Source organism: Rhinichthys klamathensis, unplaced genomic scaffold, assembly GCF_029890125.1.
Source record: "Rhinichthys klamathensis goyatoka isolate OS25496 unplaced genomic scaffold, OSU_Roscu_1.1 h1tg000223l_1, whole genome shotgun sequence".
Lineage (NCBI taxonomy): Eukaryota > Metazoa > Chordata > Actinopteri > Cypriniformes > Leuciscidae > Rhinichthys > Rhinichthys klamathensis.
This window is the reverse complement of record NW_026606747.1, coordinates 2287819-2409714: the sequence shown is the minus strand read 5'-3', so window position 1 is coordinate 2409714 and position 121896 is coordinate 2287819. Positions and strand designations below refer to the sequence as shown.

Genomic DNA, 121896 nt, shown 5'->3' with positions numbered 1-121896 from the left:
GGTACATATGTGTATGAGCTCAATTCGAGGTCACAGTAAAAAAAACGCGGTGATTGGCCTCATGGTGGCGCTATAACATTAAAAAAACATAAAAGGGGGTGTGGCCACCTGACCGTTAGTCCGATTGACTTGAAAATTGGTATGCAGTGTCTTGGTCCAAGGTGCCATGTATGTGTAAAAGGATATTGGCGTATCTCAAAAAACATGGCCGCCATCGGCCAATGAAGTTTGAGCACCTGTGAGACGAGGTTAACGGAGGCCGATCGGAACGAAACTCTATGGGCATGTTCGACTCATGGCCCAAGAGGTCTGTAAACGTTTTGAAAGAAATCGGCCACTAGTTGGCGCTAACGAGTTTTGAGGCTTTGTAATCACGTGGTGTTGCACACATCCCCACAATATGCATATCATTTGATAGATCTCCTCATGTTGAACAACTTTGCCTCTAGAACCATTGCTGTCAATCAAACCGTTCATTAAATATTTACGAATATGTTAAAAACCTACTTTTGCGAACTAGTCCCTGGTTTTTCGCCCGATCGGAAACAGACCAGTCTAGGACAATTCTATGGACTCTCTAGATCAATAATTATCGAAAAAAAGTTTAACTTTGCCCTTTGCTTCGCTATAACAGGGTCATTTAGAAAAGGAGTGTGTCAAAACACACTCAAAAGCCTATAAATCATAAATAAAAACTCAGAACTTCACAAAAATTGATGAGCATATATGTCATACCATGGTGAAGAAGCATGCGAAGTTTCATGGAGATCGGACAATAGGTGGCGCTATAACTGTTGAAAAGCTTTAAAACCATACATTTCCTATGGTAAATTGCCTGTATTGGCTGTAAATGGTCTTTTCCATCTATGATCGTATCATTTTCAAATCTTAATGTTTAAAACCAGTGCAGTACAATTATCTGGACTCTCTAGATCAATAATTATCAGAAAAGGTATAATTACTTCATTTGGATGGCTATAATAGAGTGTAAATTGGATGGCTATAACAGCTATAACAGCTTGGATGGCTATAACAGCCAATAAGTGGTATTTTACTGCCCCCTGCTGTCATTTCATCATACTACTCTCTAATATTTTTATATATAATTGATATTTAGACTTTATTAAATCATTATTTTAACATTTACAATCACATTTTGTCAAAATTCATCTATTGCTCTGTACTCTCTAGAACAATAATTATAGGAAAATGTATAACTTCTTCATTTGGATGACTATAATAGGGTCACTTCAATATGTAGCCTTGACCGAAAGCCAATATCTTTTCAATAAATGCTCATAGCTTCTTAAAGAAAGGTCGAGAACAGCTATAACAGCTTGAAAAAAGGCTAACAGCCAATAAGTGGTATTTTACTGCCCCCTGCTGTTTAAAAAAATTCATTTTGTCACACTACTCAACTATAATTAATATTTAGACTTTATAAATTCACTATTTTAACATTTACAATAACATTTAGTCAAAAATCGTCCATTGAAGTGACAATTGAGTCACATTGGCTCCTGAAGTTCCAAATGTCTTTATCTACATCAGAATGAGCATGTGTAGATTAAAAGATATGAAAAACATGGCCTATTGTATAAGTAGGCTGTAATAGCACTGTTGTCCACTAGATGGAGCAGCAGCATTAGACATTTTTTAACTTTTTTTGCTATCAACTTGGTACATCATGGTAAATAACGCCAGAAACATGGTAAATCATAGTAAAAAAGGTAAATCATGCTAGAATCCTGGTAAATTATTCTAGAATGTGCTATATCATGGTAAATCATCATATAACATGGTATATCAAGGTAAACTATGGAAAATCATGTTAGATTCATGGTAAATCATACTGGAACATGGTAAATCATGAAAAATCACACTGAAATGTAGTATATCATGGTAAATCATGATTGCTACATAAAACAATGTCTTTTCATGCTTTTGTGCTTAACGGCCTGAAAGGCCTTAACTGCTTGAACACCGCTAAAATGCTGCTTGCAGCTTTAATTAGGTGTTCAAGCACGAAGTGCTGAAAACCTATTGTATTTGTACTGATTTTTATTATTATTATTATTATTATTATTATTATTATTATTCTGCCGTAAAACGCGTCGTGCAGACCAAACCGTAAGTGCTAGAGACTTCATATTTGGGATTAAGGTAGCACAGAAATCGAGGAGAGGTTGAGAAAGTATGAGCCCGATTGGCCCATAGGTGGCGCTATAGCAACAAAAACGCGAAAGTGATCATAACTCCTAGACCCTATGTCGTAGACTCAAGTGTCTTATATCATTGGAAAGCTGGACTCTTGACTTAAAAAACGTATATCTCCGATTTCATTTCCGGTATGCAAATTTTTCCGCTATTTCCGGTTTTGTCCAAAACCTACTTTTGCGAACTAGTCCCTGGTTTTTCGCCCGATCGGAACCAAACCAGTGCAGAAATGTTCTCTGGAGTCTGAATATCAATAATTATCAAAAAAAAGTTGAAATTTCGATTTCCGGTTGCTAGGGGGCGCAAAATGAACGTTGTGGGAGGAGCCTATTTTACTAAAACGTCTATAACTCAAGAAGTAAATGAGATATCTTCACCAAACTTGACACACTTGTGTATGAGGACAGTTTGGGGTCACAGTAAAAAAACCGCGTCGATCTAACACTAGGTGGCGCTATAACATTAAAAAAACATAAAAGGGGGTGTGGCCACCTGACCGTTTGTCCGATTGACTTGAAAATTGGTATGCAGTGTCTTGGTCCAAGGTGCCATTTATGTGTAAAAGGATATTGGCGTATCTCAAAAAACATGGCCGCCATCGGCCAATGAAGTTTGAGCACCTGTGAGACGAGGTTAACGGAGGCCAATCGGAACGAAACTCTATGGGCATGTTCGGCTCATGGCCCAAGAGGTCTGTAAGAGTTTTGAAAGAAATCGGCCACTAGTTGGCGCTAACGAGTTTTACGGCTCTGTAATCACGTGGTGTTGCACACATCCCCACAATATGCATATCATTTGATAGATCTCCTCATGTTGAACAACTTTGCCTCTAGAACCATTGCTGTCAATCAAACCGTTCATTAAATATTCACGAATATGTTAAAAACCTACTTTTGCAAACTAGTCCCTGGTTTTTCGCCCGATTGGAACCAGACCAGTCTAGGACAATTCTCTGGACACTCTAGATCAATAATTATCGAAAAAAAGTTGAACTTTGTCCTTTGCTTTGCTATAACAGGGTCATTTATAAAAGGGGTGTGTCAAAACACACTCAAAAGCCTATAAATCATAAATAAAAACTCAGAACTTCACAAAAATTGATGAGCATATGTGTCATACCATGGTGAAGAAGCATGCAAAGTTTCATGGAGATCGGACAATAGGTGGCGCTATAACTGTTGAAAAGCTTTAAAACCATGTATTTCCTACACTGTAAAAAAAATCCCGTTGTTTTTACGGAAAAAAACTGGCAGCTGTGGTTACCAGAACTTTACCGTCAAAAATACGGTATCAACGTCTTTGGTTTTACAGACTTAACTTCAAATTTACAGTAATAAACCGTAATTCATTATCTGATATAATGATAATTTACCAACCTATTGAAGTATTAATATCTGTTTTGTACCATTGTAATACACTGACAATCAACAACCATCACAGCAGTGATGAGTCACATGATCAATCAAAGCTCATCACAAGCAATCTTACTCAAGAAAGTTAATACTATTATATTGAAGCTGCACAGTGTTATTCGCACAAACATTAAACACCATCATGGTAACACACATGAAATTTTAAAAATGCAATAAACATTAATTTAACAACATTAAATGTAACATAAAACCCTAATGTACATAACTGATTAGAAAAGAACTAAGAAAACTGAGAAGAAACATAGTTATTTCAACAAAAATAAATCAAATGTGAAGTGTCATGCAGGGAATTGTGGGAATGTCAATTTACGTTTTTTCACTGTAAATTATACAATGAGTTGTTCTTTTCACTTTCAAAAACTGTAAATTTAACGGTATTTTACAATAAAATTACATTAAATGTACCGTTAGATCTATCACAGTTATTTACCGTATATAGTAAGGAAACTTTCTGTTAACCAATTAACAGTTTTGCACTGTAGCATTTTTACAGTCTTTTACCGTTCAAATCACGATCATTTTTTACAGTGTATGGTAAATTGCCTTTATTGGCTGTAAATGGTCTTTTCCATCTATGATCGTATAATTTTCATATCTTAATGTTTAAAACCAGTGCAGTACAATTATCTGGACTCTCTAGATCAATAATTATCAGAAAAGGTATAATTACTTAATTTGGATGGCTATAATAGAGTGTAAATCGGATGGCTATGACAGCTATAACAGCTTGGATGGCTATAACAGCCAATAAGTGGTATTTTACTGCCCCCTGCTGTCATTTCATCATACTACTCTCTAATATTTTTATATATAATTGATATTTAGACTTTATTAAATCATTATTTTAACATTTACAATCACATTTTGTCAAAATTCATCTATTGCTCTGTACTCTCTAGAACAATAATTATAGAAAAATGTATAACTTCTTCATTTGTATGACTATAATAGGGTCAATTCAATATGTAACCTTGACCGAAAGCCAATATCTTTTCAATAAATGCTCATAGCTTCTTAAAAAAAAGGTCAAGAACAGCTATAACTGCTTGAAAAAAGGCAAACAGCCAATAAGTGGTATTTTACTGCCCCCTGCTGTTTAAAAAAAGTCATTTTGTCACACTACTCAACTATAAGTAATATTTAGACTTTATAAATTCACTATTTTAACATTTACAATAACATTTAGTCAAAAATCGTCTATTGAAGTGGCAATTGAGTCACATTGGCTCCTGAAGTTCCAAGTGTCTCTATCTACATCAGAATGAGAGTGTGTAGATTAAATTATATGAAAAACATGGCCTATTGTATAAGTAGGCTGTAATAGCACTGTTGTCCACTAGATGGAGCAGCAGCATTAGATATTTTTAATCTTTTTTATCAGCTTTCAGCATTGGCTAACAAACAAATGCTCAAAGCATTTTCTTTATTTAGTTTTATATTATTACATTGCAAAGAAATATGTGAAATGCTCATATACCATTAAAACAGATTTTCACAATACCATATCCCAAAAATGTGTGTGTGTGTGTGTGTGTGTGTGTGTGTGTGTGTAAGCATGCATTATGGAGTTAACATGAAAAAAATGGTTTGCTTCAGTGGAGAATACTGGAGAAACAAAGTAGTTGAAAATGAAAGTGAGCCAATAAGTGGTCTTCTACTGCCCTCTGCTGGCCACTCTTCTTATTAATAGTCTTTTTTTGTATATAGACACTATAAAATCACTTATATAACAATTACTATTATAACACATTCATATTTTGTCAGAGTTTATCACTTCAATTGTTCTTATGCTTCATATAATTGCTGTCAACGTGATAAATCATGGTAAATAACGCCAGAAACATGGTAAATCATAGTAAAAAAGGTAAATCATGCTAGAATCCTGGTAAATTATTCTAGAATGTGCTATATCATTGTAAATCATCATATAACATGGTATATCAAGGTAAACTATGGAAAATCATGTTAGATTCATGGTAAATCATACTGGAACATGGTAAATCATGAAAAATCACACTGAAATGTAGTATATCATGGTAAATCATGCTTGCTACATAAAACTTAATGTCTTTTCATGCTTTTGTGCTTAACGGCCTGAAAGGCCTTAACTGCTTGAACGCCGCTAAAATGCTGCTTGCAGCTTTAATTAGGTGTTCAAGCACGAAGTGCTGAAAACCTATTGTATTTGTACTGATTTTTATTATTATTATTATTATTATTATTATTATTATTCTTCTGCCGTAAAACGCATCGTGCAGAACAAACCGTAAGTGCTGGAGCTCTGAAACTTTGTCAGATGGTAGTACAAAAATCGAGGAGAGCCTCAGAAAGTATGACCCCGATTGGCCTATAGGTGGCGCTACAGCAATCAATTGCGCGAAACTGCTCATAACTCCTAAACCGTATGTCGTAGACTCAAGTGTCTTATATCATTGGAAAGCTGGAGGCCTGAAGAACAAAACGTATATCTCCGATTTCATTTCCGGTATGCAAATTTTTCCGCCATTTTGAATTTTGTCAAAAACCTACTTTTGCGAACTAGTCCCTGGTTTTTCGCCCGATCAAAACCAGACAAATGCATACATGTTCTCTGGAGTCTGAATATCAATAATCATTGAAAAAAAGTTGAATTTTCGATTCACGGTCGCTAGGGGGAGTAAAATGATCGTTGTGGGAGGAGCCTATTTTACTAATATGGCTATAACTCAAGAAGTAAATGAGATATCTTCACCAATCTTGGAACACATGTGTATGAGTTCAATCTGAGGTCACAGTAAAAAAATCGCGTCGACCTAACACTAGGTGGCGCTATAACACACAAAAAACCTAAATCGGGCTATGACCACCTGACCGTTAGTCCGATTGACTTAAAAATTGGTATGCAGTGTCTTGGTCCAAGGTGCCATGTATGTGTATGAGGAAATTGGCGTAACTCAAAAAAAATGGCCGCCATCGGCCAATGAATTTGAGCACCTATTACACGAGGTTAACGGAGGCCAATCGGAACGAAACTCGACAGACATGTTTGACTCATGGCCCAAGAGGTCTGTAAGAGTTTTGAAAGAAATTGGCCACTAGTTGGCGCTAACGAGTTTTACGGCTCTGTAATCACGTGGTGTTGCACACATCCCGAAAATATGCATATCATTTGATAGATCTCCTCAGGATGAACAACTTTCCCTCTAGAACTATTGCTGTCAATCAAATCGTTCATTAAATATTCACGAATATGTTAAAAACCTACTTTTGCGAACTAGTCCCTGGATTTTTGCCCGATTGGAACCAGACCAGTCTAGGACAATTCTCTGGACTCTCTAGATCAATAATCATTGAAAAAAAGTTGAACTTTTGCATTTTTCGTATGGCTATAACAGGGTCATTTAGAAAAGGGGCGTGTCAAATACACACAAAAGCCTATAAATCATAAATAAAAACTCAGAACTAAACAAAAATTGGTGAGCATATGTGTCATAACATGGTGAAGAAGCATGCAAAGTTTCATGGAGATCGGACCATAGTTGGCGCTATAACTGTCAAAAAGCTTTAAAACCATACATTTCCTATGGCAAATTGCCTGTATTGGCTGTAAATGCTGATCTCTTAAATGAATGCTCAGATCTTCTTTAAAAAAAGGTCAAGAACATGTGTAATATCACTCTGTACGGCATTGAAAAATTTCAGACAAATCAGACAAAATTTGCCTCTATAATTAATTGTCACAGGAAGCCTCAAAACGAAAGTAAAACATTGGGCCACGCCCCCCCCAAGCACGAATTCACTCATAACTCGAAAACGGAAAGTCTCTGCCCGCTCAAATTTTGATGGTAAGGTCCTCTCGGGGATCTTGATCCAAATCTTTCGTCGCGGGGCTCGGGAGCGCCCCCCCGCGGATCGCTAATCTGTGAGAACCCCAACTTGAAACGGCTGTAACTCTTGATCCACACCATCTAGATCCTTGTGGAAGAGCTTGTTGGAAAGGGCTCGTCCTCATCTAGCTTCGATTCGAGATTGGTGCGATTTGGCCTGGGCATTCCCGAGATATAAGCCCACAAAGATATGCATTTAAACGGACATTACTCCCGACAGCAATCACTCAGCAACACGGGGATGGTCTTGTTCAAGAGGGCTCCTCTAACCCTATCTAAGTTCTGAGTTTCAGATTTTTTCACTTTCTCGTTCCCGAGGTATAAGTTAAAAAAAAAACGAATTTCCTGTCATTCATTTCAACCGTTTATGTAGGCTGTAAAACCGCTGTTGTCCACTAGAGGGAGCAACAGCATTAGATATTTTTTATCTTTTTTAACCAGTTTTCAGCAATGGCTAACAAACAAATGCTTATAATATAATATTAAATAATGATTTATTAGAAAGTTTAATATTTTTACATCACAAATAAATATCTGAAATGCTTAAGGACCACAAAAAGAGATTTTCACAATATCATAACCCACAATTGTGTGTGTGTGTGTGTGTGTGTGTGTGTGTGTGTTTGTGTGTGTGTGTAAGCATGCATAATGGTATTCACATTGAAAGACTGGTTTGCTTTAGTGCACAATACTCAGGGTTTCTGCAGGGTTTAGTCAGTCAAATTTAAGACCTTTTAAGACCTTTTTATGACCAATATTATTTAAATTTATGACCTACTCGAATTACGAAAAATAACTTCCTTTCAAAAGTCTTTTTTTTATTGACTTTCATTAAAAGTAATAAGTTTAATTATTTAAAGGTTCCATTTTCTTAAGAGTAACAAACTGAAGGCTCCCTTTTCCTAAGTATCAATAACACAGGAACAACACAACACTTATCACGATAATATCAGTCAATATCGATAATTATGACGATAAATGTCAATTCTTTATTTCTTTGAACTTTGAAGGCAGATTTTTGTTCCTAACTGAAAGTTGTAGAAACCAGAGCGTTAATTGTGGTTTTAAACTACTCTTTATTGTCAAAACATATCATGACAAACACTTGCCAAACAGGTGAACATTTCACAAATCTGAGGTAGAACATTCAAACATTTGTATTTTTTCCTTAACAAAAATAATATCTTTATTTCAAAATTAATTTCTTAGTTTCTGCATGTGCTAATGGGGGATATTGTTTCAAGTCTTGAAACAGGTTTGTGTTGCCTGACTTTGATGGCACGTATCTTTATGAAATGTATGAAAAACAGTAGGCTATAGCCTAAATACATAAATACTGTAATTATATTCCATTAGTCCTTTAATACATTGTCTACATTAATAATATAATACAATTCAATATGTATCCCACATTTCATGGTGCAGTTAATATTACTAGGCTAACGTTACAGTAAAACCATGGTAAAGGATGTAAATGTGTAGATGGAAAAGCTTTCTGACTGTATAGTTGCGCACAGTGTTTCTCCTGTTCGTCAGCGCTGTTTCATCTGCCTTTAAACTGGTTTAAATCACTGAGACATTTGTGTTCTTCGCTGAATTCAAGTGCTTCTCACTGGATCTCGTGATCGAGACTGATCAAAGTTAACCATAGACAGTAAAAGAACGCGTCTGCTCTAGTGAGCTTGATCGCGCTACGCTGCCGTTTGGACTTTGAGCCGAGCGGATAAACGCTCCGTGAGGCGCGCGCGGTTCAAATGAGTTTCGTTCCGCTTTTGGCGCATAAACATGATCTAACATTTATCGAACTCTTAATATCGTTTTATAGAGAAAACATTATATCGCGATAATGAATGAATGAGCATATCAATTTAAGATGTGGCTAAATGTAATTTATGACCTTGTATGGAAAAGCCGGACGTTTTTATGACTTTTTATTGCCTAAAATTCTTATTATTAAATTTAAGACGTTTTATGACTTTTTATGACCCCGCGGAAACCCTGATACTGATTAAACCAAGTAGTTCAAAATAAAAGTGGTACTATAGCAATAAGTGGTCTTCTACTACCCTCTGCTGGACATTATACTTATTAATAGTCTTTTCACATGTGCTTTTGCATTCATATATTCAGACACTAAAAAATAACCTTATGTGACAATTACTATAATAACACAATCATATTTTGTCTTTCAATTCACTTTACTGTTCTGAAGCTTCACATAATTGCTAACAACGTGGTAAATCATAGTAAATCATGCTACAATCCTGCTGAATCATTCTAGAATGTGGTATATCATGATAAATTATTGTGTAACATTCGGTCACAACAAGGTAACATCAAGGTAAACTAAGACAAACCATGGTAAACTGACTATTGTAGTACATTGAGAAATATGAATCCTGAAGGACAATTGCAGTAAACATTTCTTTTTTCCATCACATAGTTCAAATATCTGTATCTACAACAGAATGTGTGTGTGTAGTCCTAGGTTTCTGAATAAATGCTGAATAATCTGATTAATAGCTTGCAAAGACATTAAATGCTTATAGACCATTAAAATATATTTATATAATGACTTTGTGTGTATGTGTGTGTGTGTGTGTGATCAAATGTCTACATATGAGTGTAAAAGCACCTGTGAAAACACTTTATTAATAAGTAGAATGGCCAGCAGAGGGCAGTAGAAGACCACTTATTGTCTCACTCTCATTTTGACACACTTGATTTTCAACAGTAAATCAAAGCACTAAAGCAAACCAGTTTTTCCATGTTAACTATTATAACACAATCATTTTTTGTCAGAGTTTATCACTTCATTTTTATTGGCCCTTCACATCAATGCAGCAATGTGGTAAATCATGGTAAATCACGATAGAAACATGGTAAATCATAGTAAAAAATACTATTACATGGTGGATCATGGCAAATCATGCTAGCAATGTGATGAATCATGGTAAATCATGCTACAATCCTGGTAAATCATTCTAGAATGTGGTATATCATGGTAAATCATCCTATAACATGGGAAATCATGGTAAACTGTGGTAAATCATGCTAGATTCATGGTAAATCATACTGGAACATGGTAGATCATGAAAAATCACACTAAATTTGGTATATCATGGTAAATCATGCTAAAACATGGTCTATTCCATCTATGATGTCAATGTTTAAATGCTTGCTACATAAAACTTAATGTCTTTTGATGCTTTTGTGCTTAACGGCCTTAAAGGCCTTAACTGCTTGAACACCGCTAAATGCTGCTAGCAGCTTTAATTATTATTATTATTATTCTGCCGTAAAACGCATCGTGCAGACCAAACCGTAAGAGCTAGAGACTTGATATTTGGGATTAAGGTAGCACAGAAATCGAGGAGAGGTTGAGAGAGTATGAGCCCGATTGGCCCATAGGTGGCGCTACAGCAACCAATTGCGCGAAACTGCTCATAACTCCTAGACCGTAAGTCGTAGACTCAAGTGTCTTATATCAGTGGAAAGCTGGTCACCTGACGAAAAAAACGTATATCTCCGATTTCATTTCCGCCATGATAGATTTTCCGCCATTTTGAATTTTGTCAAAAAACTACTTTTGCGAACTAGTCCCTGGTTTTTCGCCCGATCGGAACCAAACCAGTGCAGAAATGTTCTCTGGAGTCTGAATATCAATAATTATCAAAAAAAAGTTGAAATTTCGATTTCCGGTTGCTAGGGGGCGCAAAATGAACGTTGTGGGAGGAGCCTATTTTACTAAAATGGCTATAACTCAAGAAGTAAATGAGATATCTTCACCAAACTTGGTCCACATATATATGAGTTAAATCTGAGGTCACAGTAAAAAAACCGCGTCGATCTAACACTAGGTGGCGCTATAACATTAAAAAAACATAAAAGGGGGTGTGGCCACCTGACCGTTAGTCCGATTGACTTGAAAATTGGTATGCAGTGTCTTGGTCCAAGGTGGCATGTATGTGTAAAAGGATATTGGCGTATCTCAAAAAACATGGCCGCCATCGGCCAATGAAGTTTGAGCACCTGTGAGACGAGGTTAACGGAGGCCAATCGGAACGAAACTCTATGGGCATGTTCGACTCATGGCCCAAGAGGTCTGTAAGAGTTTTGAAAGAAATCGGCCACTAGTTGGCGCTAACGAGTTTTACGGCTCTGTAATCACGTGGTGTTGCATACATCCCCACAATATGCATATTATTTGATAGATCTCCTCATGCTGAACAACTTTGCCTCTAGAACCATTGCTGTCAATCAAACCGTTCATTAAATATTCACGAATATGTTAAAAACCTACTTTTGCGAACTAGTCCCTGGTTTTTCGCCCGATCGGAACCAGGCCAGTCTAGGACAATTCTCTGGACTCTCTAGATCAATAATTATCGAAAAAAAGTTGAACTTTGCCCTTTGCTTCGCTATAACAGGGTCATTTATAAAAGGGGTGTGTCAAAACACACTAAAAAGCCTATAAATCATAAATAAAAACTCAGAACTTCACAAAAATTGATGAGCATATATGTCATACCATGGTGAAGTAGCATGCAAAGTTTCATGGAGATCGGACAATAGGTGGCGCTATAACTGTTGAAAAGCTTTAAAACAATGTATTTCCTATGGTAAATTGCCTGTATTGGCTGTAAATGGTCTTTTCCATCTATGATCGTATAATTTTCATATCTTAATGTTTAAAACCAGTGCATTACAATTATCTGGACTCTCTAGATCAATAATTATCAGAAAAGGTATAATTACTTCATTTGGATGGCTATAATAGAGTGTAAATCGGATGGCTATAACAGCTTGGATAGCTATAACAGCCAATAAGTGGTATTTTACTGCCCCCTGCTGTCATTTCATCATACTACTCTCTAATATTTTTATATATAATTGATATTTAGACTTTATTAAATCATTTTAACATTTACAATCACATTTTGTCAAAATTCATCTAGTGCTCTGTACTCTCTAAAACAATAATTATAGAAAAATGTATAACTTCTTCATTTGTATGACTATAATAGGGTCAATTCAATATGTAACCTTGACCGAAAGGCAATATCTTTTCAATAAATGCTCATAGCTTCTTAAAAAAAGGTCAAGAACAGCTATAACTGCTTTAAAAAAGGCTAACAGCCAATAAGTGGTATTTTACTGCCCCCTGCTGTTTAAAAAAGTCATTTTGTCACACTACTCAACTATAAGTAATATTTAGACTTTATAAATTCACTATTTTAACATTTACAATAACATTTAGTCAAAAATCGTCTATTGAAGTGACAATTGAGTCACATTGGCTCCTGAAGTTCCAAATGTCTCTATCTACATCAGAATGAGCGTGTGTAGATTAAATGATATGAAAAACATGGCCTATTGTATAAGTAGGCTGTAATAGCACTGTTGTCCACTAGATGGAGCAGCAGCATTAGATATTTTTAATCTTTTTTTATCAGCTTTCAGCATTGGCTAACAAACAAATGCTCAAAGCATTTTCTTTATTTAGTTTTATATTATTACATTGCAAAGAAATATGTGAAATGCTCATATACCATTAAAACAGATTTTCACAATAACATATCCCTAAAATGTGTGTGTGTGTGTGTGTGTGTGTGTGTGTGTGTGTGTGTGTGTGTGTGTGTGTGTGTGTGTGTGTGTGTGTGTGTGTGTGTGTGTGTGTAAGCATGCATTATGGAGTTAACATGAAAAAAATGGTTTGCTTCAGTGGAGAATACTGGAGAAAAAAAGTAGTTGAAAATGAAAGTGAGCCAATAAGTGGTCTTCTACTGCCCTCTGCTGGCCACTCTTCTTATTAATAGTCTTTTTTTGTATATAGACACTATAAAATCACTTATATAACAATTACTATTATAACACATTCATATTTTGTCAGAGTTTATCACTTCAATTGTTCTTATGCTTCATATAATTGCTGTCAACGTGGTAAATAATGATAAATAACGCCAGAAACATGGTAAATCATAGTAAAAAAGGTAAATCATGCTAGAATCCTGGTAAATTATTCTAGAATGTGCTATATCATGGTAAATCATCATATAACATGGTATATCAAGGTAAACTATGGAAAATCATGTTAGATTCATGGTAAATCATACTGGAACATGGTAAATCATGAAAAATCACACTGAAATGTAGTATATCATGGTAAATCATGCTTGCTACATAAAACTTAATGTATTTTGATGCTTTTGTGCTTAACGGCCTGAAAGGCCTTAACTGCTTGAACACCGCTAAAATGCTGCTTGCAGCTTTAATTTTATATTGGTTTTATTATTACCATATGTTACTTGTATTTATATTGTTTAAAGATTTAAGTTAATATTGTGTCCAGTTTGGCCCTGTAAATTAAAGGGTATTATTTTTTGATAAAGTGTGTGCGGTTTCATTTTCTTAAGTACCGATTTAAGAACCGTTTAAGCACCGGAACCGTTTAAAAAATACCGAGTAGGTACTGGAATCGGATAAAACCCAACCGATACCCAACCCTAGTCATCTGGCTGAATCTTGGCTCTGTTGTAGTACAGATGAAGACAAACAGCCTTAAGGATTTCAAAACCACGACAGTTTAGAGTTTGGTTCAGTGCTGCAAAAGGATGGAACCAACTGGCTGCTTGTTCCGAAGCTGCTGGGCTCGTCCGGGATTTGAACCCGGGACCTCTCGCACCCAAAGCGAGAATCATACCCCTAGACCAACGAGCCTCATCGAAAGCAAGTGTTTCGGGACGGCGCCACAAATTCAGTGAAGTTCACCTCAAAGACGGAACCCGACCTGGTGTCGAGATACCAAAGTGTAGTTGTTTGAGCAGCAGAAACCACTTGAAGTCATATTACAGATCAAAGGCAAAGCTTGGCAGACAAGGCCCAGTGGCCTAATGGATAAGGCATCAGCCTCTGGAGCTGGAGATTGTGGGTTCAAGTCCCACCTGGGTCGTTTTTAATGGGCTACATTTAAGGTGGCCGTTCGACAAATTCAAGGATGGTTTGTTCAAAGCAAGCCTGTAGCCATGATGACCGCAAGATCTGAATTAGCATAGAACAGACAAACTTCTGATAGCTGTGCTGGGTTTTTGTGTGCGTCACTCTGTTCTGTCCTGCCTGTGCATGTGCCCTATCAGGCTGAAATTACACAAAGCACCCTGCGCAAGAGGCCCAGTGGCTTAATGGGAAAAGGCCGCTTTTTGCTGTTGCACCAGACCTACAACGAAGGCTTTGCGTACGAAAGCAGAGAGGCACAAAATGCTGCAAAAAGTCAATGATAATTTGTTCAAAGAAACTCCACAGAGCAACAAGTATACCTGTGCTTAGCGTTTCTGCAAAAGAGCCACGGTAATTCAATTAGGAGCGAAATAAAATGGTTTGAATCCCACTACGGCATCTACAGGCCTGCAAAAACTTCAATTTGGCTGATGCATCAGCCTCTGATGCTGCAGAACGTGACGTCAAGTACTATGTGGCTTGCAGTAAAATGGGCAGTTATGAAGTGGTTGATAGAGAAAAGCAGCAACAGCAAACAGAGTCAGAGAACCCTTGAACTCATACTAAACATGAGAGGGCTCGTCCGGGATTTGAATCCGGGACCTCTCGCACCCTAAGCGAGAATCATACCCCTAGACCAACGAGCCTGGCGGATGAAGTCTCGGACTTTGTGCGTACACTTGTACAGTCGCCGAACCCTGGCTTCTAACAGAATGAGCGGCCACTAGTTTTAATAGAAAGCGTTTGTCGTTAGGGAGCCGTACTCCCTGGCATGCAGCGATTCTGAGTACGTTCTGCCAAGGAAATAAACACTTGCCATCTGGCTGAATTACAGTTAGTAATTAGTAAATAGTACAGTAATATACATTTTAATTAGTATTATTTAACTCATACCAAAATCTTTTTTTGATTATTTTTTTATATATCTTTCTTTTTTTATTGTGTACATATATATATATCGTCTGTTTGTATATCTTTAATTGTATTTTACAGAGTTGTTTACAAGTTCTAGTTCTATTATTGTTGTAATGTTTTACCCTTTTCTCTAGTTTTAGGCCCAATAACATATGGCAAAGGCACTACCGATGAAACCTAACATTGGGGCTAATTTGGGTACACCTACATTCATGAATGTTGATTAATGTACTCTGTCCCTTTTCTAAATAAATAAATAAATAAAATCTGGGCTAAGTTATAGGACAGATGAACACGAGCAGGAGCAAGGATTTGAGCAGACCACAACAGTTTTGAGTTCGGCTCAGTGCTGCAAAGGAATGAGCCAACTGGCTGAATCGTTCTGAGACTGCTGGGCTCATCCGGGATTTGAACCTGGGACCTCTCGCACCCGAAGCAAGTATCATACCCCTAGACCAACGAGCCTGATTAATGAAGATTTGGGCTACTTGCATACACTTGTACAGTCACTGAACGCTGGCCTTTAACAGAATGGGCAGGCACTAGTTTTAATGCAAAACGTTTGTCGTTAGGGAGCCGTACTCCCTGGCAGGCAGCGATTGTGAGTATGTTCTGTGAAGGAAATAAACACTTGTCATCTGGCTGACTTTTGGCTAAATTGTAGTACAGATGAAGACAAACAGCCTTAAGGATTTCAAAAGCACAGCAGTTTTGAGTTTGGCTCAGCGCTCCAAAGGACAGAGCCAACAGGCTGCTCCTGCTGAGACTGCTGGGCTCGTCCGGGATTTGAACCCGGGACCTCTCGCACCCGAAGCGAGAATCATACCCCTAGACCAACGAGCCTGCTTAATGAAGATTTGGGCTACTTGCATACACTTGTAGAGTCACTGAATGCTGGCCTTTAACAGAATGGGCAGGCACTAGTTTTAATGCAAAATGTTTGTCGTTAGGGAGCCGTACTCCCTGGCAGGCAGCGATTGTGAGTATGTTCTGTGAAGGAAATAAACACTTGTCATCTGGCTGACTTTTGGCTAAATTGTAGTACAGATGAAGACAAACAGCCTTAAGGATTTCAAAAGCACAGCAGTTTTGAGTTTGGCTTAGCGCTCCAAAGGACTGAGCCAACAGGCTGCTCCTGCTGAGACTGCTGGGCTCGTCCGTGATTTGAACCCGGGACCTCTCGCACCCAAAGCGAGAATCATACCCCTAGACCAACGAGCCTGGCTGCTAAAGGCATCGGGCTACTTGCGTACACTTGTACAGTCACCGAACGCTGGCCTCTAACAGAATGGGCGGGCACTAGTTTTAATAGAAAGCGTTTGTCGTTAGGAAGCCGCACTCCCTGGCAGGCAGCGATTCAGAGTACGTTCTGTGCAAGGAAATAACCGCTTGTCATCTGTAGGGTTGGGTACCGAAACTCGGTGCCAATAGGGAACCGGTTCCGACGTAAACGGTAGTAACCAGACCGAATAAGAACGAAAATTTCGGTGCCTGATTTCGGTGCCTAACTTCATTAGGCAAACACGCACACACACACACACGCAAGGTCTCTCGCTCTCTCCCTCTCCGCCGTGCGTGTTATACACAGTTTGGAGCACAGTTTCTTCTGTCTCGCATGCGCGCTCTTTCTCGCAAGGTTTGGTTGCATTTCACGTGTAAAATTACGTGTCAGAACCATGGTCAGAACGCCCTCTGGGTGTGACGATAGTCTGAATCCCATATAGAATCAAGCCAATTCATTGGCTGATGGCGCGGGCGCGGCATCGACGCACTTACGTCGTCATATTATGTTGGCGCGCGCGCGCCATCTGCTCCTCAGATTTCTCTGCCGAAAAAGGAAGCTGGTCGGCAGCGCGAGGAGCTTGGCAGCGTCCCGTTCCCTATTGAGAGATATGTTACACCAGTAACCAGAGATGTTCTCTTTCATAGGTTCTCTCAACGCTGCGTAGCTAAGAAGCAGTGGATTTGTAGGCTGCTGTATCACGTGCCGTTTGAACTGACGCGCTACAGCGATCTGTCACATTTCAAAGAGCCAAAATGTTATTTATTGTGTGAATCTCGTAAAAATATTGACAGAATCTGACAGCTGTGGATTTGTTCCATATCAAAAGTAACCTTCTCTGTCTTGTCTGTCGGTGTCAGTGTCCTCTTTGTCCGCGATTTTTCTGTGTGAAAAGGGTCATTTGCGTGAGTCTCACGGTCAATGCGTGAGAGTTGGCAGCTCTGCCTGCTAGTAATCTCTATTAATCTCCAGTATTATTACATTGTTTGATACAATATTGTTTCATTTGATATTATGTAAATATGAATTTTTATTTTATATTGGTTTTATTATTACCATATGTTACTTGTATTTATATTGTTTAAAGATTTAAGTTAATATTGTGTCCAGTTTGGCCCTGTAAATTAAAGGGTATTATTTTTTGATAAAGTGTGTGCGGTTTCATTTTCTTAAGTACCGATTTAAGAACCGTTTAAGCACCGGAACCGTTTAAAAAATACAGAGTAGGTACTGGAATCGGATAAAACCCAACCGATACCCAACCCTAGTCATCTGGCTGAATCTTGGCTCTGTTGTAGTACAGATGAAGACAAACAGCCTTAAGGATTTCAAAACCACGACAGTTTTGAGTTTGGTTCAGTGCTGCAAAAGGATGGAGCCAACTGGCTGCTTGTTCCAAAGCTGCTGGGCTCGTCCGGGATTTGAACCCGGGACCTCTCGCACCCAAAGCGAGAATCATACCCCTAGACCATCGAGCCTCATCGAAAGCAAGTGTTTCGGGAGGGCGCCACAAATTCAGTGAAGTTCACCTCAAAGACGGAACCCGACCTGGCGTCGAGATACCAAAGTGTAGTTGTTTGAGCAGCAGAAACCACTTGAAGTCATATTACAGATCAAAGGCAAAGCTTGGCAGACAAGGCCCAGTGGCCTAATGGATAAGGCATCAGCCTCCGGAGCTGGAGATTGTGGGTTCAAGTCCCACCTGGGTCGTCTTTAATGGGCTACATTTAAGGTGGCCGTTCGACAAATTCAAGGATGGTTTGTTCAAAGCAAGCCTGTAGCCATGATGACCGCAAGATCTGAATTAGCATAGAACAGACAAACTTCTGATAGCTGTGCTGGGTTTTTGTGTGCGTCACTCTGTTCTGTCCTGCCCGTGCATGTGCCCTATCAGGCTGAAATTACACAAAGCACCCTGCGCAAGAGGCCCATTGGCTTAATGGGAAAAGGCCGCTTTTTGCTGTTGCACCAGACCTACAACGAAGGCTTTGCGTACGAAAACAGAGAGGCACAAAATGCTGCAAAAAGTCAATGATAATTTGTTCAAAGAAACTCCACAGAGCAACAAGTATACCTGTGCTTAGCGTTTCTGCAAAAGAGCCACGGTAATTCAATTAGGAGCGAAATAAAATGGTTTGAATCCCACTACGGCATCTACAGGCCTGCAAAAACTTAAATTTGGCCGATGCATCAGCCTCTGATGCTGCAGAACGTGAAGTCAAGTACTAAGTGGCTTGGAGTAAAATGGCCAGATAAGAAATGGTTGATAGAGAAAAGCAGCAACAGCAAAAAGAGTCAGAGAACCCTTGAACTCATACTAAAGGAGAGAGGGCTCGTCCGGGATTTGAACCCGGGACCTCTCGCACCCTAAGCGAGAATCATACCCCTAGACCAACGAGCCTGGCGGATGAAGTCTCGGACTTTGTGCGTACACTTGTACAGTCGCCGAACCCTGGCTTCTAACAGAATGAGCAGCCACTAGTTTTAATAGAAAGCGTTTGTCGTTAGGGAGCCGTACTCCCTGGCATGCAGCGATTCTGAGTACGTTCTGCCAAGGAAATAAACACTTGCCATCTGGCTGAATTACAGTTAGTAATTAGTAAATAGTACAGTAATATACATTTTAATTAGTATTATTTAACTCATACCAAAATCTTTTTTTGATAATTTTTGTATATATCTTTCTTTTTTTATTGTGTACATATATATATATATATACATATATATATATATATATCGTCTGTTTGTATATCTTTAATTGTATTTTACAGAGTTGTTTACAAGTTCTAGTTCTATTATTGTTGTAATGTTTTACCCTTTTCTCTAGTTTTAGGCCCAATAACATATGGCAAAGGCACTACCGATGAAACCTAACCTTGGGGCTAATTTGGGTACACTTATGGCGCTTTTCCATTACCAGTACCAGCTCGACTCGACTCGACTCGCCTTGGCTCGCCTCGACTCGGCTCGCTTTTCGCTCCGTTTTCCATTGCAGAAAGTACCGCCACAAATAGTACCCGGTCGTCATAGCGACGCATTTCGTTCCTCGTTGCCCCATCAAGATCTCGCTGGATCTTCTCTTCGGCAACCAAACAAAGGAATGTCTGCACCTCCTCGTTTGACCACGGCGTATTCTTTCGAGTTGCCATAATAATAGTAAGTAAGTTTAGTAACTATCTCTGGCCAAACTATTTAAAAATGGCGGGGTTATTCTGGATACTCCATCTGGCGCGTGCAATGATGACGCAGATTCTCTGTGACCAATCAGCAGTCGGCATTGTTTTCACGTCACATTTTAGTATCGGCTTAGCTCGCCTCAGCTCGCTTAGAACCTCGCCGGAGGTGGTACGAAAAAAAGTACCCGAAAGCAGGTACAGGTACAACTTTTACACAGTGGAAAACCAAACAAAGGCGAGTCGAGTCGAGCCGAGCCGAGCCGAGCCGAGGCGAGCTGGTACTGTGTAGTGGAAAAGCGCCACTACATTCATGAATGTTGATTAATGTACTCTGTCCCTTTTCTAAATAAATAAATAAATAAAATCTGGGCTAAGTTATAGGACAGATGAACACGAGCAGCAGCAAGGACTTGAGCAGACCACAACAGTTTTGAGTTCGGCTCAGTGCTGCAAAGGAATGAGCCAACTGGCTGAATCATTCTGAGACTGCTGGGCTCGTCCGGGATTTGAACCCGGGACCTCTCGCACCCGAAGCGAGAATCATACCCCTAGACCAACGAGCCTGCTTAATGAATATTTGGGCTACTTGCATACACTTGTAGAGTCACTGAACGCTGGCCTTTAACGGAATGGGCAGGCACTAGTTTTAATGCAAAATGTTTGTCGTTAGGGAGCCGTACTCCCTGGCAGGCAGCGATTGTGAGTATGTTCTGTGAAGGAAATAAACACTTGTCATCTGGCTGACTTTTGGCTAAATTGTAGTACAGATGAAGACAAACAGCCTTAAGGATTTCAAAAGCACAGCAGTTTTGAGTTTGGCTTAGCGCTCCAAAGGACTGAGCCAACAGGCTGCTCCTGCTGAGACTGCTGGGCTCGTCCGGGATTTGAACACGGGACCTCTCGCACCCAAAGCGAGAATCATACCCCTAGACCAACGAGCCTGGCTGCTAAAGGCATCGGGCTACTTGCGTACACTTGTACAGTCACCGAACGCTGGCCTCTAACAGAATGGGCAGGCACTAGTTTTAATAGAAAGCGTTTGTCGTTAGGAAGCCGCACTCCCTGGCAGGCAGCGATTCAGAGTACGTTCTGTGCAAGGAAATAACCGCTTGTCATCTGTAGGGTTGGGTACCGAAACTCGGTGCCAATAGGGAACCGGTTCCGACGTAAACGGTAGTAACCAGACCGAATAAGAACGAAAATTTCGGTGCCTGATTTCGGTGCCTAACTTCATTAGGCAAACACGCACACACACACACACACACACGCAAGGTCTCTCGCTCTCTCCCTCTCCGCCGTGCGTGTTATACACAGTTTGGAGCACAGTTTCTTCTGTCTCGCATGCGCGCTCTTTCTCGCAAGGTTTGGCTGCATTTCACGTGTAAAATTACGTGTCAGAACCATGGTCAGAACGCCCTCTGGGTGTGCCGATAGTCTGAATCCCATATAGAATCAAGCCAATTCATTGGCTGATGGCGCGGGCGCCGCATCGACGCACTTACGTCGTCATATTATGTTGGCGCGCGCGCGCCATCTGCTCCTCAGATTTCTCTGCCGAAAAAGGAAGCTGGTCGGCAGCGCGGCGAGCTTGGCAGCGTCCCGTTCCCTATTGAGAGATATGTTACACCAGTAACCAGAGATGTTCTCTTTCATAGGTTCACTCAACGCTGCGTAGCTAAGAAGCAGTGGATTTGTAGGCTGCTGTATCACGTGCCGTTTGAACTGACGCGCTACAGCGATCTGTCACATTTCAAAGAGCCAAAATGTTATTTATTGTGTGAATCTCGTAAAAATATTGACAGAATCTGACAGCTGTGGATTTGTTCCATATCAAAAGTAACCTTCTCTGTCTTTTCTGTCGGTGTCAGTGTCCTCTTTGTCCGCGATTTTTCTGTGTGAAAAGGGTCATTTGCGTGAGTCTCACGGTCAATGCGTGAGAGTTGGCAGCTCTGCCTGCTAGTAATCTCTATTAATCTCCAGTATTATTACATTGTTTGATACAATATTGTTTCATTTGATATTATGTAAATATGAATTTTTATTTTATATTGGTTTTATTATTACCATATGTTACTTGTATTTATATTGTTTAAAGATTTAAGTTAATATTGTGTCCAGTTTGGCCCTGTAAATTAAAGGGTATTATTTTTTGATAAAGTGTGTGCGGTTTCATTTTCTTAAGTACCGATTTAAGAACCGTTTAAGCACCGGAACCGTTTAAAAAATACCGAGTAGGTACTGGAATCGGATAAAACCCAACCGATACCCAACCCTAGTCATCTGGCTGAATCTTGGCTCTGTTGTAGTACAGATGAAGACAAACAGCCTTAAGGATTTCAAAACCACGACAGTTTAGAGTTTGGTTCAGTGCTGCAAAAGGATGGAGCCAACTGGCTGCTTGTTCCGAAGCTGCTGGGCTCGTCCGGGATTTGAACCCGGGACCTCTCGCACCCAAAGCGAGAATCATACCCCTAGACCAACGAGCCTCGTCGAAAGCAAGTGTTTCGGGACGGCGCCACAAGTTCAGTGAAGTTCACCTCGAAGACGGAACCCGACCTGGTGTCGAGATACCAAAGTGTAGTTGTTTGAGCAGCAGAAACCACTTGAAGTCATATTACAGATCAAAGGCAAAGCTTGGCAGACAAGGCCCTGTGGCCTAATGGATAAGGCATCAGCCTCTGGAGCTGGAGATTGTGGGTTCAAGTCCCACCTGGGTCGTCTTTAATGGGCTACATTTAAGGTGGCCGTTCGACAAATTCAAGGATGGTTTGTTCAAAGCAAGCCTGTAGCCATGATGACCGCAAGATCTGAATTAGCATAGAACAGACAAACTTCTGATAGCTGTGCTGGGTTTTTGTGTGCGTCACTCTGTTCTGTCCTGCCTGTGCATGTGCCCTATCAGGCTGAAATTACACAAAGCACCCTGCGCAAGAGGCCCAGTGGCTTAATGGGAAAAGGCCGCTTTTTGCTGTTGCACCAGACCTACAACGAAGGCTTTGCGTACGAAAGCAGAGAGGCACAAAATGCTGCAAAAAGTCAATGATAATTTGTTCAAAGAAACTCCACAGAGCAACAAGTATACCTGTGCTTAGCGTTTCTGCAAAAGAGCCACGGTAATTCAATTAGGAGCGAAATAAAATGGTTTGAATCCCACTACGGCATCTACAGGCCTGCAAAAACTTCAATTTGGCTGATGCATCAGCCTCTGATGCTGCAGAACGTGACGTCAAGTACTATGTGGCTTGCAGTAAAATGGGCAGTTATGAAGTGGTTGATAGAGAAAAGCAGCAACAGCGTCAGAGAACCCTTGAACTCATACTAAACGTGAGAGGGCTCGTCCAGGATTTGAATCCGGGACCTCTCGCACCCTAAGCGAGAATCATACCCCTAGACCAACGAGCCTGGCGGATGAAGTCTCGGACTTTGTGCGTACACTTGTACAGTCGCCGAACCCTGGCTTCTAACAGAATGAGCGGCCACTAGTTTTAATAGAAAGCGTTTGTCGTTAGGGAGCCGTACTCCCTGGCATGCAGCGATTCTGAGTACGTTCTGCCAAGGAAATAAACACTTGCCATCTGGCTGAATTACAGTTAGTAATTAGTAAATAGTACAGTAATATACATTTTAATTAGTATTATTTAACTCATACCAAAATCTTTTTTTGATTATTTTTTTATATATCTTTCTTTTTTTATTGTGTACATATATATATATATCGTCTGTTTGTATATCTTTAATTGTATTTTACAGAGTTGTTTACAAGTTCTAGTTCTATTATTGTTGTAATGTTTTACCCTTTTCTCTAGTTTTAGGCCCAATAACATATGGCAAAGGCACTACCGATGAAACCTAACATTGGGGCTAATTTGGGTACACCTACATTCATGAATGTTGATTAATGTACTCTGTCCCTTTTCTAAATAAATAAATAAATAAAATCTGGGCTAAGTTATAGGACAGATGAACACGAGCAGGAGCAAGGATTTGAGCAGACCACAACAGTTTTGAGTTCGGCTCAGTGCTGCAAAGGAATGAGCCAACTGGCTGAATCGTTCTGAGACTGCTGGGCTCATCCGGGATTTGAACCTGGGACCTCTCGCACCCAAAGCAAGTATCATACCCCTAGACCAACGAGCCTGATTAATGAAGATTTGGGCTACTTGCATACACTTGTACAGTCACTGAACGCTGGCCTTTAACAGAATGGGCAGGCACTAGTTTTAATTCAAAACGTTTGTCGTTAGGGAGCTGTACTCCCTGGCAGGCAGCGATTGTGAGTATGTTCTGTGAAGGAAATAAACACTTGTCATCTGGCTGACTTTTGGCTAAATTGTAGTACAGATGAAGACAAACAGCCTTAAGGATTTCAAAAGCACAGCAGTTTTGAGTTTGGCTCAGCGCTCCAAAGGACAGAGCCAACAGGCTGCTCCTGCTGAGACTGCTGGGCTCGTCCGGGATTTGAACCCGGGACCTCTCGCACCCGAAGCGAGAATCATACCCCTAGACCAACGAGCCTGCTTAATGAAGATTTGGGCTACTTGCATACACTTGTAGAGTCACTGAACGCTGGCCTTTAACAGAATGGGCAGGCACTAGTTTTAATGCAAAATGTTTGTCGTTAGGGAGCCGTACTCCCTGGCAGGCAGCGATTGTGAGTATGTTCTGTGAAGGAAATAAACACTTGTCATCTGGCTGACTTTTGGCTAAATTGTAGTACAGATGAAGACAAACAGCCTTAAGGATTTCAAAAGCACAGCAGTTTTGAGTTTGGCTTAGCGCTCCAAAGGACTGAGCCAACAGGCTGCTCCTGCTGAGACTGCTGGGCTCGTCCGTGATTTGAACCCGGGACCTCTCGCACCCAAAGCGAGAATCATACCCCTAGACCAACGAGCCTGGCTGCTAAAGGCATCGGGCTACTTGCGTACACTTGTACAGTCACCGAACGCTGGCCTCTAACAGAATGGGCGGGCACTAGTTTTAATAGAAAGCGTTTGTCGTTAGGAAGCCGCACTCCCTGGCAGGCAGCGATTCAGAGTACGTTCTGTGCAAGGAAATAACCGCTTGTCATCTGTAGGGTTGGGTACCGAAACTCGGTGCCAATAGGGAACCGGTTCCGACGTAAACGGTAGTAACCAGACCGAATAAGAACGAAAATTTCGGTGCCTGATTTCGGTGCCTAACTTCATTAGGCAAACACGCACACACACACACACGCAAGGTCTCTCGCTCTCTCCCTCTCCGCCGTGCGTGTTATACACAGTTTGGAGCACAGTTTCTTCTGTCTCGCATGCGCGCTCTTTCTCGCAAGGTTTGGTTGCATTTCACGTGTAAAATTACGTGTCAGAACCATGGTCAGAACGCCCTCTGGGTGTGACGATAGTCTGAATCCCATATAGAATCAAGCCAATTCATTGGCTGATGGCGCGGGCGCGGCATCGACGCACTTACGTCGTCATATTATGTTGGCGCGCGCGCGCCATCTGCTCCTCAGATTTCTCTGCCGAAAAAGGAAGCTGGTCGGCAGCGCGAGGAGCTTGGCAGCGTCCCGTTCCCTATTGAGAGATATGTTACACCAGTAACCAGAGATGTTCTCTTTCATAGGTTCTCTCAACGCTGCGTAGCTAAGAAGCAGTGGATTTGTAGGCTGCTGTATCACGTGCCGTTTGAACTGACGCGCTACAGCGATCTGTCACATTTCAAAGAGCCAAAATGTTATTTATTGTGTGAATCTCGTAAAAATATTGACAGAATCTGACAGCTGTGGATTTGTTCCATATCAAAAGTAACCTTCTCTGTCTTGTCTGTCGGTGTCAGTGTCCTCTTTGTCCGCGATTTTTCTGTGTGAAAAGGGTCATTTGCGTGAGTCTCACGGTCAATGCGTGAGAGTTGGCAGCTCTGCCTGCTAGTAATCTCTATTAATCTCCAGTATTATTACATTGTTTGATACAATATTGTTTCATTTGATATTATGTAAATATGAATTTTTATTTTATATTGGTTTTATTATTACCATATGTTACTTGTATTTATATTGTTTAAAGATTTAAGTTAATATTGTGTCCAGTTTGGCCCTGTAAATTAAAGGGTATTATTTTTTGATAAAGTGTGTGCGGTTTCATTTTCTTAAGTACCGATTTAAGAACCGTTTAAGCACCGGAACCGTTTAAAAAATACAGAGTAGGTACTGGAATCGGATAAAACCCAACCGATACCCAACCCTAGTCATCTGGCTGAATCTTGGCTCTGTTGTAGTACAGATGAAGACAAACAGCCTTAAGGATTTCAAAACCACGACAGTTTTGAGTTTGGTTCAGTGCTGCAAAAGGATGGAGCCAACTGGCTGCTTGTTCCAAAGCTGCTGGGCTCGTCCGGGATTTGAACCCGGGACCTCTCGCACCCAAAGCGAGAATCATACCCCTAGACCAACGAGCCTCATCGAAAGCAAGTGTTTCGGGAGGGCGCCACAAATTCAGTGAAGTTCACCTCAAAGACGGAACCCGACCTGGCGTCGAGATACCAAAGTGTAGTTGTTTGAGCAGCAGAAACCACTTGAAGTCATATTACAGATCAAAGGCAAAGCTTGGCAGACAAGGCCCAGTGGCCTAATGGATAAGGCATCAGCCTCCGGAGCTGGAGATTGTGGGTTCAAGTCCCACAATGGGCTTTAATGGGCTACATTTAAGGTGGCCGTTCGACAAATTCAAGGATGGTTTGTTCAAAGCAAGCCTGTAGCCATGATGACCGCAAGATCTGAATTAGCATAGAAGAGACAAACTTCTGATAGCTGTGCTGGGTTTTTGTGTGCGTCACTCTGTTCTGTCCTGCCCGTGCATGTGCCCTATCAGGCTGAAATTACACAAAGCACCCTGCGCAAGAGGCCCATTGGCTTAATGGGAAAAGGCTGCTTTTTGCTGTTGCACCAGACCTACAACGAAGGCTTTGCGTACGAAAACAGAGAGGCACAAAATGCTGCAAAAAGTCAATGATAATTTGTTCAAAGAAACTCCACAGAGCAACAAGTATACCTGTGCTTAGCGTTTCTGCAAAAGAGCCACGGTAATTCAATTAGGAGCGAAATAAAATGGTTTGAATCCCACTACGGCATCTACAGGCCTGCAAAAACTTAAATTTGGCCGATGCATCAGCCTCTGATGCTGCAGAACGTGAAGTCAAGTACTATGTGGTTTGCAGTAAAATGGGCAGTTATGAAGTGGTTGATAGAGAAAAGCAGCAACAGCAAACAGAGTCAGAGAACCCTTGAACCCATACTAAACGTGAGAGGGCTCGTCCAGGATTTGAATCCAGGACCTCTCGCACCCTAAGCGAGAATCATACCCCTAGACCAACGAGCCTGGCGGATGAAGTCTCGGACTTTGTGCGTACACTTGTACAGTCGCCGAACCCTGGCTTCTAACAGAATGAGCGGCCACTAGTTTTAATAGAAAGCGTTTGTCGTTAGGGAGCCGTACTCCCTGGCATGCAGCGATTCTGAGTACGTTCTGCCAAGGAAATAAACACTTGCCATCTGGCTGAATTACAGTTAGTAATTAGTAAATAGTACAGTAATATACATTTTAATTAGTATTATTTAACTCATACCAAAATCTTTTTTTGATTATTTTTTTATATATCTTTCTTTTTTTATTGTGTACATATATATATATCGTCTGTTTGTATATCTTTAATTGTATTTTACAGAGTTGTTTACAAGTTCTAGTTCTATTATTGTTGTAATGTTTTACCCTTTTCTCTAGTTTTAGGCCCAATAACATATGGCAAAGGCACTACCGATGAAACCTAACATTGGGGCTAATTTGGGTACACCTACATTCATGAATGTTGATTAATGTACTCTGTCCCTTTTCTAAATAAATAAATAAATAAAATCTGGGCTAAGTTATAGGACAGATGAACACGAGCAGGAGCAAGGATTTGAGCAGACCACAACAGTTTTGAGTTCGGCTCAGTGCTGCAAAGGAATGAGCCAACTGGCTGAATCGTTCTGAGACTGCTGGGCTCATCCGGGATTTGAACCTGGGACCTCTCGCACCCGAAGCAAGTATCATACCCCTAGACCAACGAGCCTGATTAATGAAGATTTGGGCTACTTGCATACACTTGTACAGTCACTGAACGCTGGCCTTTAACAGAATGGGCAGGCACTAGTTTTAATTCAAAACGTTTGTCGTTAGGGAGCTGTACTCCCTGGCAGGCAGCGATTGTGAGTATGTTCTGTGAAGGAAATAAACACTTGTCATCTGGCTGACTTTTGGCTAAATTGTAGTACAGATGAAGACAAACAGCCTTAAGGATTTCAAAAGCACAGCAGTTTTGAGTTTGGCTCAGCGCTCCAAAGGACAGAGCCAACAGGCTGCTCCTGCTGAGACTGCTGGGCTCGTCCGGGATTTGAACCCGGGACCTCTCGCACCCGAAGCGAGAATCATACCCCTAGACCAACGAGCCTGCTTAATGAAGATTTGGGCTACTTGCATACACTTGTAGAGTCACTGAACGCTGGCCTTTAACAGAATGGGCAGGCACTAGTTTTAATGCAAAATGTTTGTCGTTAGGGAGCCGTACTCCCTGGCAGGCAGCGATTGTGAGTATGTTCTGTGAAGGAAATAAACACTTGTCATCTGGCTGACTTTTGGCTAAATTGTAGTACAGATGAAGACAAACAGCCTTAAGGATTTCAAAAGCACAGCAGTTTTGAGTTTGGCTTAGCGCTCCAAAGGACTGAGCCAACAGGCTGCTCCTGCTGAGACTGCTGGGCTCGTCCGTGATTTGAACCCGGGACCTCTCGCACCCAAAGCGAGAATCATACCCCTAGACCAACGAGCCTGGCTGCTAAAGGCATCGGGCTACTTGCGTACACTTGTACAGTCACCGAACGCTGGCCTCTAACAGAATGGGCGGGCACTAGTTTTAATAGAAAGCGTTTGTCGTTAGGAAGCCGCACTCCCTGGCAGGCAGCGATTCAGAGTACGTTCTGTGCAAGGAAATAACCGCTTGTCATCTGTAGGGTTGGGTACCGAAACTCGGTGCCAATAGGGAACCGGTTCCGACGTAAACGGTAGTAACCAGACCGAATAAGAACGAAAATTTCGGTGCCTGATTTCGGTGCCTAACTTCATTAGACAAACACGCACACACACACACACGCAAGGTCTCTCGCTCTCTCCTTCTCCGCCGTGCGTGTTATACACAGTTTGGAGCACAGTTTCTTCTGTCTCGCATGCGCGCTCTTTCTCGCAAGGTTTGGTTGCATTTCACGTGTAAAATTACGTGTCAGAACCATGGTCAGAACGCCCTCTGGGTGTGACGATAGTCTGAATCCCATATAGAATCAAGCCAATTCATTGGCTGATGGCGCGGGCGCGGCATCGACGCACTTACGTCGTCATATTATGTTGGCGCGCGCGCGCCATCTGCTCCTCAGATTTCTCTGCCGAAAAAGGAAGCTGGTCGGCAGCGCGAGGAGCTTGGCAGCGTCCCGTTCCCTATTGAGAGATATGTTACACCAGTAACCAGAGATGTTCTCTTTCATAGGTTCTCTCAACGCTGCGTAGCTAAGAAGCAGTGGATTTGTAGGCTGCTGTATCACGTGCCGTTTGAACTGACGCGCTACAGCGATCTGTCACATTTCAAAGAGCCAAAATGTTATTTATTGTGTGAATCTCGTAAAAATATTGACAGAATCTGACAGCTGTGGATTTGTTCCATATCAAAAGTAACCTTCTCTGTCTTGTCTGTCGGTGTCAGTGTCCTCTTTGTCCGCGATTTTTCTGTGTGAAAAGGGTCATTTGCGTGAGTCTCACGGTCAATGCGTGAGAGTTGGCAGCTCTGCCTGCTAGTAATCTCTATTAATCTCCAGTATTATTACATTGTTTGATACAATATTGTTTCATTTGATATTATGTGAAATGAATTTTTATTTTATATTGGTTTTATTATTACCATATGTTACTTGTATTTATATTGTTTAAAGATTTAAGTTAATATTGTGTCCAGTTTGGCCCTGTAAATTAAAGGGTATTATTTTTTGATAAAGTGTGTGCGGTTTCATTTTCTTAAGTACCGATTTAAGAACCGTTTAAGCACCGGAACCGTTTAAAAAATACAGAGTAGGTACTGGAATCGGATAAAACCCAACCGATACCCAACCCTAGTCATCTGGCTGAATCTTGGCTCTGTTGTAGTACAGATGAAGACAAACAGCCTTAAGGATTTCAAAACCACGACAGTTTTGAGTTTGGTTCAGTGCTGCAAAAGGATGGAGCCAACTGGCTGCTTGTTCCAAAGCTGCTGGGGTCGTCCGGGATTTGAACCCGGGACCTCTCGCACCCAAAGCGAGAATCATACCCCTAGACCAACGAGCCTCATCGAAAGCAAGTGTTTCGGGAGGGCGCCACAAATTCAGTGAAGTTCACCTCAAAGACGGAACCCGACCTGGCGTTGAGATACCAAAGTGTAGTTGTTTGAGCAGCAGAAACCACTTGAAGTCATATTACAGATCAAAGGCAAAGCTTGGCAGACAAGGCCCAGTGGCCTAATGGATAAGGCATCAGCCGCTGGAGATTGTGGGTTCAAGTCCCACCTGGGTCGTCTTTAATGGGCTACATTTAAGGTGGCCGTTCGACAAATTCAAGGATGGTTTGTTCAAAGCAAGCCTGTAGCCATGATGACCGCAAGATCTGAATTAGCATAGAACAGACAAACTTCTGATAGCTGTGCTGGGTTTTTGTGTGCGTCACTCTGTTCTGTCCTGCCCGTGCATGTGCCCTATCAGGCTGAAATTACACAAAGCACCCTGCGCAAGAGGCCCATTGGCTTAATGGGAAAAGGCCGCTTTTTGCTGTTGCACCAGACCTACAACGAAGGCTTTGCGTACGAAAACAGAGAGGCACAAAATGCTGCAAAAAGTCAATGATAATTTGTTCAAAGAAACTCCACAGAGCAACAAGTATACCTGTGCTTAGCGTTTCTGCAAAAGAGCCACGGTAATTCAATTAGGAGCGAAATAAAATGGTTTGAATCCCACTACGGCATCTACAGGCCTGCAAAAACTTAAATTTGGCCGATGCATCAGCCTCTGATGCTGCAGAACGTGAAGTCAAGTACTAAGTGGCTTGGAGTAAAATGGCCAGATAAGAAATGGTTGATAGAGAAAAGCAGCAACAGCAAAAAGAGTCAGAGAACCCTTGAACTCATACTAAAGGAGAGAGGGCTCGTCCGGGATTTGAACCCGGGACCTCTCGCACCCTAAGCGAGAATCATACCCCTAGACCAACGAGCCTGGCGGATGAAGTCTCGGACTTTGTGCGTACACTTGTACAGTCGCCGAACCCTGGCTTCTAACAGAATGAGCAGCCACTAGTTTTAATAGAAAGCGTTTGTCGTTAGGGAGCCGTACTCCCTGGCATGCAGCGATTCTGAGTACGTTCTGCCAAGGAAATAAACACTTGCCATCTGGCTGAATTACAGTTAGTAATTAGTAAATAGTACAGTAATATACATTTTAATTAGTATTATTTAACTCATACCAAAATCTTTTTTTGATAATTTTTTTATATATCTTTCTTTTTTTATTGTGTACATATATATATATATATACATATATATATATATCGTCTGTTTGTATATCTTTAATTGTATTTTACAGAGTTGTTTACAAGTTCTAGTTCTATTATTGTTGTAATGTTTTACCCTTTTCTCTAGTTTTAGGCCCAATAACATATGGCAAAGGCACTACCGATGAAACCTAACCTTGGGGCTAATTTGGGTACACTTATGGCGCTTTTCCATTACGCACTCTAGGGAAGTCATTTCGAACAGGGTACACCGCACCGCTCGAATGACGCGGGAGGGGACGCACTCCGGGGACGCTGCGCAGCGCCCCCTAGATGATTTTTGGGGGGTCCCGTGACAACCCTTCCCGAAAGGGGCCGTCCCCAAGGGCAGCTGAGAGGTGGTCCCAAGACTCTAGACCCCCCAGGGGCCATATGGGAGGGGCCAGAAGTTACCCCCCCAAAACCGCAGTTCGGGCATCGGCCACCAGGTGGCTCACCGACGTCCCAACCTCAACCCATTCGAAGGCCGTCGAATAAGTCAGGGTTGGGCGTACACGGGGTGCTTAAACGTCCACCTTACAGCCTATTCACCCTTACACGCTCCACGCCATTGGCCGAAGTCGCGGGGTGGGCGGGGCCGTCCACAGAGTGCATGTTTGTCCCCTTACAGCCTATTCTTGTCCACGGAGAGCCTGTTTTGTCCCCTTACAGCTTAAATGAAGCCAGGGGGCGGGGATCGATCCCGGACACGCCCCCCTGTCCACGGAGAGGCCCTCGCCCTCCAGGACTTCCAGAGCTCCATGGCACGGACAAATTTATATTTTATCCCAGTCAGAGCGCACACTGGCTGGGCTTGGATTGCTCCTGGAGGCCCTCTCCCTCCAGGATTTATCCCCAGCCAGAGTGCACTCTGGCTGGGCTTGGTTTGCTCTTTGTACCTCTCCTCATAAAACCCCGGAGGTCCATTTTAGGACCGTCTTAGCTTCAGATGGACCTCCAGGGGTGGCAGTTAAATCTGCCTTTGACCCAGGATGGGCCACCTTCCCCGGGGCAGGCCAAGGAGTCCCAAGTGCCTGGAGCTCCATGAGTAACGCAACGTTTTGGACTTAGGTTTTGGATTGCTCCTGGAGGCCCCCTCCCTCCAGGATTTTTACCCAGCCAGAGTGCACCCTGGCTGGGCTTGGATTGCTCCTGGAGGCCCTCTCCCTCCAGGACTTCCAGAGCTCCATGGCACGGACAAATTTATATTTTACCCCAGCCAGAGTGCACCCTGGCTGGGTTTGGATTGCTCCTGGAGGCCCTCTCCCTCCAGGATTTTTTCCCCAGTCACGATAAACGTTTTCCCCAGTCAGGGGGCACCATTGGCTTGGATTTTACCCCAGCCAGAGTGCACCCTGGTTGGGCTTGGTTTGCTCTTTGTACCTCTCCTCATAAAACCCCGGAGGGCCATTTTAGGACCGTCTTAGCTTCAGATGGACCTCCAGGCGTGGCGGTTAAATCTGCATTTGACCCAGGATGGGCCACCTTCCCCGGGGCAGGCCGAGGAGTCCCGAGTGCCTGGAGCTCCATGAGTAACGCAACGTTTTGGACTTAGGTTTTGGATTGCTCCTGGAGGCCCCCTCCCTCCAGGATTTTTACCCAGCCAGAGTGCACCCTGGCTGGGCTTGGATTGCTCCTGGAGGCCCTCTCCCTCCAGGACTTCCAGAGCTCCATGGCACGGACAAATTTATATTTTACCCCAGCCAGAGTGCACCCTGGCTGGGCTTGGATTGCTCCTGGAGGCCCTCTCCCTCCAGGATTTTTTCCCCAGTCACGATAAACGTTTTCCCCAGTCAGGGGGCACTATTGGCTTGGATTTTACCCCAGCCAGAGTGCACCCTGGATGGCCTTGGATTGCTCCTGGAGGCCCTCTCCCTCCAGAATATTTTCCCCTGTCAGGATTTTCCCCAGTCAGGATTTTTTCCCCAGCCAGGGGGGCACTCTTGGATCTTCCCCAGCCAGAAAGTCCCCTGGCTGGGCTTGGATTTCTCCTGGAGGCCCTCACCCTCCAGGAGTTTTTCCCCAGCCACAGTGCTGGGCTTGGATTGCTCCTTATACCTCTCCTATATAACCCCGGAGGTCCATTTTAGGACCGTCTTAGCTCCAGATGGACCTCCAGGGGTGGGGGTTAAATCTGCCTTTGACCCAGGACGGGCCACCCTACCCGGGGCTGGCTGAGGAGTCCAGAGTGCCTGGATCCTCAAGGGCGCCACAACAAATTCAGCCCCAGAATCGGGACCCCAGAGAGGCTCAAGCCCCAGGGTCAACCCCTGAGAATCAAGCCTCAATGGAGGACACTGTTGCAGGGTACCCTCTCGCACCAGCAGGCCCCAGGGTGAACTGCGGCGAAAGGGGATCCCAGCCGGGTATGAAGCAGGGCGGCCCGGCCTGGGCAGACTCACCTACGAGCGCATGTAGTTACATGGATGGTAACCCACTGCGAAAATTTTAAATAGCCCGTAACTCGGCGAAGGTGAGCTCAATGGAACCATCTCGCCAAACTGAAAAGAACGATACCAGTCTCATGATTTTTGGTGGTGTTTTCGCTGAGATATTAGCCAAAAACGACCACATCAAATTTGGGCGACATCCGATTGGTTGCAGCCACTGGATATCTTATTAAGCTACAGTTTAGTGTGTTTATTGAGTTTTTTTTAGGTAAAGGCTACTTTACAACACACAGGGACCACAATCCAACACAATGGTGTGCATTACAGATATTAATTGTGCAAAATTAGCATAAAATCATACTGTCCAGGGGGAGCCTACAGGGGCTCCGTCGAATAAGTTGCGGTTGGGATGTTTTGGTTGAAGTCCCACCTGCAAGTTATTTTACAGAGCCCCTGTACGCTCCCCGTGGACATTGCATTAAAAGGTCATATTTCATAAATAAAATGGTTATTTGTGGTCAAGCCTACTGTACACCACTCTGGGGACACAGCACAACACACTGATGTACATTACAGATATTAATTGTGCAAAATTAGCATAAAATCATACTGTCCAGGGGGAGCCTACAGGGGCTCCGTCGAATAAGTTGCGGGTGGTATGTTTTGGTTGAAGTCCCACCTGCAAGTTATTTGACAGAGCCCCTGTACGCTCCCCGTGGACATTGCATTAAAAGGTCATATTTCATAAATAAAATGGTTATTTGTGGTCAAGCCTACTGTACACCACTCTGGGGACACAGCACAACACACTGATGTACATTACAGATATTAATTGTGCAAAATTAGCATAAAATCATACTGTCCAGGGGGAGCCTACAGGGGCTCCGTCGAATAAGTTGCGGGTGGTATGTTTTGGTTGAAGTCCCACCCTGCAACTAATTTGACGGAGCCCCTGTATGCTCCCCGTGGACATTGCATTAAAAGGTCATATTTCATAAATAAAGTGGATATTTGCGGTCAAGCCTACTGTACTCCACTCAGGGGACACAGCACAACACACTGATGTACATTACAGATATTAATTGTGCAAAATTTGCATAAAATCATACTGTTCACGGGGATCCTACAGGGGCTCCGTCGAATGAGTTGCGGGTGGGATGCTGTTTTTAACTTAGACATTTTCAGCGGGTGAATCCCCGTATTTACGAGGCGATTTCAACACATGTGTGGAATTCCCACCTGCAACTTATTCGACGGGGCCCCTGTGGGCTCCCTGTGGACACTGCATTAAAAGGTGTACACCACAAACTCCCATTTTTGACCGGGCATAACTCCAAAGCCAAGCCGACTTTGGGCTCCATACTCAGGGGTGAAGGGGGGCCCATGGGTGCCTAACCATGCCCGGAGTATGGAGCTCCAAGTCGGCTTGGTTTCCGAGATACAACCGGTCAAACCTGGACAGGAAGTGGCCGTATCTCGGAAACGGAAGGTCCCACGAGCCGGGGACGGTGGGGTCTGAAGGGGCCCAATGGGCCCCCATCATGCCCGGAGTTTGGAGCTCCAACTCGGCTTAACTCCCGAGATACACCGGGTTATACATAAGGGACTTTTGGACAAAACGATCTATATCTCGGAAATTACGGGCCCCAGCGGATCGTCCTTTGGGGTGGTGAGGGGTCCCTAGGGGCCCTCTCAGACCCCAGAGTCCCAAGGTTCTGAGACCCTTCCTTCTGAAGTGAACCCTTTCCTGTTGGGCCCCGTATCTCGGACCGTGGGGGCGCTAGAAGCACGGGCTAGGGCGCGTTGGAGAGGGCCCCTCGGGACCCTACTTTGACCCGAGTTTGGTGTCTCTAGGCGGTTGGGTCCCTGAGTTATAGCCGTTTAAAGTTCGGAGCCCACCTGCAACTCATTCGACGGACCCCCTGTAGGCTCCCCGTGGAAATTGCATTAAAAGGTCATATTTCATAAATAAGGTGGTTATTTGTGGTCAAGCCTACTGTACACCCCTCAGGGGACACAGCACAACACACTGATGTACATTACAGATATTAATTGTGCAAAATTGGCATAAAATTATACTGTTCACGGGGAGCCTACAGGGGCTCCGTCGAATGAGTTGCGGGTGGGATGCTCTTTTTAACTTTGACATTTTCAGCGGATGAATCCCCGTATTTACGAGGCGATTTCAACACATGTGTGGAATTCCCACCTGCAACTTATTCGACGGGGCCCCTGTGGGCTCCCTGTGGACACTGCATTAAAAGGTGTACACCACAAAGTCCCATTTTTGACCGGGCATAACTCCAAAGCCAAGCCGACTTTGGGCTCCATACTCTGGGGTAATGGGGGGCCCATGGGTGCCTACCCATGCCCGGAGTATGGACCTCCAAGTCGGCTTGGTTTCCGAGATACACCCGGTCAAACCTGGACAGGAAGTGGCCATATCTCGGAAACGGAAGGTCCCACGAGCCGGGGACGGTGGGGTCTGAAGGGCCCCACTGGGCCCCCCTCATGCCCGGAGTTTGGAGCTCCAACTCGGCTTAACTCCCGAGATATTAATTGTGCAAAATTTGCAAAAAATCATATTGTCCAGGGGGAGCCTACAGGGGCCCTGTCGAATAAGGTGCGGGTGGGATGCTGTTTTTAACTTTGACATTTTCAGCGGGTGAATCCCCGTATTTACGAGGCGATTTCAACACATGTGTGGAATTCCCACCTGCAACTTATTCGACGGAGCCCCTGTGGGCTCCCTGTGGACACTGCATTAAAAGGTCATGTTTCATGAATAAAGTGGTCATTTGCGGTGACCGGCATCGATCCCTGCCCCCTGGCTTCACTTAGGCTGTAAGGGGACAAATAGACGGCCCCGCCCACCCCGCGACTTCGGCCAATGGCGTGGAGCGGGTGTGCGGGAAAAAGGCTGTAAGGGGGACTAAGTAAGTTTAGTAACTATCTCTGGCCAAACTATTTAAAAATGGCGGGGTTATTCTGGATACTCCATCTGGCGCGTGCAATGATGACGCAGATTCTCTGTGACCAATCAGCAGTCGGCATTGTTTTCACGTCACATTTTAGTATCGGCTTAGCTCGCCTCAGCTCGCTTAGAACCTCGCCGGAGGTGGTACGAAAAAAAGTACCCCGAAAGCAGGTACAGGTACAACTTTTACACAGTGGAAAACCAAACAAAGGCGAGTCGAGTCGAGCCGAGCCGAGCCGAGCCGAGGCGAGCTGGTACTGTGTAGTGGAAAAGCGCCACTACATTCATGAATGTTGATTAATGTACTCTGTCCCTTTTCTAAATAAATAAATAAATAAAATCTGGGCTAAGTTATAGGACAGATGAACACGAGCAGCAGCAATGATTTGAGCAGACCACAACAGTTTTGAGTTCGGCTCAGTGCTGCAAAGGAATGAGCCAACTGGCTGAATCGTTCTGAGACTGCTGGGCTCGTCCGGGATTTGAACCCGGGACCTCTCGCACCCGAAGCGAGAATCATACCCCTAGACCAACGAGCCTGCTTAATGAAGATTTGGGCTACTTGCATACACTTGTAGAGTCACTGAACGCTGGCCTTTAACGGAATGGGCAGGCACTAGTTTTAATGCAAAATGTTTGTCGTTAGGGAGCCGTACTCCCTGGCAGGCAGCGATTGTGAGTATGTTCTGTGAAGGAAATAAACACTTGTCATCTGGCTGACTTTTGGCTAAATTGTAGTACAGATGAAGACAAACAGCCTTAAGGATTTCAAAAGCACAGCAGTTTTGAGTTTGGCTTAGCGCTCCAAAGGACTGAGCCAACAGGCTGCTCCTGCTGAGACTGCTGGGCTCGTCCGGGATTTGAACCCAGGACCTCTCGCACCCAAAGCGAGAATCATACCCCTAGACCAACGAGCCTGGCTGCTAAAGGCATCGGGCTACTTGCGTACACTTGTACAGTCACCGAACGCTGGCCTCTAACAGAATGGGCGGGCACTAGTTTTAATAGAAAGCGTTTGTCGTTAGGAAGCCGCACTCCCTGGCAGGCAGCGATTCAGAGTACGTTCTGTGCAAGGAAATAACCGCTTGTCATCTGTAGGGTTGGGTACCGAAACTCGGTGCCAATAGGGAACCGGTTCCGACGTAAACGGTAGTAACCAGACCGAATAAGAACGAAAATTTCGGTGCCTGATTTCGGTGCCTAACTTCATTAGGCAAACACGCACACACACACACACACGCAAGGTCTCTCGCTCTCTCCCTCTCCGCCGTGCGTGTTATACACAGTTTGGAGCACAGTTTCTTCTGTCTCGCATGCGCGCTCTTTCTCGCAAGGTTTGGCTGCATTTCACGTGTAAAATTACGTGTCAGAACCATGGTCAGAACGCCCTCTGGGTGTGCCGATAGTCTGAATCCCATATAGAATCAAGCCAATTCATTGGCTGATGGCGCGGGCGCCGCATCGACGCACTTACGTCGTCATATTATGTTGGCGCGCGCGCGCCATCTGCTCCTCAGATTTCTCTGCCGAAAAAGGAAGCTGGTCGGCAGCGCGAGGAGCTTGGCAGCGTCCCGTTCCCTATTGAGAGATATGTTACACCAGTAACCAGAGATGTTCTCTTTCATAGGTTCACTCAACGCTGCGTAGCTAAGAAGCAGTGGATTTGTAGGCTGCTGTATCACGTGCCGTTTGAACTGACGCGCTACAGCGATCTGTCACATTTCAAAGAGCCAAAATGTTATTTATTGTGTGAATCTCGTAAAAATATTGACAGAATCTGACAGCTGTGGATTTGTTCCATATCAAAAGTAACCTTCTCTGTCTTGTCTGTCGGTGTCAGTGTCCTCTTTGTCCGCGATTTTTCTGTGTGAAAAGGGTAATTTGCGTGAGTCTCACGGTCAATACGTGAGAGTTGGCAGCTCTGCCTGCTAGTAATCTCTATTAATCTCCAGTATTATTACATTGTTTGATACAATATTGTTTCATTTGATATTATGTAAATATGAATTTTTATTTTATATTGGTTTTATTATTACCATATGTTACTTGTATTTATATTGTTTAAAGATTTAAGTTAATATTGTGTCCAGTTTGCCCCTGTAAATTAAAGGGTATTATTTTTTGATAAAGTGTGTGCGGTTTCATTTTCTTAAGTACCGATTTAAGAACCGTTTAAGCACCGGAACCGTTTAAAAAATACCGAGTAGGTACTGGAATCGGATAAAACCCAACCGATACCCAACCCTAGTCATCTGGCTGAATCTTGGCTCTGTTGTAGTACAGATGAAGACAAACAGCCTTAAGGATTTCAAAACCACGACAGTTTTGAGTTTGGCTCAGTGCTGCAGAAGGATGGAGCCAACTGGCTGCTTGTTCCGAAGCTGCTGGGCTCGTCCGGGATTTGAACCCGGGACCTCTCGCACCCAAAGCGAGAATCATACCCCTAGACCAACGAGCCTCGTCGAAAGCAAGTGTTTCGGGAGGGCGCCACAAATTCAATGAAGTTCACCTCAAAGACGGAACCCGACCTGGCGTTGAGATACCAAAGTGTAGTTGTTTGAGCAGCAGAAACCACTTGAAGTCATATTACAGATCAAAGGCAAAGCTTGGCAGACAAGGCCCAGTGGCCTAAAGGATAAGGCGTCAGCCTCCGGAGCTGGAGATTGTGGGTTCAAGTCCCACCTGGGTCGTCTTTAATGGGCTACATTTAAGGTGGCCGTTCGACAAATTCAAGGATGGTTTGTTCAAAGCAAGCCTGTAGCCATGATGACCGCAAGATCTGAATTAGCATAGAACAGACAAACTTCTGATAGCTGTGCTGGGTTTTTGTGTGCGTCACTCTGTTCTGTCCTGCCCGTGCATGTGCCCTATCAGGCTGAAATTACACAAAGCACCCTGCGCAAGAGGCCCAGTGGCTTAATGGGAAAAGGCCGCTTTTTGCTGTTGCACCAGACCTACAACGAAGGCTTTGCGTACGAAAACAGAGAGGCACAAAATGCTGCAAAAAGTCAATGATAATTTGTTCAAAGAAACTCCACAGAGCAACAAGTATACCTGTGCTTAGCGTTTCTGCAAAAGAGCCACGGTAATTCAATTAGGAGCGAAATTAAATGGTTTGAATCCCACTACGGCATCTACAGGCCTGCAAAAACTTCAATTTGGCCGATGCATCAGCCTCTGATGCTGCAGAACGTGACGTCAAGTACTATGTGGCTTGCAGTAAAATGGCCTGTTATGAAGTGGTTGATAGAGAAAAGCAGCAACAGCAAACAGAGTCAGAGAACCCTTGAACTCATACTAAAGGTGAGAGGGCTCGTCCGGGATTTGAACCCGGGACCTCTCGCACCCTAAGCGAGAATCATACCCCTAGACCAACGAGCCTGGCAGATGAAGTCTCGGACTTTGTGCGTACACTTGTACAGTCGCCGAACCGTGGCTTCTAACAGAATGAGCGGCCACTAGTTTTAATAGAAAGCGTTTGTCGTTAGGGAGCCGTACTCCCTGGCATGCAGCGATTCTGAGTATGTTCTGCCAAGGAAATAAACACTTGCCATCTGGCTGAATTACAGTTAGTAATTAGTAAATAGTACAGTAATATACATTTTAATTAGTATTATTTAACTCATACCAAAATCTTTTTTTGATTATTTTTTTATATATCTTTCTTTTTTTATTGTGTACATATATATATATCGTCTGTTTGTATATCTTTAATTGTATTTTACAGAGTTGTTTACAAGTTCTAGTTCTATTATTGTTGTAATGTTTTACCCTTTTCTCTAGTTTTAGGCCCAATAACATATGGCAAAGGCACTACCGATGAAACCTAACCTTGGGGCTAATTTGGGTACACCTACATTCATGAATGTTGATTAATCCCCACTAACACAGAACGTTTAGGGAACGTTAGGGAACGTTAGTTTATGGTTCTCTAAAGGTTAGTTTGAACCAAACCAAAAACTAACGTTTAGGGAACGTTCCCTCAGGGTTATAACGTTCCCTAAACGTTAAGGGAACCAACCAACTAAAACGTTCTCCTGTGGTTGCACTATACCTCCACACAACGTTCCCGTTTGGTTGTTTTTGGTTGTTCTGTGTGCGGTTTTGAAATGTTTAAACCAGCTCCATTTAATGACGTAGCATAGAAGGTTTGCAGTCACTTGATTTAGATTCACTCAAAAATGATTGGTCTTATGAAATATAAGTAAGATAAACCGCATAGCAAGAGAATATATTTATTTTTAGGCTGATAATAAATGTAGCTAAAAACAATACTTTTTTGCTTGATTTTGTTTTTTTTAACTGTATTAGTTAAAAACACTTAAAACAAGAATCTATCAATAGAACGATTTTTACAACTAAGAAAATTCACTTATTTCATTTCACATTTCACTTCGAACAAGTGGCTCAGTTCGGTGTACAAATCCAACCGTTACACCCCCACACCAGTAGGGGGAAGTGCCTCTGCTTTCAGGTGACCGATTGAAGTCCTGTACTGACTTCCGTGTTGTGCTATTTACATACACCAAAGTCCTTCTGGATCGATACACAGAACTTGCCTGGGAACCCGTCTTCTTTCAGGTAAATGGACGCTCGAGATAAATTGGTGTGTTTGAGCACAGGTATATTAGCCCTAAACGTTATAGACACGTTTTAGTTAGTGCTAGCTCCCAGCTTAACTGACCAGTTCATGTTGCCTAGTACAAGCCACCTTGTGTAGTTACATTTTTTAATTCTGAGTCTGTTTATAGAAATACACACGTGGCACTCACACTGTTTGGGAGTTTCATGTAGGATTAAACAAATAATAATAGTTCGGTAAAATATTTTTATAATAGTTTTCTGCTATCACTGTTAGAATACATTCAGAACTTGTTTCATTTATTCCTGTACCGTTGGCATCCCTGTGCCGTCGAGCAAATAAGGGTGTGTGATGTTACACACGGTAGCATTATACTTTTACGTTCAAACAGTAAATAAAAATAAATAAAAAAACCTCTATCTAATGGTTAAGTGCAGGAAAGAGATTAAAAAAACCACTATACGTGGGTAGTACTGTGTCGGAGAGAGCAACACACTCCATTTTAGTTTAAAATTACCCTCTAAAATGCTGATTGGCCAGGTTGCCTGACGTCAAGGCGTGTGACGCAACACGGACATTCCTGATTGGCTGGGAGAAATGGATAAGTCTACGTAGAACCCCGTTCACTATCAGGAAGTCTTGGAAAAACGACCTACACAGCTTCACATTCTCACGAAAAAGTAAGTGAAATACGCTACAGTTTCATGATGTTGTGGTTGTAATGCAAGTGTTTGGGGTTTATCCTTAAGCCCTTTCCCTCGTAGGGCTTTGTTATATTCCGGCACAGCGCATGCTCATATGACTGGTTTGGGTCCTGTAGCTGTAATAATGGATATAGCTCCAGCTAAATGGCTGTAATTCATATATATATGTATATATATATATATGTAATGCATATATTGGGCTTTGTTTGAGTCTTTGTATGCGGCTGTGCACGACGTGTATGCTTTGCCGCATTGTATGTTTTGTATCATCATGTTAACCTGCTTGCGTTCTTGTTACAAATAAGATATACCGGTTCTTTTAATTAATTAACATTTCTATGGCTGCTGTGTCTCCCCATTAGAAAGTCTCTGGGCTACGACGCCCATGGACAAACCTATGGATGAGACCAGTGACTCCTGCAGCGAGGAACACCACCCACAAGGTTCACTCAGGTACTTCTGGGCCAAATATACAGTCAAGAAAATCTGGCTCAGTACAGGTGACCTATTGCTGCTATACTATATATAAATAAATAAATAATAGTTTTCTCTGTATGGAAATACTGCTTTGTTCTGCTGCTGACTCTCAAAAAAGTACAGAAGGAATTATTTACACCATTCAAATTTTATTTTTGTAATCTGTACAAATTGTTTAGTCTTTTATTTCAGATTAAACTGTTCCACAAGCAAGAAAGCATTCCAGGACAGAGTGTGTGTCTGGAAGCCCTGTCCGTAAGTTAACATTTATGCATGCATTTAAGAAACCAGAGTCATATTTCCTGCCATGGAACTACTGAGTACTGACATTCAACCTGGTGCATATCATGTGACTGTTCTGATGTGTTTGTCTCTTCCTGCCTTTTTTCAGGTCTGCAGATGCCTCCACCACCTGCATGTAAGTTGTTGTTTTTTGGCTATGTGCAAGAAACCTGACATAAATGAACTGACCAATATTCATATCCACTTTCTTTTTAGATGAGTCAACACCACACAGAAAACCAGCCAGTCACCCAGAATTGAATGGGTCTATTGTGACGCAAGCTCAGCCTGAAGGTACAGTGGCTTTCAATTTTCCATTTCCAATTAAATACAATTTCATGACAAGGAACTTGAGAGTAACTTGACTTTTTTATTGTTGTAAACAGCAGAACTCATCACACAGAGGGAGGTGGCTCAGCCATGGAGATGGAAAAGAGAGGTAAGAAGACTCACTTAAGTTGTTCACATATGCAAGTATATAATGTATAACTAAAACTAACACCAATAATTTTTCCATAGCCGTGAGGACATCCATTACCCGCATGGCACAGCAGATGGACGCATTTGAGGAGAAGATGGAGCAGAAGATGGATGAGCTGCTCATGCTCTTAAGGAGCTCCCAGTCACCTCCCTCTGCTCCAGTCGATGACATGTTGCTGTCGCCCTGCTCAACAGTCACAGAGCTGGAGGAGTTCGACAGGAGTCTCGGTCAACAGGAGAGGAGGGACAACATGGTAATTAAGTGGCCATAGTCTTGCCCTAAGATTAACACTATATAATTGCATAACTTCACATATCATTATAACTGAACTGACGGCTCTTACAAAATGAGATTGTACAAGCTCTCCACTTTGTTCTACATGTATAATTTGTATTTCTATATGTTTTACAGCAACTTTTCCTGACAACCCTTGGAGGTTCGACCAGAGGTACTGCCATCCGTCGCATGCTACGGCGAGTGGCAACCAATGACGTGCTAAAACAGTATAGTCTGCGGGGCAGAAAGGCAAAGAAGGCCTTCCAGGACCTGACAATCTGCAGGGTTATAACAGGCAGGTGATATTTTATTGTTCACATCAGTATTATGCTCAGCTTGGAGGTTTTAATTTGACTTGTAACTATGCTTCATTTTGACTTCTACTCTAGCGGCCTCCCAGAAAAACGTCCCCGCACTGACTGCAGCAGACGCGGAGGACTTGATTGGGCAAGTGCTAAAGTTTGCCCCACACAGACGGTAAATTGAAATTCTTCTATGTGATGTTCATAATAATCAATGGAATGGGAAAACTATCAATATTTGTGATCATTCTTAGTATGACTTATCAAACTTTTGTTTCTTTCTTTTTAGGCCAGCTGAGAAGGACTGAACCTTCAATCAAAACCATGGATCTCTTTTTTTAAAATATTTTTGCAATTGTATTTTTGACACTTTGACCATTCACCTACACATTATATACTTTATCATCCCAATATGCATCTTGCACACTACATTTGTACTATATATACTTTATCATCCCAATATGCATCTTGCACACTACATTTGTACTATATATACTTTATCATTCCAATATGCATGTTGCACTATTACTTTGCACACTTCATCCCACTCCATTAGTACTTGTATTGATATGTCTTATTTGTATAGTTGTATTGATATGTCTTATTTGTATAGTTGTATACTAAAACTGATTATAATTCTTGTTGAATTTATTTTTAGGCCTTTTATAATTTTTGTATTTTGTTACTTTTATATTGTATATTAAAGTTAAGTCCCATCAAGTTTGCCTATTCATTTATTCCTGCTAATTTATTATAATTAATTCCTGCTCATGCACAGACAGTTTAAAGTAATAATAAAATTGGTATCATTCCAATATGCATCTTGCACACTACATTTGCACTATTACTTTGCACACTTCATCCCACTCCGTTAGTACTTGTATTGATATGTCTTATTTGTATAGTCGTATACTAAAACTGATTATAATTCTTGTTGTATTTATTTTTTTAGGCCTTTTATAATTTTTGTATTTTGTTAATTTTATATTGTATATTAAAGTTTTAAGTCCCATCAAGTTTGCCTATTCATTCCTGCTAATATATAATAATTAATTCCTGCTCATGCACAGTTTAAAGTAATAATAAAATTGGTATCATTGTTAAAGTTTTTTAAAGGTTAGGGGAATGTAAAAAAGAACGTTAGGGGAACGTTCCCTAAAGGTTGCAATGTAACCAAAAACGAACGTTCCCTGAACGTTAAGAAAACTTTCCATGGGAACCAAAACCTAACCTTAAAGGGAACCTTAAGGGAACGTTCCCGCAACCAAAAACTAACGTTCCCAGAACGTTCTGGGAACCATAAATTGTTAGCTGGGATGTACTCTGTCCCTTTTCTAAATAAATAAATAAATAAAATCTGGGCTAAGTTATAGGACAGATGAACACGAGCAGCAGCAAGGATTTGAGCAGACCACAACCCGGGACCTCTCGCACCCAAAGCGAGAATCATACCCCTAGACCAACGAGCCTGGCTGCTAAAGGCATCGGGCTACTTGCGTACACTTGTACAGTCACCGAACGCTGGCCTCTAACAGAATGGGCGGGCACTAGTTTTAATAGAAAGCGTTTGTTGTTAGGAAGCCGCACTCCCTGGCAGGCAGCGATTCAGAGTACGTTCTGTGCAAGGAAATAACCGCTTGTCATCTGTAGGGTTAGGTACCGAAACTCGGTGCCAATAGGGAACCGGTTCCGACGTAAACGGTAGTAACCAGACCGAATAAGAACGAAAATTTCGGTGCCTGATTTCGGTGCCTAACTTCATTAGGCAAACACGCACACACACACACACACACACACGCAAGGTCTCTCGCTCTCTCCCTCTCCGCCGTGCGTGTTATACACAGTTTGGAGCACAGTTTCTTCTGTCTCGCATGCGCGCTCTTTCTCGCAAGGTTTGGCTGCATTTCACGTGTAAAATTACGTGTCAGAACCATGGTCAGAACGCCCTCTGGGTGTGCCGATAGTCTGAATCCCATTTAGAATCAAGCCAATTCATTGGCTGATGGCGCGGGCGCCGCATCGACGTACTTACGTCGTCATATTATGTTGGAACACTTCTTTCAGTAGTTTAGTGGGTATTGGATCTAATAAACATGTTGTTGGTTTAGATGCAATGATAAGTTTATTTAGCTCTTCCTGTCCTACAGTTGTAAAGCGGTGTAGTTGTTCTTGAGGGACGATAATTGAGGCTGAATCACAAGACACCATAGAGGATTGTACATTTACAATTGTATTTCGGATGCTTTCTATTTTCTCATTGAAGTAATTCATAAAATCATTACAACTATACTGTAACGGAATATTTTGCTCTGGTGATGTCTGTTTATTTGTTAGTCTAGCCACGGTGTTAAATAAAAACCTTGGATTATTTTGGTTATTTTCTATTAGTTTGCGGAGATGCTCTGCCCTGGCTGCTTTTAGAGCCTGTAGTGGAAATTTTAATGATATTCATTGATCTTTAGACGAATATAGATGATTCAAAGAATGTCACATGTGTGTCTCTCACTTGTAGTGAGAGAAGATTCTGTTTATGTACCTGGGGAGGCAGAAGAGGGAGACACTCCAGAGAACAGACGAACAAGGACCTCTGACCTAGATGTCAGAAGGCCACTTAGTGCAGGGGGGCTTATTGGGCCAACTAGTGACGTCTATGGAAAACTACTGGGAGGAAGGCTCTGGGGGGAAGAAGGCCTTGAAACTAAGATAAAAGCTAGTTCAGTCTGTCTGGGGGTGTGTCACTCTTCTGCACAGGGTAACAACTGTGTATTAGACTGCTCCTATTCTTGCAAGAATAAATACTTCTATTTTATATAATTTGACTCTGAGTGTCTCTTACGCAGTGATGTTTGTTTGAGATGAATTTTTGCCACAACAGTTTTGGTGTCAGAAGTGATATTCCTTGGACGTGCCTCCTGGACCTGAGATCGGACGGTGTTTGGCCACCTGGACTAAGTAAGTTCCAGCTCTACCTCGTAAACTTGAGAGAGAGGGGCCGACCGATATCAGGGCCGGGAGAATCGACCACTGGAATCTAAAGAACCCGCAGGTGGCAACAGAAGCATCTCTGGTAAGAGACAGTTCAATTTATTTTCTTTTGGGTAAGTTAATTAAATTCAGTTTAATTGGGGAGAAGAGTGAAATTGAACCATATTGGCTGAAGGCTGTTTCTGTGGTACGTAATCTGAGATTAATTGAGATCTATATAGATCAAGAAATTTCAAACAGATACGAGGGAAAAATCTGAGATTAATTGAGGTCTGTAACAGAACAAGAAATTTCAAGCAGATAAATAATCTGGGATTAAGTGAGAACTGTAACAGATCAAGAGATTTCAAACAGATAGGTACCCTGAAAATTAGTTGTTCCACGACGGAGCAAATTGTTTTTAGGTACTGAGGCTAATTAGGGGGAACCAGAATTTTTTGGTAAACCATAATTAGGAGGGCACTAATAGTGCAACCCGACCGATTTGGGTTAAAAGAAAAGAGTCGGATTTGTTTAGGGACGCCTAACAGATTAAAGAAAACGCGCGTTGAAGAGAAATCCACAGAGAACAGAAAACAGCCAGTATGGGGATGTCTCAAAAGCAAGCTTGCGAAATTTGATACACCGGTTTTCTGTAGAACTAGGAAAGTATGGGGGGAAATGTATATTTTAGATATTGGGAAAAAAAACTGAGAAAATACCATGATTTTCCCAGGGAGGGAACACTGAGCACAAATAGACTAAGAGTGTGCGAGAATCAGTGGAACAGGGCAGCGGGACAAAAGGTTGTTGTGGCTGCGTTCAACATGTGTGTAAAAAATGTGAACAGATAATGAAGGAACTGGCATGTTTGAGAAAAGAAAGGAGAGGATAATGAAGGAACTGGCATGTAGGGAAAAGAAAGGAGGAATATAGTAGAAAACTATATGTGATGAAAATATACATGGTTTAAATGATAAGAAAAGTTTTAGAATAAAATAAGGCATTGTATGATTGACAGGGATTAACATGATATGAAGAATGTTTTAAGCAGAATGGGGAACAATTCTAGATTTTGATAAAATAATGATTGAAATGATGATATATCTGCTTTATTTTATTAATGTTAAGAAAATAAGGGTATTGAAGCAAGTAGCTATAATGGTTGTCTGTGTAATTTACGGACTGAGTAATATAATCTGTTTTGGAGAAACAGTAGAGATAAGACTGAGACAATAATGTGATGGAAGGGAAAAAGGCTTCAAACCAGTTGTAATGAAAAACAATGATGTACAAATTGTTACACTTTATAAAGAGTAACGGAACAGTCCGGGAAAATAAATAAATAAATAAATAGTGAGACAGAAGAGAGCAAATGCTGTAAACAGCTCTGCTCTGAAGATCTCACTTTGAAGAGATTTGCAGATGATGTTTTGTAAAAGATAAGCTGGGATAACAGCAACAGTACTTGTAATTAGTGTTGTTGATGATAATACCAAATTAGTAAGGTAAAGACAGAAAACAAATTCGAATATTTTGAGCATTTTCTGTGCTGCTCATGAAATTATGTTCTGCCAATAATAATGATGAAGAGTATGATTTGGCTATTGTGATTGAATCCGCCATTGGTGGATGGTCAAAGGAATACAGAGAACTGCTTATCAGTGGGTCTGTTTACATTCCTGAATGGGACACACACTGCTTCAAGGGCGTGTTAAGTTGAAGCCCTTTGGAAGCTCACAGTGATCAAACTGCAAGGTGTCTGATGCTGTAGTTGAGGCTGACACACGAACCAACCAGATGACAGAGATTGTCTTGACTGTGGTCAGTAGGTCCATTTAACACGTGACACACGTCTGATAATAATATTGGTTTGAAAATAGATCAGTGGTTAAATGACGACAGTGACAATTTTTGGTCTGAGAAATAAGAGATAAAAAACAAGGTCAAAGATTGAAGTCTTAAAGTGAATCCTTTTGTGACTCCAACAAATGTGAGTTGCAAAATATGTAAAGGTAATATAGAGAGACAGATCTCAAAGATGATTTATAATAACTGCAAAAGATGCAGAGTAGCCTTGTCAAAGTAAGTGTGAATCCTGATTGGAGACTGATAAACTCCTAGAGGAGAAAACTTTGAAGCCAGATATTAAGTTATGGTAATTGAGAACTTGACAACTAAAATTGAGATTGAGAAATGTGAAATGTTATTGAGAACTAGAATAATTACCATTATGTAAGAACAAATAAGCAGAAGCAGTAGGCTACTGAATTAACAGTTGCTAAATGTAAAATGTGTTGAAAGGCATTTGATTAAACAAAAAAGGCCTGCTAGTGTTGACCATGAAAAGAACAGAGCTGATGTTTTGCTTTCAAAAGATAAGTTTGTTATTGGCTGTAATGAAACAGCTCGCTTATCTAAAATCTGATGTGTGCTGTGCCTGTGCCGTCACGTTCCGACTCGTGAAGAGGGGAGAAGCGGTTCCGGGTGGAGATCTCGAAGACCGGGAGGGGCGGAGAGGTTCTTGCTCTGGTCCTGGCTCGTGTCTTCCGCTGTGGGATCACCCAGGGTCCATGGTGTTGTGTAGGTGCCGGAGTGAATGAAGCCAGAGATGATCGCGTCCTCCTGGGCAGAGAAACGCACGCAGTAGAGGAAGTCGGAGTCAAAAAGTTACTAACCACTGACTTGTGAGCATCGGCGCGTGACGTTTCAAGCGCTGATCGCCGATCCCGCAGCTCGGCTTGCCTCTCCAGCAGACCACGGATCTGTTTCTCCACCGATTCCAGTTCCAATCGTACTGAGATCAGCTCGAATGTATCCTCACCTGCACTCAGAGGTAACGTTAGACACACATCCGATATGTTCGCCATTATAACAGATGAACAGTAAATTAGCAGTGATACTACCAATATCACTACTAATTTAGGACTGGAATGCTGGATATAACCTGTATCCTTTCAGTGAAACGGGTGTAAAATCAGACGCTCGATAAGCGCGAGCCCACGCGTGAAATGCTAGCGGGCTAAAGGCTAGTAGCCGAGATTCGCAAAGTTGGATCTAAGTAGCGATATCAAAGCAATCCGATTGTTTTTTTATAGGGAATAGTATCGAGGATAGGTTCACACGATATAAAAATAGAAAGTGCTTGTTAATAAATGAGTGGTAAAGAAGAAAATCAAGGATTAATGAATCAATTCGACGGAGCTCTAAACACAAACAAACACCGCCCGCGCATGCGCAGTCAATAGTGTTCATACCCCTAGACCAACGAGCCTCGTCGAAAGCAAGTGTTTCGGGAGGGCGCCACAAATTCAGTGAAGTTCACCTCAAAGACGGAACCCGACCTGGCGTCGAGATACCAAAGTGTAGTTGTATGAGCAGCAGAAACCACTTGAAGTCATATTACAGATCAAAGGCAAAGCTTGGCAGACAAGGCCCAGTGGCCTAATGGATAAGGCATCAGCTTCCGGAGCTGGAGGTTGTGGGTTCAAGTCCCACCTGGGTCGTCTTTAATGGGCTACATTTAAGGTGGCCGTTCGACAAATTCAAGGATGGTTTGTTCAAAGCAAGCCTGTAGCCATGATGACCGCAAGATCTGAATTAGCATAGAACAGACAAACTTCTGATAGCTGTGCTGGGTTTTTGTGTGCGTCACTCTGTTCTGTCCTGCCCGTGCATGTGCCCTATCAGGCTGAAATTACACAAAGCACCCTGCGCAAGAGGCCCAGTGGCTTAATGGGAAAAGGCCGCTTTTTGCTGTTGCACCAGACCTACAACGAAGGCTTTGCGTACGAAAGCAGAGAGGCTCAAAATACTGCAAAAAGTCAATGATAATTTGTTCAAAGAAACTCCACAGAGCAACAAGTATACCTGTGCTTAGCGTTTCTGCAAAAGAGCCACGGTAATTCAATTAGGAGCGAAATAAAATGGTTTGAATCCCACTACGGCATCTACAGGCCTGCAAAAACTTCAATTTGGCCGATGCATCAGCCTCTGATGCTGCAGAACGTGACGTCAAGTACTATGTGGCTTGCAGTAAAATGGCCAGTTATGAAGTGGTTGATAGAGAAAAGCAGCAACAGCAAACAGAGTCAGAGAACCCTTGAACTCATACTAAAGGTGAGAGGGCTCGTCCGGTATTTGAACCCGGGACCTCTCGCACCCTAAGCGAGAATCATACCCCTAGACCAACGAGCCTGGCGGATGAAGTCTCGGACTTTGTGCGTACACTTGTACAGTCGCCGAACCCTGGCTTCTAACAGAATGAGCGGCCACTAGTTTTAATAGAAAGCGTTTGTCGTTAGGGAGCCGTACTCCCTGGCATGCAGCGATTCTGAGTACGTTCTGCCAAGGAAATAAACACTTGCCATCTGGCTGAATTACAGTTAGTAATTAGTAAATAGTACAGTAATATACATTTTAATTAGTATTATTTAACTCATACCAAAATCTTTTTTTGATTATTTTTTTATATATCTTTCTTTTTTTATTGTGTACATATACATATATATATATATATATATATATATATATATATCGTCTGTTTGTATATCTTTAATTGTATTTTACAGAGTTGTTTACAAGTTCTAGTTCTATTATTGTTGTAATGTTTTACCCTTTTCTCTAGTTTTAGGCCCAATAACCTATGGCAAAGGCACTACCGATGAAACCTAACATTGGGGCTAATTTGGGTACACCTACATTCATGAATGTTGATTAATGTACTCTGTCCCTTTTCTAAATAAATAAATAAATCAAATCTGGGCTAAGTTATAGGACAGATGAACACGAGCAGGAGCAAGGATTTGAGCAGACCGCAACAGTTTTGAGTTCGGCTCAGTGCTGCAAAGGAATGAGCCAACTGGCTGAATTGCTCTGAAACTGCTGGGCTCATCCGTGATTTGAACCTGGGACCTCTCACACCCGAAGCGAGAATCATACCCCTAGACCAACGAGCCTGATTAATGAAGATTTGGGCTACTTGCATACACTTGTACAGTCACTGAACGCTGGCCTTTAACAGAATGGGCAGGCACTAGTTTTAATGCAAAACGTTTGTCGTTAGGGAGCCGTACTCCCTGGCAGGCAGCGATTGTGAGTATGTTCTGTGAAGGAAATAAACACTTGTCATCTGGCTGACTTTTGGCTAAATTGTAGTACAGATGAAGACAAACAGCCTTAAGGATTTCAAAAGCACAGCAGTTTTGAGTTTGGCTCAGCGCTCCAAATGACAGAGCCAACAGGCTGCTCCTGCTGAGACTGCTGGGCTCGTCCGGGATTTGAACCCGGGACCTCTCGCACCCGAAGCGTGAATCATACCCCTAGACCAACGAGCCTGCTTAATGAAGATTTGGGCTACTTGCATACACTTGTAGAGTCACTGAACGCTGGCCTTTAACAGAATGGGCAGGCACTAGTTTTAATGCAAAATGTTTGTCGTTAGGGAGCCGTACTCCCTGGCAGGCAGCGATTGTGAGTATGTTCTGTGAAGGAAATAAACACTTGTCATCTGGCTGACTTTTGGCTAAATTGTAGTACAGATGAAGACAAACAGCCTTAAGGATTTCAAAAGCACAGCAGTTTTGAGTTTGGCTTAGCGCTCCAAAGGACTGAGCCAACAGGCTTCTCCTGCTGAGACTGTTGGGCTCGTCCGGGATTTGAACCCGGGACCTCTCGCACCCAAAGCGAGAATCATACCCCTAGACCAACGAGCCTGGCTGCTAAAGGCATCGGGCTACTTGCGTACACTTGTACAGTCACCGAACGCTGGCCTCTAACAGAATGGGCGGGCACTGGTTTTAATAGAAAGCGTTTGTCGTTAGGAAGCCGCACTCCCTGGCAGGCAGCGATTCAGAGTACGTTCTGTGCAAGGAAATAACCGCTTGTCATCTGTAGGGTTGGGTACCGAAACTCGGTGCCAATAGGGAACCGGTTCCGACGTAAACGGTAGTAACCAGACCGAATAAGAACGAAAATTTCGGTGCCTGATTTCGGTGCCTAACTTCATTAGGCAAACACGCACACACACACACACACACACGCAAGGTCTCTCACTCTCTCCCTCTCCGCCGTGCGTGTTATACACAGTTTGGAGCACAGTTTCTTCTGTCTCGCATGCGCGCTCTTTCTCGCAAGGTTTGGCTGCATTTCACGTGTAAAATTACGTGTCAGAACCATGGTCAGAACGCCCTCTGGGTGTGCCGATAGTCTGAATCCCATATAGAATCAAGCCAATTCATTGGCTGATGGCGCGGGCGCCGCATCGACGCACTTACGTCGTCATATTATGTTGGCGCGCGCGCGCCATCTGCTCCTCAGATTTCTCTGCCGAAAAAGGAAGCTGGTCGGCAGCGCGAGGAGCTTGGCAGCGTCCCGTTCCCTATTGAGAGATATGTTACACCAGTAACCAGAGATGTTCTCTTTCATAGGTTCACTCAACGCTGCGTAGCTAAGAAGCAGTGGATTTGTAGGCTGCTGTATCACGTGCCGTTTGAACTGACGCGCTACAGCGATCTGTCACATTTCAAAGAGCCAAAATGTTATTTATTGTGTGAATCTCGTAAAAATATTGACAGAATCTGACAGCTGTGGATTTGTTCCATATCAAAAGTAACCTTCTCTGTCTTGTCTGTCGGTGTCAGTGTCCTCTTTGTCCGCGATTTTTCTGTGTGAAAAGGGTCATTTGCGTGAGTCTCTGCCTGCTAGTAATCTCTATTAATCTCCAGTATTATTACATTGTTTGATACAATATTGTTTCATTTGATATTATGTAAATATGAATTTTTATTTTATATTGGTTTTATTATTACCATATGTTACTTGTATTTATATTGTTTAAAGATTTAAGTTAATATTGTGTCCAGTTTGGCCCTGTAAATTAAAGGGTATTATTTTTTGATAAAGTGTGTGCGGTTTCATTTTCTTAAGTACCGATTTAAGAACCGTTTAAGCACCGGAACCGTTTAAAAATACCGAGTAGGTACTGGAATCGGATAAAACCCAACCGATACCCAACCCTAGTCATCTGGCTGAATCTTGGCTCTGTTGTAGTACAGATGAAGACAAACAGCCTTAAGGATTTCAAAACCACGACAGTTTTGAGTTTGGTTCAGTGCTGCAAAAGGATGGAGCCAACTGGCAGCTTGTTCCAAAGCTGCTGGGCTCGTCCGGGATTTGAACCCGGGACCTCTCGCACCCAAAGCGAGAATCATACCCCTAGACCAATGAGCCTCGTTGAAAGCAAGTGTTTCGGGAGGGCGCCACAAATTCAGTGAAGTTCACCTCAAAGACGGAACCCGACCTGGCGTCGAGATACCAAAGTGTAGTTGTTTGAGCAGCAGAAACCACTTGAAGTCATATTACAGATCAAAGGCAAAGCTTGGCAGACAAGGCCCAGTGGCCTAATGGATAAGGCATCAGCCTCCGGAGCTGGAGATTGTGGGTTCAAGTCCCACCTGGGTCGTCTTTAATGGGCTACATTTAAGGTGGCCGTTCGACAAATTCAAGGATGTTTTGTTCAAAGCAAGCCTGTAGTCATGATGACCGCAAGATCTGAATTAGCATAGAACAGACAAACTTCTGATAGCTGTGCTGGGTTTTTGTGTGCGTCACTCTGTTCTGTCCTGCCCGTGCATGTGCCCTATCAGGCTGAAATTACACAAAGCACCCTGCGCAAGAGGCCCAGTGGCTTAATGGGAAAAGGCCGCTTTTTGCTGTTGCACCAGACCTACAACGAAGGCTTTGCGTACGAAAGCAGAGAGGCACAAAATGCTGCAAAAAGTCAATGATAATTTGTTCAAAGAAACTCCACAGAGCAACAAGTATACCTGTGCTTAGCGTTTCTGCAAAAGAGCCACGGTAATTCAATTAGGAGCGAAATAAAATGGTTTGAATCCCACTACGGCATCTACAGGCCTGCAAAAACTTCAATTTGGCCGATGCATCAGCCTCTGATGCTGCAGAACGTGACGTCAAGTACTATGTGGCTTGCAGTAAAATGGCCAGTTATGAAGTGGTTGATAGAGAAAAGCAGCAACAGCAAACAGAGTCAGAGAACCCTTGAACTCATACTAAAGGTGAGAGGGCTCGTCCGGGATTTGAACCCGGGACCTCTCGCACCCGAAGCGAGAATCATACCCCTAGACCAACGAGCCTGATTAATGAAGATTTGGGCTACTTGCATACACTTGTACAGTCACTGAACGCTGGCCTTTAACAGAATGGGCAGGCACTAGTTTTAATGCAAAACGTTTGTCGTTAGGGAGCCGTACTCCCTGGCAGGCAGCGATTGTGAGTATGTTCTGTGAAGGAAATAAACACTTGTCATCTGGCTGACTTTTGGCTAAATTGAAGTACAGATGAAGACAAACAGCCTTAAGGATTTCAAAAGCACAGCAGTTTTGAGTTTGGCTTAGCGCTCCAAAGGACTGAGCCAACAGGCTTCTCCTGCTGAGACTGCTGGGCTCGTCCAGGATTTGAACCCGGGACCTCTCGCACCCAAAGCGAGAATCATACCCCTAGACCAACGAGCCTGGCTGCTAAAGGCATCGGGCTACTTGCGTACAGTTGTACAGTCACCGAACGCTGGCCTCTAACAGAATGGGCGGGCACTAGTTTTAATAGAAAGCGTTTGTCGTTAGGAAGCCGCACTCCCTGGCAGGCAGCGATTCAGAGTACGTTCTGTGCAAGGAAATAACCGCTTGTCATCTGTAGGGTTGGGTACCGAAACTCGGTGCCAATAGGGAACCGGTTCCGACGTAAACGGTAGTAACCAGACCGAATAAGAACGAAAATTTCAGTGCCTGATTTCGGTGCCTAACTTCATTAGGCAAACACGCACACACACACACGCAAGGTCTCTCGCTCTCTCCCTCTCCGCCGTGCGTGTTATACACAGTTTGGAGCACAGTTTCTTCTGTCTCGCATGCGCGCTCTTTCTCGCAAGGTTTGGCTGCATTTCACGTGTAAAATTACATGTCAGAACCATGGTCAGAACGCCCTCTGGGTGTGCCGATAGTCTGAATCCCATATAGAATCAAGCCAATTCATTGGCTGATGGCGCGGGCGCCGCATCGACGCACTTACGTCGTCATATTATGTTGGCGCGCGCGCGCCATCTCCTCCTCAGATTTCTCTGCCGAAAAAGGAAGCTGGTCGGCAGCGCGAGGAGCTTGGCAGCGTCCCGTTCCCTATTGAGAGATATGTTACACCAGTAACCAGAGATGTTCTCTTTCATAGGTTCACTCAACGCTGCGTAGCTAAGAAGCAGTGGATTTGTAGGCTGCTGTATCACGTGCCGTTTGAACTGACGCGCTACAGCGATCTGTCACATTTCAAAGAGCCAAAATGTTATTTATTGTGTGAATCTCGTAAAAATATTGACAGAATCTGACAGCTGTGGATTTGTTCCATATCAAAAGTAACCTTCTCTGTCTTGTCTGTCGGTGTCAGTGTCCTCTTTGTCCGCGATTTTTCTGTGTGAAAAGGGTAATTTGCGTGAGTCTCACGGTCAATGCGTGAGAGTTGGCAGCTCTGCCTGCTAGTAATCTCTATTAATCTCCAGTATTATTACATTGTTTGATACAATATTGTTTCATTTGATATTATGTAAATATGAATTTTTATTTTATATTGGTTTTATTATTACCATATGTTACTTGTATTTATATTGTTTAAAGATTTAAGTTAATATTGTGTCCAGTTTGGCCCTGTAAATTAAAGGGTATTATTTTTTGATAAAGTGTGTGCGGTTTCATTTTCTTAAGTACCGATTTAAGAACCGTTTAAGCACCGGAACCGTTTAAAAAATACAGAGTAGGTACTGGAATCGGATTAAACCCAACCGATACCCAACCCTAGTCATCTGGCTGAATCTTGGCTCTGTTGTAGTACAGATGAAGACAAACAGCCTTAAGGATTTCAAAACCACGACAGTTTTGAGTTTGGTTCAGTGCTGCAAAAGGATGGAGCCAACTGGCTGCTTGTTCCAAAGCTGCTGGGCTCGTCCGGGATTTGAACCCGGGACCTCTCGCACCCAAAGCGAGAATCATACCCCTAGACCAACGAGCCTCATCGAAAGCAAGTGTTTCGGGAGGGCGCCACAAATTCAGTGAAGTTCACCTCAAAGACGGAACCCGACCTGGCGTCGAGATACCAAAGTGTAGTTGTTTGAGCAGCAGAAACCACTTGAAGTCATATTACAGATCAAAGGCAAAGCTTGGCAGACAAGGCCCAGTGGCCTAATGGATAAGGCATCAGCCTCCGTAGCTGGAGATTGTGGGTTCAAGTCCCACCTGGGTCGTCTTTAATGGGCTACATTTAAGGTGGCCGTTCGACAAATTCAAGGATGGTTTGTTCAAAGCAAGCCTGTAGCCATGATGACCGCAAGATCTGAATTAGCATAGAACAGACAAACTTCTGATAGCTGTGTTGGGTTTTTGTGTGCGTCACTCTGTTCTGTCCTGCCCGTGCATGTGCACAGAGCAACAAGTATACCGTGAAGTCTCCGTGAGAGGCTGGATACAAACTGGAGCTGACGAACGCTATTTACCTCGGGACTAGCGTCCCGAGATAACAGCAGAAAAGCAGATGGGAAATAATTAGCGTAGCTGCTGTTCATAATATTAATGCAGTCGATCTGATTCAACAGTGGTATAAAAGGTAAGCATTATGTGAATGCTTGGCTGAAGAGATGCGTCTTTAATCTAGTTTTGAACTGGGAGAGCGAGTCTGAGCCACGAACAGTATCAGGAAGGCTATTCCAGAGTTTAGGAGCTAAATGTGAGAACGCCCTCCCTCCTTTAGTGGACTTAGATATCCTAGGAATGACCAGAAGCCTCGAATTTCGGGATCTTAAAGAACGCGATGGATTGTAGGGCGATAGAAGGTCCATTAAATACACAGGAGCTAAACCATTTAGGGCTTTATAGGTCAGTAGTAGTACTTTGTAATTGATACGGAACTTAATAGGTAACCAGTGCAGAGATGATAGAATCGGTGTTATATGATCATATTTTCTTGACCTAGTAAGAAATCTAGCGGCTGCATTTTGGACTAACTGTAGCTTGTTTATTGAAGATGCAGGACAACCAGCTAATAAAGCATTACAGTAATCTAGTCTCGAGGTCATGAATGCATGAACTAACTTTTCTGCATCAGAAACAGATAGCATGTTACGTAATTTAGCAATGTTTCTAAGGTGGAAAAAGGCTGTTCTTGTAACATACGAAATATGATTTTCGAAAGACAAGTTGCGGTCTAGTATAACTCCCAGGTCTTTTACTGTAGTCGATAAGGTAACAGGACATCCTTCTAAATTAAAGTTGTATTGTAAGAGATTTTGTGGGTAGTTTTTTGGACCAATAAGTAATACCTCAGTTTTATCTGGATTTAGTAGCAGGAAATTACACGTCATCCAGCATTTTATATCTTTAAGACATTCTGTCAATTTAGATAAGTTAGTGTATTCATCTGGTCGTGATGAAATATATAATTGAGTGTCATCAGCATAGCAGTGGAAATTAATTCCATGTTTTCTTATAATATTACCAAGTGGCAGCATATATATTGAGGATAGCAGAGGGCCTAACACCGATCCTTGCGGCACTCCATAGTCTACTGACGTTATCTTCGATTTTTCCCCATTTAAACAGACAAAATGGTAACGGTCCGATAAGTACGATCTGAACCAGCTTAATGCCTGTCCCTGAACACCAGTGTAGTTTTCTAGTCGATCCAGGAGTATTTTATGATCTATAGTGTCGAACGCAGCGCTAAGATCGAGTAGAACTAGTATTGAGATACAGCCTTGGTCAGAAGCTAAAAGTAAATAATTTGTAATTTTAACTAGCGCAGTTTCTGTGCTATGATGCGGTCTGAATCCTGACTGAAATTTTTCATATATCTCATTTTCTTGCAAGAAAGAACACAATTGAGCGGACACAATTTTTTCTAGTATTTTAGACATAAATGGAAGATTTGAAATGGGTCTGTAATTTGCTAAGTTATTTTGATCTAATTGCGGTTTCTTAATAAGAGGTTTTATTACTGCCAGCTTGAATATTTTTGGAACATGACCTAAAGATAAAGACGAGTTAATAATATTGAGAAGAGGCTCTTCCACTACAGGTAACACTTCTTTCAGTAGTTTAGTGGGTATTGGATCTAATAAACATGTTGTTGGTTTAGATGCAATGATAAGTTTATTTAGCTCTTCCTGTCCTACAGTTGTAAAGCGGTGTAGTTGTTCTTGAGGGACGATAATTGAGGCTGAATCACAAGACACCATAGAGGATTGTACATTTACAATTGTATTTCGGATGCTTTCTATTTTCTCATTGAAGTAATTCATAAAATCATTACAACTATACTGTAACGGAATATTTTGCTCTGGTGATGTCTGTTTATTTGTTAGTCTAGCCACGGTGTTAAATAAAAACCTTGGATTATTTTGGTTATTTTCTATTAGTTTGCGGAGATGCTCTGCCCTTGCTGCTTTTAGAGCCTTTTTATAACGTGACACACTGTCTTTCCACGCGATTCTAAAGACCTCTAAATTAGTTTGTTTCCATTTACGCTCTAAGTTACGAGTTTCTCTCTTGATAGCATGTGTAGTACTATTGTACCATGGTGCTTTAGTTTTCTCTCTAACCTTTTTCAATCTAATTGGTGCAACAATATCTAATGTACTAGAGAAAATGGTGCTCAAACTGCTGGTCATTTCCTCTAGTTCATCTGTTTGTTTGGGTTCACTGAGCAGCTGAGATAGATCAGGTAAGCTATTTGAGAATCTATCTATAGTGATTGGAAGGATTGTTCTGCCTGATCGATAACGCGGCGCAACATGACAAATTTCAGCAGTACGTATTATACAAGTTACCATGTGATGATCAGTGAGATCGTCACTTTGCGGTATAATATCTATATCGGTTGGATCGGTTCCATATGATATAATTAAGTCTAGTGTATGATTTAGACGATGAGTGGGACCACTGACGTTTTGCTTGACCCCAAAGGAGTTTAATAAATCTGTAAACGCAGTCCCTAACGCATCATTTGTGTTATCTACGTGTATGTTAAAATCTCCAACAATTATTGCTTTATCGACATTGACCAATAGATCTGAGAGAAAGTCTGCAAACTCTTTTAGGAAATCAGTGTAGGGCCCTGGAGGTCTATATACAGTAGCCAAGGCTAGAGATAATAGGGATTTCTTTCTTACATCTAAGAGCGTAACATTTAGCACAAGTACTTCAAACGAATTAAACCTGTGACCTGTTTTCTGAGTAACATTAAGAATATCTCTATAGATTGTTGCAACACCGCCGCCACGACCGATCAGACGGGGCTCATGCTTATAACAATATCCTGGCGGAGTAGACTCATTTAGACCGAAATACTCATTTGGTTTAAGCCAGGTTTCAGTAAGGCAAAGTACATCGAAGCTATTATCTGTGACCCTTTCATTTACAATAACCGCCTTAGGTGTGAGCGATCTAATGTTTAGAAGACCTAGTTTTAGAAATTGTTTTTGTTCACTGATATTTAGATTTTCTGGTTTAATTACAATAAGATTTTTCCTAGATCCTACACTAGATTTATTGTTTGGCCTCACTAGACGAGGAATAGACACAGTTTCTATATAATGTTCTACACTACTTATATCAATTAAGTTGGGACAGCAAAGACTGTGAATTGGACTTTGACTTACTAGTCAGATGGTGTGCAACGTCTTGGAGATGTTGTCCGACAGAACAGCCGCTCCGATTCTGCTGGGGTGCAGGCCATCAGCACGGTAGAGCCTAGGTCGCTCCCAGAACAGATTCCAATTATTTACAAAGAGCAGTTTCTGTTCATTACACCATGACATTAACCATTCATTTAGAGCAAATAGTCTACTGAACCTTTCTTGTCCTAGTCGGTACGTGGGAAGCGGTCCAGACACGATGATCGTTGCCTCAGCCGCTGTGCTGCGTACCGCCTCGATCAGGCTCCTGTAGTCCTTCTTCAGAACCTCCGTCTGCCGCAGTCTGATGTCGTTCGTTCCCGCATGGAGGACAACGGCTCCGACGCGCTCGTCACCGTTCAGAATCTCGGGAACCTGTGCGGCGACATCAAGAACACGAGCACCAGGAAAGCAGTGAGTGCGCACCTTACCCTTACCTGAGGTAGCGCGGACATGACGGACCATGGAAGTGCCGATGATCACGGCGTCGTCGCGTTCCGACTCGTGAAGAGGGGAGAAGCGGTTCCGGGTGGAGATCTCGAAGACCGGGAGGGGCGGAGAGGTTCTTGCTCTGGTCCTGGCTCGTGTCTTCCGCTGTGGGATCACCCAGGGTCCATGGTGTTGTGTAGGTGCCGGAGTGAATGAAGCCAGAGATGATCGCGTCCTCCTGGGCAGAGAAACGCACGGAGTAGAGGAAGTCGGAGTCAAAAAGTTACTAACCACTGACTTGTGAGCATCGGCGCGTGACGTTTCAAGCGCTGATCGCCGATCCCGCAGCTCGGCTTGCCTCTCCAGCAGACCACGGATCTGTTTCTCCACCGATTCCAGTTCCAATCGTACTGAGATCAGCTCGAATGTATCCTCACCTGCACTCAGAGGTAACGTTAGACACACATCCGATATGTTCGCCATTATAACAGATGAACAGTAAATTAGCAGTGATACTACCAATATCACTACTAATTTAGGACTGGAATGCTGGATATAACCTGTATCCTTTCAGTGAAACGGGTGTAAAATCAGACGCTCGATAGGCGCGAGCCCACGCGTGAAATGCTAGCGGGCTAAAGGCTAGTAGCCGAGATTCGCAAAGTTGGATCTAAGTAGCGATATCAAAGCAATCCGATTGTTTTTTTATAGGGAATAGTATCGAGGATAGGTTCACACGATATAAAAATAGAAAGTGCTTGTTAATAAATGAGTGGTAAAGAAGAAAATCAAGGATTAATGAATAAATTCGACGGAGCTCTAAACACAAACAAACACCGCCCGCGCATGCGCAGTCAATAGTGTTCATACCCCTAGACCAACGAGCCTCGTCGAAAGCAAGTGTTTCGGGAGGGCGCCACAAATTCAGTGAAGTTCACCTCAAAGACGGAACCCGACCTGGCGTCGAGATACCAAAGTGTAGTTGTTTGAGCAGCAGAAACCACTTGAAGTCATATTACAGATCAAAGGCAAAGCTTGGCAGACAAGGCCCAGTGGCCTAAAGGATAAGGCATCAGCCTCCGGAGCTGGAGATTGTGGGTTCAAGTCCCACCTGGGTCGTCTTTAATGGGCTACATTTAAGGTGGCCGTTCGACAAATTCAAGGATGGTTTGTTCAAAGCAGGCCTGTAGCCATGATGACCGCAAGATCTGAATTAGCATAGAACAGACAAACTTCTGATAGCTGTGCTGGGTTTTTGTGTGCGTCACTCTGTTCTGTCCTGCCCGTGCATGTGCCCTATCAGGCTGAAATTACACAAAGCACCCTGCGCAAGAGGCCCAGTGGCTTAATGGGAAAAGGCCGCTTTTTGCTGTTGCACCAGACCTACAACGAAGGCTTTGCGTACGAAAGCAGAGAGGCACAAAATACTGCAAAAAGTCAATGATAATTTGTTCAAAGAAACTCCACAGAGCAACAAGTATACCTGTGCTTAGCGTTTCTGCAAAAGAGCCACGGTAATTCAATTAGGAGCGAAATAAAATGGTTTGAATCCCACTACGGCATCTACAGGCCTGCAAAAACTTCAATTTGGCCGATGCATCAGCCTCTGATGCTGCAGAACGTGACGTCAAGTACTATGTGGCTTGCAGTAAAATGGCCAGTTATGAAGTGGTTGATAGAGAAAAGCAGCAACAGCAAACAGAGTCAGAGAACCCTTGAACTCATACTAAAGGGGAGAGGGCTCGTCCGGGATTTGAACCCGGGACCTCTCGCACCCTAAGCGAGAATCATACCCCTAGACCAACGAGCCTGGCGGATGAAGTCTCGGACTTTGTGCGTACACTTGTACAGTCGCCGAACCCTGGCTTCTAACAGAATGAGCGGCCACTAGTTTTAATAGAAAGCGTTTGTCGTTAGGGAGCCGTACTCCCTGGCATGCAGCGATTCTGAGTACGTTCTGCCAAGGAAATAAACACTTGCCATCTGGCTGAATTACAGTTAGTAATTAGTAAATAGTACAGTAATATACATTTTAATTAGTATTATTTAACTCATACCAAAATCTTTTTTTGATTATTTTTTTATATATCTTTCTTTTTTTATTGTGTACATATATATATATATATATATATATATATATATATATCGTCTGTTTGTATATCTTTAATTGTATTTTACAGAGTTGTTTACAAGTTCTAGTTCTATTATTGTTGTAATGTTTTACCCTTTTCTCTAGTTTTAGGCCCAATAACATATGGCAAAGGCACTACCGATGAAACCTAACATTGGGGCTAATTTGGGTACACCTACATTCATGAATGTTGATTAATGTACTCTGTCCCTTTTCTAAATAAATCAAATCTGGGCTAAGTTATAGGACAGATGAACACGAGCAGGAGCAAGGATTTGAGCAGACCACAACAGTTTTGAGTTCGGCTCAGTGCTGCAAAGGAATGAGCCAACTGGCTGAATTGCTCTGAAACTGCTGGGCTCATCCGTGATTTGAACCTGGGACCTCTCACACCCGAAGCGAGAATCATACCCCTAGACCAACGAGCCTGATTAATGAAGATTTGGGCTACTTGCATACACTTGTACAGTCACTGAACGCTGGCCTTTAACAGAATGGGCAGGCACTAGTTTTAATGCAAAACGTTTGTCGTTAGGGAGCCGTACTCCCTGGCAGGCAGCGATTGTGAGTATGTTCTGTGAAGGAAATAAACACTTGTCATCTGGCTGACTTTTGGCTAAATTGTAGTACAGATGAAGACAAACAGCCTTAAGGATTTCAAAAGCACAGCAGTTTTGAGTTTGGCTCAGCGCTCCAAATGACAGAGCCAACAGGCTGCTCCTGCTGAGACTGCTGGGCTCGTCCGGGATTTGAACCCGGGACCTCTCGCACCCGAAGCGAGAATCATACCCCTAGACCAACGAGCCTGCTTAATGAAGATTTGGGCTACTTGCATACACTTGTAGAGTCACTGAACGCTGGCCTTTAACAGAATGGGCAGGCACTAGTTTTAATGCAAAATGTTTGTCGTTAGGGAGCCGTACTCCCTGGCAGGCAGCGATTGTGAGTATGTTCTGTGAAGGAAATAAACACTTGTCATCTGGCTGACTTTTGGCTAAATTGTAGTACAGATGAAGACAAACAGCCTTAAGGATTTCAAAAGCACAGCAGTTTTGAGTTTGGCTTAGCGCTCCAAAGGACTGAGCCAACAGGCTTCTCCTGCTGAGACTGCTGGGCTCATCCGGGATTTGAACCCGGGACCTCTCGCACCCAAAGCGAGAATCATACCCCTAGACCAACGAGCCTGGCTGCTAAAGGCATAGGGCTACTTGCGTACACTTGTACAGTCACCGAACGCTGGCCTCTAACAGAATGGGCGGGCACTAGTTTTAATAGAAAGCGTTTGTCGTTAGGAAGCCGCACTCCCTGGCAGGCAGCGATTCAGAGTACGTTCTGTGCAAGGAAATAACCGCTTGTCATCTGTTGCGTCGCACAGTAAAGAACTTATCTGAAGCAGCAGAAAGGAGCAGCAACTGGCTGTGGTTGAGACGGAAAGATTCTAGTTGGCTGTGTACAGGCCGCCACGCTACGGTTTCGTAGAGTTCTTTAAAACTTGAAGAGTCTGTTGGTTTGTTTGTATACGTTCCTGTGGATATTGCGTGAATGACGGGTGGTTGGGTAGATATTGTGTTTTGCGGTAGGTGGTATGCCATACGGAACCGTTGTCCACTGAAACTGCATATTAACGCACCAGTGGGGCTCGACAGCCTTAGTCAACGGGTTGGCGCGTATGGTTGGGTCGCGGAGAGATATTGTGGTTAGGTCTCAGCAGCAGGAGGGATGTAGAGGTCAGTAAGCTGGGCTGAGTTGAGTGGGGGACGGAGGGGGGTGACTCTGGGACGCCAGAGTCACTGTCGAGCCCTTTTGAGGTGTCGTGGGCTAGTCGACGAAACACTGAGGACGGAAGGTGCCCACTTGAAGACCCTAGAGATGTCCCCTACTCGGTTCAATCCAGACGGTTGTCGTGCTGGTCCTGTAGTTACAGCCGTCGCGTGCGCTAACGCGCCAAGTACACTGCTGCCGTTAACGCCGGACAGAAGGGGAGTCACACTACCTTATGGAAAGAAGCGTAAATGGATGGAGAAGCATAGTTTACTGTAAAGCTACATCTTAGTTTTGCTTATCTTGGCGAAAGCCGAGTACAAATCAGCATGAAGTTTTAACATCTACTCTCGTGTAATGGAAATCATGAAGATCTGGATACATCCAGTGACTGCGGTGAATAGTGCTGCTGGCAACCAGGGAAAGACCTTGTGACAGCCTGGAGAGACAGCTGACAGGAGGAAAGAGACCCCAATGGGGCTGGTAAGGGTTAGCTACCCTTGTCGGCAGTATCCAGCTCCGTGTTTACAGGATGCTGGAGACACCCGCCCAAGGCTTCTGAGAAATTAAAGAGAAAAATACCCCTAGAGTCTGCGAGAGCGGGGGCGGAAGATGACTCAATGTTGGACAACATGGTTAACGACTTAGGAATGGAAACGGATATGAGTATGGAGAGTAAGACTAGTTCAAGATCTGCAGTAAGTAAAGTCATTGAACTCCAAGTTTGTGTCTGTGGCTGGAGCAAGGTGACAACGGTCAGGGGTTTGAAGGTTCATCAAGGGAAAATGAAATGCTTGAGGGAGAAGGGACAAGGGCCTCGCATTGATCAGTACTTCTTACGAAGTCAGTCAAGTCAGTCGAATGAAATCCAGCGACAGGAAGCAAACCACAGCTCGCAGGATATCAGCACCCCTGTCATTGACGAAAGGAGGGCTTGCACAGTTAGTGATGAACATATTCATACTTGTGAACCCGGTCAGGCTAACCAGCATAAGAGAGAAAAGAACCTCAACGGGCATAGGCCTGGAGTTAGATGGCCAAGAGCTTGTGAGAAAACTGCATGGGACACGGTAAACACAGATCTATGCTTTGCATTGGAAAGATTAACTGGTACAGTTGAAAAGAAGCTGGATAAATTTGGGGACATCATTTACGCATATGGAAGTGAGAGGTTTGGTGTGGAAAAAAGGAAGGAAAAAGTACAAACTACTCCTGGAATGTCTAGACGGCAGCAGAAAATTGAAGGGTTAGTTAGAGAAAGGAGACAGCTGAGGAAGCAATGGAAAAGAGCAGAACAAAGTCAGAAGGAGGGACTCAATCTCTTACAAAGGGCCATAAAAGATAAGCTGGCAACATTACGCAGAGCTGAGCGCCTACGGAAACGCTACAAAAAGAAGGAACGTGCGAAGGCTAATTTCTATAAAGACCCATTCAAATTCGTAAAGAAGTTATTCACCAGTGAGAAGAATGGCACTTTAAAAACATCTAGGATTGAGCTAGAGAGATATTTGGAGGACACGCATACAGATGCAAAAAGGCATGAGCCTATGTCAATTCCATCAGACATACCACCTATCAACCCACCAGAATACCAAATGGAGGTCTGTGCACCTAAGTGGAAAGAGGTAGAGCAGGCTGTGAGAAAGGCAAGGGCTTCATCATCTCCAGGGCCTAATGGAGTTCCGTACAGAGTGTACAAGAGTGCTTCAGGTGTTCTGCGAATTCTGTGGAAATTGATAAAAGTGGCATGGGAAAAACAGGTTGTACCTAGAGCATGGCGCAGAGCAGGTGGAGTCTTTATACCTAAAGAAAAAGATGCTACAAGCATCAGTCAGTTTCGTCCTATTTCACTATTAAACGTTGAGGGTAAGATTTTCTTCAGCATTATTGCCCAGAGATTGTCCACCTACCTGTTAAAGAATGGCTTCATTGACACCTCAGTTCAAAAAGCGGGTATTCCAGGGTTCTCAGGATGCTTAGAACACATCAATGTTATCTGGCAACGAATTCAGTCAGCTAAAAAGGTGAGGAAGGAGCTCCATGTGACATTCCTGGATTTGGCTAATGCATATGGTTCAGTGCCACATGAGCTTCTTTGGGCAGCATTTGATTTTTTCAGAGTACCAATGTCAATAACAAATTTTGTGAAAGCCTATTTTGGAGATTTGCAATTCAGTTTCTCAACTCCAAAATTCAGCACTGCATGGCAATGCCTAGAGGTTGGAATAATGGCAGGATGCACCATTTCTCCACTGGCTTTTACCATGGCGATGGAAGTAATCATGAGGGCATCAAGATGGGTAGTAGGAGGAGAGCGCTTGGCTTCTGGGATGCGACTACCACCAATCAGAGCATACATGGATGACATGACAACCATGACTACAACAGTAGCCTGCACTAATCGGTTATTGGGGAAGTTAACAGATAATATTGAATGGGCACGAATGAAATTTAAGCCCTCTAAATCAAGGAGCATCTCGATAGTTAAAGGAAAGGTAGTAGATAAAACATTCTTCATTAATGGTGAGGCAATACCAACAGTTTCTGAGAAGCCAGTGAAGAGTCTTGGGAGATGGTACGATGGGGATCTAAAGGACACAGTTTGGGTGGGAGAAGTTAGACGACAAGCAGTGGAAGGGTTGAAGAGCATAAACAGCTGTGCTCTACCTGGTAAACTAAAACTCTGGTGCTTTCAGTTTGGTCTACTGCCGAGGTTGCTGTGGCCACTGACCGTGTACGAGGTTTCTTTGACAACAGTGGATAAGCTGGAAGCGTTGGTAAGTTCATACATCAGGAAATGGTTGGGAGTTCCACGCTGCCTCAGCAGAGTAGGACTTTATAGTAAAGGAATATTGCAGCTGCCAGTTCCTGCTTTAACCGAGGAGTTCAAGTGTGCCAAGGTCAGACTGGAAATGACCTTAGTAGAGTCACGCGACAAATGTGTAAGGGAGGCAGCCCCTGTGTTAAAAACTGGTAGAAAGTGGTCAGCAAAGAAATCTGTAGTAGAGGCAAAGGCTGCCCTTCAAATTAGGGATATCGTGGGACAGGTACAGCATGGAAGAGGGGGTTTTGGGCTCAGTTTAGCTCCTCCTAAATGGCACAAGGCAGGCCCAGCTCAAAGGAGGAAGCTGGTAGTCAACGAGGTGCGACAGCAGGAGGAGAGGATGAGGTGTATAAAGGCCATTTCCCAGGCCAAGCAGGGAGAGTGGATGAGATGGGAGAGTGTGGAACAACGTAAGATGGGCTGGCAAGACCTTTGGTCAATGGAAGAGAGTAGGATCAGTTTCCTTATTAGGTCAACATATGATGTTCTCCCATCCCCGCAGAACCTAAACCTCTGGGTAGGAGAGGATCCCTCTTGTCCTTTGTGTTCATCACCTGCCACATTAAGGCACATTTTGACAGGATGTAAGGTGGCTCTTAGCCAAGGTCGGTTTACTTGGCGCCATGACCAAGTACTGCGATGTTTGGCTTTAGCATTAGAAGGCAAGCGTAACATGACCAATAAGTTGCCACCTGTTCTAGCAAAACATTACACGCAGAAGACAATATTCCTCCGCCCAGGCGAGCAACCACCAAGAAAAGGTGTTAACACCAATTCTCGCCCAGGACAACTGGAAGCTGCTAGGGACTGGAAGATGCTGGCTGATCTTGACCAACGGCTTATTTTTCCACCTGAGATTGCCACCACTAACCTACGACCAGATATTGTTTTGTGGTCTGGATCAGCACGCATTGTTCAACTGATAGAGTTAACAGTGCCATGGGAGGATGTGGTAGATGAGGCATATGAGAGGAAGAAACTGCGGTATGCTCATCTGGCCACTGAAGCAGAACAGCGAGGATGGAGAGTCCAGGTTTATCCAGTGGAAGTGGGTTGTCGAGGTTTTGTGGCACACTCTACAACCCGGTTCCTCAGAGACGTCGGATTCAGTGGCCAAGAGTTGCGTCGCACAGTAAAGAACTTATCTGAAGCAGCAGAAAGGAGCAGCAACTGGCTGTGGTTGAGACGGAAATATTCTAGCTGGCTGTGTACAGGCCGCCACGCTACGGTTTCGTAGAGTTCTTTAAAACTTGAAGAGTCTGTTGGTTTGTTTGTATACGTTCCTGTGGATATTGCGTGAATGACGGGTGGTTGGGTAGATATTGTGTTTTGTGGTAGGTGGTATGCCATACGGAACCGTTGTCCACTGAAACTGCATATTAACGCACCAGTGGGGCTCGACAGCCTTAGTCAACGGGTTGGCGCGTATGGTTGGGTCGCGGAGAGATATTGTGGTTAGGTCTCAGCAGCAGGAGGGATGTAGAGGTCAGTAAGCTGGGCTGAGTTGAGTGGGGGACGGAGGGGGGTGACTCTGGGACGCCAGAGTCACTGTCGAGCCCTCTTGAGGTGTCGTGGGCTAGTCGACGAAACACTGAGGACAGAAGGTGCCCACTTGAAGACCCTAGAGATGTCCCCTACTCGGTTCAATCCAGACGGTTGTCGTGCTGGTCCTGTAGTTGCAGCCGTCGCGTGCGCTAACGCGCCAAGTACACTGCTGCCGTTAACGCCGGACAGAAGGGGAGTCACACTACCTTATGGAAAGAAGCGTAAATGGATGGAGAAGCATAGTTTACTGTAAAGCTACGTCTTAGTTTTGCTTATCTTGGCGAAAGCCGAGTACAAATCAGCATGAAGTTTTAACATCTACTCTCGTGTAATGGAAATCATGTAGGGTTGGGTACCGAAACTCGGTGCCAATAGGGAACCGGTTCCGACGTAAACGGTAGTAACCAGACCGAATAAGAACGAAAATTTCGGTGCCTGATTTCGGTGCCTAACTTCATTAGGCAAACACGCACACACACACACACGCAAGGTCTCTCGCTCTCTCCCTCTCCGCCGTGCGTGTTATACACAGTTTGGAGCACAGTTTCTTCTGTCTCGCATGCGCGCTCTTTCTCGCAAGGTTTGGCTGCATTTCACGTGTAAAATTACGTGTCAGAACCATGGTCAGAACGCCCTCTGGGTGTGCCGATAGTCTGAATCCCATATAGAATCAAGCCAATTCATTGGCTGATGGCGCGGGCGCCGCATCGACGCACTTACGTCGTCATATTATGTTGGCGCGCGCGCGCCATCTGCTCCTCAGATTTCTCTGCCGAAAAAGGAAGCTGGTCGGCAGCGCGAGGAGCTTGGCAGCGTCCCGTTCCCTATTGAGAGATATGTCACACCAGTAACCAGAGATGTTCTCTTTCATAGGTTCACTCAACGCTGCGTAGCTAAGAAGCAGTGGATTTGTAGGCTGCTGTATCACGTGCCGTTTGAACTGACGCGCTACAGCGATCTGTCACATTTCAAAGAGCCAAAATGTTATTTATTGTGTGAATCTCGTAAAAATATTGACAGAATCTGACAGCTGTGGATTTGTTCCATATCAAAAGTAACCTTCTCTGTCTTGTCTGTCGGTGTCAGTGTCCTCTTTGTCCGCGATTTTTCTGTGTGAAAAGGGTCATTTGCGTGAGTCTCTGCCTGCTAGTAATCTCTATTAATCTCCAGTATTATTACATTGTTTGATACAATATTGTTTCATTTGATATTATGTAAATATGAATTTTTATTTTATATTGGTTTTATTATTACCATATGTTACTTGTATTTATATTGTTTAAAGATTTAAGTTAATATTGTGTCCAGTTTGGCCCTGTAAATTAAAGGGTATTATTTTTTGATAAAGTGTGTGCGGTTTCATTTTCTTAAGTACCGATTTAAGAACCGTTTAAGCACCGGAACCGTTTAAAAAATACCGAGTAGGTACTGGAATCGGATAAAACCCAACCGATACCCAACCCTAGTCATCTGGCTGAATCTTGGCTCTGTTGTAGTACAGATGAAGACAAACAGCCTTAAGGATTTCAAAACCACGACAGTTTTGAGTTTGGTTCAGTGCTGCAAAAGGATGGAGCCAACTGGCAGCTTGTTCCGAAGCTGCTGGGCTCGTCCGGGATTTGAACCCGGGACCTCTCGCACCCAAAGTGAGAATCATACCCCTAGACCAACGAGCCTCGTCGAAAGCAAGTGTTTCGGGAGGGCGCCACAAATTCAGTGAAGTTCACCTCAAAGACGGAACCCGACCTGGCGTCGAGATACCAAAGTGTAGTTGTTTGAGCAGCAGAAACCACTTGAAGTCATATTACAGATCAAAGGCAAAGCTTGGCAGACAAGGCCCAGTGGCCTAATGGATAAGGCATCAGCCTCCGGAGCTCGAGATTGTGGGTTCAAGTCCCGCCTGGGTCGTCTTTAATGGGCTACATTTCAGGTGGCCGTGTGACAAATTCAAGGATGGTTTGTTCAAAGCAAACCTGTAGCCATGATGACAGCAAGATCTGAATTAGCATAGAACAGACAAACTTCTGATAGCTGTGCTGGGTTTTTGTGTGCGTCACTCTGTTCTGTCCTGCCCGTGCATGTGCCCTATCAGGCTGAAATTACACAAAGCACCCTGCGCAAGAGGCCCAGTGGCTTAATAGGAAAAGGCCGCTTTTTGCTGTTGCACCAGACCTACAACGAAGGCTTTGCGTACGAAAGCAGAGAGGCACAAAATGCTGCAAAAAGTCAATGATAATTTGTTCAAAGAAACTCCACAGAGCAACAAGTATACCTGTGCTTAGCGTTTCTGCAAAAGAGCCACGGTAATTCAATTAGGAGCGAAATAAAATGGTTTGAATCCCACTACGGCATCTACAGGCCTGCAAAAACTTCAATTTGGCCGATGCATCAGCCTCTGATGCTGCAGAACGTGACGTCAAGTACTATGTGGCTTGCAGTAAAATGGCCAGTTATGAAGTGGTTGATAGAGAAAAGCAGCAACAGCAAACAGAGTCAGAGAACCCTTGAACTCATACTAAAGGTGAGAGGGCTCGTCCGGGATTTGAACCCGGGACCTCTCGCACCCTAAGCGAGAATCATACCCCTAGACCAACGAGCCTGGCGGATGAAGTCTCGGACTTTGTGCGTACACTTGTACAGTCGCCGAACCGTGGCTTCTAACAGAATGAGCGGCCACTAGTTTTAATAGAAAGCGTTTGTCGTTAGGGAGCCGTACTCCCTGGCATGCAGCGATTCTGAGTACGTTCTGCCAAGGAAATAAACACTTGCCATCTGGCTGAATTACAGTTAGTAATTAGTAAATAGTACAGTAATATACATTTTAATTAGTATTATTTAACTCATACCAAAATCTTTTTTTGATGATTTTTTTATATATCTTTCTTTTTTTATTGTGTACATATATATATATATATATATATATATATATATATATATATATATATATATATATATCGTATGTTTGTATATCTTTAATTGTATTTTACAGAGTTGTTTACAAGTTCTAGTTCTATTATTGTTGTAATGTTTTACCCTTTTCTCTAGTTTTAGGCCCAATAACATATGGCAAAGGCACTACCGATGAAACCTAACATTGGGGCTAATTTGGGTACACCTACATTCATGAATGTTGATTAATGTACTCTGTCCCTTTTCTAAATAAATCAAATCTGGGCTAAGTTATAGGACAGATGAACACGAGCAGGAGCAAGGATTTGAGCAGACCACAACAGTTTTGAGTTCGGCTCAGTGCTGCAAAGGAATGAGCCAACTGGCTGAATCGTTCTGATACTGCTGGGCTCGTCCGGGATTTGAACCTGGCACCTCTCGCACCCGAAGCGAGAATCATACCCCTAGACCAACGAGCCTGATTAATGAAGATTTGGGCTACTTGCATAAACTTGTACAGTCACTGAACGCTGGCCTTTAACAGAATGGGCAGGCACTAGTTTTAATGCAAAACGTTTGTCGTTAGGGAGCCGTACTCCCTGGCAGGCAGCGATTGTGAGTATGTTCTGTGAAGGAAATAAACACTTGTCATCTGGCTGACTTTTGGCTAAATTGTAGTACCGATGAAGACAAACAGCCTTAAGGATTTCAAAAGCACAGCAGTTTTGAGTTTGGCTCAGCGCTCCAAAGGACGGAGCCAACAGGCTGCTCCTGCTGAGACTGCTGGGCTCGTCCGGGATTTGAACCCGGGACCTCTCGCACCCGAAGCGAGAATCATACCCCTAGACCAACGAGCCTGCTTAAAGAAGATTTGGGCTACTTGCATACACTTGTACAGTCACTGAACGCTGGCCTTTAACAGAATGGGCAGGCACTAGTTTTAATGCAAAATGTTTGTCGTTAGGGAGCCGTACTCCCTGGCAGGCAGCGATTGTGAGTATGTTCTGTGAAGGAAATAAACACTTGTCATCTGGCTGACTTTTGGCTAAATTGTAGTACAGATGAAGACAAACAGCCTTAAGGATTTCAAAAGCACAGCAGTTTTGAGTTTGGCTCAGCGCTCCAAAGGACGGAGCCAACAGGCTGCTCCTGCTGAGACTGCTGGGCTCGTCCGGGATTTGAACCCGGGAACTCTCGCACTCGAAGCGAGAATCATACCCCTAGACCAACGAGCCTGGCTGTTAAAGGCATCGGGCTACTTGCGTACACTTGTACAGTCACCGAACGCTGGCCTCTAACAGAATGGGCGGGCACTAGTTTTAATAGAAAGCGTTTGTCGTTAGGAAGCCGCACTCCCTGGCAGGCAGCGATTCAGAGTACGTTCTGTGCAAGGAAATAACCGCTTGTCATCTGTAGGGTTGGGTACCGAAACTCGGTGCCAATAGGGAACCGGTTCCGACGTAAACGGTAGTAACCAGACCGAATAAGAACGAAAATTTCGGTGCCTGATTTCGGTGCCTAACTTCATTAGGCAAACACGCACACACACACACACACACACGCAAGGTCTCTCGCTCTCTCCCTCTCCGCCGTGCGTGTTATACACAGTTTGGAGCACAGTTTCTTCTGTCTCGCATGCGCGCTCTTTCTCGCAAGGTTTGGCTGCATTTCACGTGTAAAATTACGTGTCAGAACCATGGTCAGAACGCCCTCTGGGTGTGCCGATAGTCTGAATCCCATATAGAATCTGAACTGAACTTGACGCGCTACAGCGATCTGTCACATTTCAAAGAGCCAAAATGTTATTTATTGTGTGAATCTCGTAAAAATATTGACAGAATCTGACAGCTGTGGATTTGTTCCATATCAAAAGTAACCTTCTCTGTCTTGTCTGTCGGTGTCAGTGTCCTCTTTGTCCGCGATTTTTCTGTGTGAAAAGGGTCATTTACGTGAGTCTCACGGTCAATACGTGAGAGTTGGCAGCTCTGCCTGCTAGTAATCTCTATTAATCTCCAGTATTATTACATTGTTTGATACAATATTGTTTCATTTGATATTATGTAAATATGAATTTTTATTTTATATTGGTTTTATTATTACCATATGTTACTTGTATTTATATTGTTTAAAGATTTAAGTTAATATTGTGTCCAGTTTGGCCCTGTAAATTAAAGGGTATTATTTTTAGATAAAGTGTGTGCGGTTTCATTTTCTTAAGTACCGATTTAAGAACCGTTTAAGCACCAGAACCGTTTAAAAAATACCGAGTAGGTACTGGAATCGGATAAAACCCAACCGATACCCAACCCTAGTCATCTGGCTGAATCTTGGCTCTGTTGTACTACTGATGAAGACAAACAGCCTTAAGGATTTCAAAACCACGACAGTTTTGAGTTTGGTTCAGTGCTGCAAAAGGATGGAGCCAACTGGCTGCTTGTTCCGAAGCTGCTGGGCTCGTCCGGGATTTGAACCCAGGACCTCTCGCACCCTAAGTGAGAATCATACCCCTAGACCAACGAGCCTGGCGGATGAAGTCTCGGACTTTGTGCGTACACTTGTACAGTCGCCGAACCGTGGCTTCTAACAGAATGAGCGGCCACTAGTTTTAATAGAAAGCGTTTGTCGTTAGGGAGCCGTACTCCCTGGCATGCAGCGATTCTGAGTACGTTCTGCCAAGGAAATAAACACTTGCCATCTGGCTGAATTACAGTTAGTAATTAGTAAATAGTACAGTAATATACATTTTAATTAGTATTATTTAACTCATACCAAAATCTTTTTTTGATGATTTTTTTATATATCTTTCTTTTTTTATTGTGTACATATATATATATATATATATATATATATATATATCGTCTGTTTGTATATCTTTAATTGTATTTTACAGAGTTGTTTACAAGTTCTAGTTCTATTATTGTTGTAATGTTTTACCCTTTTCTCTAGTTTTAGGCCCAATAACATATGGCAAAGGCACTACCGATGAAACCTAACATTGGGGCTAATTTGGGTACACCTACATTCATGAATGTTGATTAATGTACTCTGTCCCTTTTCTAAATAAATAAATAAATCAAATCTGGGCTAAGTTATAGGACAGATGAACACGAGCAGCAGCAAGGATTTGAGCAGACCACAACAGTTTTGAGTTTGGCTCAGTGCTGCAAAGGAATGAGCCAACTGGCTGAATCGTTCTGAGACTGCTGGGCTCGTCCGGGATTTGAACCTGGCACCTCTCGCACCCGAAGCGAGAATCATACCCCTAGACCAACGAGCCTGATTAATGAAGATTTGGGCTACTTGCATACACTTGTACAGTCACTCAACGCTGGCCTTTAACAGAATGGGCAGGCACTAGTTTTAATGCAAAACGTTTGTCGTTAGGGAGCCGTACTCCCTGGCAGGCAGCGATTGTGAGTATGTTCTGTGAAGGAAATAAACACTTGTCATCTGGCTGACTTTTGGCTAAATTGTAGTACAGATGAAGACAAACAGCCTTAAGGATTTCAAAAGCACAGCAGTTTTGAGTTTGGCTCAGCGCTCCAAAGGACGGAGCCAACGGGCTGCTCCTGCTGAGACTGCTGGGCTCGTCCGGGATTTGAACCCGGGACCTCTCGCACCCGAAGCGAGAATCATACCCCTAGACCAACGAGCCTGCTTAATGAAGATTTGGGCTACTTGCATACACTTGTACAGTCACTGAACGCTGGCCTTTAACAGAATGGGCAGGCACTAGTTTTAATGCAAAATGTTTGTCGTTAGGGAGCCGTACTCCCTGGCAGGCAGCGATTGTGAGTATGTTCTGTGAAGGAAATAAACACTTGTCATCTGGCTGACTTTTGGCTAAATTGTAGTACAGATGAAGACAAACAGCCTTAAGGATTTCAAAAGCACAGCAGTTTTGAGTTTGGCTCAGCGCTCCAAAGGACGGAGCCAACAGGCTGCTCCTGCTGAGACTGCTGGGCTCGTCCGGGATTTGAACCCGGGACCTCTCGCACCCAAAGCGAGAATCATACCCCTAGACCAACGAGCCTGGCTGCTAAAGGCATCGGGCTACTTGCGTACACTTGTACAGTCACCGAACGCTGGCCTCTAACAGAATGGGTGGGCACTAGTTTTAATAGAAAGCGTTTGTCGTTAGGAAGCCGCACTCCCTGGCAGGCAGCGATTCAGAGTACGTTCTGTGCAAGGAAATAACCGCTTGTCATCTGTAGGGTTGGGTACCGAAACTCGGTGCCAATAGGGAACCGGTTCCGACGTAAACGGTAGTAACCAGACCGAATAAGAACGAAAATTTCGGTGCCTGATTTCGGTGCCTAACTTCATTAGGCAAACACGCACACACACACACACGCAAGGTCTCTCGCTCTCTCCCTCTCCGCCGTGCGTGTTATACACAGTTTGGAGCACAGTTTCTTCTGTCTCGCATGCGCGCTCTTTCTCGCAAGGTTTGGCTGCATTTCACGTGTAAAATTACGTGTCAGAACCATGGTCAGAACGCCCTCTGGGTGTGCCGATAGTCTGAATCCCATATAGAATCAAGCCAATACATTGGCTGATGGCGCGGGCGCCGCATCGACGCACTTACGTCGTCATATTATGTTGGCGCGCGCGCGCCATCTGCTCCTCAGATTTCTCTGCCGAAAAAGGAAGCTGGTCGGCAGCGCGAGGAGCTTGGCAGCGTCCCGTTCCCTATTGAGAGATATGTTACACCAGTAACCAGAGATGTTCTCTTTCATAGGTTCACTCAACGCTGCGTAGCTAAGAAGCAGTGGATTTATAGGCTGCTGTATCACGTGCCGTTTGAACTGACGCGCTACAGCGATCTGTCACATTTCAAAGAGCCAAAATGTTATGTGTTGTGTGAATCTCGTAAAAATATTGACAGAATCTGACAGCTGTGGATTTGTTCCATATCAAAAGTAACCTTCTCTGTCTTGTCTGTCGGTGTCAGTGTCCTCTTTGTCCGCGATTTTTCTGTGTGAAAAGGGTCATTTGCGTGAGTCTCACGGTCAATGCGTGAGAGTTGGCAGCTCTGCCTGCTAGTAATCTCTATTAATCTCCAGTATTATTAAGTTGTTTGATACAATATTGTTTCATTTGATATTATGTAAATATGAATTTTTATTTTATATTGGTTTTATTATTACCATATGTTACTTGTATTTATATTGTTTAAAGATTTAAGTTAATATTGTGTCCAGTTTGGCCCTGTAAATTAAAGGGTATTATTTTTTGATAAAGTGTGTGCGGTTTCATTTTCTTAAGTACCGATTTAAGAACCGTTTAAGCACCGGAACCGTTTAAAAAATACCGAGTAGGTACTGGAATCGGATAAAACCCAACCGATACCCAACCCTAGTCATCTGGCTGAATCTTGGCTCTGTTGTAGTACAGATGAAGACAAACAGCCTTAAGGATTTCAAAACCACGACAGTTTTGAGTTTGGCTCAGTGCTGCAAAAGGATGGAGCCAACTGGCTGCTTGTTCCAAAGCTGCTGGGCTCGTCCAGGATTTGAACCCGGGACCTCTCGCACCCGAAGCGAGAATCATAACCCTAGACCAACGAGCCTGATTAATGAAGATTTGGGCTACTTGCATACACTTGTACAGTCACTGAACGCTGGCCTTTAACAGAATGGGCAGGCACTAGTTTTAATGCAAAACCTTTGTCGTTAGGGAGCCGTACTCCCTGGCAGGCAGCGATTGTGAGTATGTTCTGTGAAGGAAATAAACACTTGTCATCTGGCTGACTTTTGGCTAAATTGTAGTACAGATGAAGACAAACAGCCTTAAGGATTTCAAAAGCACAGCAGTTTTGAGTTTGGCTCAGCGCTCCAAAGGACGGAGCCAACAGGCTGCTCCTGCTGAGACTGCTGGGCTCGTCCGGGATTTGAACCCGGGACCTCTCGCACCCAAAGCGAGAATCATACCCCTAGACCAACGAGCCTGGCTGCTAAAGGCATCGGGCTACTTGCGTACACTTGTACAGTCACCGAACGCTGGCCTCTAACAGAATGGGCGGGCACTAGTTTTAATAGAAAGCGTTTGTCGTTAGGAAGCCGCACTCCCTGGCAGGCAGCGATTCAGAGTACGTTCTGTGCAAGGAAATAACCGCTTGTCATCTGTAGGGTTGGGTACCGAAACTCGGTGCCAATAGGGAACCGGTTCCGACGTAAACGGTAGTAACCAGACCGAATAAGAACGAAAATTTCGGTGCCTGATTTCGGTGCCTAACTTCATTAGGCAAACACGCACACACACACACACACACGCAAGGTCTCTCGCTCTCTCCCTCTCCGCCGTGCGTGTTATACACAGTTTGGAGCACAGTTTCTTCTGTCTCGCATGCGCGCTCTTTCTCGCAAGGTTTGGCTGCATTTCACGTGTAAAATTACGTGTCAGAACCACAGTCAGAACGCCCTCTGGGTGTGCCGATAGTCTGAATCCCATATAGAATCAAGCCAATTCATTGGCTGATGGCGCGGGCGCCGCATCGACGCACTTACGTTGTCATATTATGTTGGCGCGCGCGCGCCATCTGCTCCTCAGATTTCTCTGCCGAAAAAGGAAGCTGGTCGGCAGCGCGGCGAGCTTGGCAGCGTCCCGGTCCCTATTGAGAGATATGTTACACCAGTAACCAGAGATGTTCTCTTTCATAGGTTCACTCAACGCTGCGTAGGTAAGAAGCAGTGGATTTGTAGGCTGCTGTATCACGTGCCGTTTGAACTGACGCGCTACAGCGATCTGTCACATTTCAAAGAGCCAAAATGTTATTTGTTGTGTGAATCTCGTAAAAATATTGACAGAATCTGACAGCTGTGGATTTGTTCCATATCAAAAGTAACCTTCTCTGTCTTGTCTGTCGGTGTCAGTGTCCTCTTTGTCCGCGATTTTTCTGTGTGAAAAGGGTCATTTGCGTGAGTCTCACGGTCAATGCGTGAGAGTTGGCAGCTCTGCCTGCTAGTAATCTTTATTAATCTCCAGTATTATTACATTGTTTGATACAATATTGTTTCATTTGATATTATGTAAATATGAATTTTTATTTTATATTGGTTTTATTATTACCATATGTTACTTGTATTTATATTGTTTAAAGATTTAAGTTAATATTGTGTCCAGTTTGGCCCAGTAAATTAAAGGGTATTATTTTTTGATAAAGTGTGTGCGGTTTCATTTTCTTAAGTACCGATTTAAGAACCGTTTAAGCACCGGAACCGTTTATAAAATACCGAGTAGGTACTGGAATCGGATAAAACCCAACCGATACCCAACCCTAGTCATCTGGCTGAATCTTGGCTCTGTTGTAGTACAGATGAAGACAAACAGCCTTAAAGATTTCAAAACCACGACAGTTTTGAGTTTGGCTCAGTGCTGCAAAAGGATGGAGCCAACTGGCTGCTTGATCCGAAGCTGCTGGGCTCGTCCGGGATTTGAACCCGGGACCTCTCGCACCCAAAGCGAGAATCATACCCCTAGACCAACGAGCCTCGTCGAAAGCAAGTGTTTCGGGAGGGCGCCACAAATTCAGTGAAGGTCACCTCAAAGACGGAACCTGACCTGGCGTCGAGATACCAAAGTGTAGTTGTTTGAGCAGCAGAAACCACTTGAAGTCATATTACAGATCAAAGGCAAAGCTTGGCAGACAAGGTCCAGTGGCCTAATGGATAAGGCATCAGCCTCCGGAGCTGGAGATTGTGGGTTCAAGTCCTACCTGGGTCGTCTTTAATGGGCTACATTTAATGTGGCCATTCGACAAATTCAAGGATGGTTTGTTCAAAGCAAGCCTGTAGCCATGATGACCGCAAGATCTGAATTAGCATAGAACAGACAAACTTCTGATAGCTGTGCTGGGTTTTTGTGTGCGTCACTCTGTTCTGTCCTGCCCGTGCATGTGCCCTATCAGGCTGAAATTACACAAAGTACCCTGCGCAAGAGGCCCAGTGGCTTAATGGGAAAAGGCCAGTTTTTGCTGTTGCACCAGACCTACAACGAAGGCTTTGCGTACGAAAGCAGAGAGGCACAAAATGCGGCAAAAAGTCAATGATAATTTGTTCAAAGAAACTCCACAGAGCAACAAGTATACCTGTGCTTAGCGTTTCTGCAAAAGAGCCACGGTAATTCAATTAGGAGCGAAATAAAATGGTTTGAATCCCACTACGGCATCTACAGGCCTGCAAAAACTTCAATTTGGCCGATGCATCAGCCTCTGATGCTGCAGAACGTGACGTCAAGTACTATGTGGCTTGCAGTAAAATGGCCAGTTATGAAGTGGTTGATAGAGAAAGGCAGCAACAGCAAACAGAGTCAGAGAACCCTTGAACTCATACTAAAGGGAGAGGGCTCGTCCGGGATTTGAACCCGGGACCTCTCGCACCCTAAGCGAGAATCATACCGCTAGACCAACGAGCCTGGCGGATGAAGTCTCAGACTTTGTGCGTACACTTGTACAGTCGCCGAACCCTGGCTTCTAACAGAATGAGCAGCCACTAGTTTTAATAGAAAGCGTATGTCGTTAGGGAGCCGTACTCCCTGGCATGCAGCGATTCTGAGTACGTTCTGCCAAGGAAATAAACACTTGCCATCTGGCTGAATTACAGTTAGTAATTAGTAAATAGTACAGTAATATACATTTTAATTAGTATTATTTAACTCATACCAAAATCTTTTTTTGATTATTTTTTTATATATCTTTCTTTTTTTATTGTGTACATATATATATATATATATATATATATATATATATATATATATATATATATCGTCTGTTTGTATATCTTTAATTGTATTTTACAGAGTTGTTTACAAGTTCTAGTTCTATTATTGTTGTAATGTTTTACGCTTTTCTCTAGTTTTAGGCCTAATAACATATGGCAAAGCCACTACCGATGAAACCTAACCTTGGGGCTAGTTTGGGTACACCTACATTCATGAATGTTGATTAATGTACTCTGTCCCTTTTCTAAATAAATAAATAAATCAAATCTGGGCTAAGTTATAGGACAGATGAACACGAGCAGCAGCAAGGATTTGAGCAGACCACAACAGTTTTGAGTTCGGCTCAGTGCTGCAAAGGAATGAGCCAACTGGCTGAATCGTTCTGAGACTGCTGGGCTCGTCCGGGATTTGAACCCGGGACCTCTCGCACCCGAAGCAAGAATCATACCCCTAGACCAACAAGCCTGATGAATGAAGATTTGGGCTACTTGCATACACTTGTACAGTCACCGAACGCTGGCCTCTAACAGAATGGGCGGGCACTAGTTTTAATAGAAAGCATTTGTCGTTAGGAAGCCGCACTCCCTGGCAGGCAGCGATTCAGAGTACGTTCTGTGCAAGGAAATAACCGCTTGTCATCTGTAGGGTTGGGTACCGAAACTCGGTGCCAATAGGGAACCGGTTCCGACGTAAACGGTAGTAACCAGACCGAATAAGAACGAAAATTTCGGTGCCTGATTTCGGTGCCTAACTTCATTAGGCAAACACGCACACACACACACACACACACACGCAAGGTCTCTCGCTCTCTCCCTCTCCGCCGTGCGTGTTATACACAGTTTGGAGCACAGTTTCTTCTGTCTCGCATGCGCGCTCTTTCTCGCAAGGTTTGGTTGCATTTCACGTGTAAAATTACGTGTCAGAACCATGGTCAGAACGCCCTCTGGGTGTGCCGATAGTCTGAATCCCATATAGAATCAAGCCAATTCATTGGCTGATGGCGCGGGCGCCGCATCGACGCACTTACGTCGTCATATTATGTTGGCGCGCGCGCGCCATCTGCTCCTCAGATTTCTCTGCCGAAAAAGGAAGCTGGTCGGCAGCGCGAGGAGCTTGGCAGCGTCCCGTTCCCTATTGAGAGATATGTTACACCAGTAACCAGAGATGTTCTCTTTCATAGGTTCACTCAACGCTGCGTAGCTAAGAAGCAGTGGATTTGTAGGCTGCTGTATCACGTGCCGTTTGAACTGACGCGCTACAGCGATCTGTCACATTTCAAAGAGCCAAAATGTTATTTATTGTGTGAATCTCGTAAAAATATTGACAGAATCTGACAGCTGTGGATTTGTTCCATATCAAAAGTAACCTTCTCTGTCTTGTCTGTCGGTGTCAGTGTCCTCTTTGTCCGCGATTTTTCTGTGTGAAAAGGGTCATTTGCGTGAGTCTCACGGTCAATGCGTGAGAGTTGGCAGCTCTGCCTGCTAGTAATCTCTATTAATCTCCAGTATTATTACATTGTTTGATACAATATTGTTTCATTTGATATTATGTAAATATGAATTTTTATTTTATATTGGTTTTATTATTACCATATGTTACTTGTATTTATATTGTTTAAAGATTTAAGTTAATATTGTGTCCAGTTTGGCCCTGTAAATTAAAGGGTATTATTTTTTGATAAAGTGTGTGCGGTTTCATTTTCTTAAGTACCGATTTAAGAACCGTTTAAGCACCGGAACCGTTTATAAAATACCGAGTAGGTACTGGAATCGGATAAAACCCAACCGATACCCAACCCTAGTCATCTGGCTGAATCTTGGCTCTGTTGTAGTACAGATGAAGACAAACAGCCTTAAGGATTTCAAAACCACGACAGTTTTGAGTTTGGCTCAGTGCTGCAAAAGGATGGAGCCAACTGGCTGCTTGTTCCGAAGCTGCTGGGCTCGTCCGGGATTTGAACCCGGGACCTCTCGCACCCAAAGCGAGAATCATACCCCTAGACCAACGAGCCTGATTAATGAAGATTTGGGCTAATTGATATAAAAAATGAACATCGTTACTAGTAGGCCTAGCAATTGAATTCTTGATATCAAAAATAAAGGTTTTTACTTTTTACTTTACTGGTAAAACGTTACACATTGCTCTTTGTATTGTTGTAATACATTCATGAAAAACAAGACAACAAAAATCAAAAATATCAATTATTTTATATATAGTCTACTGTAAACGTAAGGCTTTTTTTAAATGTATAGCACAGCTGTTTAATGAGGCAGCAACATATGATAGATAGGACAGAACAAAAAAGGCTATTAATAATCTTTCATTGCGCAAAAGTATTATGATATGATTATGAAAGACTCCAATACAGTGCAGCACATAACGCTTATGCGCATCCCGAGCGCAGAATGATGCGCTTGAAGCAACAGAGTCACAGCGCGCATCGTATCTCAGCGTGTCGAGTCCGCATTGAAAAGTTCAAAGCACAAAGGAAAGCCATATCGATGCATAGTGTATTATACAGTATCTATCTATGCAATCGTCTATGGAGCCTTTTCTTTTAACAGTTTTAAATTTTTAGTTACTGTGCCCCGCGCGAAAAGAACAATAATAGTGCTCTCCAGTGTTGCAGGGTTGCCAACTTTGGGACTTTGGCTGGAGTGAGACTGTAAAATTTCAGTGCGCGCGGAGACATTATTTGGTAACCCTAACCCTAATTTTAAAAATGTCAGTCCTTGTTTACTTAGTATAAACCCTGATTTATGCAACAACAACAACAACAACAACAACAAAAAATAGAATGGAAACGTTTTTTTCAAAATGTACAATTAATTTAATGATTGCACTATAAAAAAATAAAGATAGAGGTGATAAAATAACAAACATGTAAAACAACAACATCTAAACAATAAGAAATCTCAAAACAAAAGGGACACATAATAGTTACTCCACCTCCCCAGAAAACCAAAACACACAAGTTTTACAAATTAGGCCTGTTGTACAGTATATGCCACAGTGGCAGTTTGGCCGGCTTCACTGCCTCTGCTAGAGGTTTGTATCTGAAGCAGGATTTGATCCGTTCATTGCGTCTGTCACGTGACAAATGAACGAAAGACTCGGAAGGTAAAGTAATTATTTATCTTCCCTGTAAATTATTTTTGACTGCATTATAATGATTTCTTAATTCAGAATATGAATGTTTGAATGGAGAATGACAGAACTGACTGATTTTGACAGTATGGACAGAGAACTGTGCAAGTTAACACTAAAAACAGCATTTAAGTAAGAAACTGAATCATCAATCATCATCAAATGAAATAATAAAACTACTCGGTTACTCACGTAACCTCAGTTCCCTGAGTTAGGGAACGAGTATTGCGTGGCTATACGCAGTGGGGGAAACTCCTTTTCCTCGATTTACTGAAGCCTTTATGTAAAGCGCATTTGCAGCTGCACAGCAGAACATGAGCGTCTGGCTCGCTCATAGGCTGCGCTGCGGCAACTGCATATCCAATGGCGCGGGCGCCTCTGACGTGCGACCAATGAGATCACTCTGCGTCATACACGTCAGAGCCCACCTACACTCAAAAAAATGATAAGTTGGCTTTACTTAACTTTTTTATGTAAACAGGTTCCACCGGTTCCACATAACTATGTTTCGTTAAACAAACATAATATGTTCATGTAACTTCAACATCATGGAATTTGGTCATTTTAAGCGACCCAATTAAACTCTGAGCTAATGAGTTAATTAAGTGAATAATTGAGTGATGATTGAGCATTATTGAAGACACCTGATGTTTACAAGCAGAATCTCTGAAGGAGAAAACCGGAATGTTTAAGTCACCATTGTGGAGATAAGTATTTGTTTTAGTTGGGCTCTTGACCATTAACTTATTAACCTTAGATTTTGTTTGGTTGCTGTACATGAGTTATAACAGCCAGATGAACAATGAACTGAGGAGATCTGATGGTGTTGGTTGTGATTTAACATAATCATTATTTCACAATCATTTGACCTCAATCACTGAACTAATATTGAACCCAATTTCTGAGATAAGTTTACCTTACTGTCATTGTAGAGCATACTATTAGCCTTTTCAATGAAATTCAAATGATCAAATCAAGAAATAAAAAATAAACTTCTTAAAAAATATCCTGAGTAGGCACACACAGACATCAAGAATCAGCATATGAATCTCAGCAATGGTGACAAACAGATTATAAGCTCATTATTTATTCATGCAGCAATGCATGATGGGAGCCATGAATGAGTTTTGATTGGTGGCACCCAGAATGCACTGCAACATGCTTTATAATTATCACCATTGCTGAGATTCACAGGCTGATTCTTGATGTCTGTGTGTGCCTACTCAAAATATTTTTTAGGAAGTTTCTTTTTTATTTATTGATTTGATCATTTAAATTTTATTGAAAAGTCTAAAAATAGTATGCTCTACAATGACAGTGTTGCTATTATTCGTAAGGTAAACTTAATTCAGAAATTCGGTTTAATATAAGTTCAGTGACTCAGGTTAAATGATTGTGAAATAATGATTGTTAAAACACAACCAACACCATCAGATGGCCTTTGTTTATTGTTCATCCGGCTGTTATAACTCATGTACAGCAACCAAACAAAATCTAAAGTTAATAAGTTAATGGTCAAGAGCCCAACTAAAACACACACTTATCTCCATAATGGTGTTTTAAACATTCCGGTTTTCTCCTTCAGAGATTCTGCTTGTTAACATCAGGTGTCTTCAATAATGCTCAATCATCACTCAGTTGTTCACTTAATTAACTCATAAGCTCAGAGTTTAATTGGGTCGCTTAAAATGACCAAATTCCATGATGTTGAAGTTACATGAACATATTATGTTTGTTTAACAAAACATAGTTATGTGGAACCGGTGGAACCTGTTTACATAAAAAAGTTATGTAAAGCCAACATATCATTTTTTTGAGTGTAGGGGGCGTGTCCTCAGACTATAATAGTCCCCGAATTCGCCATTATAGCAGGTTTAACGACTGAAGCGACAACTTGCCATGTTACTATAGTGCGGTTGGCTACGCAATACTCGTTCCCTAACTCAGGGAACTGAGGTTACGTGAGTAACCGAGTAGTTCCCTTTCGAACAGTCTCTTCGTATTGCGTTGCATGGCGTATCCCGCCATGCAAAACGCCGCACTGGATAACTGGCTGCCACTGCAACTCAGGACCCCTGAGCATACAGAACAAGCCATAACCGCATAATTATGTATAAATAGACCAGACACCGTCAGGTCTAAATAGTACACCTCAGTTAGTAATAACCCAACCTACTACACCAATGAACCCAGTATATGAACATACCACCAGTCAAGTGGGTTAATATATATAATTATAACCGGCCAAAGCGGGTTTATATATGCATGGAATATAACCGGCCAAAGCGGGTTTTATATATATGTGAATGGGATTGTGCACAGTAATATATGACAAGACCAGCCACCGACGAGTCTTAATCATACCGAAAGCACCTTCGCCTGCAGGGAAGGCACTTCCATATTATAGAAATTCATAAATGTGGAAGGCGAGGACCAGCCGGCCGCATCACAAATATCCCTGATGGGAATGCCAGATGACCAAGCCCATGACGAGGCCATACCTCTGGTCGAATGGGCCCTGATGCCTATAGGGCAAACTTGACCCGCTGCGGTATAAGCCATAGAAATAGCATCCACTATCCATCTAGACAGTCTTTGCTTAGTGACTGGATCCCCCCTTGGATCTACCACCAAAGCAGACAAAAAGCTGTTCTGATTGTCTAAAAGACGCAGAAGGCTCCAGACAGATTCTCAGCGCTCTGACAGGGGAGAGAAGATTAACCTCTCCATCTTCTGCAGAAGGAGGGAGGGCTGATAACGTCACCACCTGTACTCTGAAAGGTGTTGAGAGCACTTTAGGTACGTAACCATGTTTGGGCTTGAAGATGACTCTGGAGCCATCTGGACCCAACTCCAAACATGCAGGGCTCACAGAGAGCGCCTGCAGATCTCCCACTCGCTTGATAGATGCCAACGCCATAAGGAGAGCGGTCTTCAGCGAGAGAGGTTTTAGATCAACCGATTGGAGCGGTTCAAAAGGCGGACCTTTCAGAGCCCCCAGGACCGTGGAGAGGTCCCAAGACGGCACAGACGGAGGTCTGGAGGGGTTCATTCTCCTAGCACCTTTAAGGAATCTCACGACCAGGTCGTTTCTTCCCAGTGACTGGCCAGCCACCAGAACATGATGTGCTGCTATGGCTGCCACATACACTTTGAGCGTGGACGGGGAGCGACCCGCATCCAGCAGCTCCTGTAAGAATGAGAGAACCACAGATATCTCACATGACTCTGGGTCAGCCTGATTTTCCGAGCACCAGCTGGAAAAACCCGACCATTTTGAAGCATAGAGGCGCCGAGTCGAAGGGGCCCTGGCTTCAGATATGGTGCTTAGGACCTTCTCAGGAAGGACCTTTGGTACCCGTTGAGGGGCCAAACATGGAGGGCCCATAAATCGGGTCTCGGATGCCACAGTGTCCCGTTCGCCTGTGTGAGGAGGTCTTTCCTCAGTGGGACAGGCCATAGGATTGTGTCCGATAACTGAACCAGTTCCGGGAACCACGGTCTGGTTTTCCAGAGAGGGGCCACCAGAAGGACTGGGCACCCGCTCTCTCTGACCCGTTTGATGACTTGTGGAATCATTGAAACCGGGGGAAAGGCATAAAGGGGACGGTTGGGCCAGACATGGGCCAGCGCGTCCCTGTTCTTCGAGAAGAACAATTTGCAGTGGGTGTTGATTCTCGAGGCGAAAAGGTCGATTTCGGCCTCGTCAAACACCTTCCATATCAGACTGACCGTCTGTGGGTTCAGGGACCACTCACCGAGGGGAGTGTTGCCCCGTGAGAGCATATCCGCGCCCACATTCTGGACGCCTGGGATATGCGCTGCCCTCAGAGAGCTCAGGTTGGTTTGTGCCCATAAGAGGAGGTCTCTCGCCATCGCATGCAGGTTTCCTGACCTGATGCCCCCCTGGCGATTTATGTAGGCCACCACTGACATATTGCCTGTGCGGACTAAAACATGGTGACCTCTGAGGTTCGACAGAAATGCCTTCAGGGCCAACCCAACTGCTTTCATCTCCAGACAGTTGATATGTAAGCTCTGCTCCATGCTCGACCAAAGGCCGGATGCAGGCATGCCCTCGTGCAGCGCTCCCCAACCCAGGTTGGACGCATCTGTAAGAACCACTTTCCTCCTGGAAATTGTTCCCATTGTCACCCCCTTGTGGTACCAGTTCTGAGCCCGCCAGGGAATCAGGGTTCTTAAACAACCGTGATTCACCATAACGCGCAAGTTGCCTGACTGCCATGCGTGAGTTGGCACACGCCGTTTCAGCCAATGCTGCAGCGGGACGATGCGCAGTAATCCCAAGCGGAGTACTGGCGATGCTGCTGCCATGAGACCAAGCAGTTTCTGAAATTTCCTCAGTGGCGCGCGCTCGCGCGCTCTGAAAGTGCCTGCAAACGCTCGCACTGAGAGCGCGCGCTCTGGTGTGAGTCGCGCTGTCATAGCTCTCGAGTCTAAAACTGTGCCCAGAAAGATCACGCTCTGGCTGGGGGTTAGTTTGCTTTTTGAAACATTGATTGTGAAACCCAGGCATTTTAGATGGCCGTGAATCAAATCCCTGTGAGCTAATAGCTCGATTCTCGACTGTGCCAGCACCAGCCAGTCGTCGAGATAATTCAACACGCGCACTCTCTGATGTCTCAGAGGAGAAAGCGCTGCATCCACACACTTCGTGAATGTGCGGGGTGCCAAGGATAGACCGAACGGCAGAACGGTGTATTGATAAGCCTGGCCCTCGAAGGCAAATCTCAAGAATGGCCTGTGACGAGGATTTATTTGAATGTGAAAGTAAGCATCTTTCAGATCCATTGTGACAAACCAATCCCCCGGGCGCACTTGTGCGAGGATATGTTTGAAAGTTAACATTTTGAACGGCCGCCTCATGAGAGCTTTGTTCAAATGTCTCAAATCAAGAATGGGTCTGAGACGGCCGTCTTTTTTCGGAATCAGAAAATAGCGGCTGTAAAAACCCATATGTTTTAGCGCGGGGGGGACTAATTCTATCGCCCCTTTTGCTAAAAGATTCTGTACTTCGGTGCGAAGCACATGACCCACGTTGCTTCTCACCGAAGTCTCGAGAACCGCCTGAAATTTTGGAGTTCTGCGAGCGAGTTGGAGCGAGTAACCTCGTTTTATAGTGTTTATGACCCAACTCGACACACCGGGGATAGCTTGCCAGGCTAGAAACCGTGTGGCTAGGGCTTGACACCCTTATATTGTGATTTTTGCACACATTGAGTATTGGACTGACTATACAAGCATTTGCGTGTGGGGAAGTCAGTGTTACAACAGGGGAGGGGCCGCCTAGTAAAGGGGGACCTGACACCCTTATAGTGTGATTTGTGCACAGTGCACACATTGAGTATTGGACTGACTGTACAAGCGTTCGCGTGTGGGGAAGTCAGTATTACAACGGGGGAGGGACGCATGGCCTGGGAAGTGAAGAATGGCCTGGGACGCTTTCTGTGCCTCTGTGTATCTCTCCGAGAACCCCTTCACCGCCGGGCCGAAGAGGCCGGTGCTGGATACTGGGGCGTCGAGGAACCTTGTTCTCTCCGCGTCCTTAATGTCAGTGAGGGTAAGCCAGAGGTGGCCCTCGAGCACGACCAAACTTGCCATATTCCTCCCGATAGCCTGTGCTGTGGCCTTGGTAGCTCTCAAGGCCAAGTCCGTGGCGCTTCGCAGGTCCCGAAAGGCCTCAGGGTCCGGGCCAGCCTCGTCCATAGACCGGAGGAGTTTGGCCTGGTAAACCTGCAGCACGGACATCGTGTGCAGGGCCGATGCCGCCTGACCGGAGGCGGAATACGCGCGTCCAGCGAGGGCTGAAGTGCTACGGCACGGCTTGTTAGGATGAACAGCTCTAGTTCGCCAGCTAGCAGCTGTGCTCGGGCAGAGATGAGCGGCCAACGCCTCTTCGAGGGGCGGCAACGACTCATAGCCTTTTTCCGCTGCTCCGTCCACGGAGGAGAGCGTCGTGGAAACTGCGGGGCCTCGTGTAGAATAAGGAGTGCGCCAGGCTTTGGTGAGCTCCTCGTGTACTTCAGGAAAAAATGGCGCTGGCTTGTGACGAGGGGCCTGTTGATGCCCCGGCAGAAACCAGCCATCCAGCCGACTTGGAGGGGGTTCAGCGGGCGCGGCCCACTCGAGCTCGAGGTCCGCTACGGCCTCGCAGGCCGCACATCCGCCGGCAGACAGTGCATTCTCCGCGTGGTGAAGTCCCAGGCAAGGAATGCAGTCAGCGTGTTCGTCCGCCTTGTGCAGCTTGCATCCGCACGTGGCGCAGGTCTTGACACGAGGCATTTGAACAACGCTCGTACAGATAAAACACAGTTAAATGCAATGAGTAATGAAAAAGGATATCGCCGGATAGCCACAGGAGAGACGGCGTCAGGAGAAACACGGTTGAAGTGTCGTCTGCTGAACTGTAGCTCGCTCAGGCTGAAGGCTTGTTCGACGGCGTTTCAATAAATGGCCAACCGTCTCCATTGACTTTGCATTGCGAGATGCTGCCTCCTTGTCATTTCTTGCTTCTAACAAAAGACAGAATAATGCCTAAAAGCTGCTATGTGACAAGGTGAAGGAGGCCTCTACAATGCAAAGTCAATGGAAACGGTTGGATTTTTATCACAAATTTGGCATTTGACTTCATTTTTTGTTGAATCTAATGTAAAGTAGCGCCAGACTACTGATGTTGACCTTGGAGCCATTCTTCTTCGCGTGAGTGTGATTGATTGATTGATTGATTGATAATAATTCCTAAACTACAACGAGCAGAGCCCGTTAAATAGGAGAGATGCGACACTCTCTGTCATTCTAATATGTGGATTTGATGCTCAAAAAACATTATCAATGTTGAAAACAGTTGTGTACAATTTTTTTCAGGATTTTTTTATTAATAGAAAGTTCAAAAGAACAGTGTTTATTTGAAATAGGATCTTTTGTAACATTATAAATGTCTTTACTGTAACTATAAATCAATTTAATTCATCCTTGGTGATCCTTTTGAATTTGATCCTTGAATTCATCATTACTGATTTATTTTATTTATCCCCCCCCCCCCCCAAAAAAAATCCTCCTGACCCCAAAATTTTGAACAGTAGACTAGTGTTTAACGTTACAAAAGCTTTCCATTTCAGATAAATGCTGTTCTTTTTAACTTTCTATGCATTAAATAATCCTGAAATAAAAATGTAAATACATTATTTAAACATGGATAATAATGAGAAATGTTTCTTGAGCATCAACTCAAGATGATTTCTGAAGTGTGACACTGAAGACTGGAGTAATGATGCTGAAAATTCAGCTTTGATCACAGGAATAGATTGCACTTTACTAATATATTCACATAGAAACAGTTGTTTTAAATTGTAATACTATTTCACAATATTTCTGTTTTTTTCTTGTATTTTTAATCCAATAAATGCAACTTTGGTGAGCAGAAGAGACTTCTTTTAAAAAAAAAAAAGAAAAAAGTACCAATCCAAAACTTTTGACTGGTAGTGTACACATTGTTCTTGAAACTTTTGTCAATAAAGCCCTTTGAATTGAATACATTTTTTGTTTATTTTGAATTTTGGAGGGAAGCAGGGGGGCTTACATTTACGTATTTACTGTATATATTTTTCTCGTATTTCTATGGTCATAATTACTAACATCCTGATGTTATGTTATGTTAAAATACATTAAACCTGCACAACAAGTAAATATCAATCAAAGCTGCTCAGTTTAAGTCAAGAAAGAAGTTTGGTCAACAGTAAAAAATATATATCTAGGGAGAGGGTAGCTAAGTTTTCCTTGAATGTTCTGTCTTCAAAGAAACTCGTTCGACTTCCTACAGGGAGAGAAAGATGGCAGAAAGCAGGCCAGAAAAGAAATACAAGGGTTCACAATAGCCATTACATTCTGCCACCGAAGCTGTATGATGATCTGGAGACCTGCTGGTGAATCGAGAATCAGTCAAATGCTTAGCCATACATTGATAACTAAAGCATTCAAACTCCACGCTATAAGTAATAATATAGTTACTTGGATTTTTGTGTGAGAGCATTCCCCTGCCAGAAGCAGAGCGTGTCTTAGAGGAGACCTGGTCTTGAAGAAAAGCCTGTTGCTGTTAGACAGAACTGGTAGTGGTAAAAAAAGGAAACAGTGTTAAAGTTAATACATTGAAGGACAGATTAAATACACAAATAAAGCCTATGTTTCATAAAGATTTTCATGAGGTTGAGAGTGATACACACCCACAGTTAGGTCAATACCTACTTGGACATTTGTAATGATTTCTGTTATTTTGACTACTCCTGTACATAATTTAAAATTAAATGAGAACAAAAATATCTATATCTATACAATCCACTATTGTTATTATTACACAACATTATGGAAGAAGCTGCTGGATGAATATTTTGCTCATCCAACAATTTTTTAAATTTGTATTGGATTATAATACCAACGTAAAGCTCAGCCATACATTATGCTTTTCTATGATGTTCAGGATTTTTTATACTGTCATAGAGGTGTAAATTCATTCACATGTTTTAGCATTGAGGTCTTATTTGTGGGGGTGCTGCTGTACTACTTGTTTGCTTTATATCCAGAAGTATTTCTAATATGCTGACCACCTCATGTATGTAAATAGAGCTGACAAAAAAAACTGAATACAATGTAGTGCAACATCACATTTAACTATGACCTCAGTATTGAATTTACACATCATTTCTGACTGGTAAGTTAGCTAACGTTGAGGTGTATTACGTAAGTTAGCTGCAATTAACTATTAGCCTATCTTCCAATAAACATGAACTAAAGTTGGCTACATAAATTACAATTAGCCTACTGACTAGATTCATGAGAGGACGGCTAATGCGTAAAATGTAAAAAAATTAAATAAAATACAGTAATGTCATCAACTTACCAGCGAGCGTACTTCGGAAACACTGAAAATGAATGGGGTTCAGTGCTGGGTTTGGAGAACTATCGGCAGTTGCACGACACAAGTTACTTCCGCATTCCAAAGTTCCCATGGCAGTCTATGGGAGTGTCGTAATTGTTTTTCAACGGCTCTGACAACGAGTAAGATCAAACCCCGCCTAGCAACCGTCACTGTACTAAATTCCTTATACTGATATGGTATGGTTAGCCCTTTAATGTATATTATGCTGTTGTGCACGTACAGCGCGCTCACGCGCATTCCGCCAGAGTTTTAGTTTACTTTCAGTTTCGTCTCTGCCGCCATCTTCTACGAGTGGTAAATGTGCGTGCATGAATGTAAGTTCATTTATCCTTATATTTAGCTGTTATATTGTGATATATTAACACTTTCATGTCGCAGCTGTATATCTGATTGTTGTTATTCTGTTCATATTGTGATGAATGTGTTTAGAGGCGAGTGATGCCAGTGTAATTCCCGCGCATATGTTTAGCGCCATTTACCGCGCTGTGGACAATACAAAGATGATGTATACTGAGGTGAATCTTTATGTTTACTGTATTCAGACATATTCTGATATATTTATTTGTTTATTTCAGACTAAACCACATTTTACCACCTCAATTCTAATGCTGTATAGCCTAATGCTGGATATGTATATCGACACATCTGAAGAGATAAACAGTTAAATTATCTTCTGTCTCCTGTCACACTTCTTGCCGGAGTTCCGTAGTGGACTAGCCTTCCACCTAACTTAACAAAATAGAGTCCTTTACATTTGGTCCTTCGAGCCGGATTGCTATAGCCACTACGGTGACATGGAGCCACAGACACCATGTTGTTCTCCAGATACCACGCTAGGGCTGCAACGATTAGTCGACGTTGTCGACAACGTCGACAATAAAAATTTGTCGACAAATATCTTTGTTGTCGAGTAGTCGTTTGATCTCACGTGACCTAATGTAAGGGCCTGCAATCCCGCGATTTGACCGCTACGGCGCTGTAGCGCTAGAGTGTAGTGCAGCCCTTACAAATGCTATTGCGGTAGAAGAGAAAACAGCGCGAATAATGACAGTGCAAACGAATCCGAACTAGCAAGGTTTAGGTTTGGGAAAGTTTCACAAAACTTCAAATCAAGAATGCTGTCGTGTGCAATGTTGGGGTGCAAGAGGAAACATCCCGGCAAAAGAGGAGCCGGTGAGAAGTGAGTGTTCTCCAGCTGGAGCTAACTAACCACCAGCGGCAAATCTCTCTTTATTAGAGAATGCAATACTACTAATAATAGTAATAATATTATCAATAGTAATATAATTACAGTAATGTGATGACTTATTTTGTATAGAATAAAGCTTGATCGAGCTTAGGAGTCAGGGCTGTTTTTATTATTGTAACACTATTAGTATATTAGGTATTATTATAGTCTTATCACTTGCCTGTATTTTGTTCAATAATCATGAAGACTTACAAAACGAGATGTTATATCCTTCCTATGATATAGGAAGAATATCACGGCAGTCACTTTATCATACTATAAATTAAAAGGGAATGAGAACGTCTCTGTCAGCTCAATTGTCATGTAAAAAAAGATTGTAATTTTATAATTATAATAATTGTTTGCAGATTAATATTTTACCATTCTTTGTGTCCTGAAGTAAATGTCCCTTTTTCTGTTTCAGTTCTAAGAAAAGCAGTGGGCCTATTAAACAATGCTTAGAGAGCATTTGTGTGTGATTTGAGTTGGACCGAAATCTGAAAACTTAAAGAGAATGACCTGTTTAGTTGGCTCAAAGTTCATTAAAACAACTATTTCAAAAGCTGAAGTGATTTTCTTTTTTTATATTATAGTTAGAATATGTATAACTCAATGTTTTAACTAATTGGAAAAGCTGAATAATCGTTCCAAACTTACTGATCAGTCTGCGAAATAATCGACGATTAGTCGATTAATCGTTCTAATAATCGTTAGATTAATCGATTATCAAAATAATCGTTTGTTGCAGCCCTATACCACGCATCCTGCTCAAATGCAAGTCAGAGCACGTCAGATCCCTTCATATTTGCAAGCTTACGAGGTAGCCTTGCCTAAATCCTTTCTACCAGTTACTGGGCCTCACGAGACATATCAGCAGCTGAAGATGGATAATGCAGCGGCGCCGTTGACCTTCAGTGGGCAGGCCGAGCCCGCCTCCACTGGGGTTCAGCCGACCAGGCACGAGTTTTCATCGCTGCAGTATGGACAAGGTCCTGCCATAGTCAGTGGGGGCCGTACAGACATGAGGCTCAGCAGCATGGTGGAGCAGTTAGATGTTGTTAGATCTCCTTCCTCTAATTACACATCTCCAGTACCACAGCACCGAGATAACAGACAGTTAGAGTGTGAGTCGTTAAGTGATGGCACTGTTTCCCCGTTCTTCGAGCGAATGGAACAAGCTCAAGCTTACTCACCACCGATTGTCAGGCCAAAGGCTACTGCAGTTCCAGCCATCCCATTACTGAATACAGAGACGCTCATTCCATGCCTTGGGGCGCCCAGGGACACCTCCCATCAATCTATACGGTGGCAGACGTCTCCAACTACAGCTCATATGGTGTACAGTACACCCACACCGCAACCATTTATTCAGCTGCCAGCAGCAATGTATGCGAGGCAGACAGCAGTGGCATGCAGTGCAATGTCCTCCCCTGCTTCCTATAATGTTATATCATCTTTGCCACAAACCATTACGTCATTGAAGCTGCCTACAGTCACAACAGTGCACAACACTCTGGCGCCACCAGTTTACCAATTACAGATCCCTACACATAGCCAACCAACACATGTGTCACACCCGTATCAGCCATCACCCATGGTCGCAGGATATTACACACCGCAGCCCTCCATTCAGTCATCAGTACAGAACTGGCATCCTCCTCCAGTGGCATCTACCGTGCCATATCTGGCCACACACGCACGTCCAGTATATCAGCCAGTACCTGCTGCACCTCCGCTCCAACCAGTCCCAGTCCCATCGCTACCAAAGCTTGTGAATGACAGTGAAAGAGAGTTCACAGATCTGAAAATAGCCCTCGACAATCTGCTGAACCCCCACACTGAGCTCACAGAACATTACAAATATCGTGTGCTGATGGAGCAGTTGGTCCTTGACGAAGCAAAGCTGATAGCCCAAGCGTGCCGTCATCACCCTGCACCTTACAGCAGCCATGGCAGCCCTGCAGCGCCAATACGGCCAACCCCACCAGCTTGCACAAAGTGAGGTTGCGGCTCTAATGAACTTACCAGATATCAAGGCTGGAGATTCAAAAGCATTCCAGAACTTTGCTCTTAACATTGATCTTCTGGTGGGTATGCTTATGTCTCTAGAGCATATGTGTCAAACTCAAGGCCCGCGGGCCACAACCGGCCCGCAAATTAATTATCTTTGGCCCGCATGACAAAATGTATTTATTTTTAGAGCTGGCCCGCCAGTATATCGGTTCGAATTATGTGGGAGCTGAGCACATAGAGAGAGGATGAATTATTTATTTTGAATAGAAAAGGAAAAATTACACAAGCAGATCGTCATTCATTCAGCAAACTGATCTATATATTCAGCGCTGTGTGGTTGTGCTGTGTCACGTGACAAGCAATGATGCGTCACCATGGAAACATTACCGCGAAAGCGTACCACAATAATCAACTAACTCTCTCCCAAAAAAATGGCTAAACGAAAGGTGGACTTTGAAAACAGGGGTTTTCAGGACAGGTGGGAGTCACAGTATATGTTCGCGGATGTAAAGGGAAAAGCTGTGTGTCTCCTGTGCGGAGACAGCGTGTCTGTAATGAAAGAATACAACATAAGAAGACACTATGAAACGAAGCACCACGACAAATACAAGCATCTGGACTCGAAACAAAGGCTACAGAAGGTAGAAGAGTTAAAAAGAAGTCTGGTGTCACAGCAGGCTATGTTCACTAAAGCCAAATCACAAAGCGAGGCTGCTGTTAAGGCCAGTTTTATTGTGGCAGCAGAGGTCGCAAAATCAGCCAGGCCCTTTAGCGAGGGGGAATTTGTCAAAAACTGCATGATTAAAGTTTGCGACGCCGTGTGCCCAGAAAAAAGGCAAGCATTTTTAAATGTGAGCCTGAGCCGAAACACTGTTGCTGATCGTGTGCATCACCTTGCTACCAATCTCCAACAACAGCTTGTGAGAAAGGGAAACGATTTCATAGCATACTCCCTTGATGTGGATGAGAGCACCGACAATTCGGATACTGCCCAGCTGTCAATTTTCATCCGTGGAGTGGACTCAAGCCTGTGCGTAACAGAAGAGTTATTGGGATTACACTCAATGCACGGCACAACTACGGGGAAAGATATCTTTGAAGAGGTGTCCAGATGTGTAGATAAAATGGGGTTGCCGTGGGATAAACTTGTGGGACTGACAACAGATGGAGCGCCTGCGATGTGCGGTCAAAAAAGTGGATTGGTGGGGAGGATCCGAGAAAAGATGCAGGAGGAAAACGTCACAGGTGAGCTGACAGCGTATCACTGCATCATACACCAGGAATCCTTGTGTGGCAAAGCCTTGAAAATGGAACATGTGATGAGCATCATAAAAAAAACGGTTAACTTGATCAGAGCCAAAGGTTTAAATCACCGCCAGTTCAAGTCTTTTCTGGCGGAGTTAAGTTCAGAATATGGTGACTTGCCCTATCACACAGAGGTGCGATGGCTAAGCCAGGGAAAGGTGCTGGAAAGATTTTTCGAGTTGCGTGAGGAGATCTGTGAGTTCATGGAAAGCAAAGGAAAAGACACAAAAGAGCTCCGAAATAAAAAGTTTATGTGTGAAGTGGCGTTTCTGTGTGACATCACGAGCCACCTGAATGCGCTCAACCTGCAGCTTCAGGGGCGGGGCCGTATCATCACTGACATGTACGCTATAGTGAGGGCTTTTAAAACCAAGCTGCGCCTGTGGGAGACGCAGATGCTGCAGGAAGACATGAGCCATTTTCCGCGCTGCCAAACAATGAAAGAGCAGGTCGCTGCCACCGTTTTCCCAACTACACAGTTTGCTGAAAAACTCGGCATACTTGGTGCTGAGTTCACATGGCGATTTGCCGATTTTGAAGCTCAAAAAAGCAGGTTTGAACTGCTCAGTAATCCATTTACAGCCGATGTGGAAAGCACACGATCAAACCTCCAAATGGAGCTGATTGAGCTCCAATGTAGTGACACACTGAAGGCAAAATATGAGTCTGTGGGCGCTGCAGAGTTTCCACGTTTCATCCCCAATACAATGCCCCAGATGCGCTCCCAGGCTGCTCAAACGCTCTCTATGTTTGGCAGCACATACTTGTGTGAACAACTCTTCTCTTTGATGAAGATAAACAAAACTTCACACAGGACTCGTCTTACTGATGAACACCTTCACTCAATCCTGAGGATTTCCTCATCTCAGAGCCTGACCCCAGACATTGATGAACTTGTATCCAAGATGAGACACCAAGCATCTGGCTCAGACCAATGAGCAGAGCAGCAAGCGGTGCTTTGACGCATTTTCAATCTTTAATGCAGTTTCATTTTTGCATTTTTTCTTTCTCTTGCTATAGGACATTTGATTTTCCTTTGAAGTAAATAACTTTTGTAAATAACCATAAGAAATTAGTGAAACTGATTTTATTTATTAATTTTATTTGTTTTATTTCCTAATTAATGTTGTTTTATAGGCAATAATATATAGGCCTTGTTGGTTTCAGGTTCATAATAATAATACGTTGTTTCAATAAATTTTCAATAAACGTTTAACCTTGTCCGGCCCTTGACTTATAGCAATTTTTTAATTTCGGCCCACTGTGTATTTGAGTTTGACACCCCTGCTCTAGAGGGACCACAAGGAAGAGAGCTTACCTGTACCGGTCATGTTGACAGGTTGCTTAGTAAACTCCCTAAACACTACAGGGATGGTTTCATAGAGCACTTACAACTAAGGGGAAGACTGAATACAGACAGTCTTAATCCATATAATTTACACGATCTTGCAGAGTGGTTGAAGGTCAAGGCCGAAGCCCAACGGCTTTCATCAAAGATGGCTCAACGTTACCACACTGAGAAGGCTCCAGCTCCACGTAGGGAGCGTCCAGCTATTATTAAGCCACAGACCCGGGCCATCTCCGTTTATCATGGTAGTAATCAGCCCAAGGAGGTTAAAGAAGTAAAGCATGTCCGAACAGAGGCTCTTTCCAACCAGCAATTAGTTCAGAGAACAAAGCGCCTGTGTTTATTCTGTCAAAGTGAAGAACACTACCTCTCTCAGTGCAATGAGATCGCGGAATGCCCACCTGAGCGACTTATCAAGTGGATAAAAGAAGCTAAGAGATGCTGGAAATGCGGACGCACCAACCACAATTGTAATGAGTGCACATTGAGAAAACCATGCGGGGAATGTGGGGACGTGCATCTTAGAGTTCTTCACCGCATAGCACAGCAAGGGCCGAGCATCATGCTAGTTACAACCTCAAGTGACCGCATCTATGTGACACCACCTAGCCATACAGGTCGGGTCTTCCTAAAGGTCACCCCCGTGTTGCTGTGGAAAGGCGAGAAGTCTATTCAAACCTACGCAATCCTTGATGATGGTGCACAGCGCAGCATTATTCTTCCCGCAGCGGTACAAGAGCTAGGACTACAAGGAAAGAAGGAAGTTATGGCCCTTCGTACCATTCGTCATGATATTACCCAGCTGGAGGGACAGTCAGTCCACTTTCAGCTCTCACCCCAGTCCAGGCCGAAAGAGAGGTACAACCTCGCTGGTGTATTCTCTGCACCTCTCCTGACCTTGACTGAGCAGACATACCCTAGCAAGAGACTCCAGAGGAGCTACTGCCACCTAAAGGGTATTCCTCTTCCATCATTCAGCAAAATTCAGCCCCTTCTTTTAATTGGATCTGATTATCCAGGTCTAATCAGTGCAAAAGAGCCCACCAGATTAGGCCCAGATGGCGGACCAGCAGCTGTACATACGCAGCTCGGTTGGGTTCTCCAGGGACCAGACGGGCTTCTCCCGCACCAAATACCATCTCAACAGTGTTTGCTCACTTCCCTTACATCTGTGCGAGATCCGATACTCCAAGAGGTCGAACGGCTGTGGCAGTTGGACATTCTTCCTTACCGCAACGAGAAGCTAGTAACGCGGTCACGACAGGCCCAAGTAGCCATGGAACTTTTGGAGAGCAGAACTCAGCGTGTGGAAGTGGATGGAATCTGGCGTTATGCTACCCCCCTCGTACGCACTCCAAATGCACCACCATTGAAGGCTACCAGGGAGTCTGTTCTACCCAATCTTAGGGGTACGGAGAAACGCTTGGGCAGGGATCCAGGGAAGGCTAAGGTTTATGAGGCAGAGATCCAGAAGCTCTTGGATGCAGGCTATGTTGTCAAGATCCCGCCAGAACTTCTACATATGGATAAGGAATCGTGGTTCATCCCACATCATCTTGTCCACCACAATGGCAAGGACAGATTAGTTTTCAACTGCTCCTTCATTCATCAAGGCCTCTCCCTCAACCAGCAGCTCCTTCCTGGCCCATGCCTTGGTGCTTCATTATTGGGAGTCCTTATTCGGTTCCGACAGCATCCAGTTGCTATCAGCGGAGACATACGCGCTATGTTCCATCAAGTAAGGCTCCTGCCGGAGGACAAACCTCTTCTGAGGTTCATCTGGCGAAACATGCAAAAAGGAGATCAGCCTGATATCTACCAGTGGGAAGTCTTGCCTTTCGGAACAACCTGCAGCCCATGCTGTGCGACCTTCGCACTGCAGAAGCATGTCAGAGACCACCAGGCAGGCGACGAAGCAGTGAGACAGTCCATAGAACGGAGCTTCTATGTGGACAACTGTCTACAGAGTCTCCCCACTGTGGAACAAGCTAGGCAGTTAGTCAACAAGATGAGATCCTTTCTTGCCTCTGGGGGGTTCGAAATACGACAGTGGGCCAGCAATGTCCCCTCAGTGGTCGACCACTTACCAGCGGATGCTAAATCACAGAGTATAGAGCTATGGCTGCAGAAGAATCATTCTGACCCTCAGGAGCCAGCTCTAGGTCTGATGTGGCACTGTCTCAATGATTGTCTGGGTTACAGACACCGCCCGACGACAGAGTGTCTCCCGACAATGAGACACATCTACAAAGTCCTGGCATCCCAATATGACCCTTTAGGGTTTGTCAACCCCTTCACCACCAGGGCTAAAGTTTTAGTCCAAAAGCTCTGGGCTAAACCGAGAAGTTGGGATGACCCAAACCTTCCCACAGATCTGCTTGAAAGCTGGAGAGCGTGGGAACACGAGTTACCGAACCTTGCTATGGTTGTGTTTCCCCGTTGTTACATTCCTTCACGTTTCAAGGATGAGGCGTCCCGATTCAGCTTGCACATTTTCTGTGATGCAGCCGAGGTGGCATATGGAGCAGTGGCGTACCTGCTCATCGAGCAACAGGGTGAAGTCCACACTTCCTTTGTGATGGCCAGGTCAAGGGTAGCTCCAAAGCGACAATTGACAATGCCGCGGTTGGAACTTTGTGCAGCCTTGGCGGGTGCACAGCTCGCTAAGCTTCTATTGCAAGAGCTGACCATTCAAATTGAGACGACGACACTCTGGACTGACTCTACTACCGTCTTGACCTGGATACAGTCTGAGTCCTGCCGGTATAAAGTTTTTGTCGGCACAAGAGTGGCCGAAATCCAGGAATTGACTGATCTGCATTCATGGAGATATGTGGACTCAGCAAATAACCCGGCAGACGACATCACCCGGGGGAAGACACTGGTAGAGCTGGCAAATCCCAGTCGGTGGAATCAGGGACCTCATTTCCTCCGTGAATCACCAGAACAGTGGCCAGCTATACCCCCTATGGAGAATCGAGATGATTCCTCAGAAACCAGAAAGACTGTATTCCGTGGATTAACTGTAGATGACCCGAGTCCGCAAATGCCTGATGCAGCTCAATTCACCTCCTGGAAAGCTTTGGTTAAGGCAACATACCAGTCCCTTTACGGGGCGGCCAACTCAGATGCTGGAACTCCGATTCCTGATTATCGAAGTGCTGAAGCGTTTTTGTTAAGTCGGTCTCAGGCTGAGTCCTTTCCTCTAGATTTCAAAGCTTTGAAGGCAGGCAAACCAGTGGGCTCTTCTAGTTGTCTGAAAACACTGGCACCGGAGTTTGATCAGGCATTAGGTCTAATTCGAGTTGGAGGACGGCTCCGGAGATTGGAAGGCCTGAGTCCAACCGAGACTCATCCAGTAGTTTTAGACTCCCATCATTCTGTTACCAAGCTCCTGATCCAAGACTTTGATGAACGCTTATTTCATCCCGGTCCTGACAGAGTTTTTGCTGAGCTCCGTCGTTACTACTGGGTTCTGAGAGGCAGGCAAGCAGTGAAGCAACACCAGAGGGGGTGCGTTCAATGCCAGAGGTGGAGGGCTAAGCCAACAGTACCCATAATGGCTGATCTACCCTTGGCTCGTCTACGACTTCATCAACCACCATTCTTCTCGACAGGTGTCAACTGCTTCGGGCCCTTCACTGTAAAAATAGGCCGCCGCTCAGAAAAAAGATGGGGTGTGATCTTTAAATGTCTGACTACCCGCTGCATACATCTCGATCTCCTCAATAGCCTGGATGCCGATGCTTTTTTACTTTCCCTGAGACGTTTCATAGCACGGCGAGGTACTCCTTCGGAAATTCTCTCTGACCAAGGGACTAATTTCAGAGGTGCCGAAACAGAACTGAGAGAAGCTTTCAGGAGTATGGAACCTCAACTGCAGGAACGGCTGGCAGACCATCAGATCACTTTCAAGATGAATCCTCCTGCGGCACCGCATTTTGGCGGCACATGGGAGCGCGAGATCAAATCTGTGAAGTCAGCCCTGCAGGTCGTTGTAGGAAGTCAATCCCTGCCTGAAGATGTCTTGCACACTGTGTTAGTGGAGATAGAGGGTATCCTGAATAGTAAGCCACTGGGTTATGTCTCGTCTGACGTTGCAGATGTAGACCCAGTCACGCCTAACTTCCTCCTCATGGGGCGGCGGGACTCTTCACTACCCCAAGTGGTCTACACTCCAGAACCTCTGTCTAAGCGTCGATGGCGCCATGCCCAGACTATAGTTGATCACTTTTGGGCGCATTATACCCGGCATTACTTACCTAACCTCCAGCCTCGTCTTAAGTGGCAGCGTGAGACTCAGGATCTGACTCAGGGTACGGTGGTAATGGTGGTGGACCCATAACTGCCTCGTGCTCACTGGCCCATTGGTAAGGTTGAGAGTCTGGTTCCCAGCGAAGACGGCCATATTAGGTCAGCAAAGGTCAGAATAAAGGATCGCCTGTATCTTCGACCAGTGGCTAAGCTAGTTCAACTCCCAGCACTCCCGGATGATGATGAAACCGACGTTAAGAACTAAGGAATTTACATCTTCTACATTTTAGCTATGCTAATCTGGGGGCGGCTGTACTAAATTCCTTATACTGATATGGTATGGGTAGCCCTTTAATGTATATTATGCTGTTGTGCACGTACAGCGCGCTCACGCGCATTCCGCCAGAGTTTTAGTTTACTTTCAGTTTCGTCTCTGCCGCCATCTTCTACGAGTGGTAAATGTGCGTGCATGAATGTAAGTTCATTTATCCTTATATTTAGCTGTTATATTGTGATATATTAACACTTTCATGTCGCAGCTGTATATCTGATTGTTGTTATTCTGTTCATATTGTGATGAATGTGTTTAGAGGCGAGTGATGCCAGTGTAATTCCCGCGCATATGTTTAGCGCCATTTACAGCGCTGTGGACAATACAAAGATGATGTATACTGAGGTGAATCTTTATGTTTACTGTATTCAGACATATTCTGATATATTTATTTGTTTATTTCAGACTAAACCACATTTTACCACCTCAATTCTAATGCTGTATAGCCTAATGCTGGATATGTATATCGACACATCTGAAGAGATAAACAGTTAAATTATCTTCTGTCTCCTGTCACACTTCTTGCCGGAGTTCCGTAGTGGACTAGCCTTCCACCTAACTTAACAAAATAGAGTCCTTTACAGTCACCGATTCTAAAGATTTCATTGGGTCAGTCAATGCGCTGATTGCCTACACAACGCTGAAATAATCATCCTACCCTAAACCATACTCTGTGTCACGACTGCATCCATTTATTTAGTCTGAACTTTATTTCTTTAAAGGTGACGTAATTGTGTTGACAAATGAAATCAGATACAGGCCGCGGTTTGTGTTAAAACATTTTTTTTTTTTTTAAAGAAGAGTCGATTCCCCTTAATGGAATCGATTCCAACCTTTGGAATCGACTCTCAATTTCCAACGCCTCGGAATCGATTCTTTTTGGAATCGATTCCCAGCCCTAGTTGTTTGTTGATTTTCAAATATGAAACTTGTTGAAATGTTTTCAGTGTGAGCATCAGTTCTTTTTGAACACTTTCATCTCGTTTTAACAAAACCGTGATAATATTGATAATCATGATAATTTTGGTCACTATAATCGTGATATGAAATTTTCATACCGTCCCATCCCTACTTGCGTCAAAGGCGCATATGTTTGGAGCAAATAGCAAGCCTAGGTAACAGCCAGCGAGTGTACTGACACCTAGCGACTAGAAAATATTCACGCACCATATTCTCTCTGAAGCAAGATTCCTCCAAACTGAATAGGAGCGTTTCGTTTTCAGTCTTTTCTCTAACTGTACGTTCACACCGCCGCCGGCGAGAGCGAATTTTGCCGCTCTCGCCGGCCCTGCCAGCGACGCCGTGGAAAGATTCGTGGACGCTCTGATGCTCTGACGTAGATCGAATGTTTGGTCTTTTTTAAAACTTTATTTAAAGCGGCCGTAAAGCAAACAAGCATGTCGATCGTTATTTTTGCAGAAAATTGATCGATGGAAAGAACTTAACAATTATAGTGACATGTTTGCTAACGAAATAAACCAATTAAAAGCCATTTGTGTGGTGTGGCTTTTGTGTTCATGGTTAAGTGCTATTCTAATTTGCATTCCCGCTGAAAAACAAGCATTCTAGCGCGAAAATCTTGCCTATAAATAGTGTTGCGCGCCTTCTTATCAAATTCAAATGATCAACCTCTCCTCTATTTTGCTTGGGAACTAATGTGTTCGGAACCAAAGTTACTTGACTGCGTTCTCTGGAATCCTCTCAAACGAAGCACTTCTGCATTCCGATTGGTTGCCGCCCAACCGCGTCATAGCTCATTACCATAAAGTTGAGCTGATTTCAACTTCTCCTCGCCGCTCTCACCGTCCAAGACGCGCCGCGCCGCCCTTGCCGGAGCTCGCCGCCGGCTCTCATTGAAAATGAATGACTTCCGCCCACTTTGACGCTCTCGCCGCCGGCGGTGTGAACGCACAGTAAGGGTTCGGACCTGAGAGCTTGTGCTCTCAAAGAAGGTCCCAGTTTCAATTCGCTCCAACATCCAGAGTACGTCAAGAGCACGCGCTGTGCACACAAAAAAAGTGGTCTGAAAGACAGGGCGAGGAGAGGTGGTAACAGGGAGCTAAATCTCATTGTAACCCAGAAAAACATGCCGTGACCCGGATTCGCTGCGGCCACAACGAGAGTACTAACCACCAGGGCCGTGCACAGACCTTTTGAGGGGCATGTGTTGAAACTGAAAAAGCCCCCCCCCCCCCCAATAGCATTGATAAAAATAAATAAATAAATAAAAACAACCACCAAAAAAAAAGGGCACTTCGGAGTGTAAGGGCAAAAAGGGCATGTTCACTGCACAGGTTGAGCCCTACCTGTGCACGTGCCTACTAACCACTATACGATCACGGCGAGCTACCGGTCTCCCCGACGTGTACCTGAATACAAATGTGCCTTGACATCTTTAGCTTGCAGACAAACATGTTTCTTAACAACAAAGCTATTTTCAAGGGTAATACTCTAACAGTGACTTTTTATGAAGTTTTAGCAAGGCCTCCAGAAGGTTATAGCCTAAAGCAGGCGCATGCTGTCAACGTAGTCGGCAGGATTCGAACCTGCGCGGGGAGACCCCAATGGACTTCTAGTCCACAACTACAAGCTGTCCGTGTAACTTATTTATTTATTAATGACGGTGATTGTCTGTGAAAATCCTGCCTATATAAACGTAGACGTGTTGCTAGTGTTTCTTTATTATTAATTGTGCATAGCAAAAATAGCAATATCTGAGTGAAAATATGTTTTTATGTGTCTATTGCCACAATTTTCTCTTCAAAAGTGGTGTAAACTGTGCTTTAAAGCAGGCATCATGATAAAACCTAAAATGATTGAAACTCCATAAACTCAGCAAAAAAAAAAAAGAAAGAAAGAAACATTCTCTTAAATTCTTTTCTTTCAGTAAATTTCTTAACATGTGTTACGTTCCTCTCCCAGTCTAGGGGACAGCGCCTTCATAATTGCGCTCTATAGTCTTAAACGCGCTCACACCATTGCTACATGATCATCCAAAACGTGGACATTTTCAGAGAATTTAAAAATTGTGATTTACAGGCCATGTAAAATAAAACTTTTTTACAATTATTTAACTATTGTAGTAAAATATGGAATAATTTTGTCTAGCTCCATAGTATTTCATAAATATCCGCATTGCACTCGTTAGACTCATGAAGTCATAAGTCATGTACAGCTTGCAGAATCTGCAAAATATCAATAATTTTTCATTTTTTTTTCACAAATAAGATAAATCATAAATTAGGCTTCATCTTTATTTAGCACTGCAACAAATATTTATTAACAGATATTTACATATAGCCTAGTCCACAAGATATAGCCTAATAAATCTGCAATTACACATATGAGGCAGTTCAAACGTTTTATTTGATTCTCAGTACTGTGTCATTACCTTGATAATGCATTAAAGTCCCATGTTTGTCCTGAGCACCTGCTCCGGCAATCCTCCAGGATTGTTGGCTTTCCAGCATCTTCTACATAATTTCACTCTTTCCAGCAGCGACTGTATGATTTTTGAGATCCATATTTTCACACTGATGACAACTGAGGGACTCACAACCATTAGTGAAAACGTAATGAGGCTCCAGAAGGAAACGCAATGCATTAAAATTCAGGGGGTGTAAACATTTGCACAGAATGATTGGGGGGTAAATTGTTCTTATTTTGTCTTGTGGAAAATAGGCATATTCTATGTAGCCTAGCTTGCAGGGCAGATATAAGATTGTTAAATTAAATAAGAATAATTAACATCCTCTTCAAAAGTTTAGGCCACTGGATCTTGATGTGTTTCTTTGAGCATCAGCGAACGTTTGCAGGTTTTGATCATTCCAGATAACAGCACACACTGTTAAGAATTAAGAAACATATAAACCTCTGAACTGGGTCTTTTGTGTAAATTCAGTTATTAATCTTTCTTCTGGTCTATATGTAAACAATTACAATTTCATAATTCGCGTGAGTAGCCTGTAACGCGCCGCGCTGTTACTTTTAGTTAATAAAATTAAAAATACTGCAAATTTCTGGTGTTATTTTTTTGATTGTTAGGATTTTTTGTGATTGTTTGGAGCATTCTACAGCCCTTCATCAAAACTTTATACACAGAGCCCACCTCAGATTGTTTTTAATAAATGCACAAATCCTAAAAACAGATTAACGCTATAATTTCCTAAATGGAAACGCTTTACAATACGGGTTCATGCATTAATTCATGTTTAACTTATGCACCGATAATCATGTGTTAATGTATGACTCATGAAGAACTAAACCATTAATTAATGATTACTGCATTAAAAACTAAAATTCTATATGGTTAATATATTAAAGGAGCATTTCACCCGTGGGAACATTAATCTCTATTGAAAGTGGGTCATATATTTAGTCTAAATGTAACAAAAATTTCGAATTTGGTGCCTTCTGTGGCAATAAAAAAAAAAAACTAAGCTCGCAGCAACATATGGAAAAAAAGAACTATGAACTAGTTTATTTTTTGAAGTATGAACTATGAACTGTACTAGTTCATTTTAAAATTTGTGAACTGAACTTTGAACTAGTTCATGTAGAAAATTAACTTTCCCAACACTGTTCTTGACCGAGTAAAGACAGAAAGTAACTTTAGGCCGAATTTGTATGGAAAACCACAACTCCCACAATGCACCACATTGCACAGCTCCGCAAGCCACTCCCACTAATCCGGAGCAGCGCCTATGAGGTATCCGCCATTCCGCCTATCAGATTCACAGAAAGGACTCTTCCGACTACAAGGCTACGTTAGCTACCGCCAGAGTTTGAAATTCATTTCACGCAAAAAAGATCTAGTTTGTTGCCGAAATCATTATTGAATTACTCCTCGTTACTATTTATTTTGAAATGGTTAATTGTTGCATGGTACCGGGATGTTCAGGCCGAACAAGGAAAGGACAAAAAGTAAGTTTTCATTCCCTACCGAGAGATGTGGAGCGATTCAAACAGTGGCTAAGAGCGATTAACCACCCGATATATTTACAAGACACGGCCATGGAAGACCTAAAAAACAAGAAGGTTTGCAGTCGCCATTTCAAAAAGGAAGACTTCGAACTAAATGTCCTGGGAATGAAGAGAGTCGCTCTTTTGGATACCGCAGTTCCGTCGGTGTTTACCTTTCCAGACGACGAGGACCAGCCTGGAGCATCTGGCTCTAGCCGCGCTAAACGCACTCGACGCTTGGAGGTAAGCGTTGCTCGACTCTATTTCTGATCACACGTCTGCAGTAAAGTAGGACATCACAAATGAGTTAGTTGTATATAAGTTGTCTGTTTACAAAGTAAATCTGCCGTCTTCCGCATGTTTTTCTTGCTAGTGGTAATGTGTCGTCATCACTAAAAATCCACTCGTCAACAGTGAAGAAGCAAATTAGCAATGTAACGCTAGACGCTTCAGAAATGTTCTATATAATTTTGCTGGTATCGATGTGTATCAACCATGTTTGACGTTAGATGTTATTGTAATGTTTTTAACGTTATTGAACGTATGGTATTTCAGACTGGAACAGTGTCTGCTGCTGCTTTGGTGTCGTCTGAATGTGGTGAACAATCTCTTCTAACCTCACCACCAGTCAAGAAACCTGCCCCTATCCAAACAGCAGTGGTTGTAAGTTTGGACAGCATACTCTAATGTAATTCTAAAACTAATGTATAATTGAAATTTGTGTAATTTAACATTGAAAATAAACCTTTTTTGATTTTACAGTCACCATGCCCAAGTACACCTGGAGGCCTCAATACGAATGCCAGCAGCATTGAAGTTTGTCCGACCGACGAAAGCTATCAGCCTGAGTCAGCCATCCCCCCCACATCATCATCGTCATCATCAGAAGAAGAAGAAGGTGTAAAGGACTGGCGTAAAAAGAAGATCATTGTTAATAAATCAAGCTTCGATGCACTATTCAAATTCTGCCAGATGTGCGGGAAACCAAATTCTTTCTAAGGTCATCTTTGATTCTGGGGCACAGAGGAAGGACAATTGGATTTGTCTTGGGGGCCATCCGGGGACTTGGACATCTTCACCTGATCTTAGAGGAATCTCCTTTCTGCGGCAGCTGTTCTGTTCAAGGGTGGAACGTAGGGCTGGGCGATATGGCCCAAAAAAATTATCACAATATTTTTTTTTATATCAGTCGATATCGATGATTATCACGATAAATGTCAAATCTTTGTTTCTTTCAAGTTTAAAGGCAGATTTTTGCTCCTAAGTGAAAGTTGTATAAACCAGAGCGTTAATTGTGGTTTTAACTCTTTATTGTCAGAACATAATCATGACAAACACTTGACAAACAGGTGAACATTTCACAAATCTGAGGTAGAACATTCAAACATTTGTCATTTATTCTTAACAAAATTAATATCTGAATAGAAAAATATTTCTTCAGCACAGTTTGCAGTGCAGCCTGCAATATTCAAATTACATGTTTTGTCTCGAAATGCATATTTGACATCGAGTTGACAGTAAATCTGCATCCTAACTCAAGCTAATACTACTCTGTTAAATTTATGTGCATTAACAAAAACAGTAACATCTTGTAAAATGTACTTGGTAAAATGTAATATGCTGACTGTTTGAGTTTTATTAAAATTAACCATTGGTCACCCAGTATCATGCATTTAGATCATGATAACCACAGATAAAGCCGGGCACAGCCTATAGCACCTCACTATCATGGCAAAATGTAACTTTATGGTTTCTATTTGTATGAAAAACAGTAGCCTAACAGTTAAATACATTATTAAATACTATAATTATATTCCATTAGTCATTTAATACATTGTCTACATTAATAATATTATACAATTCAATATGTATTTCCCACATTTCATGGTGCAGTTAATATTACTAGGCTAACGTTACAGTAAATCCATGCTAAATGGATTCAGTATCAATTCAGATTCTGACTGTATCGTTGCGCGCAGTGTTTCTCCTGTTTGTCAGCGCTGTTTCATCTGCCTTTAAACTGGTTTAAATCACAGAGACTTTTGTGTTCTTCAATGAACTCAAGCGCTTCACTGGATCTCGTGAGCGAGACGATCAGAGTAAACGCGTCTGCTCCAGTGAGCTCGCGCTGCCGTTTGGACTTTGAGCCGAGCGGATAAACAGTCCGTGAGACGCGCGCGGTTCAAATGAGTTTCGTTCCGCTTTTGGCGCATAAACATTATCGAACATTTATCGACCTCTTGATATCGTTTTATCGAGAAAAATTATATCGCGATAATTATCGTTATCGTTTTATCGCCCAGCCCTAGTGGAACGTACACAGAACTGTCAGACTGGTGCAAAACCATGGGTGTCCAAATGATTGGCCAAACTACATTTTACACCATCCAGAACACGTATTTGCACCCTGCTGTTGAAAACTTGTATGAAGAAAGAAGAACAGAAATCTTGGCAAGAGTTTCTTTGGAACAGGAGGATGGGAAGAGAGGCAACACACCCTGTCGTCGCTGGTCCTAAACAAAAGGCTTTTGAAAGACCTCGACCATGTGGCACTCTTCAAACACACTGGTGAGAATAGAAGTACTTTTACTCTTGCATTTGTTTCTCTATCCTAATCAGCATGTTTTAATTAGTCCTATCCATCCTCTTTTCCTCTTTGTAATTGCACACAGGGCCCCTGGAGAACTTCCATAGTGCTATGCTGAAATACCTCCCCAAGCGGCAGGCCTTCTCATGCCATGGAGTGAGGCAGAGGTCCCACCTCGACCATAACGAAGACATTGTGAAAAGGAAACAAGCCACTACAGTGACAGGTTTGTTACCATGTACGCTCTTCAAATAGTATAATAACCAAAATTAGAAAGTTAAAGGGATAGTTCACCTCAAAATGAAAACTCTGTCAGTAATTACTCTCCCTCATGTTGTTCAACCCCGTAAGACTTTCGTTCATCTTCGGAACACAAATTAAGATATTTTTGATTAAATCTGAGAGCTGTCTCACTCCTCCGTAGGCTTCTTAAGGGATCGAAACTGGCCGGCCCAAAAAAGTTAAAGACATCGTTCAAATAGTCCCCAGTTTATCAAGCGGCGAGAAAAATAAGACTTTATTCAACTATTCATTTCCTTCTCTTTGGGCCTCGAGATTTCACGTAGTGTAACAGCGCAACGCTTCTGTGCTGTACGTCACACGCATCACACACATGACCAGCGTCGGCCAATAGTGAGCCTGCGTGTGACGTACAGCACAGAAGTGCTGCGCTATTACACTACGTGAACTCACTCGAGGCCCACAGAGAAGAACATGAAGAGTTGAATAAAGTCATTTATTTTGTTTGTTTGTTTGCAAGTTTCTATCCCTTTAGAAGCCTATGGAGGAGTGATCCAGCTCTCAGATTCAATCAAAAATATCTTAATTTGAGTTCCGAAGATGAACGAAAGTCTGACGGGGTTGAACAACATGAGGGAGAGTCATTACTGACAGAGTTTACAGTTTGGGGTGAACTAACCCTTTAACAGCTAACTGAATTGGCATATTTTGCTGAAATATGTAATATATTAATTGGGGAGAGAAGTGTACTACAATCAAATCTTCATTCATATTTTCTGTGTTATTATTTACAGGAGAAGAACGGTTCAACCAAGTGTACTGCAAGAAGTCTAAGCAATAGATAATAAAAAAAGTCTTCACGCCACACACAACGAAGTTTGTTGGAGATCTCATCGAGAGGGTCCTGGAAAGTAGACTCAATCCGAACATCAAGTTCATTTCATTTCATTTCATTTATTATACAGGAAAATTCAACAGCAACAGTATAGTTACAGTAAAACGGGCCTGGCTCAGTTTAAAAACTGGTTTACAGCAGGTTCCTGTTCTGCAGCAACATAGAACAATAAACAGAATTTCAGCACATGTATACAAGACATTGTTATTGACTAGATAAATATAAACAAAACATAAAATACGGAAAAACAAGACTAAAAACAGTACATGAGCAATCAATGTGTACAAGTTTGACTAGTCAGAAGAAACTGTTTATATGACTTTTTGAAATATGCGAAAGTTCCTCACCCAACATCCTCACTCGCCCTGCCACACCCAACATGGCCCCTTTACCGAAACCACCAAAAGAGACTGCCAAATCATTGTTTAAAAGCCGCTTCTGAGACCTCTTCACATAGCACCCAACTCATTCTCCATCTCTCACACTACTCTTCTGGGACAACACCAGCTGTGCCTATTTATATTCTGGAAATACTGGATGTATATATAAATTATCAGCTTGTTTAGTTTGTATAATTATGCCCATGCCCTATTTATTTTAATTTATTGTCTACCCATGACAACTATTTCATTTGTGAATAAAAAAATATAAATAAATTCTGCATTCCTTTCTGTTTACACCGAAGTTCAACAATATAGAGTTGGGAGGAAAAAGATTTTGCAAATAAATTATAAATGTAATTTAGATTTGCAAAAGAAGAATAAACAAACATAGGCATGACCATTATTTTGCTATCTATTGTCATGTAAGGTAACAGTAGGTTAGTAGTACCACTGATGAAATGTTGGTCGTCCAGTAAATATTAATCTAACATACGCTTGGAGCCAGGGCCGAAGCTCGAGGATTCGGGGCCCACTGAACAAATATTGATGTGGGCCCCCACCACTTCCCACCAATATCATATACTGAAAATAGATGAGCATGGAGGCCCACATGTAACAGAAGATGGTGATGTTGTTGTAAAACCTTTATTTTAAAAGTTAAATGTTTATATAAAAATTACAGCTAATAAAAAGTAACAAAAAGCAAAAATTGTTAAATAATAAATTCAACAACACCTTTCACCCCTCTAGCGGATGTATATAAAATAAAATCTAATTCACTTCTACTCTCTACAATTTAATGCAAAAATGCTTTTCTTACTTAGTATTTTTTCTTGTTTCCAGTCCAAATATAAAAAAATGCTTAAATCATTATGCATTGGATTCTAGCAATTTTATAATTGCAGATCAATAGGAAAGGAAGAACACCTAATTTAGAAAAGTAATTAGGGATAAAATTGACACAAAAACTGTCTAATCCAATTAATTGTTCCTGTTTGAATTAAGATTATTTTTCTTACCCCAATTGACACATAATTTAGCTTGTTTTAAGCAACAAATAACTTAATTTTGATTTATTCCCCTAGAAAACAAGACATAATTTCGTATGTCATTTTACTCATCTTGTAAATGCATAATGATTTAAGCATTTTTTTATATTTGGACTGGAAACAAGAAAAAATACTAAGTAAGAAAAGCATTTTTGCATTAAATTGTAGAGAGTAGAAGTTAATTAGATTTTATTTTAAAATGTAAATTTTAATATGGGAAGTACAAAACATAATAATAACCCCCTTTCAATATTGCAACTCCAAAAAACATTCCTAATCTAGCAAACCATGCTCATAATTCTCCAAACTTTCAATCCAGTTTTCCTGAACTTCTGCTCTTTAGCTTTTTGGACTCACTCGTATCCGCTAAATGCTCCTCCTGCGCAGTATTATTGGGTAAAAGTGCAACACTGATCTCTCCACACATAAGTCATTCTACTTCAGATAAAGCCTCACAATAAATCTCTGCTGATTATAGTAAATATAACTGATCCATTCTGCGGTTTTGTTATTCGTGATCCATATGAACATTGATTCAAAATAGGGCTGGGTAATATTAACTTATTCTCATTTTTATTCCCTTATTATTTTTATGAAGGAATATCAATTCTTAAATTCGAAGAATCAGTCAGTCATTTTTAGTTGATGAATGAACAGAACATTGTAGTTCACCTTCAATAAATCGCAGTGTTCTTTTGTGCTTTGTTATATTTCAGACTTCAAATTTCAGTATTATTATCAAATTTAAACAATAAATACCATTTTGACGTTTTTAATGTCACGTGTTGCTCCTCAGTTCAAGCGGTTCTTCACTGAATACCATTTCTTCCTTTTTACTAATTTCTAAATAAACTATCATGAATAAACTAATCATGTCTCATGTAATCACTCAAACTAAGAAATCTTGAGAGCAATGTTACATTTACCTCATAAAAGTCATTCAGTAAACCCATTAATTAGACAATTAGAAAAAATAACTCTAGAAAATAACTTTTTGCACTACATTACATATTCATTATATGTAAATTACTTTGTCTGTAAATCTGAATAAATCTAATAATCTAAAAGTTTTTATATCAACCATTTAAAACAAAGTTAGCATTTATTAACTTTATTATTAAGTGTTATCTTAAAGGGTTTTCTATCCTGTGGCTCCCTCTGGTGGACAATATTAGTATGTATCTCTTATTTATTATTTATCGTATTTATTAGTTATTAATTTTAACGATTACAGTTTTTAGTGATTGTTTTATTACTGATAATATAGTCACATCAAACTCAAATTCACTGAATCGTTGTACCTTATTTCATGCGTTAACAGTTGAACTTCCATTGTGTAGATAAGCAGTAATGATATATTATTATATCACTTGTTAAATGGTTATGTAATAATTACAGTCAGTCCTGCATGAACAGATTCGGTTTGTTTGCAGATTCGATCTGCGCTCACGCGCTCTGCTCATGCACACGACTTCGGGTGCGTGCGCGTGCATATGAGTGATTCGAATTTGAGTTGCTATGGCGACACGTGTTATGAATTCTGACTGCAAATATCAACACTTTGATCGCTGTCTGTCGGTTGAGAGACGAGGCGAACTGAGAGACTTTTGCTGAATATTTTCTGTGGTGATCTGGAGATTTTGAAGCTATTCGGAGGATTTCAGAGAGGAGACTTTTATTCTAGAAGAAGATCGGATAATATATCTTAAAGGTTGTATCAGTGATTTCTGGCCCAAAAATAAATGTCTAATCTTTCCTAACGATCCGCTAGCTGTCCGCCCCATAAGCATGCCGTCCAAAAACCGTGTCTCTGTAGGCAGCCTAGGCTCTGAGATCTGCACACAAAAACAAATGTGTACAACCACCACTCAAATCCAAAATAAACAGTGTTCCAACCAATCACTGACAGGGGCGGGTGTTGCTCCGATTTCGCGTCCAGCCGTGCACGAGCGCAAAACCTCACAACACCCGCCCCTGTCAGTGATTGGTTGGAACACTTGATTTTGGTTTTGAGTGGTGGTTGTACACATTTGTTTTTGTGTGCAGATCTCAGAGCCTAGGCTGCCTACAGAGACGCGGTTTTTGGACGGCATGCTTATGGGGCGGACAGCTAGCGGATCGTTAGGAAAGATTAGACATTTATTTTTAAGCCTGAAATCACTGATACAACCTTTAACTAACACTGCATCGTTTTATTTATTTTTATTTAAAATATTATTTCTGAGGAATCTTTAATTTGATTGTTCTTTTCTTATTTTAGAGGGAGTTTGGAGTTTTATTTTATTTATTTATTTATTTGGTTTTTTTTTGGGTGGGGTATTTCTGAGGAGCATTGTATTTTATTGTATTGTATTTGTATTATTTCTTTGCAGTTTGAAGGAGGATGCCAGGCCCGACCCGACCCGGACTCAGAGCCAGGAGCTTATTCCTGGATATTTAACACCTCTGTCTTGTGAGTTTGTTTCTGTGTCCACAGGTCCGGCTCACAGGGAGAGAGAGTGGCAGAGAGACAGCCAGCAGAGCCCAGATGATGGACGTCCGTCCACTTCATCTCAACACTCTCGCAGAGGTCCGGCACTGAAGAGAAAGCTCAGTTTTAGCCCTCAGGTGTCCGACGCCCATCAGAGCGCATCCTCAATATCCGTCAGTGCCGGTGCTGAGGAAAAGGAGATGCCAATGAGGAAGAGGAGGAGGATGGAGAGTTTTGTGAAGCTTCATTACTGTGACTGGAGCGGCATCATCATATATTAACATTTGGAAGATTTTGACACCTTTTTGTGCATATGTTTGAAATGTTCTTTGTTTACTGTGATATGGGAAGAAATGAAGGTGAGATCTCTTGTGTGTGCTCTATGTATATCATCAGCCTGTTAGTGAGGAAAGTGCTAGTCAGGAGAGAGCGAGGAAGAAGAGTAGTTGTGTAGATCTGCTGTCTCTCCACTGGAGTTCTGGAGAGCATCTCTCTCTTCACAGCAGTGGCTCAGGTCAGGAGAGAGTGAGGAAGAAGAGTAGTTGTGTAGATCTGCTGTCTCTCCACTGGAGTTCTGGAGAGCATCTCTCTCTTCACAGCAGTGGCTCAGGTCAGGAGAGAGTGAGGAAGAAGAGTAGTTGTGTAGATCTGCTGTCTCTCCACTCGAGTTCTGGAGAGCATCTCTCTCTTCACAGCAGTGGCTCAGGTCAGGAGAGAGCGAGGAAGAAGAGTAGTTGTGTAGATCTGCTGTCTCTCCACTGGAGTTCTGGAGAGCATCTCTCTCTTCACAGCAGTGGCTCAGGTCAGGAGAGAGTGAGGAAGAAGAGTAGTTGTGTAGATCTGCTGTCTCTCCACTGGAGTTCTGGAGAGCATCTCTCTCTTCACAGCAGTGGCTCAGGTCAGGAGAGAGTGAGGAAGAAGAGTAGTTGTGTAGATCTGCTGTCTCTCCACTCGAGTTCTGGAGAGCATCTCTCTCTTCACAGCAGTGGCTCAGGTCAGGAGAGAGCGAGGAAGAAGAGTAGTTGTGTAGATCTGCTGTCTCTTCACTGGAGTTCTGGAGAGCATCTCTCTCTTCACAGCAGTGGCTCAGGTCAGGAGAGAGCGAGGAAGAAGAGTAGTTGTGTAGATCTGCTGTCTCTCCACTCGAGTTCTGGAGAGCATCTCTTCACAGCAGTGGCTCAGGTCAGGAGAGAGCGAGGAAGAAGAGTAGTTGTGTAGATCTGCTGTCTCTCCACTGGAGTTCTGGAGAGCATCTCTCTCTTCACAGCAGTGGCTCAGGTCAGGAGAGAGTGAGGAAGAAGAGTAGTTGTGTAGATCTGCTGTCTCTCCACTCGAGTTCTGGAGAGCATCTCTCTCTTCACAGCAGTGGCTCAGGTCAGGAGAGAGTGAGGAAGAAGAGTAGTTGTGTAGATCTGCTGTCTCTCCACTGGAGTTCTGGAGAGCATCTCTCTCTTCACAGCAGTGGCTCAGGTCAGGAGAGAGCGAGGAAGAAGAGTAGTTGTGAAGATCTGCTGTCTCTCCACTGGAGTTCTGGAGAGCATCTCTCTCTTCACAGCAGTTGCTCAGGTCAGGAGAGAGCGAGGAAGAAGAGTAGTTGTGTAGATCTGCTGTCTCTTCACTGGAGTTCTGGAGAGCATCTCTCTCTTCACAGCAGTGGCTCAGGTCAGGAGAGAGCGAGGAAGAAGAGTAGTTGTGTAGATCTGCTGTCTCTCCACTCGAGTTCTGGAGAGCATCTCTCTCTTCACAGCAGTGGCTCAGGTCAGGAGAGAGTGAGGAAGAAGAGTAGTTGTGTAGATCTGCTGTCTCTCCACTGGAGTTCTGGAGAGCATCTCTCTCTTCACAGCAGTGGCTCAGGTCAGGAGAGAGCGAGGAAGAAGAGTAGTTGTGTAGATCTGCTGTCTCTCCACTGGAGTTCTGGAGAGCATCTCTCTCTTCACAGCAGTGGCTCAGGTCAGGAGAGAGCGAGGAAGAAGAGTAGTTGTGTAGATCTGCTGTCTCTTCACTGGAGTTCTGGAGAGCATCTCTCTCTTCACAGCAGTGGCTCAGGTCAGGAGAGAGCGAGGAAGAAGAGTAGTTGTGTAGATCTGCTGTCTCTCCACTGGAGTTCTGGAGAGCTTCGGCTGCTCCTCCTCCTGCTGTGCATCTACAGCTGATGTGAGGATTGGTCTCTCAGTTCCTGTGAAAGCTGCTCTCCACAGATCCTGCACTGGATCCAGAGTTTCCGTCTTCGGCTGCTCCTCCTCCTGCTGTGCATCTACAGCTGATGTGAGGATTGGTCTCGTAGTTCCTGTGAAAGCTGCTCTCCACAGATCCTGCACTGGATCCAGAGTTTCCGTCTTCGGCTGCTCCTCCTCCTGCTGTGCATCTACAGCTGATGTGAGGATTCGTCTCTTAGTTCCTATGAAAGCTGCTCTCCACAGATCCTGCACTGGATCCAGAGTATCCGTCTTCGGCTGCTCCTCCTCCTGCTGTGCATCTACAGCTGATGTGAGGATTCGTCTCTTAGTTCCTATGAAAGCTGCTCTCCACAGATCCTGCACTGGATCCAGAGTTTCCGTCTTCGGCTGCTCCTCCTCCTGCTGTGCATCTACAGCTGATGTGAGGATTCGTCTCTTAGTTCCTATGAAAGCTGCTCTCCACAGATCCTGCACTGGATCCAGAGTATCCGTCTTCGGCTGCTCCTCCTCCTGCTGTGCATCTACAGCTGATGTGAGGATTCGTCTCTTAGTTCCTATGAAAGCTGCTCTCCACAGATTCTGCACTGAATCCAGAGTATCCGTCTTCGGCTGCTCCTCCTCCTGCTGTCCATCTACAGCTGATGTGAGGCTCCCAAAATGATTAAGCTACTTTGTCTGGCTCCTGGTTTTGAGGAAGGAATATTTCCATCTAACAGTATTTGGTGACCACACATGAAAATGCAATGTAGGTTGTGTAAATGATATTACAAATCTGTTATTTGTTCCCGATCAAATAGTTTTCACTGAGGGCAAAGTTAAGTTTCATGTAAGCCTATCGTCTGGTTCCACTGGTTCCAGTAAACGTATAACCTCTGGGGAAAAAGGCCTTTTAAACCTTATTTTGGGGCAAAGTCATCAAACTTTTTCAGCGATTTTTATCATATTTTACTGCTGTTTCTATACAAGCAGTTTTTATGTCCTGGTGACCAGTGAAAGTGCAGTTCTGACTCCCTGCCCATTCATTTAGATAGGAGCCTGGTCTTGTTAGTCCGGAGGCATTGTCAAGATGGCGGCCGAGTGGCATGACTTGCCTAAAAGGACTTTGGTATAAATCAGGTTATGTGTGTAAGTCACGTGCCCGCTCACGAGCGCTCACTCTTACTAACAGGCACACGAACAGACACACTGTCCCCGGCGCTTGTTCATCACAGAATGTTCATTAAGCGCTCCCCGTTCACAGTAACCGGGTCGTCTCATTCAAAACAGCCAGCTGTTGCTGTCAGCGAGCCGCCGCACATGAATACTCATATGAGTCAGGCTGCGAATGTAAGTTACTATGGCAAGTGGATAGTGCCAAAGCAAGGATTACCAGGAGAAGGAGAAGTCTACCCTGCCGTCGCCGCCAGACCGTGTGGATTTTTGAAGGGGAGTGATTGGGACTGCAGACGGGAGACCAGCGGCGACTTGGTGGCGAGTGCATGGAAGGAACGTCTTCCGGTTGGCGACGTCACGGCAACGTATATTTGAATTCCAGTAAAAATAATGCCTACTATATACATCTGAACTAGGTACGTCGCCTTAGAGCCGTGTGACACACACGTTGTCACTAAGTACGTCGCCACCAGTACCCATTGTCAGTGTAACTTTATTTTAACTTTATTGAGTGAATTCAAGTCATGTTTTGTACAGCCTGTTATAAATGCTTTTATACCTCTGGCGACTGGGAACTCTGGAGTAGCCTACAGTTCATAGCCTGTGTTGTGCTTTATTGTTTGGATTCACTGTCCAAAGAGAAGATAATGCTTTCACTTCCCCACAATGTGAAAATGGTTGTATTAGGTCTACAGTTACTTATAAAATGAATCAATAAACTATTAGAGCTGTTTCATGCTTATTCAATTTCTGTTATTAACTATAGGCTATTTGTTATAGGCATTTGCCTTTGGTTATTTTATTGGCAACAATGTTTTTTACATGCATATTTCTGCATAATGATTTGGATTATTTTGATCATGCAAATGCGTCACTAATCAATGTAATCCTAAAGGAGTTATAATGATTTACATTACACGAGAGTAGATGTTAAAACTTCATGCTGATTTGTACTCGGCTTTCGCCAAGATAAGCAACACTAAGACGTAGCTTTACAGTAAACTATGCTTCTCCATCCATTTACGCTTCTTTCCATATGGTGGTGTGACTCCCCTTCTGTCCGGCGTTAACGGCTGCAGTGTACTTACGGCTGCAACTACAGTGTGGTCTCCCTAGTGGGGACATCTCTAGGGTCTTCAAGTGGGCACCTTCCGTCCTCAGTGTTTCGTCGACTAGCCCACGACACCTCAAGAGGCGTCCCAGAGTCACCCCCCTCCGTCCCCCACTCAACTCAGCCCAGCTTACTGACCTCTACAACCCTCCTGCGGCTGAGACCTAACCACAATCTCTCCGCAACCCAACCATACGCGCCAACCCGTTTGACTAAGGCTGTCGAGCCCCACTGGTGCGTTAATGCAGTTTCAGTGGCAACGGTTCCGTATGGCATACCACCTACCGCAAAAACACAATATCTGCCCAACCACCCGTCATTCACGCAATATACACAGGAACGTAAGGACTGTAAATACTATAAAACCTATACAAATAAACCAACAGACTCTTCAATTTTTCAAGAATTCTACGTAACTGTAATGTGGCGGCCTGCACACAGCCAGCTAGAATCTTTCCGTCTCAACCACAGCCAGTTGCTGCTCCTTTCTGCTGCTTCAGATAAGTTCTTTACTGTGCGACGCAACTCTTGGCCACTGAATCCGACATCTCTGAGGAACCGGATTGTAGAGTGTGCCACAAATCCTCGACAACCCACTTCCACTGGATAAACTTGGACTCTCCGTCCTCGCTGTTCTGCTTCAGTGGCCAGATGAGCATACCGAAGTTTCTTCCTCTCATATGCCTCATCTACCGCATCCTCCCATGGCACTGTTAACTCTATCAGTTGAACAATGCGTGCTGATCCAGACCACAAAACAATATCTAGTCGTAGGTTAGTGGTGGCAATCTCAGGTGGAAAAATAAGCCGTTGATCGAGGTCAGCCAGCATCTTCCAGTCCCCAGCAGCTTCCAGTTGTCCTGGGTGAGAATTGGTGTTAACACTTTTTCTTGGTGGTTGCTCTCCTATGATACTATGTTGCTTTATGTCTGCACTTTTTTAGCAATTAAATTGTTCTTGAAGTACAAGACAGCAAATTAAAAATCTTAAGACCCTCAGTGAAGTTCTTCATTTTCCATCGGGATGCTACACTTAGAGAAACCAGCATACTATTATACAATGATACAAACGTAATTTCCGACTCACTTAATGCTCATAATATAAAGCTCCCATGATTCTATACCTAGAAGAACACCATTTAATGTTCAACTGTAGACAAACATACAGGCAGTAGGGGTGGAACGGTACATGTATTCGTATCGAACCGAAACGGTACGGGCGTCACGGTTCGGTGCACGAATTTGCACGGAGAATACACGGTACAAAAAACTCCTCTTAAATAGCGATACATTTCGCTTTATTCGCTTTTGGTGTGACTGTGAACGCAGCAATGAACAGG

At 43.3% G+C, this 121896-nt stretch overlaps 1 protein-coding gene and 55 non-coding genes across 56 annotated transcripts; 11 read left to right on the top strand and 45 right to left on the bottom strand.

The window, feature by feature from the left end:
* Nucleotides 1-14164: 14164 nt before the first annotated feature.
* On the bottom strand, nucleotides 14165-14236 carry trnap-ugg (transfer RNA proline (anticodon UGG)). The gene has a single exon. It is a non-coding gene; the product is annotated as a tRNA-Pro (tRNA).
* A 159-nt stretch (nucleotides 14237-14395) lies between these two features.
* On the top strand, nucleotides 14396-14468 carry trnaq-cug (transfer RNA glutamine (anticodon CUG)). Its single transcript has one exon. It is a non-coding gene; the product is annotated as a tRNA-Gln (tRNA).
* Nucleotides 14469-15820: 1352 nt separating this feature from the next.
* trnap-cgg (transfer RNA proline (anticodon CGG)) lies at nucleotides 15821-15892 on the bottom strand. Its single transcript has one exon. It is a non-coding gene; the product is annotated as a tRNA-Pro (tRNA).
* Nucleotides 15893-16198: 306 nt separating this feature from the next.
* trnap-cgg (transfer RNA proline (anticodon CGG)) lies at nucleotides 16199-16270 on the bottom strand. Its single transcript has one exon. It is a non-coding gene; the product is annotated as a tRNA-Pro (tRNA).
* A 306-nt stretch (nucleotides 16271-16576) lies between these two features.
* On the bottom strand, nucleotides 16577-16648 carry trnap-ugg (transfer RNA proline (anticodon UGG)). Its single transcript has one exon. It is a non-coding gene; the product is annotated as a tRNA-Pro (tRNA).
* Nucleotides 16649-18115: 1467 nt separating this feature from the next.
* On the bottom strand, nucleotides 18116-18187 carry trnap-ugg (transfer RNA proline (anticodon UGG)). The gene has a single exon. It is a non-coding gene; the product is annotated as a tRNA-Pro (tRNA).
* Nucleotides 18188-18346: 159 nt separating this feature from the next.
* On the top strand, nucleotides 18347-18419 carry trnar-ccg (transfer RNA arginine (anticodon CCG)). The gene has a single exon. It is a non-coding gene; the product is annotated as a tRNA-Arg (tRNA).
* Nucleotides 18420-19038: 619 nt separating this feature from the next.
* trnap-agg (transfer RNA proline (anticodon AGG)) lies at nucleotides 19039-19110 on the bottom strand. Its single transcript has one exon. It is a non-coding gene; the product is annotated as a tRNA-Pro (tRNA).
* Nucleotides 19111-20376: 1266 nt separating this feature from the next.
* Nucleotides 20377-20448, bottom strand: trnap-cgg (transfer RNA proline (anticodon CGG)). Its single transcript has one exon. It is a non-coding gene; the product is annotated as a tRNA-Pro (tRNA).
* Nucleotides 20449-20754: 306 nt separating this feature from the next.
* trnap-ugg (transfer RNA proline (anticodon UGG)) lies at nucleotides 20755-20826 on the bottom strand. Its single transcript has one exon. It is a non-coding gene; the product is annotated as a tRNA-Pro (tRNA).
* Nucleotides 20827-22299: 1473 nt separating this feature from the next.
* On the bottom strand, nucleotides 22300-22371 carry trnap-ugg (transfer RNA proline (anticodon UGG)). The gene has a single exon. It is a non-coding gene; the product is annotated as a tRNA-Pro (tRNA).
* A 159-nt stretch (nucleotides 22372-22530) lies between these two features.
* On the top strand, nucleotides 22531-22603 carry trnaq-cug (transfer RNA glutamine (anticodon CUG)). Its single transcript has one exon. It is a non-coding gene; the product is annotated as a tRNA-Gln (tRNA).
* Nucleotides 22604-23950: 1347 nt separating this feature from the next.
* Nucleotides 23951-24022, bottom strand: trnap-ugg (transfer RNA proline (anticodon UGG)). Its single transcript has one exon. It is a non-coding gene; the product is annotated as a tRNA-Pro (tRNA).
* Nucleotides 24023-24328: 306 nt separating this feature from the next.
* On the bottom strand, nucleotides 24329-24400 carry trnap-cgg (transfer RNA proline (anticodon CGG)). The gene has a single exon. It is a non-coding gene; the product is annotated as a tRNA-Pro (tRNA).
* A 306-nt stretch (nucleotides 24401-24706) lies between these two features.
* trnap-ugg (transfer RNA proline (anticodon UGG)) lies at nucleotides 24707-24778 on the bottom strand. The gene has a single exon. It is a non-coding gene; the product is annotated as a tRNA-Pro (tRNA).
* A 1467-nt stretch (nucleotides 24779-26245) lies between these two features.
* trnap-ugg (transfer RNA proline (anticodon UGG)) lies at nucleotides 26246-26317 on the bottom strand. Its single transcript has one exon. It is a non-coding gene; the product is annotated as a tRNA-Pro (tRNA).
* A 1581-nt stretch (nucleotides 26318-27898) lies between these two features.
* Nucleotides 27899-27970, bottom strand: trnap-cgg (transfer RNA proline (anticodon CGG)). Its single transcript has one exon. It is a non-coding gene; the product is annotated as a tRNA-Pro (tRNA).
* A 306-nt stretch (nucleotides 27971-28276) lies between these two features.
* Nucleotides 28277-28348, bottom strand: trnap-cgg (transfer RNA proline (anticodon CGG)). The gene has a single exon. It is a non-coding gene; the product is annotated as a tRNA-Pro (tRNA).
* A 306-nt stretch (nucleotides 28349-28654) lies between these two features.
* Nucleotides 28655-28726, bottom strand: trnap-ugg (transfer RNA proline (anticodon UGG)). The gene has a single exon. It is a non-coding gene; the product is annotated as a tRNA-Pro (tRNA).
* A 1466-nt stretch (nucleotides 28727-30192) lies between these two features.
* trnap-ugg (transfer RNA proline (anticodon UGG)) lies at nucleotides 30193-30264 on the bottom strand. The gene has a single exon. It is a non-coding gene; the product is annotated as a tRNA-Pro (tRNA).
* Nucleotides 30265-31109: 845 nt separating this feature from the next.
* On the bottom strand, nucleotides 31110-31181 carry trnap-agg (transfer RNA proline (anticodon AGG)). Its single transcript has one exon. It is a non-coding gene; the product is annotated as a tRNA-Pro (tRNA).
* A 6147-nt stretch (nucleotides 31182-37328) lies between these two features.
* trnap-cgg (transfer RNA proline (anticodon CGG)) lies at nucleotides 37329-37400 on the bottom strand. Its single transcript has one exon. It is a non-coding gene; the product is annotated as a tRNA-Pro (tRNA).
* Nucleotides 37401-37706: 306 nt separating this feature from the next.
* On the bottom strand, nucleotides 37707-37778 carry trnap-ugg (transfer RNA proline (anticodon UGG)). Its single transcript has one exon. It is a non-coding gene; the product is annotated as a tRNA-Pro (tRNA).
* A 1469-nt stretch (nucleotides 37779-39247) lies between these two features.
* On the bottom strand, nucleotides 39248-39319 carry trnap-ugg (transfer RNA proline (anticodon UGG)). Its single transcript has one exon. It is a non-coding gene; the product is annotated as a tRNA-Pro (tRNA).
* A 159-nt stretch (nucleotides 39320-39478) lies between these two features.
* On the top strand, nucleotides 39479-39551 carry trnar-ccg (transfer RNA arginine (anticodon CCG)). The gene has a single exon. It is a non-coding gene; the product is annotated as a tRNA-Arg (tRNA).
* Nucleotides 39552-40170: 619 nt separating this feature from the next.
* trnap-agg (transfer RNA proline (anticodon AGG)) lies at nucleotides 40171-40242 on the bottom strand. Its single transcript has one exon. It is a non-coding gene; the product is annotated as a tRNA-Pro (tRNA).
* Nucleotides 40243-50362: 10120 nt separating this feature from the next.
* trnar-ccg (transfer RNA arginine (anticodon CCG)) lies at nucleotides 50363-50435 on the top strand. Its single transcript has one exon. It is a non-coding gene; the product is annotated as a tRNA-Arg (tRNA).
* A 1758-nt stretch (nucleotides 50436-52193) lies between these two features.
* trnap-cgg (transfer RNA proline (anticodon CGG)) lies at nucleotides 52194-52265 on the bottom strand. Its single transcript has one exon. It is a non-coding gene; the product is annotated as a tRNA-Pro (tRNA).
* Nucleotides 52266-52571: 306 nt separating this feature from the next.
* trnap-ugg (transfer RNA proline (anticodon UGG)) lies at nucleotides 52572-52643 on the bottom strand. Its single transcript has one exon. It is a non-coding gene; the product is annotated as a tRNA-Pro (tRNA).
* A 1444-nt stretch (nucleotides 52644-54087) lies between these two features.
* trnap-ugg (transfer RNA proline (anticodon UGG)) lies at nucleotides 54088-54159 on the bottom strand. Its single transcript has one exon. It is a non-coding gene; the product is annotated as a tRNA-Pro (tRNA).
* Nucleotides 54160-54318: 159 nt separating this feature from the next.
* trnar-ccg (transfer RNA arginine (anticodon CCG)) lies at nucleotides 54319-54391 on the top strand. The gene has a single exon. It is a non-coding gene; the product is annotated as a tRNA-Arg (tRNA).
* A 619-nt stretch (nucleotides 54392-55010) lies between these two features.
* On the bottom strand, nucleotides 55011-55082 carry trnap-cgg (transfer RNA proline (anticodon CGG)). The gene has a single exon. It is a non-coding gene; the product is annotated as a tRNA-Pro (tRNA).
* Nucleotides 55083-55388: 306 nt separating this feature from the next.
* Nucleotides 55389-55460, bottom strand: trnap-ugg (transfer RNA proline (anticodon UGG)). The gene has a single exon. It is a non-coding gene; the product is annotated as a tRNA-Pro (tRNA).
* A 1465-nt stretch (nucleotides 55461-56925) lies between these two features.
* trnap-ugg (transfer RNA proline (anticodon UGG)) lies at nucleotides 56926-56997 on the bottom strand. The gene has a single exon. It is a non-coding gene; the product is annotated as a tRNA-Pro (tRNA).
* A 159-nt stretch (nucleotides 56998-57156) lies between these two features.
* trnar-ccg (transfer RNA arginine (anticodon CCG)) lies at nucleotides 57157-57229 on the top strand. The gene has a single exon. It is a non-coding gene; the product is annotated as a tRNA-Arg (tRNA).
* Nucleotides 57230-62127: 4898 nt separating this feature from the next.
* trnar-ccg (transfer RNA arginine (anticodon CCG)) lies at nucleotides 62128-62200 on the top strand. Its single transcript has one exon. It is a non-coding gene; the product is annotated as a tRNA-Arg (tRNA).
* Nucleotides 62201-62819: 619 nt separating this feature from the next.
* trnap-agg (transfer RNA proline (anticodon AGG)) lies at nucleotides 62820-62891 on the bottom strand. Its single transcript has one exon. It is a non-coding gene; the product is annotated as a tRNA-Pro (tRNA).
* Nucleotides 62892-63946: 1055 nt separating this feature from the next.
* On the bottom strand, nucleotides 63947-64018 carry trnap-cgg (transfer RNA proline (anticodon CGG)). The gene has a single exon. It is a non-coding gene; the product is annotated as a tRNA-Pro (tRNA).
* A 306-nt stretch (nucleotides 64019-64324) lies between these two features.
* trnap-ugg (transfer RNA proline (anticodon UGG)) lies at nucleotides 64325-64396 on the bottom strand. The gene has a single exon. It is a non-coding gene; the product is annotated as a tRNA-Pro (tRNA).
* Nucleotides 64397-70946: 6550 nt separating this feature from the next.
* On the bottom strand, nucleotides 70947-71018 carry trnap-ugg (transfer RNA proline (anticodon UGG)). The gene has a single exon. It is a non-coding gene; the product is annotated as a tRNA-Pro (tRNA).
* Nucleotides 71019-71177: 159 nt separating this feature from the next.
* Nucleotides 71178-71250, top strand: trnar-ccg (transfer RNA arginine (anticodon CCG)). The gene has a single exon. It is a non-coding gene; the product is annotated as a tRNA-Arg (tRNA).
* A 619-nt stretch (nucleotides 71251-71869) lies between these two features.
* Nucleotides 71870-71941, bottom strand: trnap-agg (transfer RNA proline (anticodon AGG)). The gene has a single exon. It is a non-coding gene; the product is annotated as a tRNA-Pro (tRNA).
* A 697-nt stretch (nucleotides 71942-72638) lies between these two features.
* Nucleotides 72639-72710, bottom strand: trnap-cgg (transfer RNA proline (anticodon CGG)). Its single transcript has one exon. It is a non-coding gene; the product is annotated as a tRNA-Pro (tRNA).
* Nucleotides 72711-73016: 306 nt separating this feature from the next.
* trnap-cgg (transfer RNA proline (anticodon CGG)) lies at nucleotides 73017-73088 on the bottom strand. The gene has a single exon. It is a non-coding gene; the product is annotated as a tRNA-Pro (tRNA).
* A 306-nt stretch (nucleotides 73089-73394) lies between these two features.
* trnas-cga (transfer RNA serine (anticodon CGA)) lies at nucleotides 73395-73466 on the bottom strand. The gene has a single exon. It is a non-coding gene; the product is annotated as a tRNA-Ser (tRNA).
* A 1970-nt stretch (nucleotides 73467-75436) lies between these two features.
* trnap-cgg (transfer RNA proline (anticodon CGG)) lies at nucleotides 75437-75508 on the bottom strand. Its single transcript has one exon. It is a non-coding gene; the product is annotated as a tRNA-Pro (tRNA).
* A 306-nt stretch (nucleotides 75509-75814) lies between these two features.
* Nucleotides 75815-75886, bottom strand: trnap-cgg (transfer RNA proline (anticodon CGG)). The gene has a single exon. It is a non-coding gene; the product is annotated as a tRNA-Pro (tRNA).
* Nucleotides 75887-76192: 306 nt separating this feature from the next.
* On the bottom strand, nucleotides 76193-76264 carry trnap-ugg (transfer RNA proline (anticodon UGG)). The gene has a single exon. It is a non-coding gene; the product is annotated as a tRNA-Pro (tRNA).
* Nucleotides 76265-77731: 1467 nt separating this feature from the next.
* On the bottom strand, nucleotides 77732-77803 carry trnap-cgg (transfer RNA proline (anticodon CGG)). Its single transcript has one exon. It is a non-coding gene; the product is annotated as a tRNA-Pro (tRNA).
* Nucleotides 77804-78109: 306 nt separating this feature from the next.
* Nucleotides 78110-78181, bottom strand: trnap-ugg (transfer RNA proline (anticodon UGG)). The gene has a single exon. It is a non-coding gene; the product is annotated as a tRNA-Pro (tRNA).
* A 1471-nt stretch (nucleotides 78182-79652) lies between these two features.
* On the bottom strand, nucleotides 79653-79724 carry trnap-ugg (transfer RNA proline (anticodon UGG)). Its single transcript has one exon. It is a non-coding gene; the product is annotated as a tRNA-Pro (tRNA).
* A 159-nt stretch (nucleotides 79725-79883) lies between these two features.
* Nucleotides 79884-79956, top strand: trnar-ccg (transfer RNA arginine (anticodon CCG)). Its single transcript has one exon. It is a non-coding gene; the product is annotated as a tRNA-Arg (tRNA).
* A 618-nt stretch (nucleotides 79957-80574) lies between these two features.
* trnap-agg (transfer RNA proline (anticodon AGG)) lies at nucleotides 80575-80646 on the bottom strand. The gene has a single exon. It is a non-coding gene; the product is annotated as a tRNA-Pro (tRNA).
* A 699-nt stretch (nucleotides 80647-81345) lies between these two features.
* Nucleotides 81346-81417, bottom strand: trnap-cgg (transfer RNA proline (anticodon CGG)). Its single transcript has one exon. It is a non-coding gene; the product is annotated as a tRNA-Pro (tRNA).
* A 1474-nt stretch (nucleotides 81418-82891) lies between these two features.
* Nucleotides 82892-82963, bottom strand: trnap-ugg (transfer RNA proline (anticodon UGG)). Its single transcript has one exon. It is a non-coding gene; the product is annotated as a tRNA-Pro (tRNA).
* A 13761-nt stretch (nucleotides 82964-96724) lies between these two features.
* Nucleotides 96725-98598, top strand: LOC130097720 (general transcription factor II-I repeat domain-containing protein 2-like). Its single transcript, XM_056264660.1, has one exon. It carries the CDS (start codon nucleotides 96725-96727, stop codon nucleotides 98534-98536), a length of 1812 nt encoding a protein of 603 aa, XP_056120635.1. The 3' UTR covers nucleotides 98537-98598.
* The last annotated feature ends 23298 nt before the right edge of the window (nucleotides 98599-121896 follow it).

Coding starts and splice junctions, on each gene's coding strand:
- LOC130097720 (XM_056264660.1), top strand. CDS start 96,725: ATGGCTAAACGAAAGGTGGACTTTGAAAACAGGGGTTTTCAGGACAGG.